The 116,857-nt window shown below is 35.3% G+C and overlaps 2 protein-coding genes across 7 annotated transcripts; one reads left to right on the top strand and one right to left on the bottom strand.

The window, feature by feature from the left end:
- The first annotated feature begins 6,586 nt into the window (after positions 1 to 6,586).
- LOC128998271 (protein ECT2-like) lies at positions 6,587 to 41,516 on the top strand. 2 transcript variants are annotated; one of them, XM_054424329.1, is made up of 15 exons: positions 6,587 to 6,651; positions 7,788 to 7,858; positions 10,145 to 10,281; positions 10,769 to 10,901; positions 11,452 to 11,658; positions 12,173 to 12,316; positions 13,277 to 13,417; positions 15,098 to 15,197; positions 16,093 to 16,199; positions 16,427 to 16,612; positions 17,501 to 17,699; positions 17,980 to 18,128; positions 31,328 to 31,453; positions 32,301 to 32,412; positions 40,841 to 41,516. In XM_054424329.1, the coding sequence occupies exons 1-15, from the start codon at positions 6,624 to 6,626 to the stop codon at positions 41,182 to 41,184; spliced, it is 2,184 nt and encodes a 727-aa protein (XP_054280304.1). In that variant the 5' UTR covers positions 6,587 to 6,623; the 3' UTR covers positions 41,185 to 41,516. The 2 variants fall into 2 exon arrangements, with proteins under 2 accessions (XP_054280304.1, XP_054280302.1); XM_054424327.1 differs by having other exon boundaries at positions 16,087 to 16,199.
- Positions 41,517 to 42,373: 857 nt separating this feature from the next.
- Positions 42,374 to 84,208, bottom strand: LOC128998310 (uncharacterized). Of its 5 annotated transcripts, XM_054424391.1 has the most exons (10): positions 83,848 to 84,208; positions 76,662 to 76,852; positions 73,630 to 73,959; positions 67,990 to 68,330; positions 66,755 to 66,910; positions 64,352 to 64,496; positions 63,006 to 63,112; positions 61,886 to 61,968; positions 55,231 to 55,343; positions 42,374 to 45,529 (listed from the first exon to the last, which is right to left on the bottom strand). In XM_054424391.1, exons 3-9 carry the CDS (start codon positions 73,750 to 73,752, stop codon positions 55,234 to 55,236), a joined length of 1,065 nt encoding a protein of 354 aa, XP_054280366.1. In that variant the 5' UTR covers positions 73,753 to 73,959; positions 76,662 to 76,852; positions 83,848 to 84,208; the 3' UTR covers positions 42,374 to 45,529; positions 55,231 to 55,233. The 5 variants fall into 5 exon arrangements, with proteins under 5 accessions (XP_054280366.1, XP_054280365.1, XP_054280368.1 ...); XM_054424390.1 differs by lacking the exon at positions 76,662 to 76,852; XM_054424393.1 differs by lacking the exons at positions 76,662 to 76,852; positions 83,848 to 84,208 and adding an exon at positions 83,502 to 83,550.
- Positions 84,209 to 116,857: the final 32,649 nt, after the last annotated feature.

Here is a 116,857-nt window from a genome sequence, read left to right as displayed (position 1 = left end):
ACTTATATTATTTTCCCATAAAACACCAATTTATAAAACGGAAAAATGGATTTTTTGAAAAACCCCGATTCTGATTGAAATACTTCTGTTATGGTCCTTATAATTCTAAACAAAATAGTGCTTTCCTTCATTCCTGTTAAAATTACTGTTCAAAAGTTAATAAAACTTTTGTGATTTTTCCTATTAAATATCATAGTTACTCTCATCGCTTACCCATGATAAAGGTTGTTGACAAACTAATGGGAGAAAGTATGTGTCAGATTGCTAATGCCGTTTATTTTTTTTTTAATAGCCGTTTCAGTTCAGTTCTTAGAATTGAAAAGTTTCACATAACAGCATTTACTTTCATAACAGCACCGTTTTAGCGAATTTCCCTATAGGGAAGTAGCTATTACCGTAGGTCTCATGGTAAGACTTAGGCCCGGGACCGATTTACTTTTTTATTTTGATGTCCCCAGAGGCCAAAAACACCATTCGTTCAAATTTTTATATATGTATATATATATATATATATATATATATATATATATATATATAGATTTATATATATATGTGTCCGTGAACACGATAACTTGAGTAATTTTTATCCGATTTTGATGAAATTTGGATTGAAGGTGTAAGGCGGGATAAACTTGAATGAGTTCGCGAACCAGCATGATCGGACCATGGGAACAGGATTTTATGGGGGGTTTTATGGGGTAAAAATTGGTTTTTCTCACTTTTGACCCTCAAAACACAAAATTTTCCAATTTTTCTCTAAACCTTCTTAAAGAGCTTAAAAAACAAACAATTCAGTATATCAAAGTGTTTTTGTACGGTTATTGGTTACGGAGAAAACAAAAAAAATTTAAATTTAAAATTCCCATGTTATTCTTATGGAGAATATTGTAAAATGTTGTAGTTTGCTTGTTAATGGATATCTTTTGATCAAACTTGGCAAATATATTCATTTTATACTAAGCAATAATTATTTTACTTAAAACACACTATTAGTTTCCTTGTAGCAGCAAACCTAGGTACTCGTTAAACCTAATGTTATTTAAATAGACCAATTGAAAATCAATTCAGCCAAATGGAAATTCGCTTAGACGGCAGGTTTGCTGCGGCGGGCGTATTATTCATAACAAAACGGGTAATGGAATAATGAGGTTCAAGGATTGAGAGAGAAGAAGTAAAATTGTAATGATTCGAACTTCAACTAATCAGCCGTTCACGCCAATATTATTGTTGGGTGGTGCAAATAGTGTTTGGTACAATGTTTAGGCTCGTGTATGTAAAGGCTCGTACCGTACGTGTTTAGTTTTAGTTTTATAAATATGTAATCCATACACTGTAAAGATATTTAATTTAGCAAAACACTGTTTCGCCGATTGGTTGTTTCCGAAGTTAATGGCTATGTTTATGGCTCTCTTTTGTAAAATTAATATCCTATCTAAATTGTAAATGGTCGATGCACCATTTTGGCTTCACCACGTAGCTTCACCTCGCATAAAATGGAGGGCTTGTTTTTTTTTAACCACGAACAAACTAGGGTATCCAATTATCGATTTATAAATTTTATCGTTACCTCTAATAATATTTTCAAACCAATGAATAGTAAAATGTCAATTTAAGAAGATAGTTGTATTAAATCCTTGCTTTACATTACAGTATTTGTTTCACGGACATGTCGTGTGAACAAATATTATCTGACAGTTTTGTGTTTGAAATTAATATGGAAAACTCTAATTTTACAATCACATCATTTGGTTAGTGTCTCAAATTAACATTGGAATTTCCCAATTTCACATTTAAATCTGAAACCAGTGTGCGATTTCCTTTAAAAGAGATTTTTCATAACGCCAATAAACATATTATAGAGTTTTTAATACTGACATGTTAAAAATCCTCAGATTTATTTTTTTACTTGATATGGCATTATTCATCCTGATATTGATTTAATTTATATTGAACCTTTAGAGACAAGGTGGGGCACAATTCCAGGGAGGGGGTCCAATATTCCACCCCGTACAATGACCAAATAAGCGTTAGTTCTAAAAAAGGGGGAGGGTAAATTCCAGGGGGTACAATTCCGGCCCGCCCAGTTTTAGGGTCAATGGATTGAATAAAACCACTTGTGCATACAAATATAAAAGTTTTGTGATTGGCTCAATTCCGAATCGTGCCGATTTGGTCGAGAAAATGAGTAGAGAAAATAAGTCGAGAAAATGAGAGTGAAGCTGAAGGAGAAACCCTCCTACTACCCTGAGTAGGGTACAATCCCACCACCCCTATTATTCACCATAATATTTTACCGATTTAGAATATTTAGAGGCGGGGGAGAACGGAGTAGAACCCATCCTGACCCTCACGACTCGCGGATCGAATTGGATGTTTCAAGCGATGTATTCTACCGATTCTACCTGCCAGATCCACGGATCGGTTGTTCCAGAACTACCCTCTGACGCGAATCAGTTTAGGCCAAATTGCGTAACTCCTGTGTGACAAACAAAAACAAAGTGCAGTGATAACGATACAAGATAGTAGAGTGGCTAAAGTGAAAACACATTCTGGAGCGAAAAAGGACGACCGTCTCATTTACTCTTTACTCAATTTAAGTTCAATTCTCCTAAGTCAAGTCTCTTTAAGTTCAATTTTGTCCTAAAAAGTCTTGCAAAACGTATTATAACCATTTCAATCATGTTTCTGTGGGAAATCAGGTAATGAGACCTAACTGCCGAACCATATTCCAAACTAGGGAAGATAATTGTCATTTTTTTTAAAATTAATTTGCTGGTGGATCTCAGGATCTCATAACTAAATAAGCCAAGAAGTGATTTTTTTCTATAAGTAACTAATTCTAGTTCTAGAAGTAATCAATTAATTTTCCGGGGAAAAAGAGGATAACTCATCAATACAACACCAAGATCTTGCCAACTTGGCTACTCGAATCAGTAACATGCCATTAATATGGTGATTATATACCAGCGTGTTCTTCTGCAGCTATAATTGTTTAACATTTATTTATATTGAGTTCCATATCAATCTTCACACACCATTCAGTATGTCAGCAAAATTGTAGTATATCATTCTGCTCACCCACTGCAATTGTAATTATCTTGATTTCACCAGCAAACATTGACAAGATGGTTGAGATCATATCTGAAATGGCGTTGAAAATGTAAAAACACAAGAAACAGAGGTTCCAAGCGAGACTTTAGATGTACAAGGTGATCGAATTATTAGCACTATCGCACTTTATATTACGAAGAATACTCGGTCAAACTGCATAACTTTTCACAAACTCCAATGTTTATCCAGTATTTCGTGGTTAACTTGATCAAATGCCTCTAATTAGTCAACATTGTAAAATGTATATTGTAAAGAAATGTTGAAAATGCATTATGTCTTAAATATTTTAAGTGAGTCGTCGGTCCAGAATTGTTGTGGTGCCAACTATTTTATTTAACAAACACGATTTTGAACTATTGTCTCAACAGTGCGGGGCTCATTAGCGCATAAACTACAAATCATTGCATATGATCACATGGTCCACTAGGAGTAGACACGATTATTTACTCGTGCGGGAGTCGGATACCAACCGTGTGCACCTACGGTTGCTACGCAGGTGAAAATCGTGCACGAGTGAAATCGTATAGTGTGAAGGGAGCATTAAGGCCCCTTTCACACTAGACGATTGTTTAGTCGTACGGGAGCAGGTCAGGTACGGGAGCCCTCCCTGAGTGCAGTTTGTTGCGTATATTTTTCATATTGTTTTGTGTATACAGTTTAGTTGTTTAATTATTGAGTTGACCTACCTGTGTATACTGTATTTTATTATTTAGTTTTTGTTATTAATTACAGTTTTACCTATATAGTTAAAAGTATGGTTGTGATTGACCTTGAAGCTTTAAACGATTCTCTTGACATCCGAAAATAGTTTAAAACTATCCTTCGTCATTTCTCAGGTCTCGAAATAATGTTTTAAACATACGGTACCCACTTCCTCACGTCTCAAATTTATTGGATGCACCCAGTGGAGACGGTCGCGTTTCTTTATTTTTCTCCACCGGTAAATTATCAAAGCAGCAATCATTTGCTCGCGATCCATGCTACTTACCACTTACCACTTATTTTATAGTTTGAGGTAGATATCCCCCGGTATAAAAATCTCATTTTTTAGCGAATTTTCTATATAAGAAATAAGCTATTACCGTAGGTTTCATGGCTGACCCAAACCCGGGGCCGATTTAATTTTTCGTTTTGATGTCCCAGAGGCCAAAAAAAACATCCGCTCAAATTTATATACAGGGTTAGTAAAAAGTGTGGACACCCCCTGTTATTTTTTTAACGGCCCATACTAGAAAAACTAAACTCGGCACACCATTATGGCATGTTATGAAGTACATTTTGGGCATAACCGCCACTTGGTATTCATCCCCAAAATGGGGGATTTTGGGGGAAACTAAAAGATTTCAAATACAAAGACCCATCGATTGACCCCTCATTTTGAAGGTCCTGGTAAAAGAAAACCAAACCAACAACGCAAACTAGAGGTATCTATCTCAGTTCAGTACAAAATGGCAGCCAATTGAAATTCGCATAAGTTTCCAAACCCAAAATGGGGGATTTTGGGGGAAACTCAAAGGTTTTAAATGATAAGCCCCATCGAGTGACCCCTCATTTAGAAGGTCATAATAAAAGAAAACTAACAACGCAAACTATAGGTCTCTATCTTAACACAGTAAAATATGGCACCCAATTGAATATAAAATTGCAAGTTATTTCCGATTTCTAAAGATTTCAATCAGCTTCCATTTTTTACTGGATTGAGATAGAAACCTCTAGTTTGCGTTGTTAGTTTTCTTTTACCAGGACCTTCAATATGAGGGGTCACTTGATGGGGCTTATCATTTAAAACTTTTGAGTTTCCCCCAAAATCCCCCATTTTGGGTTTGGTAAGCAAGTGGCTATTAGGCTTATAAAGTACTTCATAACATGCCAAAAAGGTGTGTAGAGTTTAGTTTTCCTAGTGTGAGCCGCTACAAAATTTACAGGGGGTCTCCAGACTTGGAAAGCTGCAAGTTAACTTCAACTTCTGAGAATTTCAATTGGCTGCCATTTTTTACTGGATTGAGATAAAGACCTCTAGTTTGCGTTTTTGGTTTTCTTTTAGCAGGACCTTCAAAATGAGGGGTCACTCGATAGGTCTTTGTATTTGAAATTTTTTAGTTTCCCCCAAAATCCCCCATTTTTGGGATATACACCAAGTGACGGTTATGCCCAAAAAGTACTTCATAACATGCCATAAAGGTGTGCCGAGTTTAGTTTTTCTAGTATGGGCCGTTAAAAAAATAACAGGGGGTCTCCACACTTTTTACTAACCCTGTATATATGTGTCCGTTAGCACGGTAACTCGAGCAAAAATCATCCGATTTTGATGATATTTGGTACAAACGTACCTACTCTAACCATTTCGGGAACCAGCATGCTCGGACCATGTGAACACAGTTTTACGAGGGGTGTTATGGGGTAAAAAGAGGGATTTCTCATTTGAGGCCCTCAAAACCAGGAATTTTCTAATTTTTCTTTAACCATCGAGTAGAGCTTAAAAAAACAAATAATTTAGTACCTTGAAGTGTTTTTGTACAGTTATTGGCTAAGGAGAAAATTAAAGAATGTAAATTTAAAATTTCCATGTTATTCTTATTGGGAATAAGTAAATTATTGTAGTGATCAAACTTGGCAAATTTATTTATTTTAAACTAATTGCACTAAATACACACTTTTATTACCCACCCTGTAGCAGCAAACCCATGCATTCGTTATACCTGATGTTGTTTAAATAGAACTGTGAATATCAAATCAGGCAAATGAAAATTCGCTTAGTCTGCCGGTTTGCTGCGGCGGGGGTATTTTCAGTAAGTCCGATGAAGCGATTTGCGGCTGGCTCGCCCGTGGGGCGCAAGGCAATGGCATGCATTGGTTTTCATAACAGTCATAGTTAATGTATCTTCATTAAACAATTTTTGAAGACAGCTAATTAATTTTATTCTAACTTATAATAATACATATTTATGATTTATTTACAGAAAATCAACATTTGATAACTAACGCGTGTAAAATTACATGCATGAAAATATTGGTTGCAAATCAAAATAGCATATACAAATAAATAGATATTTAGGATTATGTTACTTGCAATAATATTAACAATATTTTCTAAAGATGGTAACGAATGCATTGCATGTTTTAAAATGTAATTCCATACATTTTCCCATCAAATTGTAAAATGTTTTGTTAATATTTATTCAACACTCTCTTCACTTAGATTAATGTTGGGAAATCGAGTTGAACTAATTAGTTAAACTAATTAGCTTTCTATAGTAATTCAATTACGCCTAATTATTAAAGTAATACAAAAAATACTAAATTGAGTTTCGTTTTGTCATTCTCCAGATGTAATCAACACTTGAATGCTGAAACTCGACGGAAATGCTTAGGCACGATGTTTAAATTCTTTCTGACATTTGACTGTAGATTTCTTTCTGGCCTTATCTATGATTGCTATCTCCATGTGCAGGACAAACCTCTGTATATCAGTTGGGCACAGGATATCATGAAATGACCAGCAAAAACCGACCATGAAGTTCAACGGACGATTTGAAGGAGGTAACAAACTTACAATCATGTTAATTAAATTCTTAATAGGATATGTTTATTTATAACCAGATATTGATTTATGTTTTATTCCATAAATTGATAATGTATGTTCACAGAAAAGGAGATTTAATTTTCAATAAAAATATAAACTTTTCATAATTATGAAAATTTAGTTTGGTTAAAAATAACTTTTGATGATCAAAATTGACATATTGTAAAGTATTTATGGCTGAGTTAAGTTTAACAAACAATATAAATCGATTGAAAATATTTATGTAAGATAGTTGACATACAGGGTAAAATATTTGTCCATCCAATTTTAGATTTGGAATAGGTTTTAGCTTTTAAATCCATCCCAAAAACACCACATTCCAACATATAATGTTAAAATTGACTGAACACAACATTGTGATAAATTATTGTGTAACAAAATTAAAGGATTAGATACTGTATAAAATTAGGCTATGGCATGGGTTTCAGTTTTAAACCTATAATATCTAAACAAAACGATTTTCAAGTGCCCTCAGGTGCATTAACTTAATACGTTTGGTCTATAGCTAACTTAAAATAAGTTTTCCATTGAAATATATCCCTATAAAGTAAAAATATTCAATCAAGTAAATAAAAAAAAATCTGGGAAGGCAAAAGTTGCCTGATTGAAAGAAAGAATTGGCACGCATTTTTTAAAGTAACTAGGCCCTAATAATTAATTCATTTACATTTTTAACTAAATTAACAACAATTAATTTAATATATGTTCTATTTGTATTTAGGTTTGTTTTATAAGGCACATCAGTTATTTATTTGTTGTGTTTAGCCCTATTATGAAATGAAAATTACCTAATTTAAATTTTCAGAACATACATCAGCCCCAAACACATTATTAACATTTACGTTACATTAACATTTAAACAGACTTTTGAGTTGAAAACAATTCATAAATCAAAACTTTACCCATGCAAATGCATTTTAGTCTCCTAAAGCCATCTTATAATTTATTTATTATAAATTATTTATGTACTTATAATTTAATTTGTTTGAGAGAACTTGAAGAATATATGTTTTAAGACATCCATTCTAAAATACTAACAGAAAAATATTATATATTGTTGTACTGTTGTATTTTATTTGTTCTAATTTTTCAGAACAAGATCTTTATCCCCTACAAATATGTTTTGTCGACAAAGTGGATGGCAAGATCCTAGAAGCTGCAATGGTATGTAGAAATAGTAATAAAATACTTGTTAACGTTGATCGTGGTGTGCTTACATTTGATTAATTTTTATCTGTGTGGTCTAATTTGGTAAAAATTATCATAGTAAATTTTAACACATATTGTACAAATTATATGTAAATTTTGTATTTTTGTCTTTGATTTTCATCCTCCCTAATTTATATAAAAATCATTTAGACTGACAGAACTGTTTAGGTATCGGTAGGATCAAAGATAGTTGTATGACTTTAGGAAAGAAGAGTATTTTAAGTAGGCATATTTGATCTAAATATATTTAACAGTACTTTTTTAGATCCATTTATGAAACTAACAAGTTTCTAATATACAGGGTGGAAAAAAAGGGATGATTAATTATTTAAAAAGTGATAAGGATAAAGCTTCAAAACTTGGTACACAGTTACTGGGCTTTAAAATAATTTTAACACATTATTTAGTGATGCGCTACTTATTTAGGGGATGGCCCACTAGGAGTCAGAAGAAAATCTTAAGTGTGAGCATAGGTCAAATACGCTAATCAAATTTAAGATCTTTCTTACTAAAATACAATGCCGCAAACCCCAACTCAACTGGATAATTGAGTCCAAAATCAGAGCTATGCAAAGATGCTTTGCATTTGCAGTGATATTATGGCAGAAGCAGAAGCAGGAAACCCACTAGTCCGACGCTCTCCGACACGACACCTTCCGTCAAGTCTCCGATACCTTCCGACGCCTTCCGCAATTTTAAGGCATTACCCCATTGGTCCGATGGGCTCCAACGAGAAATACACCACCACTCCAACAGTGCCAGTTGCGATGGAAAGTTCTTCGGACGAAGAGTTGTTTGTGGTAGCCGCATTGTGTGCTGAAGACAAAAAACCAAAACGAAGGAAACATAGGTTCTGGGTACACAACATATTTAAAAGACGTAATGATTAACAATACACTTTAACTGTCATTTTATCAAATTTTTCACTTATTTCCTGCCAGGCGTTGTCTTTCTTCCGGTGATCATGATAACCTTTAATGCTCACTGTATATAGAAAGGGATACTCCCTAACTGCTTCTATAAAACGCTCGTCGATACTCATCACACACAAAGCTAGACAGTGACTAAAACTCTGGTGCACGCAGAGTGGAGAAATTACGGATCCGACATCCGACAAGAATGCCCCAAAGAAAAATGTTGTCGTGACGTGACAGATCGGAAGGTGTTGTGTCTGACTAGTGTGTTACAGTCCATTTAAAGTCATGCAAAGTAATGTTGTCGGAAGGTGTCGGAGACTTGACGGAAGGTGTCGTGTCGGACCAGTGGGTTTCCTGCTTAACACTACCTCCTCAGGGTAGTGCATAGGTCAATACGCGCATCAAAAGGGCTTTATTAGTAGTATACAATACTGAAAATTTGAGCAATAAATATCAACTGAGTAAAATTGCAGAAGTTCAAAATTTCAAAATGGCAGATTCAAGAAATCTTTGAACGGCTGCCATTTTTGACTCAGTTGTCGGTTTGAGTTTACATTTGTGGCTTTGTATTCTAATAGAAAATGTGTTTAATTTGATGGGCATATCAACCTATCCCGCATTAAAGCAATGCCGCCTTTGTAAAACTGTACCCAATTTGGCGTAATTGAAACATCTCAAAGAAAACAAAGCTTCGCATCTTCAACACAAATATTAAGTCTGTTTTGCTGTATGCAAGTGAGATGTGAAAAGTTACAAGTTTAATTACGTCTTAGCTGCATGTGTTCATTAATAGGTGTCTTCAACGTATCATGAACATTTATTGGCCAGAGATCATCGCAAACAAAGATTTATGGAGAGAAACAGGTCAAATTGCTAATTTGAGAGAGGAAGTGTAGGTGGATGGAACATACTCTGGGGAAGCCAAACGGAACCATTGAGAAAGAGGCCCTGGATTGGAACCCGCAAGGTGTCAGAAGAAGATGTCAACAAGACTTGGGGAGACGTGAAGGCACTTGCTGGAGACAGGGACAGACAGAGAACTCTTCTGGATGTCCTATGCTCCCAGAGGAGATAAAAGGAAATAAGTGAAGTAGCAGACCGTCCCCCTGAGGATGATCACTGAATATAATGTGTTAAAATGATTTTAATGCCCAGTAACTGTGTACAAAGTTTTGAAGCTCTACTATACTTATACTACTATTTGAAATATTAAACTGGTCGGAAACTTTTTTCCACCCTGTATAGGCCTAACTTAATAAAAAAAAAACATGCAGTACACTTGAAACTAAGAGAGAACACATATGAATAAAGTCTTCCATTTCAGAAATTTGATCTACCCATTCTTGAATCAGATTCAAACAACAACGACATGGCAGAACCTTTAACTCGCACTATATATGTTTTCAACGACTTTGAGGATCATAAAATGTTTCCTATAATTGAAAAAACTCCAATAACATGGTAAGTAATACAATTTCTCATAGAGATAGTCCAGATGTAATAGATCTAGAGAAAAAATTTATCTATGATTCATTGATATGATAGTCAATTGAATCTATCCACATTACTCAAATAAGTCAAAAGGAGCACTTTGCGGGCCCTGATGTTTTTAGAATAACTAGTGGTGCGGAAACCGCAATTCTAAATACAGCTGATGGATGCTCCACATTGCACATTGCACTGTGCTTGTGGGACTGGGATAGAGTATAGAAGGTTGGCTTCTGAGTCAAAGACTGGCAAACTTTGGTCTTCAAGGGAAGAACTTGTCAAAAATACAGGCTGACATTAGATACGTTGCACCAATCCATTTTTCCACATCCTACAATTCAACGGAAGCAGATTAGACAGTATTTTTGTAAGTTCAACAATACTATTATCATCTCCCAAAGACCGACATTGGTCAGTTCTCACTTGTATATATTATTATAGTATTTTAATACTGCTGTAGGATTCTCGGTCCAACAGCTTTAGAGGAAATATCTCGAAACCCTGATTTGGAGCTGAGATCCAAACCTACATTCTGTACTTTCCTGTATGGGTTGGTATTTTACATCAACTGCCCTGAGAATGTTTCATTGATGGTAAGTGAATCACAACCTCATAAATTGTAAAGTAATGTAGTTTCGTCATATAAATTAGTCAACGTTCATTTTTAATGATTTAAACATATCTTAAATGTTTGGAAATGACCTGAACAGAATATAGGAAACCAATTTGGTTTGAGGGCTTTAAATTGGTAGTTTACGAAGAAGAATTGCCTGAGAAGGTTTATGGACTCAGTTTCCATCTATCGCTAATAAATAATTGTGCTCTATAACAACTGTCTAACAATGGATGGAATGGAAATATTATCAGATCGAGGAGTTCCTAAAAAATAAATAATTATGTCATGAAATGATACTAAACAATTTTATGATCTTAAAGGAAACACTTTGTACAACTGCACTTTTTTATGTCATCCCAAACTCAGGAAAAGTATTTTTAATCAAGAAAGTTACCATTGATGTAAAATATATAATAATAAACTTTATAAGTTTCAAAATGTTGCTTCTCTGTAGTATACAATAAATGGTTCTATTGTACTTTTTTATGTAGCTTTAAACATTTTAAATTCAAATACGTTTTTTTCAGAGACGTCTGGTAAGACTGATCAAGTGGATGGGTGGAAGGTTCTCGAATAGACCCAGCAGGCGCACAACCCATATGATTTCTACCCGTGCCATAGCTGAGGGCTACACATACTGCATAACCTTTGACGTCCCCATCCTCACTCCAGATTGGGTAGAATACTGCTGGCTACATAGGGGCTTACCTAACTTTGATATCACTAAAGATATGGTAAATCATCCATCCAGTTTGAGTTTTTATTTGGTCATCGAGGTTTACACCAGTATTTCCGAATGTTGATTTTAAGGCCAAATTTTGCTCAGACGGTTTTTAAATAGTCAGTTTTAAGTAGACATTTGCTGAGTCAGTGCCTTGATGAACTAAAAATCCAAGGCAGGCTTGTTGTGTGTTGCCGTTCTGCTGCTCCCACTAAAATTTAACAGTCTATGGTTCACTCTTGTACGGTGCACACCCTTTGCTTTGCACACACAAGCCCTAGGCCACTGTTAGAAAATGCAATGGTAAAAGAGGCTGCTTACCTCTTTAAAAATGTATGTATGATTGTGTAACCTATTTTTAATATACACAAACAATAATAATATATTCAAACTATTTACTAAACATAAATTGCAATTTATTACCAGTACTGACTGAGTAATATAGGATTTTAAACCATTCACTGATTCGGTTCCGTATTTCTATGTTCTATAATATTTTTCTACTCTTTAGTAATTTTGATTTGCAGAATACCTTCAGACTTAAAATGTGCGCTGGTCTTTACATTGCCTTCAAAGGACCTTCAACAGAAGAGTTGAAGGAATTGGAATCTGCAGCAACAACAAATGGAGCAGTTATAGTGCAGCTTGATGATTTACGTTGTACCCATTTGGTAAGTAACTCCTACAGACAAACGGAGCAGTTGTACTGTGGCTTGATGATAAGCTGTACCCATTTGGTGAGTAACAATTAAAATTTTTAAATCTGTTGCACAAAGTCAGATAAAATACTTTCTATAAAGAACTGCAACAAATTTGGACAACCTGGAACATATTTTTGGCTTTGGTGAGTCATCAATAGGGGTTTTGAGTTTTTGCTATAGATTTGAACCCAAAGTGTAATTATGTAGTTGTGGCAACCCATGGTTAATCCTTTTACCAAAACCCCGGTCTAACAGGCCCACGGGAATTTCCACAAACACATGTTGGCAACACTGTTTACTTGGGGGATTCCATATTCCCCCAATACCTTCCCCCCTTTTCCTTCCCTACCTGTTGATATATTGTTTATTCATTTTGAGTGGGTGCTGTGACCTTGCAGGTTGTCTGTTCATAACATGCCCGTCTCAGGAGCCCAGCGTTAGTGTATTTTAAAGCTGGGTCTCATTGGCCCAGGGTTTCGGTTTGTGTGTTTCTAAGCAGGTTCCATTATTTTCAAATGTGGTCTCACAGACTGGGGGTTTTGGCTAGTGTCAGCCTGGGTAGGGTTTCAGTATTAGTGTTGAGGGAGGCTGTCTACAAAAATCAAGGACATTTTTGTTTATCAGCCCATTATCAGACCTACTGCTATCTGTGGTAGTGTAAAGACAGTAATTCCACTACAGTATATCACATGGGCCCGAGTTGCACCTCAAACAGGCATTTTTCTACTTTTTTACTGTCCCAACTGCATGCCCATCAAAACTCATTTGAAAAAAATGTCATTTTTGTGTGAATGAAGGAAACCTGAAGGAAAACACACTAAAAATATAAATTATCAAATCACTGAACTCATGGAGACAACTCATGGACAACTCATTCTGTAACTCATGGAGTTCAAAGGGTTAAAAAAGATTTTCACTAAGTTTTTATAGGTTGTTTCGCATGATGTGGAAATTCATTTGAACCTCTCAGATATTCCGACTCACATCAACTTTGTAGTCCAAGAAGAATGGTTCATGGCTACAATCAGGCGACAGCACAGAGTTTCGGAGGACCAGTATCTTTGCTTCCCTGTAAGTTTCTACAAGGGGAAAACATTATTACTTAACACAATGAGTGTGGAAAATGTAAAGGCTCAAATATTTGATTCAATCCAGGCTGTAACCCAAATACCAAAACTCATTCTAGGAGTGTCCAAGGATCTGTTTTCACAAGTATACTCATGTCCTTATCAGTTGTTAAAAGTCACACATCACCTATAAGGTACTAATTTTGATGACAACCTATTTTATAGTTGCAACCACTTTCTTGCTTTTATTATAATCTTTGTTAGAACTATCACTATTATCTAATCTTTGCTGTCATATTTATTCTAATATCTGATTATAAAAGAAACACATAAAATAATAGAGCAAAAATCTTTCCTGTACCTATTCAAAGAAGCCCTACTTTTAAAGATATTAATTCACCATCGATTTTTGATTTTGATTGGACACTCCAATCATCAGGCGCAATTAATTGGTGTATTGTTGCTTAATAAGTGATATCTATAATAGTATCTACACATTTGTAAATTCTGCGTAGTAACTGTGCTGCTAACCCACTTCGGTTCAAGTACCGGTAGTTCAATAATAACAACTGCGAGCACTAGTATCTACTAAGTCATATATAGAATTTCTTAGTAAAGTTTAGTTGACAATCTGAAAAACAAATTAAAATGAGAAAATAATCAAATTGTTTTCATTTTTTTTAGAGCCAAAAAGTTATTTGGTTATATTAAAGCCATTTCAATCCTAACAACATATAATGCGAGTACAGTATTTATAATTCCCCCTTTTTAGTGAATTTCCCTATAGGGAAGTAGCTATTACCGTAGGTGGCACGGTAAGATATAGACTCGGGATCGATATACTTTTTCATTTTGATGTCCCTAGAGGCCAAAAACACTATTCGTTCAAATTTTATATACGTCTGTAAACAAGATAACCTCAGTACGGTAATTTTTGTCCGATTTTGATGAAATTTGGCTTGAAGGTGTAGGGCGGGATGAAATTGAATGAGTTCGCGAACCAGCATGATCGGACTAAACGGGTTGTTATGGGGGGTTTTATGTGGTAAAAATTGGGTTTTCTCATTTTTGATCCTCAAAACATAAAGTTTCCCAATTTCTCTTTAGACCTTTTTAAAGCACTAAAAAAAAATGTAGTTTTTTGAAGTGTTTTTGTACGGTTATTGGTTAAGGAGAAAATTAAATAAATTGTAAATAAAAAATTCCCATGTTATTCTTATGGTGAATAAGTAAACTGCCATAGCTTGCTTGTTTATGGATATATTTTAATCAAACTTGGAAAATTTATTTATTTTATATTAAGCTACTCATATTTTACTAAAAAACACACTTTATTACCCCATCTGTAACAGCAAACCTAGGTATACTTGTTTAACATAATTATATTTAAATAGATTTAATCGAAAATCCAATCAGGTAAATGGAAATTCGCTTAGTCTGTAGGTTTGCTGTGGCGGGGGAATTATTTCTTCTTAATTGATGTAAAATGCACTGATTTTTACATTTTTTTTTGTATTTTTCACGAAGCACGGGGTACACAATATGCCCTTTCGCAAGTGCCTGGCTCTACGTGATAGGCGAGTTATATGGCAAATTCAACTAAAATAATTCTAGCTGCTGTTATAATAAATAAATAATATCATATAGAGTCATTTATAATTCATAATTATTTACATATTTACAGACAAGGGAAATAAAAAAAAAGCTCTGGCAGAAAATGGGTGCTGATAAAAAATCCATCGATAGTAAGGAAAGGCCAACGTTTGATCAATCTTTACATGACGGTGAGTATTTGTTGTTTATTAATAATTACCCTTATACAGTATAAAGTAGTCACATATCCATAAAAATACTGGATTGGTACGAGGTCTGTGTATAGTTCAAGATCCCCATGAGCTCCAGTTACGAAATAGCGAGCTAGTTCAAATCTGACACCAGTGCCATGTTCTATACTCCTACTACGATTGTTCTATCCGTATCCCACCACTAAACAACAATTAGTCTAACCATAGTATAGTAGCTTATAATATGTCAACCAACACTCCTGGCAAAAAAATAGGGTGATTTGTTTCTGGGATTCTGTAGCAAAAGGGTTAACCTCTATTTAAATCTGTTACCATGTTAATACGTATATGAGTATGGAGAAAAGAGGTTTGACATTGTAAGTGGTAATAATAAAACTGCGTATGCGACTCCTCATGTTTCCATATCTGTCAGCTGATCTCATTTTGTCAACGAGATTAACTAACTCTTTAGTCAACCTTAACTGCAATGTTAATTTGATTACATTATTTATTTTTCAAATCAAGAATACAATCGGTTGGATATTTTTGCCATCCCAGGTTCAAGGACTTGAATTACATAATATTTACCTTTGTTGTTGTTGCCTGAGTTCATGTAGGTAAAATGTTTGTGTCGCCCTATGGATGTGTGGCATCTTCATGGGTCTTCTTGAATTCTTCTTCTTATCACTACTAACTATGGTTTATATTTACAAAAATATTTACATACACACGGTCACTAGTATCGCAATCGGGTCAACAATGTGATGACAGACGGGTTAAAGACCGGCGACCCAAGTAGTAGAGTATAAATAAGTAGTTATAAACATATTTACTAAAGGAGTTACCGTACTCAACTAAACAAAACAAACTGACATTTTTTGGGCACAAGTTTCAGATAAAAATAGAAAAAAGGAAATACAAGATGTAAAAAGGAAGTATGCATTTGAGGATTTATATTTCAAAGAGAAGAACTATGTTTGCTGTTTGAAACATCTGTGTAAGGTAAGTATACTCAACATTTCAATGCCCTATAAATTATTTTTGAACAAATAATAGACTTCAGGTCAGGATTAATTATTATAATTAAGTGTGTATCATCTTCATAAATGCTTAATCTAAAAAAAACCCACAATGAATACAGCCAACCTCAACTTGATTTTATATATAGGACTGCTAAATGTAATTTTAATCACTAAAGCAGCAAAACATAAGAATAAGTAAATGTTTAGATGCAGGATTTGGCTACCAATCGACTTCATCATGATGGGGCGATTCTGAACGAACCTGAGGCAAAAGCAATTTTTGGAAATATAGCAGACCTGGTCAAAGTTCACCAAGAATATTTGGATTATTTAGAAAAAACTCTGAAAAATTGGGAAAATGATGCTATAACAGTTCATCAACTAGTAATATCTGTAAGTATTTGTGTAAAAACGTACAGGAATTATAAAAAGTGTTAATGTATCATCACAGACTAGCCAACACAAGTAGATCTCTTGTCCCATTATAAAATCTGAAGCTTTTTTCATGTCTAGTTTATGTTGGTGACACTGGATGCTAGTGTGGACAACACTTTGTTTAAATTTCAGGTTTATGATTTGTGCTTTTCTGTTTGGTTAAGGGATGAGTTATTGTTTATGATTATTAGATTATTTGATTTGGCTAAAAGGAGGTTTTAAATAAAACTACAAGAAACAAAATGTAAAGAAAACACGATCCTAGCGGCAGCAGACGGAACTGACGATAAAATTGTCTTCAGCTGATCCATAAGGATGAAAAATCTACTAAGGGAGTATTTTTAATCTATGGAATATTCAAGTTTTTAAACTTTTAATTTGAACAAATGGTGTTTTTGGTCTCCGTAGACATGAAGAAAAAAGATTTCCCAGCTCCAGGCATAACTATGAGACATACGGTAATAGCATTCCCTACATGGGAAATTCACTGATACGAGCACACACAGGATAATTTTTGCTCTTAGAGAATTGGAATATGAGAGGTAGTTGTAGTACATCAACAACAAGACTTCCTGATAATACTGATCTACTAAACTTTCACCTTTGGTTGCTAGTTGCTAGTAATCGGCAAAACATTTTGGTCCATTTGCTGGAAAGACCTTACATCCTTGCATTCATATTTTTGAAACCCTTACGGTTACTCAATAAATTTTCATGTAAATACAACATTAAAGAGAGTTTTTTTTTAATGCGAGTAAATTTAAAGTGTTTTTCTACCAAGATTCCTGCATTATAGTTTATATATGTCAATTTAATTGCTATTGAAACCTAAAAACTTGTTTTCAGAAAGATGAGCTATTGAAACAGTACATTATTTACACAGCAAACTACAAGGAAAGTGTGAGACTTTTGGAAGAGAGTGAGAGAACAAACAAGCGTTTTAGGCAGCTGCTAGAAAACTTTAAACTTGGAAATAAGGAACACCCAAAATATATTTTTATTCGTCCTATCCAAAGATTATGTAGTATTGTCTTGCAGATTCAAGGCAAGTACTGTGCCATTTTTGAAGTATAATAACAAATAAATGGATGTGGGATTAAATTTACAAATTTTTCGGACAGGTTTTAACCAACTAACATACAATTTATGATGGTCATGGACTAACTCTACTTATCTACTAATAGGTGTTAGGGAACTTATTCATTTTGGCTGATGGTGAATGTTTGAATGAAACTCGTGTTTTCTAATGGCTATTGGGATTCAATGGATTAGAAATTATTGCAGGATTTAAAAAACTTGTCTTATGAATAGATGATATTTTACAGAGATACGAAAATACACAAGAGAGAACAACCCTGATATGGAATTTTTGGATACGGCTATCGAGACAGTAAAAGATATTTTGCAGAAGATAAATAAAACTCAAGAACTGGCTGAACAAATTCAGGATACCCACGAAAACCAAAACTATATGGTAAGTTTGTTATATTCTTGGATTTAAATTTTAGCCTTTGAAATCTGTTTGAAAATGTGTGTTTTACCTACTTTTTATAACTGTGTGTTTTTTGTTTGTTTACTGTATGTGTTATTTTTTTCTTTTTAAAGCCTAGATACATATAAGCTATTCACCTAAAAGAATTAGTTTGTGTTATTGCATAAAGGTGTCTATGTCTAGTGTGTGTGTGTCTATATATTTGTGCTGGTGGAACAATGTTGGTTTGTTTTTTAGTGTGTGCATATAAAAAAATTTTGAGAAAAAAACAAAAAAGAGTCAAAATCCCTACAATTTGAAATTTTATTTGATGAGGCAGTCCTATCATTGTTGTGATGCCTCATTTTGGGAGTTTGAACATTTTGCGACAGTAATATGGGGTACTAGTTGAGTTTGGCTTGCTGACCACCCTTTTTACAGTTTAGATTAATTTTTTGCACAACACAATTGTAGTAGTAAAATTGTTATCTGGTTCTTAACACGTTCAGAGCTAGGGGCGGGAATTCACGCCCCGCGGTACTGGCACCACTGACGCGGGGCGGGAAATGTCGTCCTTCTCAAATGCAAACAACCTTGCTTCAATGTGAGCTCAGCCATTGCCGGGGAACGTTATAATCGTTGCCAGCCTGTAGCTTAGAATATAAGCTTTAGTCTGTAGGTTGGTACTAAAATTTCCCGCAAAATCTCGTCTGGCAATACTTTTGTCCCGGTTCCGGCAATTTTCTCTTTTCGAGCCACTTTACAAAGACACTGGCTACGGATCCAGGCAGTGCTGCTACCTTTGGGTGTTTCAGTGAACTACGTCCACTCTCGGGCTAACGCAGCACAATCACCGCTGCTCTTTTTTATTCGTCAGACTGAAATATTTGAATGCCAATTGCATTCACCGATTCAGTAGCGTGGCGGGGCTTTGCCCGGTCCTCGCCGCCATTGGCGAGCGCCTGTTTGAAGGTATGCCGCACTGAACATGTTATTAGTCCCTAGTCAACTGTTACTGGTACCCAACCCATAGTCTTTCAAACACTTTGTTTAAGTAGGCCTACCTCACTTTTTGTTACTGTATATAGTTTCTGTGTTTTTCAACAGATTTTTAATTAATTTATTTTCTTGTTATTGCGATATTAAGTGTAGGTTCTCCTGTGCATTTATTTCAGACTAAGTCAGTGAAATTCGATTTTTGTTCCTGTGGCCGTCTTGAGTTTTTCAATGGCTGTGTTTAGTAATTCAGGGTGTCCCGTAACTCTCTGGACATATATAAATATAGCGTTATTGCTTAGGTAACAAACACATTTCACCATAGGAACATGGGTCTGTGGTGCCTAGTTTTCTGACTGTCTGAATTTTTTGGTTTTTTACAAAACATTATTATTAAGATCTCTCTAACATTATCTGATCTCTCCTAAACAGTTTGAGATACAGCTTTGAGATTTTTGCAAAAATGTTTATCTTGTTAACACCTATCTTTGTTAAAAATATTATACAAAAAAATCATTAACCGTTTCAAAATGGCAGCCATTTAAAATATTTTATGCCAAATTTCACAAAAAACCGTTAACTTAACAAAAAAACTGCAAGTGACAAAAAAGTTAGTAAATTTTATGTAGTTTTCAATTATACCTTATTTGTTAAGAATGGATAAATAACAACAGAGAAATGTCTGCTTTCCAAAATGCATGACCGCTTTTCTCGCTTTAAACAATGCTAAACAACGTAAAAGGAGTATTAGCATTGTTTAAATGGAGAAAAGTGGTCATGCATTTGGAAAAGAAAAGTACCATGTCCATGTAAGTTGGAGAAGTTTGGTAAAGTAGGAGTGGCTGTCCCATTTTTAAGAGTATGGGGATTATCATACATAATCTACATCTTTAAGATAAATTATTAAAAATTCAGTCATGCAACGTAAGGCACTCACATCTGAAAAAAATAAAAACGGTTTACCTTAACACGTTCAGTGCGGCATACCTTCAAACAGGCGCTCGCCAATGGCGGCGAGGCCCGGGCGAAGCTCCGCCGCGCTACTGAATCGGTGAACACAATTGGCATTCAAATATTTCGGTCTATCGAATAAAAAAAGTGCAGCGGTGATTGTGCTGCGTTAGCCCGAGAGTGGATGTAGTTCACTGAAACGCCCATAGGTAGCAGCACTGCCTGGATCCGTAACCAGTGTCTTTGTAAAGTGGCTCGAAAAGAGAAAATTGCCGGAACCAGGACAAAAACATTGCCAGACGGGATTTTACGGGAAATTTCAGTACCAACCTACACCAGACTAAAGCTTATATTCTAAGCTACAGGTTGGCAACGATTATGACGTTTCCCGGCAATGGCTGAGCTCACATTGAAGCAAGGTTGTTGGCATTGGAGAAGGACGACATTTCTTGCCCCACGTCAGTGGTGCCGGTACCGCGGGGCGTGAATTCCCGCCCCTAGCACTGAACAACACGTTCAATGAGCTATGTACCTATTAGGGTGAACCTTTGTATTTGTAGAGTTTATCCTTACCTCTAATTTTGTGTGCTTGGAATGGCCTCTAGTGATGAAATCTACAACACAAAATCTGTATGGTAAATGGTAATGCAACTGTTATTTTAAGTAGGGTACTTGCTTTCTTGAAGCTCATATTTTCCAGCCCATTTAGCTCTGCAAAGATTCTATTTCCAAATTTTTCTTTGTCAGTGAACGTGGAGTAATTGGAAGCTTGAATTGGAATCTGAAACAAGTAGAAAGGGGACAGTAAAATATTTTATGACGAGGAACAGAATGTAATATTTTCTTTTCCTCCTCTGATATTCAGGCTGAGTGGTGCCAACTGCTACAAACAAATGTCTAGTTACTACAACCAGAGGTAGCCCCCCCCCCCCCCCCAAAGGTCAGGAGAGCAAATTCCACCTTTTCGTAATGTACCTTTCTTCACCCCCCCCCCCCTATAACTTAGCCACCTGCCCCAAAACCAACATCAAGGATTTACTTAATTAAAAATATATACAAAATAAAAACAGCTTGCATTGATACAAAATGTTTATTAGGAACATTTGTTTTCCGATTTAAAATTGAGTACGATGAAATGGTCATGATATTTGGGTAATTTTGTAATTATGAAATGGACTCATTAAAGACAATCAAGGAGGGTCTCTTCACCCAAACCAGAAATGATGAAATAGCCACAAATGGACGGGATTGAGTAAAATGGAACTACTTTATTTTGTCCCTGCGTCCTCTTTTGTGACTACGGTCTTCTCTGCCCAGATTATATGGGGGGGCCACCAGTTGACCGACAAGATACTTGGTCGTCTGGCCACTAGACCGTCTTTTTTAATTAAATAGATAAATACTGAAAACCAGTACGTCGACAAGTTATTTCATCGTCAGTCCAGTTGACCGGCCTGTAAATCTAAATTATTATATACGAGAAACCAACTTGTCGTCAATCCTCCCGACCGACTTACCACTTGCTCGTCTTTTAGGTGGGGATGTGTTGAGCGGCAGTGCCAGCGGCGCGCGCAGCTGTGGAGGGCACTGCAGGCGTACCAACTTCTGTATCTTGTAGCGGCGGTTTTCATTCCGACGATTTTCAGCTATCACAATGCAGCGGACTAGCGAGGTTTTTATTACGTGTAATTGTTTGTTTCTCAATCGATATTTTGTTATACACAGTACAGTGAATATAAATAGGCCTATATTAGTTTACTTCAATGAAATAAATGTTTTATTTAGCTAAATAAATAAAAATACGCCGATTGAACAAATAAAATTGTTACAGACAACAGGAAGTCCTTAATATGATCAAAAAAGTGTTAATTTTTATTAAAAAATTACTGAAATTTGTAAACTTACTGCTGGCGACAAGGGTGGTGCCATGCATAGGTTTATCAATAAATAAGATAAACATGGACAACCTTATGCAGCTATAAGTCAGGAAACATTTGTAGAAACATTAAAAAGCAATACCAATTTATGAAATATGATAAAATATTTACAGGAAATGTTGATTACTGTATATACATCGTGAGTATCTCCAGCAGTTACACACTGGTGATCTTTGAGTTGACTCTTTTAAACTCATTAAATATTACTTTTTTCGTTTTGAAATAAATTCTGTAATACTTTGAAATTGCTCGAATTCGAGCAACATGTACACGAGTTTGAATATTAAATTAACTAACATATTTATGTAATAGGAGGGTCAAATATTGTGAACAGTGGTGAGGTAACTACCGTTACATTTATTCAATTGAGAGATAAATACAAATTGATAATACCGGTTATTTAAAGCTTTGTTAACTATTTTTCCCTCTCTTAAAAAAATAAAATAAATAATGAATTTAGACTTTTGGTGACATTAGTTTGTACTATTTCTCCTTAAATGACACTGCTGTCTTTGTAAGCAATAGTTATCTCGGTAAACTATTTATTTGCTGAAGTGCACAGTGTGCTACTTAGCCTGAGAAACATCTTTTGTTTTATGATTTTGTTGTAGGCCTATTGAAAACCTTGTCTAGAAGGAATTCCCATTGCCTGTGTTACCGGGGAGAAGTTTTTCTTAGTAAAGTCTGTAGACGTCTTCGGTTTTACACAGAAACATGTAATTATAATTGAAGAAGTACATGTTTTATCCTCTCACGTTGTTGCATGGACAATACTATGGTGATTCAATTCTGTGTACTTCAATTGTCTAACTGGCCCTAACTGACGCATCCTTGTTTTTTTTTTTACTAAATAATGTAGTCTTTACTTCCGTGGATCTCTGCGTTTTATTGTGTAACTGTCCTCAAGTAAGTCTGTGTTCTGAGTAAGTACTTCAAATGCACGGCACTACTGTATATTCAGATTTTCTAATGAACTATCATAGATAAAAGGAGTATAGACATGTATGTATGACAGAATATGTCTACTCTTTTTATCTATGGTACTATTTCCAAGTTCATCTGGACGACCCTGCAAATCGTTTCTAGTAAAAAAAAATTATTTGGTTTATGTTTATGAACTTGTATGAGTGTTGTTAACTAAAGCTAAATTCACATCAAATTAATTAATTAAATTTATTTTAATAGTATTTCTAATTAATTTCAGTTTTAAGAACATATAGTAAATAAATCCTTGTTGAAACGGCTGTACTATCCATGCAATTATTGTCAAACTATATGTTCAAAGATTCCTGGACAGCAATGTTATAATACTAGTTGGAGCAGAGGTACTGGATCTAGGGTTAATACAGTTTTGTGACGTGTAACACTGCAGAAGTAGTTAGCTCAAGAATTATGACGCGGATGACAAAGATTGGTAGCTTTTGCTATAGTTATAAAAAAAAACCCAAGTACATAAAATCATTCACAGTTTTTTTTCACAGTCTATTGAATAGCCTGCAGTTAAGTTCACTCTAATGAAGAATATAGACGTGGCCAGAGTTCCAAACGATTTAAGTAACAACTGTTTACATGAACTATCCTAGTGTGCAATGTACTTATTGAATTTTCATTAGTAATATATCATGGCTATATCGTTTATGTAAAAGTATCAAAAGATAGTAAAACGAAAACGAAACAATCAACCAAGACCAGTGACCGAAACAAGTGTCGAGCTGGCGGCGCCGCGCCTACCTCGGGATTCCCCGAGGGCAATAATTCATCTTTGAAGTAACACCGGTAACACTGACTCACTGGCCGACACGGATACCCGCCTACCACCCCCTTTGTGTCCACCCTATGACCACCGGTCGGTCGGCCACCCATCCAAGGAAACTCTAGACATCGGCGGCTCTTTGTCGTTCGTTGACCAGCGTATTTTCTAGAGTTAAATGTATACCCTCACTCACACCAGGGAATAAGTAAACTGTAGTAGTTTTCTTGTTTATAAAAATATTTGCATCAAATTAGAAAAAAATCATTAATTTATTTATAAAATGTTATTATTTTACAAAAAAAAAACACACTTTTACCCTCCCTGTTGCAGCAAACCTAAGTACTCGTTAAACTAATGTTATTTAAATAGGAAATAAATGTGATATTTTTAAGGAGACATTTTAGTGTAAATCCAATCAGGTAAATGGAAATTCGCTTAGTCTGCAGGTTTGCTGCGGTGGGGGTATTTGTTTTTACACTTATTACTCTTTAAACAATGCTAAATGTTCAAAATATGTACAATTTCACCCAATTTATCGCAGTTAGATGAATTAGCCTTGAAAGTAACTGTCGATTTCGACGGGTTTCACCTAGTTATAACACAGAATAAACACGACATAACAATGGAACAGTTCGAACATTCATGTTAAAACTGGATTACAAATATGATATAATTGTATACTGTGTATACAAGTATACAATTATATTTTTGGATTGGTTTTTCTATGATTATTCAAAAAATCTCCCTCCAAAAAGTTAACATAAAACAATATAACGAATAGAGACTAATCACACTATAACAATGGAACAGTTCCAGAATTTGTGTAAAACTGGTTTACAAATTGTTATACTGTACTGTATATTCAACTTTATTTTACTTGGGGTTTTCTACGAAATAAACTAAAACAAAACTATAATGCGACAAGATGGTAAGGTCATAAGAATACTAGAATGATAAAATCGTCAATAAAACAACTACCAAAAAAAAAATACTAAAAAACCCGCCTAAGCCGTTTGAGTTCCAGTAGGGGATGGGATTGGTTCTGACGACTTGGAGTTTCCTTGTTTGTTAGGCATTTCTAGGAAGACGCACTTTCTAGTTTACAGCCCCAATGTGCGGTTGTTTAGTTTGATCACATTGTTGCCGCCCTTTTCGGGACACTAAATCATAATCTCCACAAAGGCAACACACAACACTACTAAACTTACCAATATTCGAAACAGATGGCTTTTAAAAACATTGGGCCCAATCAATAGATTTTAAAGTACAGAATTTAATTATGACATTTAATATGATTAAAATCTTATCTCTAATTAAATTTTAATTAGAGTACAGGTAAAATAAGCATCGCAACGTAAACAATGTCAAGAGTAAGTATTTTGTGACGGTTTGCTAAAAAAATGTTCACTTAAATGTGTTAAAATTTTGGTAGCATGAACTAACGTTTCGGAATCCAGACAGATAACGCAAAACTTATACAGTACGGTATGACATAAATTATAAATTAAATGTAACATGACTGTAAAAAATAAGATGGGACAACAACGATAATTAAGTTGTAAATAGTGATGTTGTGTTGTCTTCACTTGATGTTGATGTTCATTATCTGACAAGGTTTAAGTCATTTGTTTCTGTTTAGTAATGTAAAATGTGACAATGTTTGATTAAAACACGAGTATCAGGAGACCAAGCTTGCTCGAGGTGTCAGGTTATTTCATAAGTAGCGATGCATATTTGGCTAAATACACTCTCGCCAATTCAGTCAATACAAAAAGACTATTTTAATGCCTATCGTATTTCATTTCGTATTCGTATTTCAGGAGAAGACCTCTCGTTCATCTTTACATGCAAACACTACGTAAAATACCTTCTGGGCCGTGACAGACAGACAGAAATTGAGATAAAACACTAAAAGCTTTTTAATGTATAAACGCTAAAATAAATAATTCTGAACAGTGTAGAGACAAAACTCTAATTTTATTTGTGATCAACTACCGTACATTAAAGTAAACAAAAATCAGCTGTGTGTGGTTTCTAATGCTATTCTTATGGAGAAAATGTTACGTTGTATATATATACAATATGTATGTATATGTATGTGTGTATATATATGTTATGTTGTTATATATAATTTTGTGTTAAAATTTGGGGAAATTAACTATTTTTCCCGCCGTCACGGAATCGAGTCCTTTAATTTGAGCCCTCTCCCGTCCTTCTACGACTTCCCAGTCACCCACAATTTTGAGGTAAAGACCCGCGGCTTACGTAATTAATATATATATATGAGGAGTCTACTTGTATGGCATAATGTACCTACCAATCGTAATAGACGAAATGATTAAATCCATTGCTAAACAGCTGCTTCTCATTTTGATAGGTTATCTATACACAAAACCTTATTCGGTTTAGTTTGTTAATTAATTATGCATATGACGAAAAATATAGTTCACCACACGGGCAATTTTCAACTCTCGCTCATTTACCGACCTCGGCTTTGCCTAGGTCGTAAAACTTGACCTCGGGTTAAAAAGAGTCACTTGAGGTCCTAGTGATTAAATATTCTAATAAGAATAAGATAATTGTTTTGACGCTATTATGCAGTTTGTAACAACTGTAAAAAATAAAGATGTTTGAGTAGCCGACCCTGTAAGTCAACATAAAGTTTAAATGAGTGTTTTAAAGTTTGTTTGATATTTATGCCTATGTTAGTCATTAACAATGCTTAATATTTAGAAAATCATAAAAAAATCTTACTTTAATAAAAACTATTGTTATTGTAGGCGTACCACTATCACACACTGTACACTACTGCAATGTCTTGTTTGTGTTTTTATGCCATATATTAGGGTATTTTGTCTTATGTATCCTTTTGTGTTCCTCGTTCACTTATAATAAATCAACATTAATAATTCATTATAATTAACAAGGGAAATCTAATTTTTTAACACCTTTTACAACTAAAATTAAGTCTCTTTGAATGATTAGCCAGCTGTAAACTTTAATAACCCCAATATTATGTATTCGATATTGTTACTTATGCATTGTAATTACATTTTAACGTTGGTCAATTTTAGGAAAGGGGTTGTCAATCATTAAATTTTAAGTTGTTATTTCATGACAACGTAATACGAAGTTGACGTACCACTTTAGCATTGCTCTGCATTTTACCCAGAACTGAAAGAGTAATATTTTCTTTTTATTACAATTAAATAATATCTCATGAACTGCCATGCTGTAATAGCTAGTTTTGCGGCGTAGGGCTATGGGAGTAATAACACCCTGGATGCCCCAAACTCGTGCCGATTATTAAGTATTGTGTGAACCCAAATCAGCTATTATTATTTCTTTTTCTTCGCCTCCATACTAGGTACATGGCTAAAACCTTCTTTTGCCGTGGTGTTAGCATCGCAACTACTGAGCCACAACTGAACAGAAAATAATAAATATTCAGGCGTGAATAATATTTTAATTAATAACTATAAACTTTTTAAAACCTCATACCATCAAAAGAGTTGGAGCAAGGTAATAAGGAAAAAACCTATAGTTTACGCAAGAATTGGGAGTTTTAAAGCAGGAAAGAGCTAAAGACCACCTACAGTGACAGTTCCACGTGACGTCAGGCCTCTGCCAGACCATAGGACACTATACATACAACATACAACCATGATATGAGTCATGATGACATACTGTTTTTTTGGTCAGATATTGTAGAGATTTAAATCATATACATTGTATACTTATTCCCATTCTGATGGGTTGAGGCGTTCGAAAGTTATGGGACTTTGAAATCTCAAATTTAGACAACTTTCTTCACCCAGAAAATCATATTTTCAGTCTTACAGTATTTTCAATTAAATTCTCAACAGTTGTTACAATTTGTCCTCTTGATTTAATGTTTAAAGGTATTTCAAACCTACATCCTTATTCCTTATAAAGTAAAATTCAGAGACATGCAGGCAGACAGCTATAGTGTAATAGTTCCTTATCTATTATCAGGCTCATGTAACCTATATCCTTGTCCTTCTACTGTCTGTGCTGTAGTTTGACCAAGTTCATACAGCACAGGTCATTTTCATACAGCACGGACAGGATATAGGAATATTCTCAAGTCATTAATTAAACAAGCCAAGTACAGTTTTTTCAAAAATAAAATCGAAGATGCAGACGGAGACTCCAGAAAATTCTGGCACATCGTAAATAAGGTTGCAGGACGTCCAAGTAGGAAGGAAAAATTCCCAATAGAAGCATTCTGCGCGCACGATGGCACTGCCACCACTGACCAGATAATAATTGTATGCAATAATTTAGATTCAATTTAATTATTAATTAAATTAATTTAATTATTAATCATTCCCTAAGACTTTTGAAGCATGGCTTTGCATAATTCCATATTCAATTGACATTTCCCACCCTCCAAAATCTTTTGCCTTTGCAACTTGCCTCCACTTACTCTACGTCGTGGACCTGTTTCCATCATTCCCTAAGACTTTTTAAGCATGGCTTTGTATTATTCTATAGTTACTTGACATTTCCCACACTCCAGACCTTTTGCCTTTGCAACTTGCCTCCACTTCCTCTACGTCGCGGACCTGTTTCCATCATTCCCTAAGCCTTTTTAAGCATGGCGTTGTATAATTGCATAGTCACTTGACATTTCCCACACTTAAAACCTTTTGCCTTTGCAACTTGCCTCCACTTCCTCTACGTCGCGGACCTGTTTCCATCATTCCCTAAGACTTTTTAAGCATGGCTTTGTATAATTCCATAGTCTTTTGAAATTTCCCACACTCCAGGCCTTTTGCCCTTGCAACTTCCCTCCACTTCCTCTACGTCGTGAACCTGTTTCCATCATTCCTCAAGCCTTTTTAAGCATGTTGTTGTATATTTCCATAGTCACTTGATATTTCCCACACTCCAGACCTTTTGCCTTTGCAACTTCCCTCCACTTCCTCTACGTCGTGGACCTGTTTCCATCATTCCTCAAGCCTTTTTAAGCATGGTGTTGTATATTTCCATAGTCACTTGATATTTCCCACACTCCAGACCTTTTGCCCTTGCAACTTGCCTCCACTTCCTCTACGTCGTGGGCCTGTTTCCATCACTCCCTAAGCCTTTTTAAGCATGGTTTTGTATTATTCCATAGTCACTTGATATTTCCCACACTCCAAAACTTTTCCCTTTGCAACTTCCCTCCACTTCCTCTACGTCGAGGACCTGTTTCCATCATTCCTCAAGCCTTTTTAAGCATGGTGTTGTATATTTCCATAGTCTCTTGATATTTCCCACACTCCAGACATTTTGCCTTTGCAACTTGCCTCCACTTCCTCTACGTCGTGGACCTGTTTCCATCATTCCTCAAGCCTTTTTAAGCATGGTGTTGTATATTTCCATAGTCACTTGATATTTCCCACACTCCAGACCTTTTGCCCTTGCAACTTGCCTCCACTTCCTCTACGTCGTGTGGACCTGTTTCCATCATTCCTCAAGCCTTTTTAAGCATGGTGTTGTATATTTCCATAGTCACTTTATATTTCCCACACTCCAGACCTTTTGCCCTTGCAACTTGCCTCCACTTCCTCTACGTCGTGTGGACCTGTTTCCATCATTCCTCAAGCCTTTTTAAGCATGGTGTTGTATATTTCCATAGTCACTTTATATTTCCCACACTCCAGACCTTTTGCCTTTGCAACTTCCCTCCACTTCCTCTACGTCGTGGACCAGTTTCCACCACTCTGATACGTCTCAGGAAGCAAGTGATACAAAATATGCAACAGAACATGAACAAGACGCAAGTGATACAACTTACTACGAGAGAGCTCAATGACGAAACTGACGAAAAATCCAACGCAAAACCTGGTACATATATATATTTATATATGTATATACTAGCTGTTGTACCCGTGCTTTGCAACGGGAAGAGGACACAAAATACAAACATTTTGATCTTTACATTTGTTGTATAAAATAGTTACACATATAGGCTACCACTTTTAGAAACCAAATTTGGCTGCACTTTAGTATCTGTCCTACACTCATAACAATGAAAAATATCAATATAGGCTATGGATTATTCTATATATTCATTTAAATTAATAGCACTGTACCCTGTCAGTAAACTTTATAACTTGTTAATGCGAATTTAATATCACAGAACCAACTTGTGTATTTGAAACAGCTGACGAAATTCTTTTATTCGTTTTAAATATTACTCATAAGGTTAACATGGGAAATTCCAGAGCCACTGGGGCGGAGCCCGAACGGACTTTTGAGATAAGAATGCGTCTATATGTTAATCGGGAATGTGAGCTATCATCACACCAAATTTCAGCCCAATCCGGCCAGTATTTTCTGCGTTTACTTGTCACAAACATACATTCATACATCCAAACTTTCTCATTTATAATATGAGTAGGATATATATATATATATATATATATATACCATAATACCATATAACCACACTACAAATTTAATTCTACAATATACGGTACGTAGTTTTATCCAAACAAACGATCAAAAACCCCGAATGAAATTTTTAATTGACTCAATAGTCAATGCATAAAAGCGAGTCTTATCTTTCGATGCAGATTAAATAATACAAAGGCAGAGGAATGCGCGAGACCAAGGACAATGTCACGGCACGGTTGCTATAGAAACGACGCAACGAGAATTGCGCGCCAACGTCAACTTAACGCCAGACTGTATAAACACGCCGCGTGTATAGTATTCGACGGAGCTAATACTTTCAGTTGGCAATACTGGCTTCTAACCTAGAGCGAGGTGGTTCAACCATGAGAAGCGCCTCAAACTCCTGGGTAATCCCCAGTTAGCTCCTCCCACTCTGCCCCCTATCCCCACCTAAAAGACGAGCAAGCGGTAAGTCGGTCGGGAGGATTGACGACAAGTTGGTTTCTCGAATATAATAATATAGTTTTACAGGCCGGTCAACTGGACTGACGATGAAATAACAACGTCGACAAGTACTGGTTTTCAGCATTTATCTATTTAATTAAAAAAGACGGTCTAGTGGCCAGACGACCAAGTATCTTGTCGGTCTACTGGTAGGCTCCCGATTATATGTCGCCATGAAAATAATCCGTGATCCCCACCCTATCAAGATCACATTTTGCTATTGTCTCCTGTAATCGTGCCAATATCTTGACATTCCTCCGCAGTTATGAAGAAATCATCATTGCCTTACATGAATGTGTCAATATTGACATTTACCCAAAATTAGAGCATCCTTCGTGATCTCAAAGACTTTGTGTTTTGCTACAAACAATTGTTTATTATGAAGAGCCCTAGCTAAATGTAAATGCAATTATTTAAAAGAGAGTGTATTATTTTAAAGAAAACTGTTTAGGGCTACTAAACATTATTAAACTAACAATTGAAATATGTGAAATAAAATCCCCTCTCTGGGCACCCCCGATTACAACAGATTTTGTTTCAACAGCAACCAGGTTACTTTATTCTTTAGCCTACTTAATTCAGATAATCCAGAGGCCAATCCATTATGAAAATAAAATAAATTAACCTAATCAGTACCTTTGACTCTTCTGCAGGAGTATTTGCAAGTGACTCCTTACCATGGTGAGTTGATTGTTCAGTTTTCTGCTGTAGAACCCAGTCTTACAGGCACTCTATCGAATGTTCAAGTGATGTTCTTCTTATTCAGTAACATCCTAGAGGTGAGATATTAATAATTTGTTGTTCCTTAAAAAAAGTGTAAAAAAATCACCACAAAAAGAAATGCAAACAAACGAACAGAGATGGTATAGCTTTGATAGAAGATAAAACAATAAAAAACTCTCTCTTGTGGCTCAATGGAACCAGGTTTTGTATTTGATTTTTCAGAAGGGTTTACAGTGTGGGATGGTTTTACTTTCTACCGCCCCTACACATACATAGCGTATGTACAATGTATCAAATTATGAATTTTGTTGCAGAAATAATGGATTTTGTTTTTCCTGTATTAAAATAAGAATGTTTTGTGTTTGAATTGTTAAAAAAAGATTCCTGTTGGAGAAAACTTGTTCAAATATAGAAACTACTGCCAAGGTCAGATTTTTTATCAAATTCAGAGTAGGTGCTGAATACAAGCTATATCATGAAAAAAGTATTTTTCAGCGTCATTATATGACCAAAACCAAAATAATCATTACACACATTTCCATTCCAGAAAATACCACCAAATCCTCACACAAATTAAAATGTAGGTTTAAAAAATGATGAGGTTAACATAGCAGACATTGCAAAACCGCTAAATAGAAACTATCACTGTGTTCAACTTAAGGTTAGTGCAATCTGCTTTAAAATAAAACAACTATTTTTTTTCAACTACAGTATTTTTATGATGAATACATCTTTAAGGGTCAGTGGAGCCCTGGGCAAACCCAAGAGCAGCGCCCCCTTTTTCCTAGTGCTGGCGGGCGGTGGTTTGGGGGCACCCAGCGGGCGCCCCTAAACCACCGGCGCCCCTGGGCATATGTCCAGTCTGCCCGTTTATAAAAGCGGGCCTGACATCTTTTGTTCCAGGTAGCCAAGATAAAAACAAAATACTTCCAGTTTCAAAAACGGTATGTGCATGTGGCAACGATCCCCTTGTCTATGATAATGAATGTGATAGAGTTTGAGGGAGAGGAGGATGGTAAGAATTGCTATTTCTTCATAATTTTTATTGATAAGCTTAAGAAAATTAAATTTTACTTGTATCAAAGATTACACATGCTACCCAAAATAGATATTGCAGCTTACTGACATTTTGTGCCAAGTCGTTTTTGGATAGGGCCACCTTCACGTAGTTGGGTGGTCCCTCATCAGAGGCGCTGTGTCAAGTCTTGATCTGCATTACCTATTTAAGTTCGGGTGAGTACGGAAATTTTCGGTATTAGAACATCTGTACGCAACTACTGCAACACGCTGACCGGTTCGTCACCATCGTATTTCTAGTTTTTTAAGCGCAGAGCTGTCATTAATGTACCATAACTTTATCATTTTACAAAATGGACTATTACTTAATTAATATTATAGTGTCTATGTTAAGCTAAAGGATAACAATGTAGCAAAGGTTTTATTGATGTAAACATGCGTGAATAAAAATCTTCAAAAATTGCAAGGTTACAGTGATATATTATTATTTTGAAAACTGAGTTTATTTATACACTTTGCCTATTAGACACATTAACAATAAACTTAAATTTATGATATAAATAATAAGTAACTTTATGTTGTCCATATAAATGATTTTGATTATAAGCTTACAATGTTAAAATATTTTTTGCATTAAATTTTAAAGTATATTTAGAGAACCCTTAACAATTTATCAATCTTACGAGCTTTGAACATTAGTGACTTTCTGTGATGTTTACATTTCTGATTTTGGAATTCTCATAGCTTTAGATAACCACAATGTTTGTTACTGGATTTATAGTTTCATGCAATATCATATATTACGAACTAACGAAGAGGAATGCATGGTTTATCAACTGCTACATAACCATTCATGCACTGGCTATTTGAGCTATTTTAGACATAACAATATACATAGTCTGTAGGAAGAACATTTCTCTAAACAGATCGGCATTCGTTTTCAGACTACGTATTATTTCGTTACAATAATTATATTTTGCAGGTGCCGTTTGCAATAGAGCTTTGAAGAAAATGTTTTCAATATCATACAAAACATAGATTTGGATTGTTTTGTATGATAAATCTTTCAACTGACGACTATATACAATAAGTATAAGAACACAGTTTTATCAACAGGGGAATCATAATTATACATAAATTAAAGAGGTCTTCTTTACCTTGTAAAATAAGAACAATATATTTAGGTTGAAAATTGCAAAGTCAAAGTCTCGCAGTCACACGAAAGTTAACTGACCCGAATGACCTGATACCCCAATAACTGGAATGGCATGTTTTTAGAGGAAAATATAAGAAGTTTCAAATTAAGTGCATTCGAACAAACGTGAAATATGATCAATAAGACCTTGTATTCTGTTCACTCATATTTCCTTTACCCGCTCCTCTCCCAAAGTGGTCCACATACATATAGCTCATGAGTGAAAATTTAAAACGTACGTTTTCATGTCCCTGGCCTTTTACTTCGTAGATACTGGATTTGTAGTTTATTATTATGTGTTTTAATATTTTTGGGACAGGGGCAACATTTTACACACATTTTTTATTTGGTTTTAAATAGGTTCTAGGTATTTTTTTCGTATTTTTTAAGTCTCGAAATTCACGACCATGACGTGTCCCTAGGGTACATTTTCCAACTTTCACGCTGTTTTTAGACTAATTATTCATGCCGAAATATATAAAGCCACATTTTTATGTCATCAATGGTTATTAAACTTACAAAAAAGGAGCATATTATAATTTTATTATCATTGCAAACTGACTACCATGACAAAATAAGTCTGTCCCTCGATTTGGCGTCACGACCATTTGGGAAAAATTTTCAACTTTGGAGCACGACAGTGGCAAGCCTGGCGTCGATGGAGTCAGTTGGTTTTAGAGACTAGTTCGGGGTGTACGTCAGGATTGTAGTGCCGGTCGTTTCGAGTTGAAAGGAGGAATTACAAGATTAATAAAGGAAAGATTGTGTTTTTTGTAACTTTGGTGTGTCCATGACCGTACGTAGTCATTCGATGAAGTAGACATGGTGTTAATTTTTGTTTATAAGATATTTCAATTGCTAGATTAACCTAGAAGTCCACTTTGTATCCTCGAACATGAGGTGCAGGGCTACCGCCAGAACAGAGCCAAATAACACGTAATCACGACCAAAGTTTCACGACCATCGCGGGTTTTTTCACGACCAATCCAGCCTTATGGATTATAGTGTGTTTGGTCGTGACAATAAATTTAGTATAAATGTAAATTGAACAGTTTAGTTCAATTGAAACACATATTTGTATTATAACTAACAGTATAATTGAAGGATTGTTTAGAAAGATTTAGATTATTTCAGAAAATTCACGACCGTTGCGCTTGTCCCTGACCATCACGTTTACGATTTCTATCATAAAAATTTCAAAAATTAAAATATCGTCATATTTCAATGTTTTATACACAAAAGAAGCACACCTCTATACAAACATAACAATTTTTCGGGTCTCAGTTAAGTTTTTTCGGAGTTATACAAACTTAAAAGATTTTACTGGCTTTTTTTTAATTTTTTGAGTTTTTTTATTTTTTTCTAGAAAGACCAAATATACCAAAAGCTCAGTGACCTTTTTATTGTATAATGGTCATAAAAGTAAATTAGTTTATAGCAAAACATAGTTATGTATAAAAATAATATTAACTATTTTTAATATTCATTTAAACGTCTGTTATGGTCGTGACAGGATTTTGTGTTTTTCCACTAAAGATGCTCTTAAAAAAAAAAAACTACCAAAGATATTGCGTTACCATGGACATTTTATGAAACTTCAAATGTTAATGAAATAAAAAAAATAATAAAAGTTTTGAAAAAAGGGGAAAAAAATTTGCTAAGTGCTTTTCCTGAAAACGTACGTTTTTAAATTTTCACTCTCATACTTATTTCCCTATTAATGGTCTTCGTTGTTGTTTCGTTGCTAAGCACTTAAATTACAACGTTCAACGTACGCCTATTTTCAATTGACAATAAACTACAAATTATTGCATTATAGTAGTATAGTGCATTAATTAGTAGTTAATAGTATATTTCGGCACTCTATCCGTCTTTAGGCAGACTCTAAGATAATGAGACATTGACAGTAGAAATACTGGTGAATTTATCGCTAGGTGATGATGGGGCTACCACGAGACAGTGGTGTTCGTCTGTAGAGGCAGCAATGAGTGCAGATTGCTGAGTAACAACCGGTGTTCATCCATAGTTAGTACATAACTAATCATGGTGGTACAGCTTTCTTTTTACTTCTCATATTATTTGTAAAGCAGTTAGGTTCAAAAAGCAGTTCACACATTAAACGTGAATGTAAAGCAGTTTCAGGAAGGCCTTTCAGTTTTTCGTCTGCTGTGTTTGCTACCCATTTATCATTATCACATACACTCAATTTTAAAAATCTCAAACTTGGACTGTTAATGCGAGTAGATAGACAATCAATAAAAAAGCACGTCTTAATACCTGGTATTTTTCAAGAAAATATCCACATCATAATACAATTAATTCACTAATCACGTTCTTCACTCTTGCTAAACCTCTAGTTAGTTACTTAAATAAGTAAACAAACACAAAAATAAAGGTTAATAATAACACAATAAACAACAACAAAATACGTAAATAACAGATGGTCATGTCGGCAATTATGTGAAGACATTCGCTAGGCCTCGCATGAAAATTGCTACCACAAAAATGCCTTGGCTGCAATATCTATTTTGCGTAGCATGTGTAATCTTTGCTCGCATATTTAGTGTGTTTGGTCTCAAAAATCAATCCAGTAGGTTTAAACTCAGACTGTTATGTTAATGCATTTTAAGCGTAAAAAAACATCATTAGTTAGTGGATGATTTTTTAAAGCAAATCTTTTTTTAAGGGATGAGATTCAGCTAGATTACCTGAGAAAAATACAACCAAATATGAGGTCGGCTAATAGATACATATTAAAAGTTACATGACATGAAAGTGATACCTCTTTCTACTAAAGGACTTCTTCAATAAGTAGATTGTAGAGAAATGTCAGTTAAGCCACGATGCCAGTAGGTCAGACAACTGACTGGCCATAAATTATTGGCTTCATGTAAACACTTAAAGCCGATTGCCTTGTCGAGTGGGGAATGACCCTCACCAATTCCCGGGGCAAGTACATTCTGGACTTTGCTGCCAGAGCCGGACTCGTTGTCGTCAACAAGGGAAACACGCCAACTTTCCGGCGCCCTGGGATGCGGGGAACGATCCCAGACATAAGCCTTGCATCTGAGTCCCTTTTGCCAAGGATCAGAGCCTGGAGAGTCCTGGAGGATTATACGGCCAGTGACCACCAGTACATTATTTTTGATGTCCTGGATGGTCATCAGAGACAAGTGCCGCGTTTTGTCAAGTGCCCGTTAGATGGAATATTAAAAAATTGGACGTGGCAAAATTCAATGAAGCCATCTTACGAGGAACACCGGTGGTTCCCCCCGCAACTAGCGTGGCTCACGCGGAGGCGTTAGTTGCATCTATGATGGGACTAATTGTCTCGACTTGTGATGAGTCTATGCCTCGCAAGAGATCCCGGTGCAATAAGCGACCTGTGTACTGGTGGACTGACGAGATTGCGGAATTGCGTCGGTCAGCATTGAGAGCCAGAAGACTTGCTACCAGGGCCAGAGAACCTGTAGACAGACGTCGTAAGTCAGATGCTTACAGAGTGGCTAGGAGGTCTCTTCGTCGAGCCATCAACCGGAGTAAACGCAGTGCCGACAGAATTCAGCCGTGGTCGCTGCGGGGGACCTGTGGACCTGTCCCCTCGCCAGTATGGATTCAGGATGGGGCGATCTACGGTTGACGCTGTTGAGGAGGTGAAGCAAGCCGTGATGAGAGCTGAGGATTTTAACCACTACTCTCGTAGGGTTGTGCTGCTCGTAACTCTCGATGTGCGAAACGCATTTAATTCCACGAGGTGGTGCAATATGCTGGATGCTCTGGAGAACACCTTCCACGTTCGGGCATACCTCATGCGTATCATAGAGGATTATCTCTGGTTCCGCCTCCTCATGTATAACACTACAGAAGGCCCACGGACGATGAGTGTCACTTCCGGTGCTGCCCAAGGTTCCATACTCGGCCCAGACCTCTGGAATGTCGCGTATGACAGCCTCCTGAGGTCTGAAATGCCTGAGGAAACTGTTTTGGTAGGGTACGCAGACGACGTTGCAGTTTTGATAGCTGCACGTAGCGTTGAGCTGGCTCAGCTAAAGCTGAACCGAGTTATGCGTACCATAAACGCATGCATGACAGACCACGGTCTCTCGCTTGCTTTGAGCAAAACTGAGATTGTGATATTAACAAGAAAACGGATTGACTCCATCGTGCCATTGAGGGTAGGGGCCGTCGAAGTCCAGACCGTTAATTCTGCCAAGTACCTTGAGGTTATGGTGGAGAGCAAGCTTAGCTGGTGGGATCAGATTTTCCGTACGGCGGACAAAGCCGCTAGGGTGGTCTCCTCTCTTACCCGGTTGATGGCCAATGTCGGAGGGCCTCGGTCCAGCCGTAGAAGGCTGTTAATGTCTTCTGTCCAGTCCGTACTCTTGTACGGTGCTGAGGTGTTGGCAGACGCTCTCAATAAGGAGGTATATAGGATGCGGCTTGCCCGAGTGCAGCGTCAGGCAGCACTAAGAGTTGCATCCGCCTACTGAACAGTGTCCGAACCCGCCGTCCTGGTGGTTGCTGGAGTCATCCCCGTCAAACTTTTGGCGGCGGTGAGAAAGGCCATTTATCAGCGCCGTGGGGAGGACCAGGCACGAACAGAGGAATGCACCCGCACCTACCAGCTGTGGCAGGAGATCTCGGGAACGCTGGACCATGCGACTGATACAGCAGGTCCGATCTTGGGTTAATCGGCGGTGCGAAGAGGTGGACTTCTACCTCACCAAATTTCTGACGGGTCACAGCTTTTTCCGGTCGTACCTGTTCAGGATGGGCAAAGCCATGTCACCCGATTGCATATACTGCCCAGGCATTCCCGATGACGTGGAACATACCTTTTTCTACTGCCAGCGTTGGAAAAGGCCCCACCTGGAGGCTCAACAGTTAGTAGGACTGCTGTCAGTGGACACGGTCATACCGATGGTGACGGAGGGTGAGGACAATTGGACCTGTGTGTCACATTACATCCAGGGTATTCTCCGCGCCAAGAAGTTCGACCCTGACCGGGATGCGGTGTGGGTCATAAAGTATCTAAATGTAAAAAATGGTGAGAGCCCTGAGGGCTTAGGTCACATGTTGGCCTGACTTGAAGTAATGTGACAAACTATTCCAGGTCTGTGTCCAACAGAATAGAGGGGGTTTTTTAGTGAGTAGTCTGTGATATATTCAGGAGTCTCACACTACAGACTCGCTACCTGTGTGCATAAAAGCATTTTCCCTCCTCTCCCTTAAAAAAAAAGAAAAAAAAGCCGATTGCCTTGCCAACTGCCCCGAAATTCAGTTGTTTCTGGGAGTAGACTGAGAACAACTGGCCTTCGACAATCCCACAATCATGTGATGACAATTGGCGAAAAGAACTGTCTCGCTAACTGGCATCGTGTAAACCAGACTTTAAAGATCAAAACTGGAGCAATTTTCAGTGTTGCCATCTAACCAAGATCACCACAAGGTTAGGGAGGATTCATGAAGTCTGTAATGTGCTGGTGGGATATTTCTACCTTCTCAATAGGAGACTGTTCCATAAAAGAAAATGAATTACCTTAGTGTTGAAGCAATAGTGAAAAAACTAAACTGTTTATGGAATGGATTGCTGTGGGTTTCTTTTGATGAGTTTAGATGTTTTGTCTATGTCATTGACATGGAATCCTTCCTACAGGTTTTCCACTTGTTCATCGGAAGGGTAAGACTCAGGGTCTTACACAAAGATACACAAGTTGGCGTTTAATAAATATTAAAACATATTTGGGAGACAAAAAATTTTGAGTTATCAAAAACAAACCAGATTTGATTACTAAACCATCAAGAATGGATAAGTTATAAAATTGCAACTCAATACACACATGTTAAAAAATTACTTATATTCCTAGTGAAATAAATTGTTAGTATTCTTTATGAACATATTGATAAATGATAACAGTCAAACTTCTTTCTCATTGAGAGCTCTGATGAACCACATTTTACCATATTTGTCGATACCAGCTATGTTCCAGCTCAATTGAAATAATTCACCAATGGGATGTCAATTTTAATATACAGTAGACCCCCTCTTAATCGACCCTAATGGGACCGGACCTAGGTCGGATAACTCAAAAGGTCGGATAAAACGGGCAATCCCTAAAATCATAACATAATGAAGTGCTATTCATTTTGAATTATATAATCATTATTTTTAAGTCATACTTGCATTATTTATAAAATAAACTACTCTTATCTCCTTTTTCATATTGATAGAAAAGTCACAAATAAACACAAAACACAGTTAAGTCAAATAGGCCTACTTTCAGTGGAATATATTATTATAATACTAGGCAAGAGTCAATAAAATTCCTATTTTAATAACTTTAATACTGTAATGTATTAATTGATGCTTTCCAAATACGTCGTAATACAATACAGAACCTTTTATCGACATTAAAGATACAAGCGACCATTTTGTTACAAAACAGGACGTTTATTTTAGCCTCTCACTGGAGGCTCCAGGCACAAAAACTATCTTGACCTTGGAGTTGTTAACCCCCTTTCCCTGCCTTCCTTACAAGTTGCGTTGTTTGTTTACTCCGGCGATAAGATAATCAGTTCTCAAAATCGTAACGCACTTTATGATGTTATAAATTTGCCGCACAGATAACAAATCAGATCAGATGTGCTCGAGCTACGAACGATGATGACAAACTGACAATAGGCTATGCTATATTTTTTGTGCTCAACACAAAATAGCTTATTGTTAGTCATATCCTGTGGAGATAAGCGTATGGTTCAGTTCTCATCGCCCAGCGTGGGAGCGGAAATGCCGAGATTCCTAGAAAGCGGCGGTTAAACCGAGCTGCTCTTAAATCAAGGTCGGTTAAAACAAACTGTATTATTTTACGATCAAAGGCGGATAATCCGATTATCGGTTAATACGAGGTCGGTTAAGAGGGGGTCTACTGTATGTGATGTAATATATGTAATATATTCAACTACATGGGCTGATTGCACCCTTCTCCTGGAGCCCAGTATGAGCTCAAATTTGTATTAAACTTCACATTTATTTCATTCAATTCAATAGCACCTAAACTATTATAAATGGTTGACAAATGTAAGGAAATTTTGAGTTACCGGTACAGGAAAAAAAACACAATTTGTCTATTTTTAAGATATGTACAGTGTTGCGTACATACCAATGAGAACCTTTTATGAAAAAAGTACATTTTAATAAACATTAATTAATTGTTGGTGTTTTTTTTTTTAGATAACCAAAATCTATTTGGACTAACAGTCAAGACTAGGAAAAAGGAGGGGACTTGTATTTACTGTTTTAAATACTCAAGTAAAGATGGTCTCCAGCTCAAAGATATCCTTCAGTTGATTGCAAAGAGGTTGGTTACAAAGGGTTCATCACAATCATCTGGGAATTTGATTCAATCCCTCCCCATTTCTGGAACTAGCATTTGTCAACTTACCAAATGCAAGGAAAAAACGTTTAACATTAACCCAGCAAGGGATCTGTTGAGTGTACCCTTTGGAGACACAAAACAAAACTTAAGAAAATCTCGAAGTTGTGGTGATTTAGTTGATCTCTCAAATGTGCTTTAAGGAATTGTGGCCATATAATGGACCTTTCTTGTGCTTTGTGGAGATGTGGCAATAAAATTGACCTCCAAGCTTAAGAACAAGAAGTAACTGGCCTCTTAAAAAAATAACCCAAAAAGAATGGTTGATTTGAAAAACTGTCAAAAGAGGATATAGAAGGCTAGTTTCAAGAACTTTAAAGTGCTTTAAAAAAAATTTATTTTGATATTAAATAAAGACTACTGTATTTTAATGTATTAGAGACAATTTTAAAAATGTGTTTTAACAATTGTAAGCTATGTCAATACACAAATAGAAAAAAAATATGATTTTTACTAGGCTCAATGAATGCTCAAATAAAAAATAAAATATATTTGCATGTAATTGTCAGTGGACTCTTTTTTAACTTATTTATAAGCATGATAACTATTATTTTTTAGGGGATCACCAAACCAATTGTAAGCAATGAAGAGTGTCACTTAGGTGTTTCCATACACTAATTTTTTTCCCCTAAAAACGGGATTTTTAGACGAAAAAAGGGATTAAAACGGGAAGCAGGATAAATGGAATTTTAGACTGTGTTTTGATTGTGTGGAAACAAAATTATTGTGAATAGAATAATATTTACAATATAAATAATGAATAGGTAAGTTGACGAGAAACTAAATCACAAGGTTATGTGTACGAGGATTGAAATGGTCCTTTTTATAGCTCCCGCCCAAGGTTAAAGAGTTTGTTAATCTTACCCTTGTACAGGGCAACACTATCACTCTTGCAAGCTCATATTTGAACTGATAAATTCCTAAATGGGCCTGCGATAACATTTAAGAAGGTATAATTTTAAATAATTATTAATGTGAAAGTCTGGGAAAATAAATAAAAAAGTCGAGGTTGCATCTATTCTGATAATATGTTGAACTGGTGAAGAAAAAAAGATATTTATGATCATGATTTACACAAGGAAAAAATGCCAATTTATCCATAGCATCAAGTAGTTTGCATTGGACGAGACAGTGAAGAACCACAATATCTTCACTCTTCACTGTGAATAGCAATATAAAAATATCAATCCTACGAGGATCCTTTAAGAAACGAAATATTCTTCATACAGATTTTACTCAAACATATATACCTGTAAGCCTAGTTGTACTAAGTAAATACACAGATTGATTTAACAGCCGGAATTCAATAAATACATATTCATTTTGTTTGAGGTAACATATTTTAATTATGAAGTACATAAAGAAAAACCAAAGAGTTACTACTGATACAAGTATTGTGATAAGGAATAAATAGTAGGTACCTTGCTAATTACAAATGTAACATTTGAGTCTTAAATGTAAATTCTACAACTTACAATTTCAAGCTAAACAAATTTTCACATTTGGCTTATTCTTGTCTGGCAAGACTTATGTTTAAAGTTTCTACATCAGATAAAATAGGCAAAACTGATACAATTTGGTTTAAATTACTTTAGTTATAGTAAAACCTCTCTTAACAAGATATGAGTTTTAACATCATAATAGTATAAAGTTAATGTGCCCAAACATTTTTTAACATGATACTAGTTTCTTATGGATAAGCCATGATAACTTTGAATAATGAAAATCATCATATCAATATTACAGCTTTTACTTTCCTTTGTCTCATGGCAGAAAAATATCAAGAAATGGCAAACGCTAAATTGTTCAATTGCTCACTAGAAGGCACTAGTGTTAGGATGAACTTAAAATACAATAATAATAGGCTAAAAATGGATGGTTAAAAATTGTACTTTGATTACTATGTAATTAAGCCTTCATATTAAAAAAGAAAAACTGTGAACAATTGATTTAACTATTTTATTTCCTCAGCTGAGATAGTGTTACTCTACGGAAAATCAATTTAAGATGTAAGTTTGACAAAGGGTTTAAAGGAGTGTACGTCTTTTGTAAAATAGTGTAGATGAATTACTTCAGGTCATCTGTGCAGTTTTGAAACGCACTTCTGGCTCTTATTTTTAAGCCACATACTCATAGACTCGCTTGTCTTTTTTACTCCTGGCAATAAATCTCCTCTCTACCAGATCTTCAGTCCTAATCTTGATAAACTCTTTGGCGGCAATAAGTCAGGGACTTAACATTTTGATCACTTCAACATATCGAGCTTGACAATCTTACGAGCTTTCATAACCCTCATAACAGCAGCTTCTACTTCACGTTTCCTTTCTTCATTAATTCTTGTCATCGTGTCTGGATCTCCTATCGTCTCCAACATTATTTTTCATTTGTGGAAGTTTAATCCTGCTAAATTTCAAGCTTAAAGTTTCATTTAAAGGGAATTTATCATCGGGGCGGGGTGACCCAGTGAAGGACTGGCTATTCAGTTGAGTATTTTCAACCAAGTGAACTTCCATTCCTACAACAATCATTGCCTTCTTCAAGAGTGAAAGCCAAAGGATAATAATGCAGGGGAACACAGCAGATTATCTGAAGAATTTATGCAATATATTTGTAAAGAGGCTGAAAGGGCTGATGGTTGTTTCAACGAGATGACAAAACTGAAAATTGTAAAAGTAGTGGAGGACGAGCTTATCACCACCAACATGAAGCAAATTGTTGAGAAGGCAGAATCTAGTGTGGTCCGCATGATGGGAAATCAGTTGACAGAAGACCTTAAGATGATGTACCATATTGGGTGCCAGATGGTTTTTGAAGGCCATGTTCGAAAGTATGAGAGGGTACCTGCATCAGCAGGGATGGGAAATAATACTGGGATATTGGCAGATCGTAGTTTTTCCCTTGGAACAAAGCTTGTCACCACCAACTTGAAGCAAATTGTTGAGATGCCAGAATCTGGTGCGGGTGCAGTCCACATGATGGGAAACCAGTTGACAGAAGACCTTAAAATGATGTACCAGCTACTATATTGGGTGCCAGGCAGTTTAAAGGTCATATTCGAGAGTACGAGTAGGTACCTGTGTCAGCAGGGATAGGAAATGATGGTGAACCAAGAACCAAGGCCCATAAGCATCATAGAGAGGCTGCTAGAAATGAAACAATTCACTGATTTTTTCTTGGTAAACTCATTCTCCAACAACAAATTCTGCAAGCAGATGATAGCTTTGAGCTTTGAACATGTTGATATTTACATCCTCCCTACGTGTCGTCTGCCTTCTCACACCCAGACTGCTTACACCTCATTAAAGCAGTTGTACTCGTTCCATCACTGCGGTCATCAACTGACATGACTGCCTCAACTGGGCTCTGCTGAGATGAAGGCTTCATTTCAAGGGAAAGACTACAATCTGCCAGTATCCACATACCAGATGTGTATCTTGATGCTGTTCAAAGTCACTGGACACTTAAAGAATTGCAGGAAAATACAAATATACTACTGAAAGATTCGCTACGTTCTTTACAGTCACTTTTTCTGGTAAAAGCTTTAGCTGAAGTGATCAAAATGTTGACCCTTGGCAGAAAGCCTGTATGAATACAGAAAGCAAAATTATTTTATATAAGAAAAAAATTGAATAAAAGGACGTTTTTACGAATATGAATGATGTTATAGACAATCAACTATAACAATAACTGTTGTAATAATTGGCCTACCGTCCGCTATGCACAAAATGCTAGCGGATATATCCTCCTATAGTGTTGGAATGGTTAAGTCCCCGATTTATTGCCAGAAGTAAAAAAGACAAATAATATGATAGGTTACATACCTTTTTGTCAGACTTCAATATTTAATTAATCTGGGGTTACTCGTTTTGGGTAAAATGACCCATTTTCAAACACTCTGCAAATTGAAAACTGCACAGATGATCGGAAGTATCCAGTATCCACACTACTTTTCAAAAGACGTAAAGTATTTATTTAGGTAAGTACTCTATTTAAGAGTAACTTGGCATTAAACACCCACAATTTAAATTCAGCTGAAGAGTTAGGCAATGTCTACAGATATTTTTATCTTTTAGACCAAATGTTCAACAAATAGGTACCAATGGAAATTTGTAAAAAAATTAGAAACCCAAAACTTACAACTAAAGGATAATATTTAAACAATAACAGTTGACTAAGTAGTTGGTAACAAAAATAGACCTAAACTTAAAACTACTACATATAACAATTCAGTCTTTGTCATTATAATTAAGTTTACAATTAAAAAGAAAAAAAAACCCATAAAAACTGTAATGCTCTTGCTTTGTCAATTTCTTAAGGCACAAGTGTTCATAAAAAACTAAACACTAACATATTGAGCTGTGACTACTCTCTTGTAGCGCACTAACCAAACAAACACCGAGTATTAACCACTGAGTATAAAGGAAGTCAAATTTGGTCTCCTTAACTCCCTCTTCAACAAATATGTATCCCATAAGAACTCGTACCATCTGCAACACAAATAAAATGTTGTAAAAAATTACCATCTAGCCTATAGGGTGTTTTTTTAGCTGAGAAATTTTTAAAATGAAACAATAATTTTCCTGATTTGTCAAACTGTGTTAATCTTGTTCTTCACTGTAGTACCAGAGAGAAAAGTAAATAGTAATAGACAAGAGTTAAATTTCAAAATAGAAATTTATTGAAAGTAAACAAACGTATACTTTAGGTAAAGCTTTTATAGTGTAACAGAGAAACGCAATCATAGTCTCATGCGACAGCGACAAAATCTCCATCAGTCACGGAAACATCATAACATAGCTTATCCGATCCAGGCGGATTAATTTGGCATGATTCGCCCTGGCACAACGTTAGGTTCTTGATTACTTTTGATAGGTTCTTGCACAGAGTAAGATTATTGTCTTTTCATTTGCAAAGTTAATATCGACATATCACTAGTTTATCTTTAGGCTCAATTACATTTTATTAGTATATTTTACAGCTCTTTCGAAGAATCAAAATACCCAGGCCTAGACCTAATTATTTAGGAGTGCCTATATAAACTGAGTAACAAACAATGAGGTTATAATAGCAGCAAAGTCACTATCATCATTTTAGTTTATAAGCTTTAGATTGCTTAAAGCACACAACACAATAAATAAATATGGGAAACAAAAAAATATTGAAACCTGAAAAGGCAACAATATAAGAAAAAAATACAGAAAATGCAATGACATAATTTGAAACCAAGCAGGCCTACATAGTGATGGAAAATTAATGCAAACAAAAATGCTTGTGGTTTTGTCAATAGAAAGATAAAATATCCATAAAAAATAGTTTAACTTGCAAAATAAGAATGTAGATTAGTTACATGTTCAATATGAAACCATAAACAGTTTTATGGCACTAGGCAATGGCCGTGGCAAATTGAATCTTTGAAGTGGCAAATTGAATCTTTGAATCTTCAGGCCGACAGTACAAGTAAGTGAAATTATCAGCCATTATAAAACTATTATTTTCATGATAAAATAGGTTTGGGATCTCGATCTACTAATAATTTTTACCCTAGTAATAAATATAGAAGGTGTAAAGGAATAAAAGTGATACAACTTTTGTGAGCTAGCTACTGAGTCAAAGTTCTTGGAAGTACTCAGTGGCGGCGGTAAGAACCCGCAGGCCCCCCAGCAAGTTTTTTCGCCGGGCCCCTCTCTCCCAATGATCTTTAAAAAAATTTCCTCATGTATTACTGCCTAAACTTGCAATTTTGTAATAAACTTGACAAGGCATCTCCCGAGGCGTCATTATCGTCTTCCATGATCGTGGCAAAATCGTAAATACTTCCCGTAGTCATAAGTTATGGAAGAAACATTATCATAGTTTACCATGATTGCAAATGCAACCAAACCTATGACATCATTAGATAGCAGTATCATCGTCTCCCGCGTTCTTGGCCCAATCTAATATCATGGCCTAATATCTCCCCGCGATCCGGGTAAATCATTTTGCCGCAATCGCGGCTAAATCCTAGATATATCACTCGCGTCATTATCGTCTTCCGCAATCGCGGCAAAATATTGAACATCTGCAGCCGCGGAGACATCGTCATCGTCACCCACGGGGAAATGTTCTCGTCGATATCCGCGATCGCGGCAAGAGCGTAGGCCTAATCTTTCAATTTTGTGAGCGTTATCCTCACGGATATAAAAGCTTTTACTTTTAATTGTGCATTATTGTTTTGAATACTGAGAAAATCGGCTCGAGCTTGATTTTCTGACTTTGTGCTTGATCTCTCAAGCTTGTAGTCCAGGCTCTGCTCGGCTCGAAAATCAACATTATAGGCCTATTATAAAAATCAACCGTTTCAAAAGAAACCCGATTTTGAACATCTCTGATTTCGCCTGAGGCCCTTAGGTAAGTAACATTTTTTACCTGACTCGATGTAAACACATCTAAAGTGCGAAGTAAACAAATCTAAAGGGCAGCCTCCTAATAGTAAGACATGAAATGAAATGAAAATCCTTCTTTAGCATCAATGAAATAATGGAATTATTATATTAGGTAGTGCCCTAGCCACCTAGGTTAATTTGCCGATTTGGTCGTAACAAAATTGTCAAGTTTATTTAGTCGAATCAGCACAGAGGATCCTCTATGGTGTCACCCGCTGGGGATGGGAGGATTAACATTAATTTTTTATCTTCCTAGGCCAGAGGCCACATTGGTTATAAATACGGCCCTATTATTATGCAACCAATTTTGAATGCGCCTTCACACAATCCACGAGGACAGTTAATGCAACCCGCATGACTGATGACAATTATTTTACTAAGTTGGTAGATAATTTATATCGATCGGTCAAGTAATAGTGTTAGTTTAGCTGTTGTAAACTACTTGAACTATAGGTTTGAACAAATTTTCATCATAAAAAAACATATTTTAATTCTCATATAAATATTGTTATGATAGGGGACCAGCGTGGCTGAGCCTGTCACACTATCGCGGGCCCGTGTGCCAGTAAAATTTACCGAAAATCCCGGTCAAGGCTCGCGGCCCCCCCCCCCCGGGCCCGCTATCGCCGCCACTGGAAGTACTTGACTTGACACTTCATTGTCGTGATAAAATATTTAATGGGTTTGAGACTGCTAATGGGAATCTTTATTGCATGATTACTCTAGTAATAAAGTTATGAAAATGTAAACAAACATCTGATAAACCTTTTATGTGCTCCTAACCAACTAGCAATCAATAAAATTATGGCCCATTAAAAATTTAAGGACATAGTCTGGCATTTAAAGACAATGCACCTTACATTTCATGGCCAGTAAAAAAATAAGTACAATTCCCGGTTTTCCCGGTTGGTAGACACCCTGAGAAACGTAATATACTATTTATCAAATAGTATGTTATTTGGGTTTAACCCTAAATTACATGGGGCCTTTCGTGTTAAACCCAAAAAACATGCATTTGATATAGGAAAATTAGGTTTTTGTTATTTACACAAAAGCTAAAAGAGATATGAAGTAAGTGTAAATTACACAGTTAAGAATTTAAAAACCTATAAAATGATGTGTCACTTGACGTATGTTGCTTTTTGAAAATTAGAGGTGTGCGAATAGTGAAATTTCATTTCGGATCGGATTCGGATCGGATAGTTGAGGCTCGGTTCGGATCGGATCGGATATTGGGAGGTTCGGATTCAGATATTTTCGGATTCGGATTGTTCGGCACAGTTAATAATAAGCTGCATATGTATTTTTAACCTATAAAACACTGTAAAGCTGTGTAAATAAACTTAAATGACGATTTTGAATCATAGAATTTCAAATTAGCCACGTCCATAGTTTTTTCTCTCTTGAAAATCACAATTCACAACATCTATTTTCAAAAGTTGGCCGCTTGAATTAAGTACACTAGCAGCCGAAATCTTCACACAACACTTTAGCTCAGGAGGACTGATGTCAAAACGTTTGGGCTTGTTTACTTGAGGTTATGTTTTATGTTGTTTCCTGGTTCTCACAAGACAATGAGTTCTATCTCAAGTTTATTTTTGCATTGTATTTCCTTACGTTTTTGGAACGGATTATTGGCCTTAAGTGGCATTCTGTGGGTTTGCCAAGTTTAGAAAGCATTCCTGTCCAAGCTGGGCTCTAGATTTGATGTTGTGGCAAGTTAATTAAAGCAATTAGGCTTTATAACTCTGTAAAAGGTGTGTATCCCTGAAGTTATAAAATTCATTCTACACTTATTCACTGCCAAACATAATTCAGTAGAACCTTGATGAACCGAGAATTACACTAGCCTACATAACTTCATTACCCCAAGTAAAATACCAAGATAATTTTAAAAATTGTATTTGAATAGTATAATCTTAGTTTGTTAAAAATGGATTGTAAATTCAACAATTATTGCAGTCCATTATAGTTATGCAGTATGGTCCCAAGTTATTGTTTTGATTTTGAAACATCACAGTTCATTTGTAAAATTAAAGATGAAGCAGACCAAGGTCAAGTCATGTGTGCAATAGTTTTTTTACAAGCTTTCTCTAGACCACTGGGGCATATGCTCCCACTATCTCCGCGTTCCGCCACCTCCGAACCCAAATCTGTCCCGCCACCTCCGAATTCTTGAGTGACCCTTATAATCCCGTCACTGCCTGCGTTGTTAGCTGTCATTGCATCCACGGCTGCAAAGCCCCGTGGATGGAAGATTTAATGAAAATTTAACCCGTGGGTTAGGAGGTTAGGTCAGGTTAGGTTAGGTTAGGTTAGGTTTGGACGGAAAGTCTTAACACAGGAAGTAACCGAGGATTATAGGGGTCACTCTGAAATTCTGAGGTAGCGGTACACGGAGGCGGCGGGACGCGGAGATAGCGGGAGGTAACCCACTGGGGAGGGTCGGTCTGATAAGCCGTCTATTGTCCACCCCCAAGGCAGTTCAACCCTCATTAGTGCCGCTCGGCTGCACTCAGTGGGGAACCCAATACCACAAATCAATCTTTTAAATGAATAAAAATACTTGGTAATAATTGTTTTATTGATATTCACCTTGAAATTTCAATAAATTTTCGTGTAAAATTTGACAAAATCGGCCAATTTATTAATACAGTACCAATAAAGTACATTGGTAATTAAATAGTAGGTAAAAAGTCATTGAGCTTATAGCAACACTTGTTACATAAAAACTTAAATAAACTTTTTTTAAATGACCTGAGGGAAGATGCAGACTTAATGCAATCAGGCAGGTTGTTATAAAATTTAATACCAGAGTAGTGGGGCGAAAGTTCAAAGGTAGAAGATTTGTGTTTGGGATATGTAAGGCAGTCTTTGTGTCTTGTGTCATAATTGTGGTTGTCTGAACTAACAGAAAATTTAGAGATGTTTTGTTTCATAAAAAAATAGTAAATTATAGATGTAAAGGCTAGGAAAAGTAAGAATTTTATTGATTTTAAATATATCTTCACATGAATCTCTACTTTTGAAAGAATAAATTATTCTAATGATTCGTTTTTGCAATTTAAATACCTTTTTCTTTTTGTCAGAATTGCCCCAAAAAATGATTCCATAATTAAGAATAGGATAAACATACCCATAGTACACCATCATAAGAGTGGAGACATCTACTGCTCTAGATAAAATAAGAATTGAAAAATATGCTTTGTTCAACTTTTTTATAACTTCTGCAACGTGAGTTTTCCAGGTTAATTTATTGTCTAAAGTTATCCCTAAAAATTTTGTACATTCAGAAAAACAGCATGGTAGAGTGGTGTTATCATATTGGAAATTTTGATTGTGGTATTTTTTTTTAAAGTTGATTAAGAGTGATTAGTTGAGTGAGAGTAGTTGACTTAGAGTGATTCAATAATAGACCATTAGCTTGAAACCAAATTTCTAGCTTATAGAATTCTTGTTTTATCAGTTGTGGAAACCTTGATTTGTCAGGTTTCCTGATTAGTTGGTCTAACCAACTACTATGATAAAAAAAGTAATTAAGTTTGTTGCTGAACCATTGTCCATAATCATCAATCAGACTTTAACCAATAGCACTTTCCCTAATCATTTGAAGTATGCAGAGGTGAAGCCATTATTTAAAAAAGGTTCTAAGAGTAATTCAGATAACTACCGACCTGTTTATGTCCTGCCTTCTTTTTCAAAGATATTTGAAAAAATTGCATTCAACCAAATGTCCTATTTTCTGGAATCTAATAACTTATTAGCTGATGAACAGTTTGGTTTTAGGAAAAATCGAAGTACCACTTCCACTGTGGCTCATTTTGTAAATTCAATAACACAGAGCTTGGATGGGTCACAGAGCACTATTGGCGTGTTCTGTGATCTATCCAAAGCCTTTGATAGTGTACACCATCAAATTCTTCTTGATAAATTATCCTCCTATAGATTCTCAGAATCAGTTATTTTGTGGTTGAAATCATATTTAAACGATCGCTTTCAAAGAACAGTTATTATTAAAGAAAACATTAAGTATGCTTCTGAATGGGAAAAGATTGTTATGGGGGTGCCTCAGGGCTCTATATTAGGACCGTTATTGTTTTTGATGTACATAAATGATCTACCTAAGAATGTTAAACCTAGTTTGTTGTTATATGCTGACGATACGACAGCCATCATTAAATCAAAAGACAGTCATGAACTAAGTTTAGCTTTGAATCAAGCTCTTCAAGATCTGTCAAAATGGTTTAAAGTAAACGGTTTAAAAATGAACCACATTAAAACACAAATAGTAAAATTTCAAACTGCACAGTGTAGGGACGATCTTGAAGGCTTTGTTTATTTTGATAATGAAAAAATAAATCTTAGCAACACAGCTAAATTTTTAGGAATTGATGTAGATAGTTTATTGAATTGGAAGAATCACATTCATAACACCTCTAAAAAGTTAAATTCAGTATGTTTTCAAATGTTGGTCTTAAGAAATGTTGTTGATTTAAACACTAGACTAATGATTTATCACGCTTTATTTTCGTCAATTTTACAGTATGGAATAGAGCTTTGGGGCTGATTCGTATCAACTTTTTAAACTTCAAAAAAGAATACTTAGAATTATGACTTTTAAACCCGTAAAACATTCTTGCAAACAACTTTTTAAAGAACTAAAGATTCTAACCGTCCCTAATTTGTACATTCTTAAATGTTTATTGTATGTGAAATCAAATTTTGAAAAACTCCACAGTGAAAATAATCGGCACAATTATAACACTAGATTTCATACAGATTTTCAATATCCTATACACAGATTAAATCTTGTGGAAAGGACACCTTCTTATATGGGTAAAAGATTTTTTAACAATTTGCCTGGGTACTACAAATCTATAATAGGATTAGTATCTTTTAAAGAGAAAATTTTTGAATTTTTGTTAGAAAAGAATTATTATAGTATTGATCAGTTTCTCGAAGACAAATCAATGTGAATTGTTTGTTTTGTTACCTACTATGTATTTATTTTTACTAGGGATGGACAAAATTGGATTTTTAGTTCGAGACGAGACGAGATTTTTTATTTCTCATAAAATTTCGAGACGAGATCGAGACGGGATTTCCCTTCTCATACACAATGGGAAATGCACGTTCAAAATTTTTACCTGATTTTGTAACATTGTTAGATGACTGTTTAAATACAAAAATAATGATAATAGGCAAGAATATTTACAATCTTTTATTAAAAAACATCAGCATAACATTTTTTTTATTAATCACGCTTAACTTATTAAAAATACCTACGATTAGGAAACATAATGATATTAGTTAGGATAGAGTTCAACTTATCCTAAAATAAAATAAATCATAAAATAAAAGCAATATTAGTTTTTATAAAATAGTTACTTGTTTTAAAACATTTCTCACACTGCTTACACTTAACAAAACTTCTCAAATGTTATTAAAGTAATATTATTAAAATAATTAAAGCAATATTTACATTTAAAGAATTAATTAAATAAGAACGCCTTCGCAAAGGAAACGCAACTACAACACGCTCCTGTATTGCGGGTATTGCATTGACTTTCTGCAGGCGTTTTTAATTTTTTTTTTTTTTTTTTTTTTTTAATTCTCGTCTCGATAAAAGTCTTGGCTAAAAAGAAATCTTGTCTCGTCTAACGAGATTTAAAATTTCCCGAAATTTCGAGACTTGACCATCCCTAATTTTTACCAATATAAGCTAGTTTATTTTAGTATAGTTTGACAATGTCACCTGTTTTGTCTGGCTGTGCCAGAGCATTTAAAAAAAAACGTTTTGTGACAATAAAGATGACTTTGACTTTGGTCCCTATCATCATTTAATATACACAATCAATGCTAAATAATCGTGGTTAGTTCTAATTTTATTTTTGATTATTCAAAGTTTCTACACAATAAGACAATCCAAAGTCAAACCGGGCAATGAATACCCAAAAAACTACGTATCTTGTCCTTTGATTAGAATACCACTCGCCAGTCCCTTAGATTTAGGGAAGTAGTGCAAGTCTATATACAGCTTCAAGGTCGTACCCACCCCTTCCCCCCTCACGGCCTACTCGACTCACTGTTGCTACCCGTTACCCGGGCTCCTTTCGGTTTCGAAGTCATTGCCCAACCCCCTCCCACCCTTCTATTGTGTTGCCTTTCTATTGTTTATATTCTGACTTTTTTTTGGGAAACATAAATCTATTGTTTACGTAACAGCACAGAAGTAGGCTAGATTTTTATACTTTAAAAAAGTACTGTAAAAAAAAACTATTACGCATAGCGCCCCTAGTATCAAGAGACAAGCACGAGTTGACCATGGTAGTTCTTTTCTGCTTTATGTCTGTTCGTTCCAGACGAATCTAATCATAAAGCAAAACAGCTGATAACGACTAAACTAGACATCGGTATTGCATCATACGGCTTCTTTGTCCTTTGCTGTTACGTCGTCGTTGGAAACGTATTGCTGTAATTTTTTGTCCTGGGAAACTAATGATGGTTATGAAGATTTAGTTTTCTGTTCAAAACGTCAAAATATGTTGTCTATCCGAAAAAGTCGGATATAACGGATAGTGTCGGATATCAAATTTAGGCTCGGCTTTAACCGAATCCGACCAGATTTTTCAGATTTTTTCAGACACCTCTATTGAAAATGTTCAACAATGGGCATTTGCAAATTTTCAAAAATCAATTTTTTTGGAAAATTTATTGTAAAAAAAACCGTTACTTGTAGCATATCACAGTAAAGCTAATTTCATAACGAGCAAGAAAATTCAACCGGAGAAGGACTAAGTGCATTGGTATAGGAAACACAAGAGTATTAAAAACATATTGATTTTTCCAAATAAACTGCCACCATTTAGAAACGGAAAAAGATAATTCATTTCTGTTTTCGCCAAAAAGTTTGTATATTAAATACCTTTAAAATGATGTATAACATGACGTATGTTTACTTGAAAATTCAGAGATTCAAACTAGTGACCCTTAGTTTTTGGCACACCCTGTATCGGAGAAAAATTAAAAATATTTTTACATTATTTCTTGGGTAAGACTAAATTACTTACGTAATTCCCATCACAGCTCAATAAAATATGTCTATTTCGGTGTTAAAACACCATCGTCAGCTTCAGGTACATAATGTAGAGTTGATCAGTTGTTAACATCATCAGAAGATAAAACACAGTACGACCACGAATAAATACATAAAACAACTTAACATTTTAAAAACAGGCCTGTTCTAACAAAGATGACCGACCGCACAGGTAGCAAGGGACAGACTAGCTTTTATTGAGCTGTGACGGGAATTACGTAAGTAATTTAGTCTTACCCAAGGAATAATGTAAAAATATTTTTAATTTTTCTCCATAATCAATTTGAGACACTTTACGCACCTTAAATTGGGACACCCTGTATAATTTATATAATTTTGTAAATAGTTAACCACTTAGTTTACTGATAATTGTACACATTAGTCCAAAATATTTTGTTTTTTGTTTTACTATTTTTTTAAATTTGTATAATAACATTTCTTATCCTCCTATAAAAAAATTCTAGTTCATTGTTTAAAGATATAATTGAATAAAAGGATATTTTTGCAATGATAAATGTTATAGACAATCAACAATAGCAATAACTGTTGTAATAATTGCGGATATAACCACCTACCGCCCGCTAAGCACAAAATGCAAGCAGATATATCATATGTACTATAGTCCAGGAAGGAACTGATTTTTATGAAGAAATACTAGTTTATGACTTACCATCTAGTTTGTGGGTTCATCATCGTTGCTGTCAACGCATACTGAAGAACCACGTGCAGTGTTGATTTTCTTCTCTCTTAATTTTTTAACTTTTCGCATAATGATGTTTCTAGCTGGAAAATAAATGTAAATAGTGAGTATTCAGTACCAAACTTCCAAATTCCTGTTGAAAAGTTGTTAAATTTTGTAAACGATTGCGATTAGATTAAGAGCTATTTTTGTGTGACATAACTGTAAACTGTAGCGACGTTCGGACAACCACTTTCTGTGTTAAAAAAATTGTTTTGAAGCCATCATTACACATAAAAAAAAACAAAACAAAGGTAACACCAAGGTATTAAAACAGTAAAACTGTGTTGTGTAAAACTGACAGGGGATTAAAGTTGAGGAAACTTTACTTGCAGATGACATTCAATGTGCACAAAACAATCCCAATAATCGGCAATAACCGAAACTTACAGAAAGATAGGGTATTTATTGCGATGAACGTGACCATGGGAACCTATATAGATTTATATATCACCAGAAACTAGATTTTTAGCTGAAAATAATGGTGCAAAAATTTCTCCACGCTCATAAATATTAACAGAACTACGGCCATTTACAGTTTTGTTTATTTATATAAAATGACTAGGCCTAACCTATTTGTTAGCCTACGATATTTCCACACCAAAAAATTTATATCTTACGTTAATTCAAAGTGATTAAAGTAGTAAAGATTAAAGTATTGGACTCACTTTTAACCTGAAAATAAAGGTGTAAATATTTTCCGACGTCACAAATATTAACTAAGATAGTTTAAAGTTTGGATTTATTCTAATTACATTCTTGTCTGACTGTGGTCAACTAACTAACTGTAATGTAATGAAATGAAAAAAAGTAAACTGAAGAGGATAAGAGAAGAGGATAAAATAAGTTATCGCCAGCGGTTGTGGGGATATTATCTTTGTCTTCTGGGATCACCTCAAAATCCTAAATATCTTCCTCAGTTATGAAAATATCATATCTGTCTTTTGCGGTAACGGAAAAGTCATGAACGTCTCCCGCAGACATCATCATGAACTCCCGCGGTCACGGAAACGTCATCAACGTTGCCGTGATCGGGGAAACATGAACATCTTCTGCGGCCATGTAAACATCATCATCGTCTTTAGCAAACACGTGATCGTCGTCGTCCGCGATCGCGGCATAATCATGAACATATTCCACGGCCTTGTAGAAGTCACCACCGTCCCAAGTGACACGGAAACATCATCATACGCAATCGGGGCAGAATCATTAACATCTCCTGGAGCCGTGTAGACGTCACCATCATCTTCCGCAGTCACTTACACGTCTTGCGAGTTCATGGCAATAGCAATAATTTTCTGATTGTGCAGGCGTGACCAAAAAAAAACCTTGTCGTTGTATCGGAATCGGCTTTAGACAATTGATTTTTGATACCAATACCAACAGCCAAGTATCGATGGTATCAGGAGTAGACAAATCCCTAGTTCATTGTATAAATACCTTAAACAATTCATCAATGAGTTGTTTGTCATACACTAGTTCAATCAATGTACTGTTTTTAATAATTTATCAGTGTTCAGATATTAATATACAGTGACTTTCTTTTACCCTTTAACACAAGTGTAATTCCAGTTTTAACAATTATCTACATTTTATTAGCCTGTGCAACCCAGGACATCACTAAGTCATAAGTCATAAGTATTTTATTGCATAAAACATTCTTCATTACAAAGGCAATAGTGAACAGATGCATGGTCAATCAATAAGTTATAAAAACTAAAAGTAAAAAGTTACAACAAAATACAACAAGAACAGCACAATTGAGAAAAGGTTTAAAATTGGTTTAACCGTGGGAAATAAATAAATAAGGTTACCAAATCAAACAAGTTAGAAAAAAGACAAATTTAAATGAAGATCTTGAAGCAATATCAGAGAAAAAAACAATTTAAAAAATTCTGTGTCATATTTTACATAAACTAATGGTCAATTAATGTCACCACGGTCATTTAGGAAATCTGCCAGGAAGTAATATGATTTCTCCACCAATAATGATTTAGTCCAAGTTTTAAATTTTTGTGGTGTATAGGATTTTATTTTTGAGGGGATCTTATTATATAGACAAATCCCCATATAGATGGGGTTTTTTTCAAAATGAGTGTGTTTATGAATTGGATAATTTAGCAGATTTGGGTTTCGGGTATTATAACTATGAGTGGGTCTAAATTCATCAAAAAGTGTATTATTTAAATGAACAAAATTTACTGTTTCATAGATGTACAAAGAAGTCAATGGCATTATTTTTAATTCCTTAAAAGAACGACGACAGCTTGATCCATATTCTGCCCCTATCATCACTCTAGTAATACTTTTTTGGACTTTAAAAACTTTGCTAATATCCCCTGAGTTTCCCCACAGAACAATTCCGTAACGAAGCAGAGAGTGTATATAAGCATAATAAATAATTTTTAATGTTGCGAGTGACACTGAATTTTGAATACATTTAATTGCAAACCTAAAAGAAGTCAACTTACTAACCAAATATTGAATGTGTGATTTCCAATTGAAACTTTGATCTATATTAATTCTTAAGAAATTTATATTCATCAGTGATATTAAAATCCGTTCCATTGAGTTTGTTATTGTTAATTCTGATGTGGAATTGCATAATGTTAGATTTATATTCATATTTAGTAAAAGTTCATTTGATTCAAACCATTTCTTCAGATCTTTTAGTGTTAATTTCAAAGTGTTTTCTAATGTAGATAGGTTTTTTTCCTGAACTATTACACTTGTATCATCAGCAAATAGTACGAACCTTTTGGAAATATGTGCTGGTAGGTCATTTATATATATAAGAAAGAGTGTGGGTCCTAAAATGGATCCTTGAGGGACGCCAAATTTTACTGTAGCCCAGTCTGAGTAAAAACGGGTTGCCCTCTCACTGATAACTGTTCTCTGCTTTCTCCCCAAAAGATATGATGTTATAGGTCTCGCCACCCTAAGTTGAGGAAGCCCAGACGGACAGGCAGGGTCATTATCGGCGGGACCCTTTATAATCCGATCAGTGACACTTCCGTGAACGCTCTAGTTCCATAATTGTCATTAACAAAGATAAAAACCGATGTATAAATTTAGTCTTTTACATTAATAACGTTGATTTAACAAACATTTCCGTTTTTGTCCCATCAAAATCGGACAATGTTTACGGTTTGTGAGCTATAAACAAAAAACAAAGTAGTGTAGATCCCAAAATCCAATGTTAATATTGAATATAATATAAGTATCAAAAAAATAAACTTAACATGTAAACTTTAATATAAAAACTATATTAAACTATGCATAAATAAACATAAATAGTAGAAATAATATAAATACAATGTGTGCAGCTCTGTGTTAATGTAGTTTCTATTATGAAAATTAAAACCTATTAAATAATGAACCATTAATTCTATGATTTCGATGTATGATATAGACTGATAAAAAAATTTGAAGATGATTCATTGTTTACTATGACGAGGGGTTGAAACTACCCGTTGGGTAGTCGAGCTATCGCGTCATGTCTCATGTCTTTACCAGGAATTCCTCCCTTCCACAGCGAATATCTCGGTGAATCACAGTTCCTGGCGATAAATAACAACATGTGTTATGGTCATTTCTGTCTCTACATTTCACCAGTGATGTCAGCTTCGAGGACTCCTGATAGAACCATATTGGCAGAAAAATATACAGGGTGGCTGAAAAGTAACTTGCACCCCCCCTTAACTTTTCAACCATTTGAGATATTTGAAATCTGTTTGTGGCAACCTTCTTAGCTATAAGGGGCTACAATAATTATGGTCAATTTTGAAAATTTTGCCCTTAGGGGTAGTGGTGGTAGGGGGTAGCTCAAATTTTTCAAATGACAAGTATAGTCGAGTTTGGTATCATTTTACAGGTCTTGACGAGACGTACAAATTGACATAAAGAAAACCAAAATCGGCCCACTAATAACAAAATGGCGCCCTAAAACGTTTCAAATCGAAATAACCATGAGGGTGGCTGCAAATTAACTTGCACCCCGTTTAACTTTTTAACTATTTGAGATATTTGAAATCGGTTTGCGGCAACTTGTTAGAATATGAAGGGCTACAATAATTATGGTCAGTTTCGAAAATTTTGCCCTTAGGGGTAGTGGGGGTAGGGGGTAGCTCAAAATTTTCAAATGACAATGATAGTCGAGTTTGGTATCATTTTACAGGTCTTGACGAAACATAACAATTAATATAAAGAGAATAGAAATCGGACCATTAATAACAAAATGGCAGTTCAAAATTACTTTTAATAAACATTGCCTTAATCATTTTTAGCTGCCATTTTGTTATTATTGGTTTTGGTTTCCTATTTTCTTTATGTTAATTGTTATGTTTCGTCAAGACCTGTAAAATGATACCAAACTCGACTATCAATGTCATTTGAAAATTTTGAGCTACCCCCTACCCCCACTAACCCTAAGGGCAAAATTTTCGAAACTGACCATAATTATTGTAGCCCTTCATATTCTAACAAGTTGCCGCAAACCAATTTCAAATATCTCAAATAGTTAAAAAGTTAAACGGGGTGCAAGTTAATTTTCAGCCACCCTCATGGTTATTTGGATTTGAAACGTTTTAGGGCGCCATTTTGTTATTAGTGGGCCGATTTTGGTTTTCTTTATGTCAATTTGTACGTTTCGTCAAGACCTGTAAAATGATACCAAACTCAACCATACTTGTAATTTGAAAAATTTGAGCTACCCCCTACCCCCACTACCCCTAAGGGCAAAATTTTCAAAATTGACCATAATTATTGTAGCCCCTTATAGCTAAGAAGGTTGCCACAAACAGATTTCAAATATCTCAAATGGTTGAAAAGTTAAGGGGGGGTGCAAGTTACTTTTCAGCCACCCTTTATAAAGATACACAAAAATGGAAAACCTCTGAGCAGTGGTCAACGAGAAGTGATTTTGACGGTGTTTGGAAATCTTCTGGTTGAAAACCCAATTAGTTCTCTGCGGGAATTATACGAACGTACGGCTACGTTGACGGGGACGAGTAGAGCAACAGTGTTTATAGCTCACAAACCGTAAACATTGTCCGATTTTAATGGGACAAAAACGGAAATGTTTGTTAAATCGACGTTATTAATGTGAAAGACTAAATTTATACATCGGTTTTTAACTTTGTTAATGACAATTATGGAACTAGAGCGTTCACGGAAGTGTCACTAATCGGATTATAAAGGGTCGGGTGGAACCGGCCGATAATGACCCTGCCCGTCCGTCTGGGCTGCCTCAACTTAGGGTGGCGAGACCTACAATAGCTTAAGAGCCGACTCCTCAATACCAATACTGGCCATTTTTTTTTATCAGCATCTCATGATCCACACAGTAAAAGCCCTGGACAGGTCACAGAAAATCCCCGCAGTAAACTGTGACCCATCCAAGGCCCTCGCATCGCTCACAAAGTTTATCAAAGCAGTACTTCTATTTTTCCTAAACCCAAACTGTTCAGCCCCAAGCACTTTGATATATTACCAAGTAAAGATATAGGTCGGAAATTTTGAATGTCATTTTTTATTCCATAAAAAAAAAAAATTGTTTTTATCTCTGACAGCTTCAACTTAGTCGGAAAGGTACAAGTTCTAATAGCTAGATTAAAAATATAAGTTAAAATAGGGCTTATCACTTGAACAGACAATTTTAATAAATGAACTGGAATGTCATCCCATCCACAAGATTTTGTGTTATTTAGACCTAAGATAATTTTAGCTACCTCTTCCACTGACACAGGTGAAAATTCACTTAAATACTTTGTCTTACATGAAGGGCTGTCTTTGACAAAAGATAAATCAGCTTTAGGGACTTTTAATAAGTCAACAGTGTTAATAAAATGATTGTTAAAACTTTGAGTGATTTTTTGAGGATTTGAAATTATCCTATTGTTTATTTTTAAGGTAATAGGTTCACTAATTTTATTACAATGAGTACCAATTTCTCTTTTAACAACAGCCCATGTAGCTCTTGATTTGTTTTTGGACTCAAAAATGTAATTATCATTAGATGCTATTTTTGCTGCTCTTACAACTGACTTAAACACTTTTTTATAATTTTTTACATATTGCTGAAATTTTATACTTAGTTTATACTTTGCTTGCCAGTGTAATTGCCTCTTCTTTGCTGCTGATATCTTAATACCCTGTGTAATCCATTTTTTTATTTCTTATTTTATTTTTAACCTTAATATTTTTAATAAGGAAAAATTCATTCATACAAAAGATAAAATTTTCCAAGAAAACATTGTAGAAATCATCCAGTGAAATAAGGGGAGGCATATCTGACAACATAAGCTTAAGTCTATTTACAAATAGAATGTTGTTCTCTTCAGGGTACGTTCTAATTTATATTCTTTTGGTGCAGAACTGTCTATTCAGTTTGTTGGGTAGAGACAACAGCAGAGCATTATGATCAGAAAAAGAGGTATTGATGTTACACAATTGGCCTTTCCCAAAATGTACACTAGTCAGAATATTATCAATGCAAGAAACAGTGGTATTAGTTATTCTGGTTGGATTTCTGTTATTGATTACAATAATACACTAGATGTGTACACCCTAGAATCTAACAACTCACCTCGTATGGATGCTCTCAACGTGTTCAGATTCGTTCTGACTTGTTCAGGCAACACGGGTTCAGAATCGAGTAATATTGATGGCCTGAAAATCAGAGCAGGCAAAGTGCCATTACTATTTTGATATCTTATGGTACCAGTCACTAACCATCTAAGAAATCTATGGCCATACGGCCATTGTGCCATTGTGTATAAATTCATAAACAAATTATCAAGAATAGAGATGGACGAGACTGGATTTTAAGTTCGAGACAAGATTCTATTTTCTCATCATAATTCGATACGAGATCATAGATCTCATTATTTTCTCATCATAGATATCGGGAATCATTCTTTTGAGCAGTTTTGCAATGGTTTATAAATAACAGTAAAATACTATTAAAACAGCAACTAAAGTGCAATAACAATAACCAATTATTTATTACAAAGCTCTAGACAAAAAGATTGTACAAAATAACAAAAGCTTACAGGCACTTGAAATAGTTATAATATCTTTTATAAGACAAAAATAAAATGATAATAAGACATCTTTAATGTAAAACTGCAACATGCATACCACAACTAACTGTCTCAAAACAAAAACTATAAGAGTCTATAAGAGACAAAAGAATTGTAGTACAGCACTAAAACCTCGTTTATCCGGTATTCATTTATCCGCGATTCTGGTTTATCCACAAAGGTTCTGCTTCAACCCAAATAAAAACTATACTTAAAGCCAAGATTTACGTACACAGAGAATGAATTATATAGGTAAGGCCTTTGCAAAGGAAACAGAAAAATAACACGCTCTTGTATTGCGGGTATTAAAAAGACTTTCTGAAGGAGTTGTTTTTTCATCTTGTCTTCAGAATACAGTGACTTTCTTTTACCCTTTAACACCTTGGGGGGCCCTTCTTAATTGTCTTTTAAGAAGGCCTTGGAGCAAAGTTAATTCCTCGAACAAACAAGATTTTTTAATTTCGCAAATTTCCCGAAAATTTGAGACTTGTCCATCCTTAATCAAGATGTGCAGAATCATTAGTACCGTACTGTCTTATGCATAATATTTAGACAGTTTCAATCCATTCTTATGAAGGAAACCAACCGAATAGGTCTACTTAGAATGACATATATCTTAGCTACCTAGTCCATTTTGCAATCCATGGATCACAGCCGAGCAGGAAGAATTCCATAGTTTGTGGTCTATCAATAGATTGGAAAGCCAAGCTTGCCATTATTCTTGTAAATGTCTGTTAACAAAACATATTCGGCATATTAGTGGATATGATGATGAAAACATTTAATTTTCATTTCATAATTACATGGGCAAGCGACAATGATATTTGATGTCACTTCCACTTTGGTCTGGGTGACCCCAACAATCAAAGATGGCTATCTTTTTGGTACTTGAGTATTAAACGGAGGCCACCTAACCTACAGTTTCTTAACTTAGCTATGATAATACTGATTATTAGTAAACCTTCATTCGATGTTTTCACTATCAGCAAGTTTGGTTGGTTAGGTTAGGTTATGATAGTTTAATTTTATAACTGATATAGCTGACCAGACACAGTGACAGGCGATGACAGGTAATGGCGCGCGCTCCGGTCAACGACCCTGACCTTGGCCTACTTGGAGGGGATTCTGCGAGTAGACACATGACTCATCTGATAACGCTCGACTCAAAACAATACTAGAATAGTTCTACTACAACATCTATAACAATTTAACCCTCTATAAGTGCCCCGGCGCGTTTCGTAATGGTGGCCTCCGTTTAATACTCAAGTACCATCTTTTTCAATAGGAATATTTATATTCCTTAAGGATTAATTAATACACAAATATTTTTAATACCATTAAAAATGCCAAAGAAAGGTTCCTATGATCGTTAATAAAAAGCATAAAGAAATTTAGGTTAACAAAATGAATATTTTATCACCATTCTCTTTGGATTGTGGTATTGTATTTTGTAAATGGCTTTAAAAAGTTTAATGAGGATTAGATTATGTTGGATTTATAACTTTTACAAGTAATGTGGATTTGATTAGATTGGATTTATAGCTTTGACAAGTAATGCGGATTAGATTAGGCTGGATTTATTTGTGGCGCTAACACACAAGGGTGTGTATTTTAAGGTGATAATGAGTAAAGGATGTGTGTTGGTGAATGAGAAGAATCCACCCTATTTGATTATTGAGAGATAGATTGCTGAGTCGAATAAACCATAAAAAAACTGTCACCTTTTCTCAGGATTGAACCGGCAAGCTTCTAAAATACACAGTAACATACCCACTTCACTGCATTTTCTTTATGATGTGTAAAAACATTTATTAAAATAAATTATTTAATTAAAAACAACACAAAAACTGTTCTTAGTAAAATTAATTATTAACCTTAATCTCACTGAAATTCATGAAACAATATCATAAATACAGACTCCAAGGAACCTAAATCCTCCAAACGCAACTGGCTGGATAAGTAATACTTACAGAAGCAATGATGGTGAAAATAAGATAGACCCATGTCAACGTATCCATCACGATCAACATAATTAAGTCTGCCTTCATCATTGAGGATGCCATCGTTTTGTTATGGGTTAAAAATACTGGGTAGGTGTACAGATAAGTAAGGACCCTGAAAACAATAACTGTTAGAATACAAGTAAACAAAATGATAAACAACCTGAAGTGGTACTGTCAAGTGATCCATTTTTTAGACAACCACAAATAAGTATTTAAGAGGTCTTCACACCCCTTTGCGTTTCAATCTGAAATAGACTGACAGTGGTGGCCAACAGATAGAAAATAGTACCAGCTTCAACATTTGCGGTAATGGATCCGCACTCTCACTCACTCTTTAATCTAGGGATGGACGGGTCTTGAAATTTTTGGGAATTTAAAAATCTTGTTCTACGAGACAATATTTTATTTTGATCGAGATTTTTTCGAGACGAGATTTTTAAAAAATGAGTTAAAACGCCTGCAGAAAGTCAATGCAACACCCGCAATACAGGTATTTAACAATTTTACAAAATCAGGTTAAAATGTCGAACATTCATTTCCCGTTATGTATAAGTAGAAGAAGTGAAATCCTGTCTCGAAAGTTTATGAGAAATAAAAAATCAAGTCTCGTCTCAAACTAGAAATCCAATCTCGTCCATCCCTACTTCAATCCTAACCTCATAATTAGTGTTGTTTGGTCTTCACACTACATTGGTCTTTGTTGAATCCTGCAACTATGCATAGCACTGTTGAAATTTTATGATCTGTCAAACCATACATTATATTAAATTAACAATGGGCAGAGATTACAGGATGTTACATTGAAGTGACAGAAAAGTCCAAACAAATTAGTGGTGAGTCGGTGGCTCAGTTGGTAGCGTCACGGACTTCGGGCCCAAGGCAGCGATGTCGTGGGTTCGGATCCTGGACACTGCCACTAAAATTTATCAGTACAGATACCTTTGTACTGTACCGGCTCACCCCTTGCTTTGCTGGATACGTTCCACGCACAGATCTGTAGTCTATGTGGACGGGCAAATGCAAGGTTAAAAGAGGCCGCCCACCTCTTAAAAAAAAAATGTTGACCATAGGTACAAACATAATCAAAAATCATTTAATATTTACGTTTAACTATGGAATTTATTTCTAAATACTTGTGAAAAACAGAAAAGTAACCCATTATTAAACACAAATGTAAACCAAGTGAGCCATTACCACAAACAGCAAAACAATGTCGTCATCACATACCAAAACCCAGCAGCGACTACAGATAGCTGGAAATTATTTTTCTGCAGCCAGGGTTATTTGAGACTTTAGGGTAGATCAATCAATGCCAAAAGACCAAGGAAGAGTTCAGTAGCATCAAACAGCGCTAATATGAGGTTTCGTGTTCTTATGATATTTAAAATTGAGGGTTGTCCTGGGGATTCGTTCAAGGCGACTTACCTAATCCCTTAAGCTATTCTCAGGCTTAGGAGTTAATGGGTTTTAATCTAGGATTAAGTGAAGAAATGTTATTAGTGGTCAAGTAACTTGGATCCTACACAGACTTAGAGCTGAACCAAATAGCTGTATGTAGATGAAGAATACACAAAATTATCACAAGTCACTTTTCTCGGCTAATACGACCAATTTTGTGGTAGCTAACACTTAACACACGATAATGCATTAAATTATTTTGTCATAAATCATAATATTATTTTAATTTTTGTTTGTCAAGTTTAACATGTTCACTGCGGATGACAAGTAATCTCGTCACCTCTAGCCATTTCCAGAGGCGCGCACCGAGTATACTCGTCAAAGTGCCATTTACAAACTATTTTTCTAGCGTGAGGTTAGCCACTGCCGTGAGACATTGTTTCTTGCCGCTTGTTGTACCAGTTTTAGAATTCAATCAGGTATAGTTCGTTTTCAGACCCAACTATTTTATCATCTGTGATATGGATTGTTAAAAAACTATTGTAGTATGGGGTTTAGGCTTGGATCTAATGACATGCAATTGAATAACAATAAGGAATGTACTGTAGCATCGTGGAAGGAACCTAACCTCAAAATTTTGTGCTTGACCGTTTTTTGCGGTACTTTTTGATGGTGTATCCAGGTAATTCACCCCTGCTTTTTCCCTCCATTTGGCAATACTGAGGACCCCCTAGCAGTATTGTTAAGGGCTGCTATCTGTTGGGTTCTTGTAAAACTACGTCCATAACGACTAGGACACAATATATGCCTCTCATTTAGATGAAACCAAATTTAAAAGTTTTCGCGCACTCATCTACGCAGCGCATTAGCTGTTCGCGCCACCAGCAGTGGCCGGCCATCGCGCAGCCGCATTGAACGTGTTAATGGCAAGTGTTAAATTGAATAGAATAAACAAGTACGATAAAAACTTACCACCAGTACAGCGCGAAAGCCAGTATAATTTTGGACACACTCCGTAATACTCGGGATGTAGTATGTGTAGATATCAGGAAAATCAGTCGGCTTCCCAATTCAACAACTTCAGAACAATCAGATACAAACAAGAGAGACAGCCCAAACATGGAGCAACTAAAACAAAAGGCAAAATAAATTTTACTAAATAAGCTGTACAAATTTAAGGATATTAGAATTGCATCTTTATTTAATTTAATTACAGGTATTTGATTTCAGATTACAGAATTTTAACAGAAAATTTAAAAACCACCAACTAAAAATCTTGCTATATCAAGGCCTGGGTCATGAATGATACATTATTAATGGTAGTGGGTAAAGGCAACAGTGATATAAATAAGTAAACACAATCATATAACTTTTTATTTTTATTACATAGGCTAAATTATAGTTCTTGTAGGCTTGATTGGACTGTTGAATTGTAGCCTGTATACTTTATTAATAACAAAAAGCAAAATCTCAGTTATCAGAATTAAATTATAAAGTTGTTTAAAAAAGTCATAAATGAATAATATACTTTTTAAATGGTGAGTCGGGAAAATCTGAAAAATGTTTTTGCCATTCAATTAGGCTACCGCTACTTCTATGGTACCGGTATTTTATTCATTAGGACTTTTTTTACTTATTAGGAATCGAGAATCGGGAATCGATTTGCAAGAATTCGTATCGGAATCAAAAAAGAGGAATCGACCCATCCCTACCTGTGATGGTAATATATTGGATAACTTTTGAGTTATAATTGAAATTAATTTTTAGAATGATTACATAACAAGAGGGCCAGAACTACAATTTACCGAGAGAAGCATTGGAATGAATAATGTTGAGTAATTGCAAAATAATTACTTTACTTGGTCACAATAGATTCTGATGAGAACTGTTATAACAATTAATCAAGGGTTTGATTCTATATGGTAAGTTTGTAGCTGAACTAGATTTTCTAAGTCTTGAGTCTTATATGGAAAACTCTTTTGGATATGAGGTTAAAGGATTAGTTGTGACTTTTGGAATCAAATTCTAAATTTTTAACTCTTGGAATTGTTTACGACGAGTAATAGTCAATATTTTGAAACTGTTCATAAATTGACCATCAGAAATCTTGTGGACTAACAGTGAAAATTGAATACCAAACGGTAGATTAGTGTTAATAATCAACTTAAATATTTGTTCTATAGCCTAGTTAAGACATATTTACTCACCCTTGGTAACTTGCCAAAATATATATGGCCAAAAACAACTGTTTCCGTAGAAACTCAACATTTTTATAGCCTTTAGTAACCAACGTGTCTAGAAAGTCTTGGATCAAAAAAGCAGTATGCAGGACAAAAACTGTATTGAATCCGTGAACTATGGTTTTTTCATGAACTTTACATTTAGTCAACTCATCATCCAGTCTTGATCTCCAATCCAGTAAGTTCCAGTTTCCTTCAAGATGTCCATAAATAGTTATCAAGCTTATTAACTTGAAACTAATACCCCAGAATGTTGCAATTAGTGTGTGGATGTAGGTGATTTGGAAACCTACTTTAGTCAGCAGCATCTGAAAAATCACAGAGAACTGATTAATAAAATTAGGTCAATCCATAATTTGGAATTTGTTCAATATTCAAACACTGTGATACTTAGGCCTCGGGTACGATACGAGCAGCAAGTAAGCGACAGTGGTGGCTACGATACAAGCGACACATTTATAACGCTCATCAAATTTCCCCAGTTTTATGAGTCAGTATAGTCGAAAATGGTTAACTATGCTTACCTGCAAGACGTATTGCAACTACTGTTGCTATCTGACAATTGTATGTTTTTAAAGAAAAACTTAGTTTTTAGAAAAGCCTTAACCCTAACTTGGTCCCATACTTTCTGGTGACTGAACTGTTTTAAAACGACCGTGTTGGTCATTCGACAAACATTCCCTGGACTGCAACTCCGTATCGACCCGTATCGCATGTTTGCTGCTATTTCCTTGTCATTTTAGGCCGAACTGAAGCATGACTCACCTGAACAACGAGCGGCGTTTTAGGGAAAATCAGTTTTGACTTGGAACCATGAGCGGCCGCTTACCGCCGCTCGCCGCATTGTGGCTACCCTCAACAAATTTACATGCAACTAAATGAGACCCGATGTCAGAGCGGCGCCGCCGCTCGTATCGTACCCGGGGGATTAAAGGTCACATTAGTGGCTGCTCAACCTTGACCAACCTGAAGTTTAAAGTGAAACCGGTCCAAATAAATTTCAGACTAAAGAGTAGGCCTAAAGTAACGGTGGTAAATCTTCACTCATGTATGCTTTATTTTATAGTCCATTTAATATTTATCCCTAAGTTATCTACGTCTTAAAAAACGTACCCTGGATCAATCGTGGAAGCCAATATAGTGGTTATTATGGGTGGGTTAGACTGTTTAAATTTATTGTTAAGCCCCTGACCTGTAGATATTATTGTAAGAATAAATTACTTACGTCAAATAGCTCAATACTGGATGGTAAATTTCAGTCAAAACATGTTTCGACACATTGTGTCATCATCAGCTGAGTACTTTTACATGTGAAGTGTTGTATGCCACCAGATGGCTTCGTCATATTTCAATAAAGCATATGTTCGTCCAAGCAAGGCCTGCAATGTCTCTTTACGTGTTTTAAATGTTCAAAAGTTGTCGTTTTCGTGTTTAATGTTAGTTTATTGAACAATGACAAAGCCATCTGGTGGAATACAACACTTCACAAGTAAAAGAACTCAGCTGATGATGACACAATGTATCGAAACATGTTCTGACTAAAATTTACCATCCGGTATTGAGCTATTTGACGAAAGTAATTTATTCTTACAAGGATTAGGTGTTTAAGTAAGGATGGCAGTGTCCTATTCTCTTTCCAATGAGTTTCTTCAGTGGAACAGAATGTTACTAATATACCGGTAGAAGTGGAATTTTTTGTTTAGGCTGCGGCCTAACGGGCATTTTTTTCACGCACAAAAGCAGGGTGAAAATGCACAAAAAATAGCATTGAAAACTATATAATAGGCGCCCGATACCGTGGGAAAACCCACTGCGTGTGGCATTCCCCATTAAATTTAAGGCTACTCATATTTTTTGTGTTTTCACGCTGGGTTTGTGCGTAAAAAAAAAAACTTCCGTGTGCCCACAGCCTTAGTACAAGATCTTGGGTTTTGTACATTTCAACCTCTTCCAGCAAATATTTCAACTATGCCTACTGTTTTGACAGTAGGTAGCCTATTTGTAATGTAAAATTTCTGTTCTCGGGTTTGGGGAGTGGTCTTTGTATAGTTTTAAAGGCCTGGCCAGTCTGTCCAATGTAATAGCTCAGGCAGTTGGCCGATTTGATAAACACATAACAGTTTTATCAGTCTTAAAACCTTGGCTGTTTTGTTTTTTACTTGTTAGTCCTAAAGGCTAGTTCGATACGATTCCTATCTAATTGTTTCCATAGGCTGTGATCTATTTCTATAGGGTGAGGAAGTAAAACGGCAGAATTTAGAAATAGACAATAGACAATGTTCTTTATTCACATATTCGTGGGAGAATAGTACATGCGTCAATACAAAAGATTTTAGATTGTCAAAGTTATACAATGCTCAAGAGTTTTTTTATATAGTTATGTAATGTGATAACACAAAGTTAACATTTTGATGTCCAGAGAGAGCTCTCGTCGGCGGCGGTGCTGTGTCAGGTGTTCAGGAATTCTGAGTAGTAGGGTCTTTCTTGGAGCCATTCCGTTAGCTGGTTCTTGAAACATTGGGGTGGCTGGCTTCTTAGATGGTCGGGTAGGTGGTTGAAGAAGAGCGCTCCTTTTTATGAAGGTTTCTTCTCGAAAAGCGTTAGGCAGTGTAGTGGTAGGGTAAAATTTGTGGCATGTCTTGTCGTAGGGATGGACGGGTCCCGAAATTTCGGGAATTTTTCGGGAAAAAAATATTCCCGATTATCGGGACGGGATTACATTTGATTCGGGAATTTTTCGGGACGGGATTTGGTCCGATCGCCGGCGATTTTGCCGCTTCGCGAGTGCCGATGACGCCGCTATTGCGAGCGATAGGTCCGCGAACGCAGGAGACGAAGTCGTTTCGACGATTGCGCCGTGACCGCGGAGTCATACCGACGATCGCGCCGTGACCGCGGAGCCATTCCGACAATCACGCCGTGACCGCGGAGTCATACCGACGATCACGCCGTGACCACGGAGTCATACCGACGATCACGCCGTGACTGCGGAGTCATACCGACGATCACGCCGTGACTGCGGAGTCATACCAACGATCGCGCCGTGACCGCGGAGTCATACCGACGATCGCGCCGTGACCGCGGAGCCATACCGACGATCACGCCGTGACCGCGGAGTTATACCGACGATCACGCCGTGACCACGGAGTCATACCGACGATCACGCCGTGACCGCGGAGTCATACCGACGATCACGCCGTGACCACGGAGTCATACCGACGATCACGCCGTGACCACGGAGTCATACCGACGATCACCCCGTGACCGCGGAGTCATACCGACGATCGCGCCGTGACCGTGAGTCATACCGACGATCATGCCGTGACCGCGAGTCATACCGACGATCACGCCGTGACCGCGAGTCATACCGACGATCACGCCGTGACCACGGAGTCATACCGACGATCACGCCGTGACCACGGAGTCATACCGACGATCACCCCGTGACCGCGGAGTCATACCGACGATCGCGCCGTGACCGTGAGTCATACCGACGATCATGCCGTGACCGCGAGTCATACCGACGATCATGCCGTGACCGCGAGTCATACCGACGATCACGTCGTGACCACGGAGTCATACCGACGATCACCCCGTGACCGCGGAGTCATACCGACGATCATGCTGTGACCGCGAGTCATACCGACGATCACCCCGTGACCGCGAGTCATACCGACGATCATGCCGTGACCGCGAGTCATACCGACGATCACCCCGTGACCGCGAGTCCTTTCGACCGCGAGTGTCAAGTTTCTATAGGTACCTGAAAAATTGTTACCCATTTTTTGGTTTTTATAAATCAGTGCCACAAACGGTAAAGATTGATTTCGTATGCCTTTTTTGGTAACTGCAATACTCAAGACTTTCTTTTTATGCACAGAAAAAAATCCCATCCCGTCCCGTCCCGTCCCGAAAATCGGGAAGGAAATAAAAATCCCGTCCCGTCCCGTCCCGAACTAAAAATTCAATCCCGTCCATCCCTAGTTGTATGTATGGAGTTCATGATGTCTTAACTGTTGTGAGGTGACTGCATGCAGAATGGTTTCCCGGCTGCTTTCTTGGTAGTGTAGTCCTGCTAGGCATCTGATTGCTCTTTTTTGTAGGGTGATAAGAATCTTTTCCATATTGGATGCTGATGTTCTTCCTCATGTCACTATTCCATATCTTAAGTGGGTTTCAAAAAGAGCAAAGAAGGCAACTTAAGCTATCTCCAGGCCACATATTTGATTGAGTCTTCGAATTACACGGGTACCTGACGAGAGTTTCTTGCCAAGTTGGTCGAAGTGTTGCTTCCATGACAATTTTGAGTCAATTGTAATACCTAGATTTGGTTATGTTGCTTGCTTACAGGCCGGGGAGAGGTGCTAAGTTTGTAGTTTTATTTTTTGTGTTAAAAATAATTTGTTAGTGTTTAGCTTGGTTGAGGCATGCGATCATATTTGTTTCAGTAACTTTATTAGAAATGGTAAGCACGGTATCGTCTGCGTACATTATAGTGGAGCAGGCATCATCCATGCAGTTTGGCATGTCATTCGTGAGGAGAGGAAGAGCACTGGCACCAGTACAGATCCTTGTGGAACCCCTCTTTTTACACCAGTTGTTGGAGATTGGATTTTGTAGTTTATGTTATTTTTTTGTGCGATTTATTTCTACCAGTTGCCAGTTTATTTCTACAGAAAAATCACAAAAAAATCATTTAGAAAAAAATGATAGTTGTTTTAACATAAATCTTAAGTTAATGAGTGGAAATCAATGTTTAGACTTAAGAATTATTATTTTTATTTTTCAATACAGTGTCAGTAAAATTTGGTTCTGCAAACATTGTTGAATTCTGAGATGGAATCCCCAAATGACGTTTTTTAGCGTTTGCAAAACAGCTGCAATCGTTTATAGCGCTTTGTCGTGCTAGCAGTGGCTTCAAAGTTATTCACCCAAAGGAGCGTAGCATTCCTTTATGGCACGGGAGCCTGTGGCGATAGACTGAACTCACAACGGAAAGTGAGCTGAGCATAAACCACACTATCCACATTTTTGTAATATGCCTTTACAGCAAACGCACGTTGTGCACTTGTCCGACGCTCCATGGTTACTGGAATTCCCACTTGTCTAGAAGCCTAAGGACATTTCCCCCACACTCTAATAGCCCCCCGATTCCTTATTAAATGGTGTCGGAATCGTTTCACTGCCTCACCCTGTTCTATTGAACTCATCGCAATCATACTTCTTATCAGGCATTTCTAATATCTTTTCCTACCATTGAAATGATCATGGAAATGGATGACCATGGAAATGGTCACATTGCCACATCTGTAGTTACACAAAATAGCTCTTATAGGCATATGTTGATTTCCCTGTCACCATTTCTATAAAACACCAACGTAAGCAAATAACACAACCTAAACAAAGCAAACAAAACCTAAACGTCATTTTATGTACAACTTAAAAGCTAGATCTAATCTGTGTTATGATAAGTTAATTATGGTGATATCATCCTACACTCATCTCCATTCATACTTGGCTTAAAATAACTATTATTTATGGTCGCCATTTCATTGAAAATTATTGAAGTAAAGTATTAAAGACCTCAGTTAAATTTAATGCACCTACCTTCAGACCTTTGGTGTATATGATGTTGAGGAATGGTAGAGCTATGATAGTCATTACCAAACAGTGAAATAAATTGAGTTCTCCAAGAGAAGCCTTAGCTACATCAATAAGAGCCATTTTCATGGTCTAATAACAAAACAGTCTAAGTTCAATTGATTTTCTTTAAACGTAAAACAGTGAAAATAATTAAGCAAACTGAAATTAGAGTGCTCTTTCTTTTTATCAATTTGTTTCCATATTGTACAATATTTTCCTTTAGGTTGATCACAGTTTCGCTATACAGATGTTTGGTTCAGTCTGCCCAAAGAATCCATCAGTGAACACCTGCAACTGTAACAGAGTCTATAAGCTTATAAATTTAATTAACAATATTAATCACCTAAGTTAATTTTTTTTTCAAGATTCACAAAGTACAACTTTTGGTACCTACTGAACTTATACTTCCTATGTTATATTGAATTATTTTTTTTTTACCTTATCTGCCAAATTTTATTTTAAGCACTTTTTTCCCTTTGATTTTTTGGGGGAAACACCTATTTCACCCTGAAATCGTGTTTGAAAATTGAGAAACGTGCTAAATATTTGCAATTTTAGGTGCTTGAAAAGGCATAGAACAGGACATGCCTCATGGTGGACGTAACTAACTACCCTTGACTCATAGTAAAGTAGCGTCCGAACAATCCTTAGTCATCGCATGCCAATGCCAGAGTCCAAGCATTCATTTGACTACTAGTAGGCCTAACTGATTAGAATAAAATGCATTAAAATACAAGTTCCGTATTAAATTTGTTAACTATTTGTGGAGTGTCTAATTAATGGTGAATTAGCCTAACATTATTTTTAATTATAAAAATTATCTTGATTTTAAATAGTATAACCTGGGAGTCCTTATTTTAGTAGTTTTAAAATGTATAGGCCTATTTAAAATTACGACGAAAATTGATTCTAGGTTTGTATGCATGAATTATCATTTAATCATCTCGTGTTCCGATCAATTTTTTTTTTATTTAATGAACATTTTGAAAATAACCCTTAATTTATTAAAATTTGTTAGCCTATTTGGCAAGAATAACCATATGCTTACTGGACGTCCTAGTGGTGAGTCATCTGCCTGGTCGGGGAGGTCAGACCCAGAAGCTTGCAAGTGTGCGTGCGAGAGTCAAGGGTCTCCTAATCCTTCAGGTGCCACAGCAGTTTGAACGCACTGTAGGTTGGATTATATAAACCCCATTAAGTAAAAAGTTTGTGGCAGTATGAAAATCCCGAATTTAGCATTTGTTGGGGCCAATTTGTATAAAACATTGTACTACCAAAAACCATACTGTTTATTATTAAGTTTAACTTATGCAGTTTTTTAAGGTTAGGCCTACCGTAAAACGGGGTGACTTGAGCCCACTTTTGAACTTTGCTTGTTCATTAAAGTAAACCCATTAAGTATTTTTTTATAAATCTTTTACAGTAAACTTAGTCTTGGTCTATTCTACAAATGTGTGGAATAAGATTTTTTTAAAGTTAGTGTAACTATTTAAAAAAAAATAAAATATGGGTGGGCTCAAGTCACCTCGTTGGTCGGGGTGACTTGAACCCAGCTATTATATTTCAATGCTATTCTAATGCACTAGACCCACTGCACTGACCCATGAGGTGACTTGAACCCACATATATAGCTGAATATTTTGGTATTTTTTTAGATTAAAAATTCCTGTTTTTTTAGGTTTAATGACGGTAAGTGTAAAACAAAACACAAAGTTTTCGTCAAAACTGTAATAAATTTATAAAAAACTTACAGAATCATTTAAAAAAATTTTACTTACCAAATATTGAAGATCTGAATATGATTAATCAGAAAAAGTCCACCAGCAATTTTTGAAAATATAAAAAAGTAATTTTTTCTGTAAATGAAATGTTGCCAATATCTCGTTCTAGTTAATCCGAACCGATTCGTCACTCCGATATAAAAAACTTCACAATAGACATTTTGACAGTCATTAATAGACTAGCTAAATGTAAAAATAACAAATTGTTTTTTATCTACACACTATTTACACTAGTAAAAGCACTTGTTCTACTTTATGTCTTTGTCCATTAACCGCCACTTTTCCACTTCTGGAACGGCAAAAGATCCTCTGGCGGTAATGGGTGTGGGGGCTGCTATTTTTCCTTTAACTTCTGCTTTGCTGTACCAGCACTCATCTACCTTTTCTGGCCATTTCCAATTACTAGACCACATGAAATAATGAAAGTGTCTTATTTCATTACTAAACAAACGTTACGGTACCTATTAAACACAGGTGGGCTCAAGTCACCCCAAAATCTGCCGAACTTGGTCATGATAAGGTAAACCCAGGTCATACTGACTTAAACCATTACATAATCAAACATGCTTCAACATGTTTGTGTTGTCAAGGAAATAATGAAATGGGGAAAAATAGTTTATTTTCATTTAAGTGCAAATACCCATTGTGCCGATAACCTTTTTTCAACGTAATGAAATTCAGATTCGGACGTGTTAACATTATTATTTTTTATAGTTATTAACATGGACAGTTAAAATAATTGGAATCGTTTGTGGTGAAAGCTAATTAGGTAACCTTCAAATTGATATATAAAACCTTTTGATAAATCATTTAGGTTTTCTGAAACGAAAATTCAAAACTTTTTCTTGCGTTTTGGGCTCAAGTCACCCCACTGGGCTCAAGTCACCCCGTTTTACGAGGCCTAGTAGGCCCTGAATTACTGACCAGTTCAATAAGAAGCACCAGCAAAAGCATGTTTGGAAAGTGTATTGTATTTTATTTTAGTAATTATAGCCTACTGTTTTATTGCCAGGAACATAGCCTATTCTTTGGCCATCATGCGTGGACAGGCATGAGAACAATATTACTAAAAAGGCATGTATTACAGGGTGTTTGAAAAAGAATCATCCGATAAAGTTATGTTTATAATTTCAAAACTAATTATCATACGGACATGAGGATAATTAGCCTATATATATTACATGATACCGTAACTCATAAATAGTTTTTTCTTACCATTTAAAAGCTCAAATGACCCCCCTTTATAAGTTTTAATCATACATCTAGGCGATCCTCAAATTTGTCCCACACCTCAGCTAGCATGTGATGAATTCCACACTGCTCTTGTTCGGTTCTTCAGTTCACACCAATGTCAATGTTGTTTTACAAACCACTCTAACCAACCACTCTCTCTGGAGGCCAGTGACCTAAGGCAGAATAGGCAGTAGAATCGTTTGGTCCAGGACTGCCGATTTATCTTTTAGGAAGCCTATTATTTAAAAAATCTCTCGCATGAAGATTCCAACATGTAGGAGGTAAGTACCTTCCTGTTGGTATGTAAAAATACCCCCGCCACAGCAAACCTGCAGACTAAGCGAATTTCCATTTGCCTGATTGGATTTACACTAAACTGTTTCCTTAAAAATATCACATTTATTCCCTAGTTAAATATAATTAGTTTTTTGTAAAATGTTAACCCTCCGAGGGTCACGCGTCAAAAAATAGACGCACAACACACTTTGTGTAGGGTCACGCGTCTAGTTTAAGACGCACAAACATCGTTTACGGCGAAGGCTCTATGACTGACTGAATCGGATTGAACTGGATCGAGTTAGGTATCGTTCTTTTCATTAGATTCTAAGCTTTCTAAAGGTCTGTCTCTAAGCGCTGTTTGTTCTCTGAGCCGATCGTAATTGTTAGCAGACAGCTGACGTGCATATTAGTAAACAGGTTACTTAACCTCGGACCGATGACTGATGTGTTGTATTATGTTTATCATTGTTTTCGTGTTAAAAATCAAAAGTAGTGATATACGTGGTGCATTATAAGAAGATTTAAGTGGTTTTGAAGTGCTGGTTGATGATCCTGAAGAAGTAGGTAGTGATATTGATGTAAATTATCAGCCAGATTCCTAGCTATGGTTAGGCTATGCATTCTTAGCTAAACGCTATGTACTGAAATCCGTTTTTCGCTCATAACTTATTTATTTGATAACTTACCTCGCTATATGATTATATATTTGTAATCCTCATTAAATTTAGAACAAAGTGGCTATTTTCAAATATTTATAGGCCTATAATTTATACAATTTCATTGAGCGCGAACTTATTTTTTTTTTGAAAATTTTCGAAATTATATTTTTTTTTACCTAAAAATTTTTTTTTGAAAAAATGTTCCTTATGTTGTATATATAATATTGAAGCCCATGATTTTCCAAACAAAATGGTATATAGAACATTAGAATTAACATTGTTTTAAGCTTCTCAGATCCGTTTTAATAAAACCTTGCAAAGGGGCCAAAAATAGGTGGACATTAAGGCCTAAACTATGGACCTTTGGAGGGTTAATAGCTTAGTACTTAAGAAATAAATGCATTTTCCAAATTTGATCAAAATATTTATATGTACATAAACAAGAAAACTACAACATTTTACTTATTCTCCGTAAGAATAACATGGGAATTTAAATTCAATTGGGGGGGGGGGGGCTTGCGTACTTTGAAAAAGATTTAAACAGCCTTCTATAAGTCAAGACGATAAGTTATTTATTTTTTAGTAAATAAATTAAATAGGCTATGCAAATTTGGCTCAAATTAAATGGAGCTGGTGAGAAAATGGGCCTCCCATTTAATTGGAGTGGAAAGGGTTAGCCTAATATAAAATTTAGCCCATGACCATATGAACAGTTATGTAAACCTATAAATCCGACTGATTCTTTATGAAACACCCTGTAAAACAAATTTAAGTGGTAAAATACTCCTGCTGTGGCAAACCTGTAGACAAGGGATATTTCCATTTGCTTGAATTTCAATTAAATCTATTTCTCTACCTAATAACTTATACGGTAGGGTTTAATAAGTACGTAGATTTGCTGCTACGGGAGGATAGGCCTCTAATAAAGTAGACCCCTACCTATTTTTTTTTTTAGTAAAACCGCTTAATTTAATAGCTTAGTACATAATAAATTTGCCACGTTCGATAAAAATTTATCAGATAGGCAAGAAAACTACAACAGTTTCCGAAAAACCAATAAGTTTTTAACTTAATAATTGCCAAGAAACACTTCAATGTAGGCTACTAAATTATTGGAAATCAATCTCCGGACCTCATCCAAAATTAGGTACGGTAACTTAACTCAATTTTTTCCCCAAAATGATCAAAATTTATGCTGATTCCAAAATGATTGTCATTGTTCATGGAAACCACCTGTTTGGGCCTAACTTATCTTACCCGGAAAATCGGAAAAACCTGGTAAAAGAATTCTTTACAGAAAATGTCATTGTGGTTAGGCCTACCGGTAGGCTAGGTAACTTACTCAAAGTGTTTGGGATTTCATTCTGAACAGGAATTTGTAAGTATGATCGGACTGCTAATTAACTAAGTTAAATATCGCCGAAAAAGCGGGCCGTTAGCACTCCAGCGTGCGGGTGACTCCTACGCCATGTAGGAATGTAGGCCATTGTTAGGTTACCCTAGGTTTGGTTAAAGTTCAATGAAATGGGTACCTACCTAAAACTAACCTTACCTAGCCTGACCTTACAAAAAATGCCTACTTTCCACAATGGCGTTTTAACTTAGGAGTCACCTGCACGCTGGGGCTAGCAAACTAAGTTAAAGTTTAGTAGCCAACAGCCCACTTTTTCAGTGAAATTCAACTTAGTAGCCTACTTGAGTTAGGCCTAGCGGTTCAATCGTAATAAAAATTACATAAACTTAGGAAGCCTATTCAAGTTAACTTAACCCACAATGTCATTCTCCGTATAAAAATTGTTTAAGGTTTTTCAAATTTTCCGGGTAAACGGGTGTTTCCAAAAAAAACGACAATGTTTTTTGGAATCAGCGTGACATTTTGGGAAAAAATATTTTAATTTCAGGCGAGGTAGATATACTTTCTTTAACCCTTCAAGTGTCTCTAGTTTTGGTCTTAATGTTCGCCCATTTATTGCGCAATCGCAGGGTTTTATTAAAATGTACCTTAGAAACTTAAAAACAATGTAAAGAATACTGTTTTATATATCATTTTGTTTGTAAAATTATGGGCTTCAATGTAACATATAACTTAAAACATTACAAAAAAAATTTTCAACAATTTTTGTGGGGTTAACATTTCTCAAAAATTATAAAATAAATGAAAAAAAAATTATGTTTGCGCTCAATAAATTGTTATAATTTATAGGTCTACAAATATTTTAAAATAGCCACTTTGTTCAGAATTTTATGAGGATTCCAAAAATACAGTAATATAAGGAAGTAGGTTTGCAAATAAATAAGTTATGGGCAAAAAACAGATTTCGGTACATAGCGTTTAGCTGAGAATGCATAGCCTATAACCATAGCTAGGAATCTGGCTGATAATTTACATCAATATCACTACCTACTTCTTCAGGATCATCAACCAGCCCTTCAAAATCACTTAATCTTCTTATAATGCACCACGTATATCACTACTTTTGATTTTTAACACTAAAACAATGATAAACGTAATAAAACACATCAGTCATCGGTGGGAGGTTAACCAACCTGTTTACAAATACGCACGTCAGCTGTCTGCTACAATATTTTCGGAACTAAAATGAAAAGCATATAGAAACAGACATCAGGAGAAAGCTCTGAATCTGTTGAAATAAACGATACCTCACTCGATCCAGTTCAATCCGATTCAGTCAGTCCCAGAGCCGTTGCCGTAAACAGTGTTTGTGAGTCGCAAAAGCGACACATAACACTACAGCGGATGTGTTATGAGTCGCTTTTACGACACATAACACTCGGAGGGTTAATATGTAAGCTAAGTTTACCAAATTTAGGCCAGGCCATAACATAACTTAAGTTATGTTATTTGTTTTTTTTAAAGATCTTCAAACTGGTTAATTTAATTTAGTCCATTTAGTGCTGATGTTTAAAACCATTCTGAAACTTAAGTTCTTTTCTATATTTTAAGAATTTATACTATTAATTTTATTTTATTACATATTTAATTTTAGGGCCCATGTTACAAATATTTTAAATGTAATATAGGCTACTCATTGACACTATTCAATGTACCAAGCATGTACAGATGACGAATAAAGATATTTTGATTTGATTTGATTTGGTTTAACCCTAGCAGTGGCCAATGTTAGAAGTGGGGAATGGCCAACCCATTTTGGCGATTTTGCAGACCTTTTTTTGAAAATTCGTAAAAATTCAACCGTACAAGTAAACCTAGCCAACATCATATTCATTTTGTTCGGAAAGAACAGGAGAATCTAGAAATAGTAATATCATAATGATTTAGACAGTGTATTTTATCGGTCAAGTGAAAAAAATAAAAAAAAAATTTGAATTTTTTTTTTTTGAAATTTCAAAAGCGGCCTCAGTATTTTTTTGTCTACGGATTTTTTATGGGAAATTCATTATATACATTTTGTAGACAATCTAATTCCCTACATAGATATATATAACATGTTAAGAAAATAATTTTTTTTATAAGTTTTTGGGGCGAAATATAAACCACCAGGAAAACTCCAATGCAAATATATACGGTTATGTGGGAGACTGTTTTTACAGTCTTAACACAAACGGAGAATCGAAAAAATTGAAAACCGTACAGTGTTAGTTTATGTTGTAAAAAGTTCTATAATATATGTGTATACTTAATGATATATACATGTTTGTAAAGCTAATGAAGTAAGGAATCAAAAAAAGTCATAAAGTTTATGGTAAAAATAATTTTTTACCTATAAACATATGTATATAAAATAATTTTTTTTATATTTTAGCGACTTCTCAAGAAAAAAAATTCACAGTATTTAGTATACAACTTTTGTACCAAATTTTTTTACTTCAAACCAACATAATAATCTTGTAGTGTATTCAATTACCTACATAAAAATGTATAACATGTTATAAATATTTTTTTTGTAGGTGCGTAATAGGGACATAATAATACAATAACCGCAAAACCGCAAATAGCCTAAGTGTAAACTATAGCCTACAGTGTTTGTTTGTGTTGTGAAACATTATGAAGGCTGATGATATGTAGCCTACATATTTGTAAAGCTAATGAAGTAAGGAATCCAAAAAAGTCATAAGTATGGTGGTAAAAAGTTATTTTCACCTATAATTATGTATCAATTTGAGAACGTTTTGAATTTGTTGCGCATTTCGAGAAAATAGAGTGTACAGTATTTAGTAGCCTATATAATTTTTTTACCAAATATTTTAAACCCAAACCAATATAAACATGTTGTAGTGTATTCATTTACCTTTATAAAAAATGTATAACACCTTGGGTACAGTAAATCATTATAGCATATAGCACCTCTGAATGTCAGAATCGTCATTTTTGGACATGATGCTAACAAAATACAACCTTTTATGAACACTATTTCATAAAATTCAGTAATATTTATGCATGAAGATTACTGTTAAATACGCACACACAAACTTTACTAACACTACGAACTAATAACGTATTTAGTAATAAATCGCGGATAACACGAGAACGAACACTATTACCGGCAACAACACAAACAAACAATGGCGAATACAAGACAGCTGACAGACTGTAGCAGTAATGACTCACTTCCGTCGTCTACATGCGAGCATACAGAAATAACCCTGAGTGCAGGGCTGCCACTCTCTGAATCTATATTTCTTCTTCTTCAAAATGACATACTATATGACTAGTAATAATAAATTACACTGTATGTAATTCGTATTTTCCACATCGTCACCTGACGACCATTGGCCATTTGTTAAAAATTTCGAAAAACAGCTGTTTTCATAAAATCGTACCGGTTGTGCAATCAATATTTCGTTCTAAATATTACTAAGTACCACAATGAAGATAAAATCAATGGCTAACTTATTCAGTGGTACCACCCGCAACATCCCACGACGAAAATTACCCGAGCAGGGTAATGCCAAACAAGACGTATTTTGCCAGTTCCCAAGTGTCAGCTGCAAAAGTTGTGCCGCGCCAAAAATTCATTTGATTTCTAATCGTCGTGACATTGTTATATACCTGCTACAGGGTTTGTTTATGTAATAAAATGAAAGTTCAGAATGTGATCTTTCAAATGGTCTCATCTGAGTTGATTATAGGCCCTACATGTTTTTTTTACCGCTAAAAAAATTTCGGCCCACATCGTCACCAGACGACTTTGGCCATTCTAAGCATCAACGTCGGATCATCACCAGACGACGATCAGCCACTGCTAGGGTTAAGTAGAGAAAGATTGGGAAATGTTAACTTAACGTAATTTATGTTTTGAGGCTAACTTGCCTAAAATCCTCCCTCCCCATTCATTCTTGTAGGCCTAGGCCGTAATGATAAGCCTAACTTTAAATCCAAATGAAAAAATAGGCTAGACCAAAGGAAGTTAGGCCTTAGGCTATTTAACTTAGTTATGGTTGGGTTAATTTGTGTGTCGTTAGTAACTTATATTATATTTGCACCAATTATAGCCTAGGCCTATTAACTTACAATTGAATTAATATAAGGGTTATTTTAATGGCTTTTAGGTAGCCTAGGCCTATAGGCCTAAGCATCATTGTGAGCTAAACATTCCTCAATTAACTTATATTTGCTAGAGGTTTACTAACTTGGCTGTCTTAAGTAAGATTTGATGCAAATTTGGGATTCTTCTTCGAAGATCTTACAATAATAGGCTTAAGAGCCCTAACTTATTGCCCTACAGTCCTATTGGTTAGCTTAAGTTAAGAGTCCTTGGAGCTTAGATATTTTAACTCATACTTAGGCCTAAGCTAAGTAAACATAACTCTTAAAACAATTAATACTACAATGAAAATGTCTATCTCACGGTAACTTAGGCCTATTTTCTTATACCGGTAGGCTACTAGATAGTACAATCACTTTGGCATCATTTGAGATGGTAAAAAAAATACCCTTCAGCGGCTGTTTGAACGAAATTAACAATGCTCTTATGGCGGGCAAATCCAAGATGGCCGTCGGCGTCGGATTCATTGGACTCCCTTTCCATTGAAAAAAAAAAATCAAAATACAAATTCTAATCTCACAGTATTTAAGATATTGTTTTACATCAAATTCCTTTGCTGCTTGTATGCGATGTTTTTGTTTAGTAGGCCTGGCCTCTCATAGGCTTCAAAAATTGGTTGGTGAACTGAACTGGAGAGATAGGCCTAAGTTACTGTGTCTTGGCAAATTTGTTAAGCTATTGACAATTTTATGATTAACTTACTATAAAATTGCTGGGTATCCATCATGATTGAAATAAGTTAACTTATTTGAACCTAATGAATGAGGTAACTTTTAAGTTTTTATCAGGTTGTAGAGTCTCTCTCTCTCCATTCTTCATAGCTTCGGATGTCTCAATCGGAATCACGGTCTCCAGTGGCCTGGGACGGGCGTTTAAATTTAAAATGTGTCTAAAATTTTTTTCTTAGACAAGAGTAATGTGTTCGATGCTTACAGAAACGGTTTTGTGTGTCGTTAGTGAGAAAATCACAAAATCATTATTTCAGAACAACTTCAATTCCCAAGATAAGATAATGCGACGATAAACTCAAAACTCTACCATTATTTTGTTAGACAAAAAAACATTAAACAAACACAACTCCACTCTCACTGTCACTCTTACTCTCACTCACCACACTTCACTTCACTCAAACTAGGACTAGACTAGACTCTAGTCAGTCTAGTCCCAGTCTTGTAAGTCTAGTCTAGTGCTACAATAGTGTGACTGAACGACTGAACGACCCTGCCAGAACTGAACTGAACATTTTTTCGAATACCAATTGAACTGAACAGTGCAGTGAGTGGGAACGAGTTAACCAACGATATAAAAGTTCTTTCCTATAACTGGAGTAACCACTCTGTGTTTAAAATACCCTTGCCGCAGCAAACCTGCTGACTAAGCGAATTTCCATTTGTCTGAATTGATTTCAATTAAATCTATTTAAATAACATTAGGTTTAATGAGTACCTAGGTTTGCTGCTACAAGGAAACTAATAAAGTGTATTTTTTGTAAAATAAATAGCTTAGTGTAAAATAAATAAATTTGCCAAAGTTTAATCAAAATATATCCATAAACAAGCAAATTACAACATTTTACAATATTCTCTATAAGAATGACATGGGAATTTTAATTTACATTTTTTTTCTTCACAAAATCTCTTTGATATACAAAATTTTGTTGTTGTATTAAGATTTAGATTATTATTTTTTAGAAATTGCTGTATATTATGCAATTCTACAAAGGCTGAATTTTCCAACTCATCTTTACCTTTCCCCGCCACTGTTAAATTTGAATCATCGGCATATAAACAAATCTTAGTCTACTCTTTTGAGGATTAACAATACTTTTAGGCAATTCTTTTATATAACATAAAAACATAATTGTTCCGAAAATTGAACCCTGTGGCACCCCCACTTAATTCTACATTTATGAGAATTAAATGTAGTTAAATAATTGTTTTTGTTTGATTTTATTTCAACAAATTGCATCCGACCATCCAAATAAGATTCACGCCATTCTAAGGGTACCCCATTATTCCAAGACTTTCCAGTTTTTCTAGCAAAATTGAATGACTCACACTATCAAATGCTTTAGAGAGATCCATAAGTATATCCCTAGAACATTTTCACCGTTTTCAATTGATTCTACAATGGACTCAATGAAGTCAGTAGCTGCTGTTATTACTGATCTTCCATTTCTGAAACCATGAGCATTATCAAATCTTATTTGCTTCAAGATAATCTTAATCTACCAATCTAATGTACATTGCTTTCTCATATACTTTTGATACAGCAGGGAGCAATAAAACAGGTCTATAGTTAGATATTTCAGTAACCTCGTCTTTTTTATGTAAAGGAGTTACCTTTGCAATTTTTAGTTTATGTGGAAATAAGCCAAACACAAAAGAGGAATTCACCAAATGTACAAGTGGCTTTACTAAAAGGTTCCCTACATATTTTAATAATTTAGTTGGTAAATCATCATAACCACTAGACATTTTATTCTTAAGTGAACCAATAATTCTCTCCATTTCCTTATCATCTAAAGGAGTGCACTTAAATATCCTACTTTCAAAAAGCCCTTTTGTTTTATTTACATCGTTAACTTGATTTAGTTGTTCCTCCATTTTTATCTAAAGGTTGTGTAGCACTTAAGCTATCTACAACATCTATAAAGTAATTATTAAACATGTTTGCAACATAAGTCGGATTTTCAATTAGTTCCTCATTTAGTCGAAGACTAATATTCTATGAGTAAGCGTTTTATCATGGATAAAACATACTCCCAGTAGATTTCTCATCCTTATGGTACAGCTGAAGACAATTTTATTGTTAGTTCTGTACGGTTTATGTAGAGGTCGTGTTTTGTTTACAATTTGTTTCCCGTTATTACAGCCATTTAAAACCTCGTTTAGCCAAATAATACGATCTAATCATAAACAATAACTTGTCCCCTAGTTATATAACCAAACAGTAAAGCACAAATCAATAAATTAACCCTAAAATAATAGAAACAAAGTTTCGTCGACACTAGCGCCCATGTGCCACGTACATGAACTAGACACGAAAAACGTGCTTCCAAATTTACAATGGGATGAGAAGTCTACTTGTGTTGGTTAGTCTATGGTTTTATTTAATTTTAAACTTTATTATTAATTATTCTCCATGTGGTTTTGTAAATGTTCCTTGAATTATGAATTTGGAAATCAAAAAACTTCTTTTTAATCTCAGTAATTTTTTTATTTAATATTTTTTCCTTTTATTCAGTTCAGAAAAAATACATTTATTTTGTACTTTTCTAGCTATTCTACTCATTTTTATAATTTACTCTTTTTTCTTGTTTAATTTCTGGATTTATCCACGATTTCTTTGTGTTGTAAATTTTGACAAGATTATTTTCAAAACATAAATTGAAATAGTAAATTAACGTTTTGTGAAAAATATTGTAGGCCTACTTTTCTGTTACCGGTGCCAAATAAACATCATTCCAGTTTTCCCTTTCCAGCATTTTATAAAATTGGAGCTTATTTTCTTCTGAGAATTCGGGATTTTTTAAAAATATAATTGCTTTTTATAAATTTATTTCAAATATTTATTTCTAATATTTGTCCATTGAGATCTGAAAGCTCAGTTATCCTCCTGTGGTCTTTAAGTCATGTGTTGGAATGTTTGTTAGAATATTATCAATAGCTGTTACTATGAGTTAGCTTTGACCCTTTTTGGAAAATTTACTACAAATTTCAAACCAAAGATTTTAACAAATTATCAAAATCTTTGCTTTATTTGCTGTTTACTAAAACATTTATATTAAAATCTCCTACTATTACCACCTTTTTGTTTTTTGATAATACATAGTCACATAGGATACCTAATTGACTTAAAAATTCATTAACACTACTTGCAGGTGATCTATTTATACCAACCAAAATAATTTCATCCCTTTCAACAAAATATTTTGAACAAAATACTTTTTCTTCCCTTAAAATTTCAATATTAGCATAATTCACCTGCTTCCATTTTAAACCAAGTTTAGATAGTATCAAAACACCTCCATTCTTAAATTTTTCCCGAGAGTAATCTGAATTTATAATAAAACCGTTTAAATTAAATCTGCTCAGCCTCTGACAAGACTAAAATGTCAGGTAATACCAAATTCTGAATATTTAGGTGAAAAATTGTTATTTTTTTTTTTTTACTATGACCGAATTATGCTTATTGTTTTCACCTAAATGAACGCCTTAAGTTCCCTGAGAACCCCCCCCCCCCAAACCCAAGTTTAAAGCCAAAGCAGGTGTTCTTCTCTGCTCCCTAAGACTACGGTACTTGTACACTGGCTTTCTATAAAATTTACAATCTGATTATTTTGCTTTCCCCCCCCCCCTCACTCAAAACCCCGTTACTCTGCTTTTCACCCCCCTCACTCACAACCCCGTTAGGCCTACTCTGCTTTTCACCCCCCCCCCCCCCACTCACACCGATTTCTTTTCCACTTCCATGAACACCAATGCTGATGAGGAGCTCTGTATTGTCAGGCAGAAGCAGAGGCCGAGACGTAGGAGTTACTGCATTCACAAAACTTGTTTGACTGGCAGGCATGATCTGTGATGTAGTGCATGTAAGTGTTGGTGGGCAATCAGATGGCGCAGACATTTATTGAACTGATGATGTGGTATACCGTTCCAAAGTAATCTTTTCGCCTTCTGCTTGTAGCTTATTATTTCAATTATTGCTCCTGTTTTTTCCTGGAATTTGATGACTTTATTTATAAAGTGGCTGGGAGTTATATAGTCTCATACACAGCTCAAAGCAGAACACAAAAGTCTTTTAAAACCTTTCAGCTTAAAATCCTGGGATAACTCAGTAAAGGCTATGTCATATTCCAGTGTTGTAGGCTTTGTGTATATTCTGGTTTTGTTATGAGGCTATAACTACTTGCGCCCCTAGTACTCTTTTGGTAGACTAGATGGCTGTTTATGCAGTTTCGCGGTTTGGTCTCCCAAACTGTTCTCGAAAGACCACCGCCACCCCAAGCTGTCATGTTTCGTGGGCTTTCAAGATCCGCTGATATTATGAGTGTGTGAACGCAACATCCCTGCCTTGATACTTTTGAAATGCGTCCTTCATATTGTACACTACCTTAATTGTCTCTTCTTCCACACAAACAATCCGACACTCGACACTTCCATTTCAGTTGTATCCTTATAACAAAAGTCACGGGTCGAATTCTTATGTCTTGACCATCGAGACAAAGCATTAAAGATGATACTAGCTAGTTTGCTTTCACCCAGGTCGTTTAAATGGAGAGCATGTTATGTTGTGTGTGTGATGACTTCTTCTTCTTCTTGTGATGACTGTTTAAATTAATCAGATGTAGGCCTACATTGCTTATCCTGCGAGTTAATACAGTTATGTAATTATTAACCACTTGCAGCTCTCCTTTGACAATCTTGTACAATAATTCATCGTGTCTTAATTGTGGTATGGTGCAAAGAAAAACAGGCATTTTTTACTGAGTACAGCAATTTTTCCCTCCAAGTTCAGATAAATATCCCTAAAATTATTTCTCAGATAGTCATTAGTTCCACTTAATATAACACTGCCGGGCTGGAGTCATCATAATTATTATTTCAGTTGAGTGACGTATTTGCTCTCACATATCCAAAGACCTTCAATTTATTTTTACTGAGTTCAGCCATCTTGGTTGATACGGGTTTTTCTTGGCTATCAGAACAGATTAAAACCTCCATCTCCAAAACCCAACTACTTTTTTTGGTACTATAAAAACTCTTCATTGTCCTTGTCCTATTACTTTTCTCATGTGTGTTAGATTGTTTTCTGTTATATTTGGCTTCCTAGATGCTTTCTTTTTGACTGTCTGAATGGCTTCTTATGGCAAAAACTGGTTTGCTGTTGAAATATCTACTCCTTTCCTAGTTTTTAGCTGAGATGCAGTAGTCTTCAAGCTTTCGTCGTTCCGTTTGTGAGAAACAATTTGTTATCCATTTTCCTTAAATAACGGAGTCCATAGTCCTTTAAAAAACGGATAACCCCAAATAAATAGTAAGGTTAGGTTAGAATTAATGGGACGAATTTGACAACATCCCACCAACCGATCACACGGCCAACCTATAACATAACAACACACTAGCGTCTAGACTGCCAGTGCAACTCCGAGCCCGAGGATCGTGGATCAGATCAGTAGATCACCCCCCACCACCGCACCATGTCGTACGCTTCCGAATCCGGCGCATCAGCATGCTTATCTAACTGTTCGCGGAAAATTGTTATCTGTATCACTGTCGCTGCCAAAACGTATGATTTGTAGATTAAATTTGAATTAAATATAATTAAACTATCATAACGTAACCAAACTTGCTGATAATGATAAACTCGAATGAAGGTTTACTAATCGAAAAATAGCTCTGTTCTAAAATAAAATTATAAATGTCTCAAATTCAATTTTACAATCTTTTAATTATAAAATTAAACTGTCATAACCTAACCAAACCAACCAAACTTGCTGATATGAAAAAAATTGTTGACATTTATAATTTTATCTCCTGGTGGGATTCGAACCCGGCACCTTCAGATTATCAGCCCGACACGCTATCCACTACACAAAGGCTCATGACTCAGTTCCGTTCCGTATCGTTGCAGTAATGGTTGACGTCACGCCATCGGCACTGAGCGGTGGTGGGGAGTTTTTCGATCTGATCCACGATCCTACGATCCTAGGAGTTGCACTGGCAGTCTAGATGCTTATATAACAACACGGAACACCGAACACCAACCAGCAAAAACAGTGGCACGTTTTTCTTAAATGTTTAACCAGAGAGTAGAGTCAACGATATTTGGAGCGAAGCAGTGAACTGAACACTGCAGAATCTAGTGATGGGATAAAACGAATGGTTTCCTTAACCGAATATAATCGATCAGTTATTTTTTAGCGACATTCAGTTATTTTTAGTTGAATGAATCATCAAATCAATTTTAGTCATTATTCACTGTTCCAAACCGCAACTAATTTTTATCTTATGAGAAACTAAATAGAATTCAGTTATTTAGCGTCAATCGGTGATTTTTAGTCGAACGAATCGCTGAATCAATTTGAGTTATTATTCACTATTCCAGACAACAACTAACCTGAACTAACTTTACCTGATGATGTGATGATAAATCGAATAACATTTTTAGTCAACAAGCCTACAGTACCTCTTTAGACTGTTTTCGACTAGTCTCTTTATCTTTTATTTATAAAAGTAATATTTTAATGTAAACATTTTAGGGTTAAAAATATTAGTTAGTAATAATATATAGGTATAACCATAGATTAAAAGAACTCCTTTTATCTATGGTATAACATCAAAAAGGTAAAACTACTCGCCCCCCGTCAGACGTGTGCCGCCTGCCGCCGTTACCGCGCATACGTCTGTTCCAATTGACGCACATTACGTTTCTAATCTGTTTGAGAACATGTTCATGTTGCACACAAAGAAAACCTAGTATTAGGAACGGTAGTACCTATAAACCTCATTAGCCGAAATGGATTAAAGTTACCCACATAGGGGATGCTTATAGTGTACATTGATTATGAAATGAAACTGTTCTAAACTAATTTAATTTAACCAATAACTTGCTGAAACATTAAAAAAATTCCTTTTGGTAGCAGAATTCTGAAATGAAACTGTTCTTAACTACTCTAACTTCCTGTAACAACTCAAGAACTCACAAAATCCTTTTGATAGCAGAAATGGCTTTCACACTCCATCGACTGTTCTATAAGTATTGAACTTAACCTTAATTAAATATGCTTGTCTATTCCGTTTTTTTTTTATAAATTTTTTTAACGCTTCAAAAAAGCAAAATTTTAAATGAACCTCCCATCTTCCTTCACCGACATTTATCTTATGAGAAAGTTATTTATCATCTTGAATGTGAGTAAGTAATTCAAAATCTGCTTCTATAAAAAAGTAGCTGTTCCCTTTGCATTACTGGAACGGGACGTCATTTTTGACGTACGAATCGTCACTTTGTTCACAAAATTCTGTTGATAGCTGAAATAGCGTTCACGCTCTATCGACTGTTCTAGAACGTTCAATCCTTAACTTACAATAAGGGCCTCATTTATGCACGATGTTTTCGGTCGGGCGAAATCGTCTGGTGGAATCTAGGTCCCTTTTATGCGGGTTTTCCGCCGAGCGGAATCTGCTGGTTTTTTATGATGTCCGCGGTCGGGGGTACATCTTGTTCATTCAGTGCTGCCAACTTTGTTCATTTTTCCATCATCAGTCACACAAGGACGACCCTTGTTTATTGGTTTTGACCTATTTGTGTGTGAAGAAAAGTAGATGACAAGGAAGGAGGTGGGCTGAACAATTTGTACACCGGGTGGATCAAAGTCGTAGGCTGGATGGGGCTGTGTGTTGCCAATGATTGAATTATTCCGAAGAATTTAACAAAAATGTAAACTTAATCATACTCATTATGTAAGTTTTTTGCAATTATATTACTTCTTTAGCTGTATCCTCAATCTATTGCAATGATCATCTATTTAATGATTAGTCAATTTTGATACTGTGGATGTGACAGAGACAGAGCACGGGGTAGGTTGGCAGCGCTGCATTCTGCCTGACGGAAAACATCGTAGCATAAAAGGTTTCCATTTGATCCTATGTAAAAAACCTGGACAGGTCGTGCATATGAGGGTCCCATTTTATCCCATGTTAAAACACTCCACGACAGAAGGCCAAACGGATTCTGCTCGACGGAAAACGTCGTGCATAAAAGAGGCCTACAGTCAGCACAATAACTCAAGTAAAAATCATTGTTTTACTATTTCAATGCCTCATACGGTAATAGCTTCTTAATTCCTTACAGGGAAAATTTGGTAAAAATCAAAAAGACACTGGGGAAGCTCATCATGTCTATAGTCTCACCTGAGGTATAAATTTAAAATAATTAACATAGTTTTCAAAATTAAATTTGTGAAGGATATATAGTTTTAGCCAAGTTAAAAGTATTTTCAAATCAAAAGAGTCAAAAAAGGATATCAATAAAAACATCAAACTCTATTGTACAGTTTATTTATGCAGGATAATACTTGTCTATTGTAGGCTACATAACCTCCCATAACAGAAAGTTGTTGAAACAGTTAATTTAAATTAAAACTACCTGTTGATTCCTTTTTTTTTCTTAAGGGAGCACTTAAAGAGCTGAAGAATACAGAATATGGCATAAGAATTGGAAGGAAGATAAGCGTGCTCGCCTTTGCAGATGATGTAGTACTGCTTGCAGAGACCAGAGAAGAACTCCAGGAAATGTTTGAAATCATTAAAAGAGAAACAAGAGCAGTGGGCCTGAAAATAAATGACAACAAAACAAAACTTGTCAGATTTGGAAGGGGAGCAGAGAACGAGGAGAACATGACAGAAATAGAACAACAGTATGAACAAGTTGAGTCTTTTAAATATTTAGGAGTTATTGTCAGCTCACAAAGTGAGGAACACATAGAAATAAAGAATAGAATAAACCTAGCCAGTAGAAGTATGTATGCTCTAAACAAATTATTATCATCAAGATTATTGTCTCATCACACTAAACTTAAAATTTACAAAACTATCATAAGACCTGTCCTTCTCTATGGAGCTGAAACCTGGATTATTGATAAAAACACAGAGAAAAAACTTATTACTTTTGAAAATAAAGTCCTGCGCAAAATCTTTGGCCCTACTAAAGAAGGAGATGTGTGGAGAATTAAACATAATCAGGAACTAAGAGACCTGTTCAAGGAGCCAGATATAATTGCAGAGGCTAAAAGCAGGAGGCTTCGCTGGACGGGCCACATCAGTAGAAGAGAGGAAGCTAGCACATTTTATCAAATATGGAAAAGTGACCCACTGGGGAGGAGACCACGAGGGAGACCGAGGAAACGCTGGACGGATGAAGTAAAGAAAGATATGACCAGGATGGAAGTTAATGAAGATACCGCAAGAGACAGGGCGACGTGGAGGCAGTGTGTTGGTGAGGCCAAGTACCACTTGGGGTACAAATGGCCATGGGAGTAAGAGTAAGTATTGATTCCTTTTTACAACTGGGAATACATGGGCAACACATTCTATCCTATTTTGTCAACAATTGTAATATATCAAAGTTTAAAAATACACTAAAATGGGAATACAAATCTTAAACAAATACTTATAATTATTTTAGTAACAATGGTAAAATATCAATGTCGAAAACATGAAAACAGGAAAACAAGACAAAATAATAATTCTTTATATTTTTTGTAACAGCAATAAAATATCAAAGTGAGAAACACACAAATACAAGGCTAAATAGATTCAGTAAATTTTTATAGTAACAGTCAGACATGATAGTAACTAAGTCAGAGTTAAATTCACTCGATTCACTTTCTTTTCTATTTTATTATAGTGATGTATATTCAAATAAATCACTAAATTTCTTGTGACAAACCAAACTTTAAAAAGTGTTGTAGACAATTAATTGTGGTTGTGTTATCACAGACATTGTGATGTGTTTGTCTTTCTTCATGAGCAAAAGGTTGTTTTAGGACATCATTAACAACTTTTGTTCGTAATGAATTGAAACTAAGTGCGTGTACTTTTTGACGATAAAAACTAACGTACTAACAAGACTTTTTCAACTATCTATAAACTACAAACATAATACAAACAACACAAGTGCAAAAGTTAGGTAATATAAAGGGGGAGTCTCGTATGTTGTCCAGTATTAATTTCAGACAAACAGTTGGTCCTACAATGATGAAATGAAAACTTTTCCAGCTAAACCAACCCCAACGGATAACTAAAAATTATTTAAAATGTTTTCTGAATATAAGATGTAACACAACCAGATGTTTACCAGTTCAAATATCACAGACCTCAAATACATATGTCATGATACACAATTTAAAACCTCTTGTTTAAACAAACATTTTGGTGGAATATGAATTTGACCATTAGATTTAATTATACTCCGCGCCAAAGCTGGTGGCGGCTGAGGGATTAGGACGGCCAGGTCGGTGAGCAGGTCCGACCTATGTAGTCCTACCTGGCGGTCCTAATCCCTCAGCCGCTACCAGCTTTGGCGCGGAGTATAGAGTAGAGATATTCAAGTAGGGAATTAGAATAGGAGATATCTGTATTTTCAAGAAAAAATATATTGTTCCAAATTCCCCACATAAGAAGACACCATTTTAAAGCAAATACAAATAGTCTAATTCTGATTCCACCAAAATGTTTGTTTTAACAAGAGGTTTTAAATAGTGTATAATATGAAATATTTTTGTATTTGACAACTGTGAGATTTCGCTAATGAACCTCTGATTTCGGTACTTCCTATATATATATAAAAAAAAAAAACAGTTAAATTATTTTAAGGTATTCTTTGGGATTAGTGGTTAAGTTGGAAAAGTTTTTGATGTAATCATTGTAGGACTGATGATTTGCCTGAAATCAATATAGTGGACAATGCACAAGACTCACCCTGTATATAAAAAAGACAGGTAAAAATGTTGTTAGTAACACTAAGAACTACTAAGGTTAGTATAAATAACAACACATCGAGATAGTATATAAAGGGTGGTCCATTAATAACGGATCATTTTTAAACATATGTCAATCAGCTGTTGTTACTTTTAGAGTTTTCATTGATGTATTAGACAACAACTAATGTCATGCCATTTCAGGAATCATGGATCGTTGGACAGAACAACACCGTGACTTTTGCATTGATGAAACCCTTTTAATAAGTGACATTATAAGGCACCTCAGAAGGTTTTTGCCTTCAATCAGCTGAAAAAGAGTCTATGACAAAACACCAGACATAATCTGGTGTCACCTTGATTGAGCTTCTGTGCAACAACCAGTTTGTATAGATGTAAATTTAAATCGTCACGTCAAATACGATGTAAACTGGTCCTAGAAACACCTGAAGCAACAGAATGTTTATTGTTTTCTTGCCGATTTTTTGGACTTCGGAGAACAAACTCCTGAACTCTTGCCATGATTTTATCTGTACGTACAGACTTTGACCTCCCCGAAGGTTTATTCTTGAGAACAGGTCCCTTAGTTCTTAAACTAAGCGACCACCTATAGATAGTATTCATAGATGGAACCGCACCATGACGGACGTTGAAATGATTTCGAAACAACCACTGAGTTAAAATCACAGACTCGTTAAATAGGCTTCAATGCAAAAGGCACGATGTGTTGTACCATACTGTCCAACAATCCATGATTACTCAAATGGTATGACATTTGTTAAATACAACAATGAAAATTCTACGAGTAACAAAAGCTGATTGACACTTGTTTAAAAATGATCCTTTACTTATGGACCACCCTTTATTATCGAATGAGAATCATGTCTGAGAGTGTATGGGTATATCAAGATGTTATCTGATTCTTCATCCATAGGAAGGATCCTCGTATATATATATATTATATATATATTAGACAGTTGTCAATATATATATAAAACTTATAAAATATATAAAACTAACAAATACTAAGGATGATATCAATAACAGACAACAGAACATCAATATAGTACGAGAGGCACGTTGTGGGCATAGCACCATTTCTTCTTGAGACATATTTAATAGGAGCACCATTTCTTCTTGAGACATATTTAATAGGAGGGATTCTGATAATGAATAATCTGAAATGAGACAACCAGTTTTTTATTTCAATATGTGAGTACTAGGCCTATAATATTTGCAAAAAGTAGCTACTTTAGGAATTCTTAATAAATATCTTTTTGATAAATGTTTTTGACGGTTTTATACACATAAAATAGAATAAGTCTTTTTTCAAACAATTAATAAAATACCACTTAATTACATTGTACATCTTTACAAGACAATCAATGAAAAAAAAACTGTCAGCAGAGGAGACCATGTCAGTCTGACTAGCAATACCTCCCATTAGTAAAAAGTTAAAACAGGATAACTTTACAGATTTACAGTTATTCCAACTTTTTTGTTCCTAAAGTGATTCAGAAGATAAACCTGATTCAACCACTTCAATCTTGTCTGAGAAATCAAACCCAATACTGACATGGGTATTTATCTGACTATCATATAAGAACAATATACTAGCTGTACCCCTAAGACATTTTGGTTTCCATCATAAAAACCAAGTAAGGTTGGATTAACAGAAAGTTTTATTTGTTAACAAGTAGAAAAACTCAAAATCAACTGGTTAGACTACCTATATAAATTGATAGCCACAAGAAAGCAAGTAACGACCCTTGGTATTTAAGGAATAGTGTTTCAATTGTATCAAATTACTTGAACTGGTTATACAAACTGTTGAAAAACTTTGATACCGTTTCCTTAGGAATTGGAATCTAGAATTGAGGCCATTTAAGGAAGGAACCCTTAAGACCTTGGAGCCTAGACAACTCATAAATCAATTTTAAAACTACATAGACAATTTCTAATCCCACAGTGCACTAGATATTTAAATTACATTCACTTTGATATTAAAAAAAAATATTTTGAGATGGTAAACAATAGTTCAGCGGCTGTTTGAAATGAACAAAATTAACTTTGCTCTTATGGCGGGCAAATCCAAGAAGACCGTTGGCTTCCATGGACTCCCTTGGAAAACAATTCAAAACTACAAAGAAAATGTCTAATCTCACAGTGTCCTAGCTAGAGACATTTAAATTGTAATAACTTTGTGTTTGAAAAAATATTTTTTGATGATAATAAAGCAGTTGTTTGAGATCCAAGATGGCCGCTAGCCTCCAAGGACTATTAAGCACTGTACAAATAACTTTAAAATCAGTGTCAAGTTTTCAATGCACATGAAACTGTGGCAGTTGGTTTTACTATTTGGTGTAGGGTACTAAAAATAAATAATATTAACTCTGAACTCATGAGCTATTTTGTTCTAAATTTACAGTTCATATAAGTATAATGAAATACATAAAACAGGCATAAGACGTTGAAATTCAAAATGTAAGTAAAAAGTTTCCACACGGAGAAATAAGGAAATAGAAGGAAGAAAATTGTTGACTCATTACTAATAACCATCATAGGTTATTGTGTATGATAGCTCTCAAATGAAAGTTACTAGAATGTGATATACTGTAAAAAGTTCAAGATTGTCAAACATTTATCTATTTTAGGTTGTCCTACAATGAAATTACTTTTTACTTTTCTTTACTGATCGTTAATCACCCCCCCCCCCCCAACCCTTAAAAGAAATTTCACTGACTGGTGATATCATTACTCACCTTAGGTTCACGCTTAATCCGAGTCTACTTGCAGTTTGATCCTTTGTAAAATTTCTGCCATTTCATCTGGATCCATTTGCGCAACATCTTTTGATCTTAGTGTTTGTTTAATTGCATTTACGATTTCATCATTATCTCTATGGCCTTGACCTACAAAATTCAAATTAGTAAATTTAGTTTGTTATGTAATTTAGCATTTATTATACTGACATCCATTATAAATCTCATGAGAAACTATAATCTGTGAAAAAATAGTAATCTGGAACAAAAATGATAAGTTTCCATAAATTAAAATTAAAAATTAACTGTTCTGTGGGCTTTCCCTAAATTAAGGTCTCCCCAAGCATCTGTCAACCAAGTAAGCTAGTTAAAATGACACCAAGGTTGTATCCCTTAATTCATCCACCACTTTTTCAGCTGGTTCTTACTCATATGGGACGATTAGTCTTGTCCTAGTATTTGAAAACATTTGTTAAAGAAAATTGAAGCCTCTGCAAAATACAAATCACCTTCTGTGATTAGGTTTCTGTAGAAAGGGAATCAATATCTGTCAGTTAAAAGTTGACAGATATAAATGCAGAAAAGTATTTTGACGTAGAGAATATCATAAGTGGCTTAGGCAAATTGCAGAAGGTTGTACACATTGCCACATAGCAGGCCAGAAACGGGTGTTTCAGCTTTGTTCGAGACTGTTGTATTTGAAGAGCTTTGCTTGCTGATCAGGGACTTTCAGACGTCTTGAGCTAACCATAACTCTTGAAAGTCATATAAAGAAAATCCCCTAGTTACTCGTTTAGTTAGTTACACCACAATTCCACTACAAAATTCCATTACTCCTATCATTTCTTCAAATGAGACATCAGCAACAGTTGACCTACACTTTAGAAAAAATCTTACCCATGTTTAAAACCACCTTTCAACTCACTCCACTCCTAGCACACATTTCCAATGCCCAAAAACTTGACTCCATTAAACATTTTTAACTGATGATGGGCACCAATAGCGATTGAGATCCCTCAAATACAGGGTGACACACGGGAGACGGACGGTTTTCATATGCGTAGTACTGAGAGTGTGGTGGTGTGGGAGGTGGTCGTGTTGGGCATAGTTCTATTCTATACAAGACACCATTTCATTAACTCAGTCACTATAGAATAGTGGATCTTGCAACGTCTATTGTTTGTCTATGACAATTTCATGAGAAGTGGTGAGTCTAATACAGCTACACAGCGGTTGTTTCGTGCACAGTTTAATGTCGGTCAACATGGAGCTGTTCTGAGCCATAAAACAATCCTCAGATAGGTGAAATACTTCAGATTGACTAAAAAAATACTGGATAGAAGCATCCTGGCCCAAAAAGCAGTGTAACAACACCAGAAAATGTTGAAAGGGTGATGGACGCGTTAGTCAGAAGCCCAGAATGGTCAGCTAGACGTCATGCTGGTGAGCTACAAATTAATCGTGAACCGGTTAGATGAATTTGGAATCCAGTATGATTCCAGTCGATCTGAGTTATTTCACCACATCTGAGGATTGTGTTACGCCTTGGAACAGCTCCATGTTGATCGACATTAAACCGTGCACGGAACAGTTGCTCTGTAGCTGTAATAGACTCACCACTTCTCACGAAACTGTCATAGACAAACAATTGACGTTGCAAGATCCACTGTTCTATAGTAACTGAGTTAATGAAATGGTGTCTTGTGTGGAGCAGAACTATGCCCAACGCCTACCTCTCACACCACAGCACTCTCAGTACTACGCAAATCAAAACCGCCTATCTCCTGTGTGTCACCCTGTATAATTGCAGAACGTGATTCTAGTGGGAGCATCAATTTTCTTACATGTTTTTCAATACCATGCCAAAACAAATTGTTCCTTAGTAGTGGGGCCAGGGGCTTGAGAGGTCTTAGGTTGGTTGGAGGTGCAAGGAAGAGAAAATCTTCCTGCAAGGAAGGGGGAAGGGAGCGCAATTATCTGCAGACTCATAGCCCGTCACATAGAAACCATGGGCCAGTTCCAATAGTAGTGGATGAAGTGAGAAACATGATGCTGGACTCAGACCTTAGCTAGCTCACTTGTCTTCGACCCTTGGAGACAGGCCCGTTTTTGACCCTGTTAGCGCCCTAGGCACAACTAATAGTAGCGCCCCTTTGCAAAGGGTGTCCACCGACCGGGAATCATGCGGGAATTTTATGAACCGGGAATTATGTGTGAATTTTGTATTTCCACCTGGAGTTTTCAAATTACCGTGATCGCGTATGACAACAGTTTCCGTGATCGCGGGAGACGATAATATGTCTACACTCGGCCGCGAGATATTCAGAATGTTGCCACGATCACGGAAGACGATGATAATGTCCACACAACTGCGCGAAACAGCAAAAATTTTACCGCGATCGCGGAAGACGATGATGATCTCCACACAACTGCGGAACATGATTAACATTTTGCTGCAATCGCAGGAGATGATTACCATGTATACACAACCATGGGAGACGGTTACGATGTCTACAGGACCGCGGGATATACAATAATGATTTACACGGCCGCGAGGGACAATCGGAATTATGCCACGATCGCGCAAGACAATGATAATGTCCACATGACCGCAGGAAAAAATCAGAATTTTGCCTCATTCACGGAAGACGATGATCTCCATATGTCCACAGGGGATGATTACAATTTTTCCACAATCGCAGGAGACGATTACGATGTCTACAGGACCGCGGGAGATACAATAATGATTTCTACACGGCCGCTAGGGATGATAAGAATATTGCCGCGATCACGGAAGACGATGATAATGGCCACACGATCGCGGGAAAAGTTCAGTACTTTGCCTAATTTGATCGAGGGAGATAATTACCATTTTGTCACAATCGTGGGAGGCGATTAATATTGTTCACACGACCGCGGGGGACGATATAATGATGTCTTCACGTCCGCGAGGGTTGGTCAGAATTTGACCGCGATCTCGCAAGACGAAGATAATGTCCTTACGACCGCGGGAAAAGATCAGAATTTTGCCTCATTCACGGTAGACGATGATAATCTCCTCACGACCGCGGGATATGCTCATATATTGCTTCGATCATGGAAGACGATAAATATGTCCAAACGACCTGACCGCTGAAAATAGTAAGAATCTCGCCGCAAACGCGGGAGACGATTACGATGTCTACACGGCCGCGAGGGATTATCAGAAGTTTGCCGCAATCGCATGCAAACAACCACCAATTTTTTTTATTTTCCAAATTTTTGGCGCCCCCCAAAAAAGCCAATTACCTTGCGCCCTAGGCACGTGCCTACCGTGCCTATTCGGTAAATCGGCCCTGCTTGGAGAACTTAATTTTTAGAAAACCATCGTATAATACTAAGAGCCTTCAACACAAGAATTATATGTATGAATCATCACAGGAGAGGAACTGGTTATGATTATGGTTATGGTTAAGGTACAAGGGTATTTTTCTAGTATGAATAGCACATTAGTATCCTTCAAGTTATTGTAACTTATAATTCACAGTCCCTGAAACATAAGCTTCAACCAAAATGTAGTCTACAGAGTTTACGTGATAACCATTTAAAACCAAAACTGGAGAATCATCCTATTAACAAAGACAATTCACATTGTGCCAACTAAATCTTCAAGACTGAAATACAGGTTGATATATTTTGGGGAAAATACAAATTTTTTTCTGAATGTGTACACAGAATATATTTTTGGGTTTTATACAACTAACTGTTAATTATTATACTATTTTCATTCAGTTACAGCTTTTTATTATTTTTTAGCATGACCACACTCACAACATAACAAGAAGCTTCTTCTGGGGTTTATGTGGTTAAAAGAATTAGAAAAGTGGATAGGAGGGCCAGAAACTGCTAAGACAGCATACTACACCATGGTTGAACCGCATATAATATGGATTGATCTCTTGGGAACCTATGAGAAGAACCTTAATAAAATCCTTGTTAACCCTCGAGCGGGCGCTTGCGAGTTTTCCTCCGCACTTGTAGTTTTTGTTAATATAAATATGAATAATGGGTGTCGGCAGTCATGTCCGACTCTACACTTTATGCACCTCATCCTAGGAATGCCCCAAAGCTATTTTTACCCCCGAATTCCTCCTCATTTTGTTATCAGTTGCAATTCAGTGACGCAGGTCAGTTTGCGGAGGTTTACTCCGCGTGCGCCCTATCGCGTACTTACGCGATAAACTTCCTTAGCACAGAGTTTATTTTCTCACGCGCTATTGTCAAACTGCTTGTATATTTTCTATATACGAAATCATAAACATGTTTAAATGTATATTTTATTTATAATTATTACCAAATATATTTTGTTTGCATGTATATGTATAATTGAATTACTGCGGAACAAAACTCTGCATGCGCCCTCTCTCGTAACACCCACAGTGACACCTTTATACTAGAAAATTGCTCAATATGTTTATTTGAAATATTGCTCATTAATTTAAACAAATAAATGTTATTAACAAAGAAATTAGGTTTCTGATCAGTGTTCAACATTTACATATAATATTTTGTTATAATAACAAATAAAATGGGTAAAATTTATGCTATTTAGTAATGCGGAATAAAACTCTGCATGCGCCCACTCCGGTTATACTGGTGAAGCGCCTCCTCGAGGGTAAAAAAAAGATTAGTAGCCATTCTTCAGCCGTACCACTAAAGACAGCTGCAGGTAGGCTTTTAAACCAATAAAACTTGTATTTGTAATAACCATCTACACCCCCACACAGTTTTAGTGTGCACACGTAACGTGGATATCTCCAGAAATCAAGATTTCCACTCCCGTAACACCATAAGGAGCTACGAACCGACTTAAGTCTTCCAGTCCTCATAGAGCAGTGGCTCATAGAACAAATTGTTTATACAATGTGAAAGATTCTTTTGACCAATTATAACAAATTTTACCTTTGAAAAGCAAGAACTACCTGTAGTTTTTAGACACCCCGTTTTATTTCTAAGAAATCACAGATAAAAAGAATAGTCTATTGTCTATTTTTTTACCTTGAGATTCACCTGGTTCACTCATGGGAAGAGCATTTGACGCCTCAGCTACTCCAGAAACTCTTGTTGGGTGCTTTTGTTTCCTTCTGAAATTAATACTATTGATTGTAAGTATTAGATTCTACTTAAAAATATTCTTTATCATGAACTTGGGTGATGTAAAGTGGACTTGGTGTTATAATTTGATACAAAGCACACACTCTGTGATAAGGTCTCTTTTATATACATTTATCTTTGGTTTGTTGTTTAATTAGGCAATTTTATCATATATTTTGGAAGTTAGAGATATAGATTGAAAGTCTTGAAGTCTAGATTAATTTTTGTACAAATTGCTAAAGCAATCTTGTGTTTTGTCCAAATGGATTTAGAATTATAATCAATTCACTATTTTACACTTCATTGGTTAAAGAATGAAAGAATGACAATGTATTTTGTGTCGTCTGGTGCTTTGTGTTTCTTGTTTTGGTTTTTCCCAAATTGCTGCAATCCCACTAAAGAACACATCAGAGTTTTTTGTAAATCTGAAAAAAACTGCAAATAATTGTAATTTTAAAACCATATTATCAGAACACTCTAATTGAGCAAATAATACCAGAATAAATCAATTCGGGGAAATCCTTTTCAGTTAATAAAAAATTGTATTCAGTAATCAACAGTCAATTTTTAAATAAATATTTCATAGACAATATTATAATATTAGTCGGGTAAATATAGGATATGACCTTAAAAAAATTGCAAGAAAACGTTTTATGGTTTTATTTTGTAGAGTTGGGTTTGCAGAATGACATACTAAAAGTTGCCAAAAATCGGTGCACGAGAAAACCACTAAAATCACAATTTAAAATGGCGGCTTTTTTCAACATTGGACAAATTAAAAAAACATATTTCACATGTATTTGTTATGCACATTTTCCAAGATATTGACTTGGGACCACCGCCTGTATTTATTGAGTGGTTAGTACTTCATTTTGATAGGGAACATGTTTTTGACCGCCATCTTGGATCCGCCATATTGGACATAGATAATTTTTTTCAATGTAATGATAGTGTTGTGACACATCATTACCAACTACATTTTTACACTGATTTCAATGCCGAAATCCGTTTTTAAATATCTTTATTCATTTAGAAGATATATACAAAAGAAAACTCTGCACCATACATTTCTTATGGACGTTTCGTAGTTTGATATTTTTTTTTAAATTATTTTTCTTATATCTCCAGTTCTTATTAACGCTTGTAGTTCGTTCTAGGCTTAAAATATTCAGTAATGTAAGGGCTTTCATTTGAGCTCTTGATCATTAAAATCAGACGAGTTAAAGACCTGCTACGAACCTCAGAACAATATTAAATTTAACTTTTTAGAAATATATTTTTATTAAAAGATTTATAACTCGGGTTGTTAATACGTCACCGAGTTCTTTCTGGTCTCAAATTACTCAGTAAATGTTTGGCTTTAATTTTATTGATCATTAAACAAAATCTGACAATTTTAAAATGAGCCATGGACCATAATTTAACATTAGAATGTATTTATATTGAAATTTGTCTTTAGTTAAAGACGTATATTCCTAATTCTAAATAACTCCCAAAACTCTTTATAGTCTTAAATAATTCGCCAAAATATTGACTTTTATTTTAGCTATGGATTACTTTCCAGGAGTTATTAGGGTTTGGGATATATGTCCTTAACTAAAGACAAATTTCAAAATAAATACATTTTAATGTTAAATTATGGTCCATGGCTCATTCTAAAATTGTCAGATTTTGTTTAGTGATTAATAAAATCAAAGCTAAACATTCACTGAGTAATTTGAGACAAGAAAGAACTTGGTGACGTATTAACAACCCGAGTTATAAATATTTTAATAAAAATATATTTCTAAAAAGTTAAATTTAATATTGTTCTGAGGTTCGTAGCAGGTCTTTAACTCGTCTGATTTTAATGATCAAGAGCTTATCAATCAATCAATCAATCAAGAAATTTATTTACACAATAATTGCCAATACATAGGATACAAAAGTGCAAAAACCACAAATGGTTTGTCTGCACTAAAAATATTGTTTCTTATCTACCATACAGTTTTTGTCAGTTTGAATCAGTAGCATGCAGTTTTATGAGTTCTTAATTGTCTCTTGAGTAATTAATAACAAAAAAAAGACAACAAAGACACAAATATCTGTAAAAATTCAACAGTAACAATAACAAATAAACTATTGGAATAAATAACAATAATATATTACTTTAACTTCAACTAAAATGTAAATAAATTAAATGCATAATTGTAATAAATTAAAATTGTAACAAATCATTCCAAACAAGTTCCTTTAAATAATGTTTAAACATGCTATAACTATTTGCAAAAACCATATGATTTGTGAGGTTATTAAAACATTTGGGAACAAAAACTTCAAGTGTTCTACTTCCATACTTATTCCTGTGCTTTGGTACAAAATAATAATTCCTTCTAACATCATATGGGTGATTATTGACTATTTTCAAGCTGTCATCAAATAAATGATCAGTGGATATCAAAAAGATATATAACTTACTAACAGGTAGCAGTATAACAAAATGAAAAATCTTTATAATTGGTAACTGCTTAATGTGCACTGGAACAATACATTTGAGCGCTTGCTCCTGCAGATGCTCAATTTTCCTCAGAGAAGTCTTTGAAGCATTGCCCCATGCTCTCACACCATATCTTAATATTGATTCACACAATGACTGGTAAATCACCAATAGCACATTAAATGGCAGGACACTTTTTAAATAAAAAATTTTGCAAACACATGATCTGATTTTTTTACAAACATAATTAACATGTATATCCCATTTAAAATTGTGGTCAACATGAACCCCTAAATATTTAAAATCATGCACATTCTCTAAACTCTTACATTGACAACTTTTTGGGATAAGTGAGTAAGTATGATTATGTAAACAATCAAAATTATGGTAAGTAATGCTTACATTAGAACATTTAAATGCAGGTGAATGCACATGCATGACCTTGGACTTTTTGTCATTTATTACCAATCCATAATCATGACACCATTCTAAAAGGTTGTTAACAGCATTCTGCATATTTTTTCTGCCTCTATTATATTTTTGTTTGATACGACAATTGCAGTGTCATCAGCGTACATAAAAACCGTGTCTTCTTTTATATATTTTGGGAGTGTATTTGCATATATTATATATAAGATTGGGCCCAAAATACTTCCTTGAGGTACCCCAGAAAAAAGTTCTGCCTCTTCACTAAATGTACTATGCACTTTTACAATAATTTTTCTGTTTTTCAGATAGTCTCTAAACCATTCTAAAAACCTGCCAGAAATTCCTATGTCCTTGAGTGCTGTCAATATTTTATCAAACTGCAGTGTATCAAAAGCTTTAGTAAAGTCTATAAAAGTTACTATTACTTGATTGCCCTGCCCTAATTCTTTGTTAATATTGTTAGAAAAATCTTTCAGCAATAACTCTGTACTTTTGTTTTTCTGGAAACCATACTGACTTTTATTTATAACATCATTTTCTGCTAAGTATTTATTTAAATGGTGTGCAATGTACCTTTCCATTATTTTATCTATTGAAGAAAGAATAGATATTGGGCGATAGTTCTGGTATGAATTGTGGCAACCTGATTTATAAACAGGTCTTATAATAGCAGTTTTTAGCAGAGTCGGCATTCTGCCTTCATCAAGTGATGCATTTATTATATTAACCAGCACTTCAGCGGCTTCTAAATTACACTTTTTTAAATCACATTCTCTTATTCCATCTATACCGGGGCTATTTTTCTTTAATTTTACAATAATATCTTCAATATCTTTTCTATTGGCTTTGGGGATGTACAAACTCTTAATATCTCCTAATTTAACCTCAGCACTGTCGAATCCCATTAGCTCAAATGAAAGCCCTTACATTACTGAATATTTTAAGCCTAGAACGAACTACAAGCGTTAATAAGAACTGGAGATATAAGAAAAATAATTTTAAAAAAAATATCAAACTACGAAACGTCCATAAGAAATGTATGGTGCAGAGTTTTCTTTTGTATATATCTTCTAAATGAATAAAGATATTTAAAAACGGATTTCGGCATTGAAATCAGTGTAAAAATGTAGTTGGTAATGATGTGTCACAACACTATCATTACATTGAAAACAAATTATCTATGTCCAATATGGCGGATCCAAGATGGCGGCCAAAAACATGTTCCCTATCAAAATGAAGTACTAACCACTCAATAAATACAGGCGGTGGTCCCAAGTCAATATCTCGAAAAATGTGCATAGCAAATGCATGTGAAATATGTTTTTTTAATTTGTCCAATGTTGAAAAAAGCCGCCATTTTAAATTGTGATTTTAGTGGTTTTCTCGTGCACCGATTTTTGGCAACTTTTAGTATGTCATTCTGCAAACCCAACTCTACAAAATAAAACCATAAAACGTTTTCTTGCAATTTTTTTAACGGTCCCTATGTAAGTTTGTTTAGTTTGCCTGGACTATATGATTAAAATGTTTAAACTGTGAAAGGAACATATGATACCTTCATATGAAAAATATATTACTTTTTTTACAGCCACAGCAAACTAGTTAAGACCTTTAAAACACCCTTACCTCATGTTATCTATGTCTATTTAGTTTTGTACAATACAATCTTACTAGTTTGTTGTTTTTATAACCATTCCTCATGTTTTGCAGTTTTTATCCTGTTGAATTATTTTGACACCATTTATTGTAATTATTTTGACACTATTTATTGTACAGTGTACATAAAAATGAATAAAGATATTTGATAATAATTAATTAACATTAATAAATATTTAATTAACATTAATTAATAATTAATTAACATTAATTAATAATTAATGTTTAAAATTAAATTACAGTGAGGATAGTTGATTTTTGAAAATATATTTAGTGTGTTATTTATCCTCCAATTAAAAACATTTTACATTATCTTTTTATCATGTATCTTTTAAATTTTTTTGTAATCTAACATTTTATCCTTATCTTTTATAGTAAAAAAATACTTTTTATTTTTTGAACAATAAGTCAAAAATATTTTTTTTTCAGATTTTTCATAGGAAATCACTTTGGATAAAGATAAATCAAAGATTTGAATATAATTAGCTTAAACAAACCTGTAAGTTCCTTCTCTGTTTTCTAAGCCAATTATCTTGGGATTTTTTTTGCATATAAAGCAAGGCTTTACAGATTTTTTTGTTGGAGGTTCACCTGATAAAATTAAATGATGTAAATCACATAATGAAACATCATCATCTTTCAAATCCATTTGCTGTCCTTGTTTAGTCAGTTGTTCGGAGGAAATCTGCTCGCTCTTTGTCTTTTCTAAATTTACTGATCGAGTTGCAGTTGAATCGTCCTGTTGTGGGACTAGTTTACGTTTCTCGCATTTACTTTTGTCATGGCAGGGCTTTTCTACTTTATTTAATAACACTATTTGATTTGGATGCTGAACTTTTTGTTTCTTCTTGGAGGGAGTTTTGCTTCCTTTTTTGGCTTTGGAATTTTCGTTTGTATGAGAAGAAGGTAAAAATATTGGGTGACCATGAGCAAATTGGTTAGTAGGCCTATGCACATTAGTGTTTTCTTGAGGATATGCAATAGGATTGCCCTCTCGATACGATCGAGGAGGAACAGTGGGTGTTAACATATGTTGTGATTCTGCTGGTAATGGTCTTTCTGAGGTATAAAAACGTGCTCTTTTTTGTATTTGTGACTGTGTGATTGTTTGTTTCAAAGGCTGGCCTAGGTAATTCAATTTGGGATTTATTTGCTCTGGAGAGAAACTTTGAGACTCCTGGGGCGGGCCAGATGGCAGAGCAGCTTGAGGTGTGTGCCAGCGTGGAAACTTCGGGGCACTACCTTTCATTTGTTCCCACCCCTTTGGGACTGCTTGAAGAGTAGGTAGCGGAACAAATTTAATTTTAACATGACTTTTTGTAAGTGACTGGGGATTAGTTAGAACAATAGAACCCATTGGGGTAAACTCCTTTAGATGTGTCTGGGGATTGGTTGGAACTGTAGAACCCATTGGGGTAAACTCCTTTAGATGTGTCTGGGGATTGGTTGGAACAGTAGAACCTATTGGGGTAAACTCCTTTAGATGTGTCTGGGAATTGGTTGGAACAGTAGAACCCATTGGGGTAAACCCCTTTAGATGTGACTGGGGATTGGTTGGAACAGTAGAACCCATTGGGGTATACTCCTTTAGATGTGTCTCGGGATTGGTTGGTACAGTAGAACCCAATGAGGTAAACCCTTTTAGATGTGTCTGGGGATTGGTTGGAACAGTAGAACCTATTGGGGTAAACTCCTTTAGATGTGTCTGGGTATTGGTTGGAACAGTAGAACCCATTGGGGTAAACTCCTTTAGATGTGTCTGGGAATTGGTTGGAACAGTAGAACCCATTGGGGTTAACCCCTTTAGATGTGACTGGGGATTGGTTGAAACAGTGGAACCCATTGGGGTAAACCCCTTTAGATGTGACTGGGGATTGGTTGGAACAGTAGGACCCATTGGGCTAAACTCCTTTAGATGTGTCTGGGGATTGGTTGGAACAGTAGAACCCATTGGGGTAAACTCCTTTAGATGTGTCTGGGGATTGATTGAAACAGTAGAACCCGTTGAGGTAAACTCCTTTAGATGTGTCTGGGGATTGGTTGGGAAAATACATCCCCCGTAAGCATATTGTTTTATAGGTGTATGGGAATTAATTTGAACATTAGAACTTAATGGGGCATACCGTTTTGGGCGTGTCTGGGGATTAAAGGGAACAGTTGAACTTAACGGGGTGTACAGGTTTGGGTGTGTTCGAAGATTGGGTGGGGTAACAGCTTCTGTCATATAAGATTTTGGTTGTGCAGGCTCGTTAGTTGAGACACCACTTTCCACTGGTGAATACCAGCTGGGATTTTCTTGTACAGGCGCGGAGGTACTAGCTCCCATTTCAGGTATAGACATATAATGGGGCTGTGCTTGTGTATGCATGGGATGAGCTTCCTTCCTAGCTGTGAACCAAAAAGGTTCTTCATCTTTTGTAAGATCTATCAAGGGGATGTCCCTTGTTCCTATCCAGGTAGTTTGTCCTTGTGTGTGTGAACTTGCTACTGGTAGTGGATTAGTTGGTTCTAAAGGAGTGTTTTGGTAAGTTTCTGCTTGCATTTTTGATGTTATGTATATTCCGAGGTGCCTTAATTCTTGAAAACGGGAACCCAATGTTGAAGGACCTGTAACAACATTTCTTGCATAGTTCACACCATTGACACTCTTGGAGTTCACTTTTCAGATTACCTGCAATATTGATAAGCTATTTTTCAATCAATTTCAATCCTAGAATTTTAATTAATTTCAGAAGAGAGTGAACAATTGCAATTAATTTGTGTACAATTGGCTCACTTATATTTATTTCAAATACTTCTTGACTTCATTTTAGCGAATTTCCCTATAGGGAAGTAGCTATTACCGTAGGTGGCATGGTAAGACCTAGGCCCGGGACTGATTTACTTTTTCATTTTGATGTCCAAAGAGGCCAAAAACACCATTCATTCAAATTTTTATATATGTATATATAGATTTATATATATATATATATATACGTCCGTGAACGCGATAACTCGAGTAATTTTTGTTCTATTTCGATGAAATTTGGTTTAAAGGTGTAAGGCGGGATAAACTTGAATGAGTTCGCAAACCAGCATGATCGGACCATGGGAACGGGGTTTTACAGGGGGTTTTATGGTGTAAAAAATGGTTTTTTGAATTTTTAACTCTCAAAACACAAAATTTACCAATTTCTCTTCAGACTTTTTTAAAGAGCTTAAAAAAACAAATAATTTAGTATATAAAAGTGTTTTTGAACGGTAATGGATCACGGAGAAAATTAAAAAAATAGTAAATTCAAAATTCCCATGTTATTCTTATAGAGAATATTGTAAAATGTCGTAGTCGCTTGTTAATGGATATATTTTCATCGAACTTGGCAATTTTGTTTATTTCATACTAAGCTATTAGTATTTTACTAAAAAACACACTTAATTAGTTTCCTTGTAGCAGCAAACCTAGGTAAATAACTTGCGTACAGCCAAAACTAAGTATATCTACCAAACTCCAAAATTATCTCTAAAAGTTTTTGTTTTTGCCCTGCAATGGATCTCAAAGGGTAAAATCTTTGGTGTTTAACACGTTCGCTACTGCAATAGTACGAAATTTTCCATTCACATGGACCAGCGACGCACATATGCGACGGCCGGTTTCCACCCATGGACTGCCGTCACATATATGCGTCGGCTAGTCACATTAAAATAGACTGACGACGCATATTTGCGTTGGGGTTCTAATGTTATTAAAATGCTTATATCTTTGTAGTGGTCTATTTGAAGACACTGAATTCCCTGCAGTGGTCTACAGAGATGTCTGACGCACAACTGCGTCGCTTGGTCTGTGGATATGATGATTGGTGACGTCATATAATAGTTGGAAAAACTTGTCTTTACTTTTCTGCATCACTGTATGTATGTATGCAGTATGTATGCTGCATTATCCTATGTAGCTTTTATATTTGTTCAGTTATAAACTGTTCTTGAATAATCTGTTTATTTCTTTACTTACTTTCACCTTAAAACACAAAAAAAATTAACTGTCGCATATATGCGACGTTTAGTCTATTTCAAGAAAACTATGATAATTTTCATTATTGTCTTCGCTGTAGACCGGGCGTCGCAAATATGCGACATTACAAAAGGTTATAAAAAATACAAATAAACAAGAATAATTTATTTACAAAACCATTGTAGAGTATTACAATGTAAATGATCGCTGTTTTACAGGTTTTCGCCCGTGGTCTGTGTGTACTGTTATCCAAGTGACAGTTGGTCTATGTGTAAGATTCAAATGTATACCTCGGTCTGTGGCAATGACCGCGGCGTCGCATATATGCGACGCTCAGTAGCGAACGTGTTAACATGTACACTTCTTCAATTTTGTCAGTCCAACATAAATATGTGGTTTACAATTAAGAACAACTATCAATGCACTTCAAGGTCTAACATTAAGACCTGAAACATAGCTAAAATCACAGGCTGGCGTGAGAAATACTTTGTAAAAGTTCCAAATAGTTCATAAGGTGTGTTCAAGGGATACTTTTCTATACTTTAAATAATTTAAGAGCAGATTATACACAATTTCAATCTTTAAAGGTCATATTTATCTATTAATAAGAGTTTATGGGAATTGTTTAATGCTCGAAAGGCTATATATCAACCAAACTCCGAAATTAACTGTAAAAGTTTTTGTTTTTGCCCTGCAATAGATCTCAAAAGGTAAAATCTTTAATTTTTTTTGTGTACACTTCTTTGATTAAACCAGCCCAACCCAAATATGCGGTTAACAATTGAAAACAATCACCAGTTCACTTCAAGGCCTGGCATTTAGACATGAAATGTAGCTAAAATCAGTCCAGCGTTAGAAATACTTTGTTAAAGTTCCAAATAGTTCATGAATGGTGTTCAAGGGATATTTTCCTATACTTTAAATCATTTAAGAGCAGATTATACTCAATTCCAATCTTTAAAGCTCATATTTATCCATTAATAAGAGGTCATAGAAATTTGTTAGTAATTGAAAGGCTTAAAATTTGCTAAACGCTTTTAAATATCATACTATGAAATGAATGGTTATAAGTCACAGATACTTAAATTTTCTGGCTCTTGACACTTTGAGACTGTTACACGTACTTTCAATTTCAAAATTTTTGGTATTTTTAAAAAAGCTAACTGTAAAAAAAATGTTAATTGTCAAATTTTACTGTAATTTTCAGTAATGTATTCATCAATTTCTTTTGCAATTTTTATATTTTATGACTACTTACGTTTAAAACATATATTTTTTTAAGCAAATAATGGTTAAGCTTAACTCATTCATATCATAAATTTAAAGAAATATTACAGTTTTGAAGGTTATGAATCTAGATGTTTTCCAACATGGGTAACTCTTAGTATGGAAAATAAATGGGAGATATTGTAGAGATATGATTTATTGTTCTATATTTCATGTAATTGTGTAGTGTAGCTTTTAGAGTATAATTTATTAAAATCGGTTGGTAAATAGATTGCATACAGCCAAAACTAAATATGTAAACCAAACTCTGAAAATAACTCTTAAATTTTTGCCCTGCAATTTAGATCTCAAGAGAAAACCTTTTGTTTTCTGTGTATGTGTCCGTTAGCACGATAACTTGAGCAAAAATGATCAGATTTTGATGAAATTTGGTACAAACGTGAAGACCTACGTTTATTCGAACAAGTTCATGGAATCAGCATAATTGGGCCATGGGAACATGGGTGGTTATATGGGGTAAATATGATTTTTCCCATTTTTGAACCTAAAAACCAAAAGATTTGCTATTTCTTTCTAAACCATTTTTAGAGCTTAAAAAATAAATAATTTAGTATATTAAAGCGTTCTTATATGCCTAACGGTCATGGAGAAAATTAGGAAAAAGTGTAATTTAAAAATTCCCATGTTATTCTTAAGGAGAAAGTGAAAACAGTTGTAGATTAATTGTTTATGGATGTTGATAAAATTTTGCAAATTTATTTTTTTCATCTTTACTATTAACGTATTGTCAAAAAAAACCTTTTTCCTTCCCTGTAGAATCAAGTCTAAGCACTCGTTAAATCTAATGTTATTTAAATTGGGAATGCATATGTCTTATTTATAGAAATGTTTTAGTAAAAATGTAATCAGACAAGTTGAAATTCGCTTAGTCTGTAGGTTTGCTGCTGCGGTGGTATTTTACTATAAAAAGTTATCATAAAAGAATTTTGCTGTCACAACTGAAGTGTATTCAAGTTTTAAAACATCCTTTCTCAAGAGTTGTCCTGTATGAAAATACCCCCGCCGACGCAAACCTGCCGACTAAGCAAATTTCCATTTGTCTGAATCTGAATTGATTTTCAATGACTGAATCCATTTAAATAACATTAGGTTTAACTAGTACCTAGGTTTGCTGCTACAAGGTAACTAAGAAAGTATATTTTTATTAAAACATTAATAACTTAGTATAAAATAAATAAATTTGTCAAGTTTGATCAATATATATCCATAAACAAACAAACTATATTTTACAATATTCTCATAAGAATAACATGGGAATTTAATATTTAAATTTTTTTAGAATTTTCTCCGTTACAAATAATTGTACAAAAACACTTAAATATACTAAATTATTTGTTTTTTTAAGCTCATTTAAAAAGGTCCGGAGACAAAATTGGGATATTTTGTATTTTTTGTGTACAAAATGAGAAAAATCATTTTTGACCCCATAAAACCCTGTTCCTATGGTCTAATCATGCTGGTTCCCGAATCCATCCAAGTTTATCCCACCTTACACCTCTAAACCAAATTTCATCAAAATCAGACAAAAATTACTTGAGTTGTTACGTTCACGGACCTATCAGCGTGATTGGTATAAGAGTGCCAGCTATTTTAAGTGCCAGCTTTTCGAAAGTTATAAGAAATATAATAAAATGTTCAATTGTAACTGCTTTGGATTTTTTATTTAAAAACTTTTGGTCAAGTTGAAAAAATAATTTTACCCGTCAGTTTTCCAATATGTTTGCCAACTTTGATTTTTCTTATGGAACACCCTATATTTGATGATTTTTTAGAAAGTAAATGCAATTTAAAAACGTTTTATTTCTTGGCATTTTCTCTCTAAAGCTACTCGTTTAGGAGGTACAGTGTGTTAAAACTAAGAAAAAATGACTTGCAGTGTACATTCTGCATTATGTAGCTCCTAAACGAGTACGTTTAGAGCGAAAATGCAATGATTAAAAAAGTCTTAAAATTGCATATAGATTCTAAAAAGACCATAACAAACACATTTTTCCTATTTTTAAATTTCTCTGCAATTTTGGAAAATGGTGGCCATTTTTTAAACAATGGAATCAATATTTCTTAAATACCACGATGTTTGTTATGGTCTTTTTAGAATCTAGATGAAATTTTAACACTTTTTTAATCGTTACATTTTCGCTCTAAACGTACTCGTTTGGGTGTTAACACACTGTAACTCCTAAACGAGTAGCTTTAGAGAGAAAATGACGAGAATTAAAACGTTTTTAAATTGCATTTACTTTCTAAAACAATCATAAAATATTCCCATGGTCCGATCATGCTGTTTCGCGAACTCAATCAAGTTTATCCCGCTTTACATATTGTTTATCCCGCTTTGGTTATTTTTAAACCAAATTTCATCAAAATCGGACAAAAATTACTCAAGTTATCGCGTTCACGGACGTATATATAAACATACGTATATATAAACGTGTATATAAACATATATAAAAATTTGAACGAATGGTGGTTTTGGCCTCTGGGGACATCAAAATGAAAAAGTAAATCGGTTCCGGGTCTAGGTCTTACTGTGCCACCTACGGTAATAGCTACTTCCCTATAGGGAAATTCGCTAAAAATCTACTCTGTTGATAAATTTCTGAAAATTTAACGATTTTGATTTACAACTAACCAGTAAATGTTCCCAAATGGCTTTATAGTTTATTTTATTTTGTACTAATTGAGTTATGAACTAGCTAAAGACAAAGATTTTGTAAAATTGAGCTATTTAGGCCTACCTGTTTTTGCAGGCAATATTAAGGACTATTTACAAATGAAGCAATTATAATTTAAACATTTTAATGAACACCTTAAAATACACAGTTTGAAGCGTGTTGTACTTCTAATCCCTTATCAGTATAAAAATGAATTATTATTAAATCATTTTGCAAAAAGCATAAGCAGTTTGGAGTTATAAAAAACATAATCAGTCTTTCAATGAGTAAATTACTTCTTGTTTGAATAATAATAATAAAAAAAACTACCTACATACCGTAATAGACCTATACACCCAATTGAGTTTCGAAGATGAATATAGAATGCAAGGTGAGTCGGTGAGTGCATGCTAGAGAGAGTTTATCTATTTAGCTTTGTTATTGACTAATATAAACTGTTTCTCAGCAAAACCCGTGTACTGAAATCCCAATGATTATGAACAGCTGAGTCCAGCTTTGAGCTATCGTAAAGCTACTAAGTATCAAACATACAGTACAAGCTTCTGATTATTGCAAGCTTCTTATCGGTTGTGTTAAACTTCGATCAGATCTGTTAAAAGCCAATGTTTTAAATGGTAGTTACATTGTAAATCTAAAGTACATAATATGTACTTATACTTAATATGTACTATATTATAGTGTAGGATGTTAGGGTGCGATATATGAATCAAAATACATAATAGATCAGCGTAAGACAATCTACATGTCAACTCAGGAATAAATCGTGAAAATTCTTAGCGATAACTCATTCCTCCACTACATAAGCCCAATAAAAAAATGTTCTACATAACCATTAAATTAGAACCTTTTAAACTAATACAAAACAGTCATGATTTTAAATTTGTCAGATATTAAATGAGTAAATTCAAACAGTTGAATAGTATGAGCCCCATGATTGGGGGTTTTATCACTTTTGTACCGCGGTGGAAGGCTAACGATTTCTTCACATCACTTTTGCTCCGGAGGTCAGCAGGTTGATTTCGGTGCCGGCCGAAACATCGCTTTTGTTCCTCGGACATCTCTATTTTTTCGCGAGAGAGGGGGGTGTACTCTCTCTCCCCTGTACTCTCTTTCACCTTGCCCTCCTCCTAATATTCTTTCTGCTTTCATGCGGGCTTTAAAACTCGATAAAATTATCATTTTAAAAGCAAGACACGCTAATTGGGAACTATCATGAGCGTCAATAGCTTTTGTTATTGGGAAGAGCTTTGCCGTTGATAATACTGAGGGACTTCACATACACCCCAAACAATCATTTTGAAGTTAGCTATTTAGTTTTATAATATCCGTCATTGAATAAAATATTGTATGAGTATACTATATTTAGATTGTTTCGCTGTTATATGTTTTCCTAGAATAGTAGTCAATAAAGTGAACTGTAGCTGGCTGGATAACGTTTTGGACTCTCACGGCGGTGGTCTCAGCTTTCAACTAGCTCGTTTGTTTTTATTCTCTTCTCTAGGGGTTGTCCAAATTGGAAGCTTCTTAGTTCATCAGGGTCGTCGCATGAAATAAATATGGGGGGAGACACTTTGAATTTCCCAACTATTTTACACAGAATTCCCTACTACATTGCATGAATTTTCCAACAATATTACACGGATATCTAACTATAATTATTAGTTTATACATACTGTAGATGTCTGGTTAGTTTGAAAATAAACCTCTAAGTCTTCAGTCTAACGACAGTTTCAAACTTCCCAAAAGCCCAACACATACCTTCAAATACCCAACAATCCCTAAATTTTACACTTTTCAAAGATGATTCCCCCTTCCCCACTCCCA

Source organism: Macrosteles quadrilineatus, unplaced genomic scaffold, assembly GCF_028750875.1.
Source record: "Macrosteles quadrilineatus isolate MER2022 unplaced genomic scaffold, UCM_ALF_1.0 Scaffold_7__1_contigs__length_78375512, whole genome shotgun sequence".
Classification (NCBI taxonomy): Eukaryota; Metazoa; Arthropoda; class Insecta; order Hemiptera; family Cicadellidae; genus Macrosteles; species Macrosteles quadrilineatus.
This window is presented reverse-complemented; position numbering and strand designations above follow the sequence as displayed.

Bases quoted from the DNA above. Each gene is read 5' to 3' on its own strand.
- LOC128998271 (XM_054424327.1), top strand. From the start codon at position 6,624: ATGAAGTTCAACGGACGATTTGAAGGAG. The intron at 6,652-7,787 runs GTAACAAACTTA...CTAATTTTTCAG, and splicing joins CAACGGACGATTTGAAGGAG to AACAAGATCTTTATCCCCTA. The intron at 7,859-10,144 runs GTATGTAGAAAT...CTTCCATTTCAG, and splicing joins AGATCCTAGAAGCTGCAATG to AAATTTGATCTACCCATTCT.
- LOC128998310 (XM_054424391.1), bottom strand. From the start codon at position 73,752: ATGAAAATGGCTCTTATTGATGTAGCTAAGGCTTCTCTTGGAGAACTC. The intron at 68,331-73,629 runs GTAGGTGCATTA...GTGATTTTTCAG, and splicing joins TATACACCAAAGGTCTGAAG to ATGCTGCTGACTAAAGTAGG. The intron at 61,969-63,005 runs GTAGCTAAGATA...TCTGATTTTCAG, and splicing joins TGGATTGCAAAATGGACTAG to GCCATCAATATTACTCGATT.